Source organism: Lontra canadensis, unplaced genomic scaffold (assembly GCF_010015895.1).
Source record: "Lontra canadensis isolate GAN:19392208 unplaced genomic scaffold, GSC_riverotter_1.0 scaffold31, whole genome shotgun sequence".
Lineage (NCBI taxonomy): Eukaryota > Metazoa > Chordata > Mammalia > Carnivora > Mustelidae > Lontra > Lontra canadensis.
This window is the reverse complement of record NW_022631025.1, coordinates 9099338-9243516: the sequence shown is the minus strand read 5'-3', so window position 1 is coordinate 9243516 and position 144179 is coordinate 9099338. Positions and strand designations below refer to the sequence as shown.

General features: G+C 41.3%; 3 protein-coding genes across 4 annotated transcripts in view; all 3 read right to left on the bottom strand.

Moving 5' to 3' along the window:
• Positions 1-37507, bottom strand: part of PGM5 (phosphoglucomutase 5) — a 194283-nt gene extending 156776 nt beyond the window's left edge. Inside the window, exons 1-4 of the mRNA XM_032866566.1 lie at positions 36961-37507; positions 20335-20497; positions 13810-13956; positions 10505-10630 (exon numbers count right to left, since the gene is read on the bottom strand). Coding sequence (XP_032722457.1) covers positions 10505-10630; positions 13810-13956; positions 20335-20497; positions 36961-37221 — 697 coding nt within the window. The 5' untranslated portion in view covers positions 37222-37507. The remainder of the gene's footprint in view (positions 1-10504; positions 10631-13809; positions 13957-20334; positions 20498-36960) is intronic.
• A 36531-nt stretch (positions 37508-74038) lies between these two features.
• LOC116873094 (forkhead box protein D4-like) lies at positions 74039-76183 on the bottom strand. Its single transcript, XM_032866732.1, is given in 4 exon segments — positions 74039-74201; positions 74234-74496; positions 74559-74749; positions 74751-76183. Coding segments are annotated over 4 exon segments (1473 nt in total). The 5' UTR covers positions 75669-76183; the 3' UTR covers positions 74039-74100.
• Positions 76184-85213: 9030 nt separating this feature from the next.
• Positions 85214-138558, bottom strand: LOC116872991 (COBW domain-containing protein 1). 2 transcript variants are annotated; one of them, XM_032866564.1, is made up of 15 exons: positions 138368-138557; positions 134142-134228; positions 132063-132159; positions 130606-130697; positions 116014-116073; positions 114617-114654; positions 109130-109176; positions 106993-107079; positions 104260-104304; positions 98546-98602; positions 94851-94902; positions 89361-89429; positions 89194-89259; positions 85871-86000; positions 85214-85506 (listed from the first exon to the last, which is right to left on the bottom strand). In XM_032866564.1, the coding sequence occupies exons 1-15, from the start codon at positions 138519-138521 to the stop codon at positions 85400-85402; spliced, it is 1188 nt and encodes a 395-aa protein (XP_032722455.1). In that variant the 5' UTR covers positions 138522-138557; the 3' UTR covers positions 85214-85399. The 2 variants fall into 2 exon arrangements, with proteins under 2 accessions (XP_032722455.1, XP_032722456.1); XM_032866565.1 differs by lacking the exon at positions 134142-134228 and having other exon boundaries at positions 138368-138558.
• Positions 138559-144179: the final 5621 nt, after the last annotated feature.

Here is a 144179-nt window from a genome sequence, read left to right as displayed (position 1 = left end):
CAGAACTAGAGTTCAGAATGACGATTCTCAAGGTGCTAGCTGCACTCGAAAAAGGCATGGAAGATATTAGAGAAACCATTTCTGGAGAAATAAAATCCCTTTCTGGAGAAATAAAATCCCTTTCTGGAGAAATAAAAGAACTAAAATCTAACCTAGTTGAAATAAAAAAGGTATTAAAGAGGTGCAATCAAAACTGGAGGCTCTTACTGCTAGGATAAATGAGGCAGAAGAGAGAAATAGTGATATTGAAGATCAAATGATGGAGAATACAGAAGCTGAGCAAAAGAAAGATACACTACTGCTGGACCACAAGGGAAGAATTCGAGAGATAAATGATAGCATAAGATGAAACACTATTAGAATAGTTGCATTCCATAAGAAGAAGAAAGAGACAGAGGGGCAGAAGGTATATTGGAGTTAATTATAGTAGAGAATTTCCCTAATATGGCAAAGGAAACAAGCATCAAACTCCAGGAGGCACAGAGAACCCCCCTCAAAATCAATAAGAATAGGTCCATACCCTGTCATCTAATAGTAAAATTTACAAGTTTTAGTGACAAAGACAAAATCCTGAAAGCAGCTCAGGACGAAAAATCTGTAACATACAGTGGTAGAAATATTAGATTGGCAGCAGACTTATCCACAGAGACCTGGCAGGCCAGAAAGAACTGGCATGGTATATTCAGAGCACTAAACTAGAAAAATATGCAGCCAAGAATACTATATCCAGCTAGGCTATCATTGAAAATAAGAGGAGAGATAAAAATCATCCAGGACAGGAGTGCCTGGGTGGCTCAGTGGGTTAAGTCCTCTGCCTTCAGCTCAGGTCATGATCTCAGGGTCTTGGGATCAAGCCCCACATCGGGCTCTCTGCTCAGCAGGGAGCCTTCTTCCCCCTCTCTCTCTGCCTGCCTCTCTGCCCACTTACAATCTCTCTCACTCTGTGTCAAATAAATAAATAAATAAAATCTTTAAAAAAAAAAAAAAACCTTCCAGGACAAACAAAAATTAAAAGAATTTGCAAACACCAAATCAGCCCTACAGGAAATATTGAAAGGGGTCCTCTAAGCAAAGAGAGAGCCTAAAAGTAGTAGATCAGAAAGGAACAGAAACAATATAGAGTAACAGTCATTTTACAGGCAAGACAATGGCACTAAATTCATATCTTTTAATAGTTACCCTGAATGTAAATGGGCTAAATGACCCTGATCAAAATACACACAATATCAGAATGGATAAAAAACCAAAACCTCTCAATATGCTGTCTACAAGAAACTCATTTTAGACCCAAAGACACCTCCAGATTTAAAGTGAGGGGGTGGAAAACAATTTGCCATGCTAATGGACATCAAAAGAAAGGTGGGGTGGCAATCCTTATATCAGATCAATTCGATTTTAAGCCAAAGACTATAATAAGAGATGAGGAAGGACACTATATCATACTTAAAGGGCTATCCAACAAGAAGATCTAACAATTTTAAATATCTATGGCCCTAACATGGGAGCAGCCAACTATATAAACCAATAAATAACAAAATCCAAGAAACACATCAACAGTAATACAGTAATAGTAGGGGTCTTTAACAACCTCCTCACTGAAATGGACAGATCATCCAAGCAAAAGATCAACAAGGAAATAAAGGCCTTAAATGACACACTGGACCAGATGGACATCACAGATATATTCAGAACAATTCATCCCAAAGCAACAGAATACACATTCTTCTCTGGTGCACATGGAACATTCTCCAGAATAGATCACATCCTGCAGGGGTCACAAATCAGGTCTCAACCGGTACCAAAAGACTGGGATCATTCCCTGCATATTTTCAGAACACAATGCTCTGAAGCTAGAACTTAATCATAAGAGGAAATTTGGAAAGAACCCAATTACATGGAGACTAAACAGCATCCTTCTAAAGAATGAAAGGGTCAACCAGGAAATTAAAGAAGAATTGAAAAAATTCATGGAAATAAATGATAATGAAAACACAATGGTTGAAAATCTGTGGGACACAGCAAAGGCAGTCCTGAGAGGAAAATACATAGCGATACAAGCCTTTCTCAAGAAACAAGAAAAGTCTCAAATACACAACCTAACCCTACACCTAAAGGAGCTGGAGAAAGAACAACAAAGAAAGCCTAAACCCAGCAAGAGAAGAGAAATAATAAAGATCAGAGCAGAAATCAATGAAATAGAAGCCAAAAAAACAATAGAACAAATCAACACAACTAGGAGCTGGTTTTTTGAAAGAATTAATAAGATTGATAAACCCCTGGCCAGACTTATCAAAAAGAAAAAAGACCCAAATAAATAAAATCATGAATGAAAGAGGAGAGATCACAACAAACACCAAAGAAATACAAACAATTATAAGAACATATTACGAGCAACAATATGCCAGCAAATTTGACAATCTGGAAGAAATGGATGCATTCCTAGAGACATATAAATTATCAAAACTGAACCAGAAAGACATAGAAAACCTGAACAGACCCATAACCAGTAAGGACATTGAAGCAGTCATCAAAAATCTCCCAACAAATGAGAGCCCAGAGCCAGACAGCTTCCCAGGGGAATTCTACCAAACATTTAAAGAAGAATTAATACCTATTCTCCTGAAACTGTTCCAAAAAATAGAAATGGAAGGAAAACTTCCAAACTCATTTTATGAGTTTGATCCCATAACCAGACAAAGACCTCACAAAAAAGGAGAATTACAGGCCAGTATCCTTGATGAAAACAGATGCAAAAATTCTCACCAAAATACTATCCAATAGGATTCAACAGTACATTAAAAGGATTATTCACCACGAATAAGTGGGATTTATTCCTGGGCTGCAAGGTTGGTTCAACATCCACAAAGCAATCAATGTGATACAGTACATTAATAAAAGAAAGAACAAGAACCATACGATACTCTCAATAGATGCTAAAAAAGGCATTTGACAATGTACAGCATCCTTTCTTCATCAAAACTCTTCAAAGTGTAGGGATAGAGGGTACCTAACTTAATATCATCAAAACCATCTATGAAAAATGCAGAGCAAATATCATTCTCAATGGGGAAAAAACTTTTCCCCTAAGCTCAGGAACACAGCAAGGATGTCCACTGTCACCACTGCTATTCAACATAATAGTAGTAGTAGTAGAAGTCCTAGCCTCAGCAAACTGACAACAAAAAGAAATAAAAGGCCTCCGAATCAGCAAAGAAGAAGTCAAACTCTCACTCTTTGCAGATGATATGATACTTTATATGGAAAACCCAAAAGAATCCACTCCAAAACTTCTAGAACTCATACAGGAATTCAGTAAAGTGTCAGGATATAAAATCAGTGCACAGAAATCAGTTGTATTTCTATACACCAACAGAAAAACAAAAGAAGGAGAAATTAAGGAGTTGATGCCATTGACAAATGCACCCAAAACCATAAGATACCTAGGAATAAACCTAACCAAAGAGGCAAAGGATCTGTACTCAGAAAACTATAAAGTACTCTTGAAGGAAATTGAGGAAGACACAATGAAATGGAAAAGCGTTCCATGCTCATGGATTAGAAGGACAAATATTGTGAAAATGTCTATGCTACCTAAAGCAATCTACATGTTTAATGCAATCCCTATTAAAATACCATCCATTTTTTTCAAAGAAATGGAACAAAGAATCCTAAAATGTATATGGAACCAGAAAAGACCCCAAATAGCCAGAAGAATGTTGAAAAGGAAAGCCAAAGTTGGTGGCATCACAATTCCAGACTTCAAGCTCTATTACTAAGCTGTCATCATCAAGACAGTATGGTACTGGCAAAAAGCAAACACATAGATCAGTGGAACAGAATAGAGAGCCCAGAAATGGTCCCTCAACTCTATGGTTAATTAATTTTCAACAAAGCAGAAAAGAATGTCCAATGGAAAAAAGACAGTCTCTTCAACAAATGGTGTTGGGAAAACTGGACAGCCACATGCAGAAGAATGAAACTGGACCATTTCCTTATACCACACACAAAAATAGGCTCCATATGGATGAACGACCTCAATGTGAGACAGGAATCTATCAAAATCCTTGAGGAGAACAGAGGCAGCAACCTCTTCAACCTCAGCCACAGCAACTTCTTCCTAGAAGCATCGCCAAAGGTAAGGGAAGCAAGGACAAAAATGAACTACTGGGACTTCATCAAGATCAAAAGCTTTTGCACAGCAAAGGAAACAGTCAAAAAAAAAAAAAACAAAAGACAATGAACAGTAGAATGGGAGAAGATATTTGCAAATGACATATCAGATAAAGGGCTAGTATCCAAAATCTAGAAAGAACTTAACAAACTCAACACCCAAAGAACAAATAATGTAATCAAAAAATGGGCAAAGGACATGAACAGACGTTTCTACAAAGAAGACATATAAATGGCCAACAGACATGTGAAAAAGTGCTCAAGATCACTTGGCATCAGGGAAATACAAATCGAAACCGCAGTAAGATACCACCTCACATCAGTCAGATTGGCTAAAATTAACAAGTCAGGAAATGACAGATGTTGGAGAGGATATGGAGAAGGGGGACCCTCCTACACTGCTGGTTGGAATGCAAGCTGGTGCAGTCACACTGGAAAACACCATGAAGGTTCCTCAGAAAGCTGAAAATAGAGCTACCCTATGACCCAGCAATCATACTACTGGGTATTTACCCCAAACATACAAATGTAGTGATCCAAAGGGGCATGTTTATAGCAGCAATGTCCACAATAGCCAAACTATGGAAAGAACCTAGATGTCCATCAACAGATGAATGGATAACGAAGATGTGGTGTGTGTGTGTGTGTGTGTGTGTGTGTGTGTATATATATATATAGGAATACTATGCAGCCATCAAAAGAAATCAAATCTTGCCATTTGCAATGATGTGGATGGAACTAAAGGGTATTATGCTGAGCAAAGTAAGTCAATCAGAGAAAGACAATTGGAGAGGCAGAGTGGGGGGTTTGTGGGGTAGGGAAGGAAAAAATGAAACAAGATGGGACCGGGAGGGAGACAAACCATAAGAGACTCTTAACTTATAAAACAGAGGGTTGGTGGGCGTGGGGGTGGAGAGGGTGGTTGGGTTATTGACATTGGGGAGGGTATGTGCTATGGTGAGTGCTGTGAAGTGTGTAAGCCTGATGATTCACAAACCTGTACCCTCTGGGGCAAAAAATACATTACATGTTAATAAAAATAATTAATTTTAAAAATCAGAAAAAATACAAATGATACAGCAAATAGCAAGTAGAAAATTCTGATAGGCTCTGTATTTGATGGTAATTGCTTAAGTATTTATCTGGACACCAAAGGCTATATATTGCATATAATTTATAAGATTTAATGTTGTTTTTGAAAAATTGGTGGCCAAATACAATTTGTATTTACAAACACAAATTTATTTGGATTTATATTACAAATGTAATGTATTACAGTACTTAATCTTTTTTTATTACTTTGTTTGAATTTAAATTCAATTAATTAACATACAGTGTATTATTAGTTTCAGAGGTAGAGTTTAGTGATTCATCAGTCTTATATAACACCCAGTGCTCATTACATCCTCTGCTCTCTTAATGTCCATCACCCAGTTACTCTATCCCACCACCCACTGTCCCCTCAGCAGCCCTCAGTTTGTTTCTTATGATTAACAGTTTCTTATGGTTTTCCTCCCTCTCTGTTTTTATCTTGCTTTATTTTTCCTTCCCTTTTGCTATGCTCCTGTTTTCTTTCTTAAATTCCACATATGAATGAAGTCACATAATTGTCTTTCTCTGAGTAACTTATTTCACTTAGCATAAACCCTCTAGTTCCAACCACATTATTGCAAATGGCAAGATTTCTTTTTTGATGGCTGAGTAATATTCCATTGTGTATATATACCACATCTCTTTTACTTACTCATCTGTTGATGGACATAAGAGCTTTTCCCACAATTTGGCTACTGTAGACATTGCTGCTATAAAGTTTGGGGTGCAAGTGTCCTCTGAATCACTACATTTGTATCATTGGAGTAAACATCCAGTAGTGTGATTGCTGGGTCATAGGATAGCTCTATTTTCAATTTTTTGAGGAACCTCCATGATGTTTTCCAGAGTGGCTGCACCAGCTAACATTTCCACCAACAGTGTGAGACAATTCCCCCTTCTCTGCATCCTTGTCAACATCTGTCATTTCCTGGCTTATTAATTTTAGCCATTCTGACCAGTTTGGGATATTGTCTCATTGTGGTTCTGATTTGTAGTTCCCTGATACCAAATGATGTGGTGCATTTTTTTCATGTGTCTGTTGGCCATTTGTATATCTTCTTTGGAGAAATGTCTGTTTGTGTCTTCTGCCCATTTCTTGATTGGATTTATTTGTACTCTGCATGTTGAGTTTGTTAAGTTCTTTCTAGATTTTGGATACTAGCCCTTTATCTGGTTAGACATTTACAAGTATCTTCTCCCATTCTGTAAGTTGTCTCTTGGTTTTGTTGACTGTTTTCTTCACTGGGCAAAAGCTTTTTATCTTGATGAAGTCCAATAGTTCATTTTTGCCTTTGTTTCCCTTGTCTTTAGAGACATGTTTATCAGGTCAGAGAGAATGCTGCCTTTGCTCTTCTCTAGGATTTTGACACATTCCTGTCTCCCATTGAAGTCTTTCATTCATTTTGAGTCTATTTTTGTGTAGGGTGTAAGAAAATGGTCGAGAGTCATTCTTCATGTGGCTGTCTGATTTTCCCAACACCATTTGTGGAAGAGACAAATTTCCATTTGACATTCTTTCCTGCTTTGTCGAAGATTAGATGACCATAGCATCGAGGGTCTGCTTCTGGGTTCTCTATTCTATTGCATTGGTCTATGTCTGTTTTTGTGCTAGTACCATACTATCTCAATGATTACAGCTTTGTAATAGAGCTTTAAGTCTTTCACTGTTATGCCACTAGCTTTGGTTTTCTTTTCTTTCTTTCTTTTTTTTTTAAGATTTTATTTATGTATTTGACAGAGATCACAAGCAGGCAGAGAAGTAGGCAAGGGGTGGGGGGAAGCAGGCTCCCCACTGAGCAGAGAGCCCAATGTGGGGCTTGATCTCAGGACCCTGAGATCATGACCTGAGCTGAAGGCAGAGGCTTAACCCACTGAGCCACCCAGGTGCCCCTAGCTTTGGTTTTCTTTTTCAACATTCCTTTGACTATTCAGGATCTTTTCTGGTTCAATACAAATTTTAGGATTATTTGTTCCAGCTTTGTGAAAAATGTTGATGGTATTTTGATAGGGATTACACTGAATATATAAATTGCTGGAGGTAGGTAGCATAGACATTTTTTTTAAAGATTTTATGTATCTAGGCAGAGAGGGGGAAGCAGGCTACCCGCTGAGCAGAGAGCCTAATGCAGGGCTCGATCCCAGGACCCTGAGATCATGACCTGAGCCAAAGGCAGAGGCTTAACCCACTGAGCCACCCAGGTTCCCCATAGGCATTTAAACAATATTTGTTCTTCCAATCCATGAGCATGAAACATTTTTTCATTTTTGTCTTCCTCAACTTCTTTCATGAGTGTTCTCTAGTTTTCAGAGTATAGATCCTTTGCCTTCTTGGTTAGGTTCATTCCTAGATATCCTATGGTTTTTGGTGCAATTGTAAATGGGATTGATTCCTTCATTTCTCTTTCTTCTGTCTCATTTTTAGTGTATAGAAATGCTACTTATTTCTGTGCATTGATTTTATATCCTGTCACATTGCTGACTTCCTTTATGAGTTCTAGCAATTTGGGGTGCAGTCTTTCATATTTTCCACGTAGACTATCATATCATCTGTAAAGAGTGAGAGCTTATTTCTTTGTTGATTCAGATGTCTTTTATTTCTTTTCGTTGTCTGATTGTTGAGGCTAGGACTTCTAATACTATGTTGAACAACAGTGGTGAGAGTGGACATCCCTGCCATATTCCTGCCCTTAGGGGAGAAGCTCTCAGTTTTTCCCCATTGAGAACGGTATTTGCTGTGGGGTTTTCACATATGGCTTTTATGATGTTGAGGTATGTTCCTTCTATCCCTACACAGTGAAGAGTTTTAATTAAGAAAAGATGATGTACTTTGTCAAATGCTTTTTCTGCATCAATAGAGAAGATCATATGGTTCTGGATCTTTCTTTAATTAACGTAGTGTAACACATTGATTGATTTGCGGATACTGAACCACCCTTGCAACCAAGGACTAAATCCTACTTGGTCCTGGTGAATAATTCTTTTAATGTACTGTTGGATCCTACTGGTAGTATCTTGGTGAGATATTGACATCCATGTTCATCAGAGATACTGATTTTTAATTCTTTTTGGCAAGATCTTGGTCTGGTTTTGGGATCAAGGTAATACTGGCCTCATAGGATGACTTTGGCAGTTTTCTTTCCATTTCTATTTTTGAAACAGCTTCAGAAGTATAGGTATTAATTCTTCTTTAAATGTTTGGTAGAATACCTCTGGGACACGGTCCAGCCCCAGAATCTTGTTTTTTGGGGAGATTTTTGATTATTGCTACAGTTTCCTTGCTGGTTATGGGTCTGTTCATGTTTTCTATTTCTTCCTGGTTCAGTTTAGAAATACAATATGGAACTGAAAAACATAATGGAAGGACTTGGAGATAAAGTTGAGGAAACCTCCCAGAACAGAGCACAAAACAAAGAAAAAGAACATCGGTGGTAGGGGCAGAAGGGAGAATCAGATAACTAAAGAATTAGTCCAGTAGGTTCAATACTTTAAAATAACCATTCTGGAAAGAAAGGAAGGCAGCAATAATAGAGGAAATCACTCAAGAAGTTATTTCCCAGAATTAAAGGACTCAAGTTTCCAGATTAAGAGGATCCGCCAGGAACCCAGCACAATAGAGGAAAATAGTCCCACATCAAGACTCAACATTGCAAAACGTAGGAACACTGATGATAAGCCAAAGGCCTGAAAAGCCTCCTGAAAAGAAAAAGGAAAGATTTCATATCATCAATTAAAAATCACAACAGCATCAGATTTCCCAAGTTCAATGTGATGGCTATAAGGCAATGCAGCAATGCCCTGAAACTTCTGAAAGGAAATAGTATCCATTGTAGAGTTCTATATCCAGAAAATATCGATTAAGAGAAGGAAATAAGAAAGGCATTTCCAGGTATGCAATGCCTCAACACATTTACTTCCCATCACTTTCCTTTCAGAGCTTCTGGAGAATGGGTTCCTCCAAGAGGCAGGAGTAAATCACAAAAATGTAAGACAAAGGATCCAGATATAAGGAGAGTCAACACAAGGGAAGGATAAAGAGAATAACTAGAATGATGATAAGGATAAGAGCAACTCAGAAAGGAATCCGTGCAGAGCAGAGCAAATCAGGAGCATGAGACGAGAAGATTTAGACTCTGGGAGAGGATGGGGGTTAGTAGTGGTAAATACATCTAACAAAAACTATGCAATGAGAAAACAAGACAAAGGAAATAAAAGAGTTGTCCTGTGAGAAAATATAACTACAGTATTTTACATGGCTCAGCAGTGTTCTAATAATGGAGACACTGGATACTGATCTCACCAAAATGATGATATAATCAGTTGAGGGAAGTGTGTTTGGATTTAGTGAATGGAGAGGATGAAAGAGAGTTGGTGGGGAGGTGGGCTTAGATTTTTTTCAAATAAACTTTGAACTATTTGACTGCTTAAACTATATGTGTGTACAGTGATCAAAATAGATTTTGCGGGGGCACCTGGGTGGCTCAGTCGGTTAAGCATCTGCCTTTGGCTCAGGTCATTATCTCAGGGTCCTAGGATCAAGCCCTATGTCAGGTTCCCTGCTCAGTGGGAAGTCTGTTTTTCCCTCTCCCTCTCCCTCTGGTTTCTCCCCTCCACCTATGCTCTCTCTTTCTCTCTCAAATAAATATTTTTTAAAAATAGATTTTTTTTTAATGACTACAATTAACTATCCATTCCACACGTGAATAGACATAGTCTCCAACTCATTTTTTTCACCACTATCTTCATTTGCTTTGAAAGAGAGAAGTTACCAGGACAGGGAACTGGGGAGAGGTTGCACAAAATGCAAGAAGAGGAGTGTGAGATCCAGGCTCCCAGTTATGGAATGAATAAATCATGCAGATGAAAGGTGCAGCATAAGGAATATAGTCTATTGTATTGTAATAGCATTGCATGGTGACAGATGGTAGCTACATGTGTGGCGAGCAGAGCATAACATATAGAACTGTCAAATCACTATGTCGTTCACCTGAAACTATTCTAACAATATGCGTCAACTACACTTCAATTAAAAATGATATATATATTTTTAAAAAAACTAAGTAAGAAAAAAGAGAGAGAGAAGTTAAAACTGTGAGGTTTTCCAGAACATTCCAAATATCTGAACATACACATGTTGTGTGACTATCTATGAATCCAATCTTCCTCATAATCTCAGAAACCCAGCACGGGTAGAGGTCTCCTTAATATTTCTCATTCACCAAATGGGAGAAGACCAGGAATTTACCTCCGTGCATCGCATCAACTCGTATCTTCAGTTGGCCGGGCCCTGTCAGCAAACTCTTGATGGCATTAAAGTCAAAGATGGTCCGAAGGAGGTTGAGATAGATATCTACTGGGTCCACTATCTCCACTAAGGATAGAAGAATAAAGGGAAATATCATTGACCATACCCATGAAGAACACTGGGAAGTGTAAAAAAGAATCACTACCCTAACAGCATGAAGTTCTGACCACAATCCCATCATAACCCTAGCCATCATGCAGGAAGCCAAGTGTCCATTTCTACACTAAGTCACAAAATTAAGGCACAATCAAGATCCTACAAACTTTTTTGGTCATAAATGGGTATACATAATACAAGTTATACATTCCTCTTTGCAAATGAAGAATCAAACACAAAATTAAGTAATTAAGATAAAACTGCACCCTTTTATCCCATCTTCCTTCCACCACATCCCTCCCAAAGAAGGCACACACACACACAGCTCAATGCTAAGAGACATCGTGGCACACCCAAATGCCTCTCCTGTGGAGGTAAGCCAAAGAATCACTCGGGGGGCTTAAAGGGTCACTTTAGCAGTGGCCCTTATTTTCTAAATGCCATTATGCCAACCAAATCCAGGGTTAGATTGGTGATGAAGGATACATTCCTGAGTTTGTACTGTGTGCCCAACCCAGTACCCATTTCAGGCTGAATGCCAAATATTTAGAAACCTTCATTAAACATAAGTATTCCTCAATGTTTGGTACCCCCCAGTGACCAGGAACCCAAAACTAGTCTTTTCCACTTATTTGACAGATATACACAATGCAAAATCCATTACATTTTTCAAACTTGGCCATCAACATATAATTAATACTAAGAAAGTATTTTCCTAGAATACTAGATATTTGACTCTTTTAGCCCAAAAATTTGTCCATAAACCCTGCTTTTAAGTTCATAGTTAAATTTTGAAACATATGTATGTTGTTTTTCAAAATTTTCAAATACATACTACTTTGGAATTCTGAAATACTTAAACCTGCACAAAGGATATTACCAATCCACTTTTAATAATTTTCAGTAAATTCCAGCTATAATATTTAATGGATGGAATTGTAATATGTTATAACTAGATAGATGAAACTATTCCTTCACCTGGTCAAATACCATCTAAAAATATTTTTCAGGGGCACCTGGGTGGCTCAGTGGGTTAAGCCTCTGCCTTCAGCTCAGGTCATGACCTCAGGGTCCTGGGATCGAGCCCCACATCTGGCTCTCTGCTCAGCAGGGAGCCTGCTTCCCCTGTCTCTCTCTGCCTGCCTCTCTGCCTACTCGTGATCTCTGTCAAATAAATAAATCAACTATTTTTTTTAAATAAATAAAAATATTTTTCCTTGCACTTAGTTAATATAGTATGTAGGCCCATTTAAATATAATGTAATTATTTTTGCATGAACACAAATCATTTTTAATCTTTTGGGCTGAGAATAATATTAATTCATACAATAAATTAAGAATTAATCTTTATGAAATGTAAATGTATATGTAAAATGGTTATAATGGTAAACTTTATGTATATTATACCATAATAAAAAATTACTATATGAAATAAAAGATCATATTCTTTTAGATATAGAAGTCTTACTCCACAATATGGGATAATATTTTTAGCTATTTTATTCTGGTTCTTTAATTCTTGAACCACTTGCCTAAATACAGTTGGTATTCATAGCAGATAACACATAGTAAACAGAAATGTAAAAAACAAGGAAGCAAGTAAAATTCAGTGAAAATTGAAAGTTCATATCAAATAGTTCAGGCTCTTGAACCCTTAAGGTGAAATGCCAAGGAATGATGTGTTTGCAATTAACTCAAAGGCTTGCTCAACATTTAAAACACCAAGAACACAGCACATAAATTATCCCAAACCATTATCTTCAAATTCTTCTTGGGAGCCAGGGACTGGGAGCCAGGGAATTCTTCTACCCACCTCCTGGTATCCACAGCATCTTAGAAATCTCATCAAATTAGCAATATGGCGGCAGAAACAGCCTGAACCTGAGCTTACCAATGAGACCAATGATTTAGGTCTCTTAGGCAAGCATAAAAATTGTGAAGATACCAGAAGTAAATAAATCATTTGTAACTTCTTCCTGATGGTAATGTCTGATTTTTCCCAGTCATCTTATTGTCCAATTTTTCCAAATATACATAAATGAGCATATTTAAATCCATTTCATCTACTATACCCACGTTTATGGATGTCAAACCACTGTGTGTTCATGTATGTGTGTGTGCTCCCAGCGAGATTAATAAAAGGAAACACCATTATTTCCAGTATCACATGGCTTCTGATGAATTTCTGCTGGTTAGCTAAGCGAGCAATTGACTCAAAATCCTTCAAGAAGAAGATACTAGTGTTGGCTTAACAGTGTGACACCTCAATGTCCATTTCAAGCTCTCCCCTGCTTGTCCCTTCAATGCCATGCGGCTGCGAGCCTGGTATTTAATCTTTTCAGCTAAATTAATTTATTTGTCAAACAAGGAAAATATTTTAACACAGACTGTATTTAAGCATATAGGACATTAAAGGAGTAAAAAGTTGGTTTATGGCTAATTGTATATGTTCTAGGAAAAAGCAACAGGGTAAAAGGGGGGGACTAATATGCATATACATGATATTAGTGATGTTATATGGTTAAGTATTAATCTGTAAAATTAAAAGTTATAATCCGAGTACTTCAGAAGTTTCAATCAGTCTACATTGTAGGATATTTGGGGCAATTCCATTCCATTCTTTGCCTCAATCCGTTTGGTGTTTACTGAGTTCCTTTCAAAAATCTCCTCACATAGTGCTTGATATAGAATGGTGATCCCTCGCGCATTGAATCAAGGTGAACAGCATGGTTCTGGCTTGGAAAGAAATCGCCTACCTTCCATGGGAAATTTTAGTAGCCCCATTACCTTGTTAGCTCTCCTCTTCACTGTGTAAAATATTCCAGTATCTTCACTGTAATTGATTAGAAAAGTGAAGACATGTTTTGGCGACTCATAGCCTATTCTTGAGATGCCATAAGGGAGCCAGCTGTGACATTTTTCCAATGTTGAAAGTGATGTAGAATCTGGGAAGTCATTTTTGAAATTGCCAGTCCTGAGTATCTTGGCTGCTCCCACGTCCCCGTGCACCACAGTCATATTACATCTGTTTATCAAGTCACTCCCAAAATAGACCATCCAATCACTTTAGGGTGTGCCCTCCCATGCGGGAAGCAGAGTCACCGCCACCCATGGAATGACTCTGACTTCTTCAAAATATAATCTATTACCTCTAAATGGCTTGAATTTGTTCTCCAGGTCAAATTCTTGTCTTCCAAGCCGAGAGAGGTCAATTCGAAGATCAGGGCATATGGCATATTCCTCGATTGTTTTGCTGATCTGGTAGATTTTGTCTGAGACCACATCTGGTGCAGGACCTGCACGTGGAAATAGCACACCACCAAAACTAAAATTTTTAAAAAGCATCTGCAACTTCGATCAGAGGCATGTTCCCTCCTTCACCACCAAGCAAAAGAAAGATTCTTTTGTTCTTGAAACAATGGACAACAGTTCACAGTTTAACTGTTCTCCATATTCCCTATGTTGTATTCACCCACGATGGAGGAAATGTGGTCAGCCTCACCTGTTCTATGTAGGCTGATAACCCATGTGTTTGTTTATCTGAATCCATTTCTGAGCAATGATACATCTTCCCTAAAAATAGGTTCACACCTGCCGGGGAGACCCAGTTACGTAATCAGCTTTTTTCAGGATATGAGACACCAACAGGATATGCACTTGACAGAAATGAGGGATTCCAGATTTAAACTGCAGCCTCCCAAGTGCACCTAGAGAAAGAACACACGAGTTCTACGCCCAGGTTGGCTGCCTTGTTGAGGCAGGAGCTTGCCAGGGTTAAATGCTTTCCTCGACTCAGGCTCCCTAATGACATCCAAGTTTTTAAAATGAGGTTTAAGTAAAAATATTTGATGTGTTTCCTCACAAGATCAAGAGGACAATTAGGCTGCGAGAGACTTTAAATGAACATGAAATCAAAAGTTGTCCCCCTTTCAGCTTCTTTTTAAATTTTGTTTTGTGCTGCAAGTCACTTTAGATTTTTTGCAGTAAGTTTGGAAATCAAATGAGTACAGTGCAAGATCTAAAATATCAATGAGAGACAATAGATAGGTTTTATATGAGATATACTTGCCAACTTGACTGTAACTTTCAACCAAAAGGAAATCAAGAAATAATTTCTTTTCTATCCCAATCCTTCAAGCTACACTGTCCAGGACAGTAGTCGCTAATGGTATACAGCTATTGAGCACCTGAAATGTGACTAGTGAAATTGATATGTGTTGTAACTGTAAACTACACATCAAATTTTGAACAGTTCGTAGAAAAAAATGTTAATAGGTTACATTTAACTTTTATAGTAACTTGATGAAATAATATTTTCAGTATACGAGGTTTAAAAATGCATTGTTCATGGGGTGCCTGGGTGGCTCAGTGGGTTAAAGCCTCTGCTTTTGGCTCGGGTGGGTTATGATCCCAGGATCCTGGGATCGAGCCCCACATCGGGCTCTCTGCTCAGCAGGGAGCCTGCTTCCTCCTCTCTCTCTGCCTGCCTCTCTGTCTACTTATAATCTCTGTCAAATAAATAAATAAAATCTTTTTAAAAATGCATTGTTCATTTCACCTTTTTTTTTTTACTTTATGTCGCTACTAGAAAGTTTAAAATCCTGACTCACAATATATTTCTATTAGGCAACTCACAATATATTTCAAAAACATAGCACTGTTTTTGTCTCCCCATAAATGCTCATTGAATACATAAAAAGGAATACTACCTAAACACAACAAACTGTATACATTAACTATGAGCAGATTTTTTTGTATATCAATTATACCTCAAGAAAGCTGTCTTAAAAATAAAGGAAGGGCAATGTCCCCATTCTACTGCATGGAAAAGAGGCCTACTAGATTTTAACCATATTTCCTTGTCCTTTAGGAAAAGCAAAGGCTGCAAAGAAAAAAAAAAATGGCCCTCCTCCTCTACTCCACACCATTTTTTATCCTTTCACAAAATGTAAAACAGTAAATAGCCTTGTTCTGTCTTTGCCTTTTCTATGCTTGTCCACTTGGAGAATGCATGAATATCTCCCTGCTCCCTTAGGTGCCACTGTATTCTTTGACTGTGTCCCTCACTTTTAAAAAACCTGATTTGATGACAAAGCACACTGGCTTCCAAAAGTAAAACAACTTCTAGCATGTTCCTTTTCTGTGATGCCACTCGACCACCCATGTGGTTAACCTCACAAGCTCGTCATCAACCTCTGCATCTACCAACTGCTTCCGAGTTCCTTGACATCTTCTGCTCTAATGACTTTTCCTCCTCATTTTAGTCAGTGGCTGGTAAAGTCATATCTTAAATATTATTGCCTCTTGAAATCGTTTCAAAATAGCAAATTTGAGTGTCTTCTGCCCATGAATTCCTTATCTGCCAGCTACCCTCCTCCACACCTCCGCTGAACTTGCTCTTTCCTGAACTGATGCCCATCCTCGCTATTGGTCCCTTCTAGTTTCACCGGTCTCTAATCCTAGGCAGGACCTAAGATCCACTGTCTGAGCCATACCTTTGTTAGCATAATAACATGAGCCTACATTTATTGAAACTTACATATACCACATTTCACACTTTACATGGAATTCAACACGCACAGAAAGCAGATGAAATAGGAGTTATTATTATCCTCAACTGCCGAATGGGGAAACTGAAATTTGAAGAGGAAGAGATCCTTAACCAAGGCCCCTTCACTGGTAATAGACAGAGGCTGGATTTTGAATCCTAATAGTCCGATGCCAGCTCAGACACCTGTAACGAGTACCATTCCTCCATGCCTCCACAGCCATTCCCCAACCCTGGGACATCACCATCATCTGTCCCCACTGCTACAATTTCCAGACTCCCACATATTGCTGGAGGTAGTAAAAAATTACACCAAGTAGCTCCCCCTAGGAATGAGGCTGCTTACCTTTACGACTTCTCATGCATGAATCATCAACACATTTCCCATAATACCTTTTACAGAATATGTCCCCAAGTCCTCCCTCTCCTTGTCCCATTATCTTACCACACAATCTTTCTTCTTACTTTCTTTTTGGAACAGGTATAGCAACTATTACCCCAAACTTTCATTCTGCACCCCTCAGAATTGCTTCTTTCCCCATCCTTGCGATCTTATCCAGAAGTTTTGCCCTCTTCCCAGAATCTAGGCTCTAACTGAGCTCCACACCTTAAGAATTCTGTGACACTGGTCAAGCTTTTTAAACCATTTAATTCCTCAGTGACTTCATCAGGTTGTTGCGAGGATTAAATGAGAAAAGGTATGTAAAGTTCTGAGTATGGTGCCCAGCACATTATAAGATTCCAAAAAATCCACTATCTTTATTATGGATCCCATTACCCCTCTAGCATCTTCCCCTCTACTTAAAAACATCCTCAGAACGGTCCTGTCCTCTAAATGCACTTTAAAAGTAACATAGTTCCAGATGTGTCCTAGTTCCCTGGCTGTGCCTACTAATTCCGTAGACAGTTTTTTTTTTTTTAAGATTTATTCATTATCTGAGAGAGAGAGAGAGAGCTCATGCATGAGTAGGGGGAGGGGCTGAGGAAGAGAGAAAGAGAGAAACAGACTCCCCACTGAGCCTGGGGCCCTATAAGGGGCTCAACACCGCTGGATTCCAGGATCCGGAGATCATCAGCTGAGCCCAGATCAAGAGTCAGACATCCGACCAACTAACCACCCAGGTGCCCCAAGACACATAGCCTTTTAATTCATTCCATAAAATGTATCTATATGACACACAATGAAAAGAGATGAATGTCTCTTCAAGGAAAGAAATTATGGTAAAATTGATTCTTCTTTGAGTAGGAAGAAACCAACTGAATCTTTCTATGCCATTAGGAATGTTAGCTTCATTCATAATGCCAAGACATGCAAATATAAAGAATTAAGCATAAGAGAGGGACTTTCAACACAGTTAAAAGCCAAAATCTACAGCTGAATACGTCTCATTTCCCCCTGTACTTTAGTCTACAAAATGGGTATTTAAATAATATCTTCTCCCTTTATGCCTCACAGGATATCACAGAGATGACTGAGATATTTTTGTAAGATATGAAATCAAATATAAATTCCAAATACTTACTTTGGTAAGCGTTGTTTAGGTGGGCAACTTTTAAATCACATTTCTCTACAAATTGCCACTTTCTGAGCCCATTCAATTTCCCATGTTAACAGCATATGGAATACCTGAATCTTGCCCGTTTTTTCCTGAAATCCTCAAGGGCTGTTGCAAGACTAGATGTGGGTCCTTGGTATGCTTTTTAATGAAACGAAACTTCTCGAAGTATATGATTCATAAAGGTGTTTTTTTTAAAACACTTGATGTGAGTGAGGTTCATTTGTTTGGATAATGTCCAAAATGGCTTCAAGGAGGCAGAAAATAATATTCTGGCCAAAAATAATTCATAAAGGTAGCTATTGTTGGTGAAAATTACATACTCCTGCAGAAATGCAGACTCAGTGTTCTATATTAAGACTAAGAGACTTAACAACCAAATGTAATGCATAGTTCTTGGATGAATCTTGGTTTGAATAAAACAGCTATAAATAGGGTGCCTGGGTGGCTCAGTTGGTTAAGCCACTGCCTTCGGCTCAGGTCATGATCCCGGAGTCCTGGGATCAAGTCCTGCATTGGGAGTCTGCTTCTCCCTCTGACCTTTTCCCCTCTCATGCTCTCTCTCTCTCACTCTGTCTCTCAAATAAATAAATAAATTCTTTTTTTTAAAAAACAGCTATAAATAACATTTTGGAGGAAACTGGAAAATGCTGAATATAGATTAGGTTTTAGATATTAGAGAGTTGGTATTATTTTTGCTAGGTGTGAGTGATAATGTAGTTATGTTAGAATATGTCTTTCTTTTAAGAGATGTATTCTGAAATATTTAGGTATAAAATGTCTTCATGCTGTAATTTACCTTAAAATTCTTTACGGGAAAAAAAGTGCAAAATGGAAAAGCAAAATAATGGACACAAGCTATCCATTTATTATTCTCACCTTTATATATGTTTAAAATTTTGTTTAATTCACCCCATACCCATATCCCACTGCACAAAGACCTCTAAACTATACATTTCTATAAATAGAAGAAATAGTGAAAAGATTCTAAGCATTTCAGGAAGAGAAAGTCAACACTATAAGGAAGAAAGATGTCTACAGGTTATGTTAAAAAATCATTTGTCTAGCCTTGAGCAGCCATGTGAATTTGAGCAAATCAATAACAGCCTCTGGGGGATTTATTTCTTCATCTATAAAATGACAGAAATGGACTAAATGACTTAGAGGGTCTCTTGCAGCTTTAAAATTCAGAGTCCTTCCATATCAGATAAGCATCCATGAGATCAAGTGGGTTTAAGATCTCATTAGGCCACTTCCTTGTCATGTCACCTCAAGGGTTGTGGTGGTTCGTTTTATACGTCATTCCGACTGAGCCACAGGGTGCCCAGATATTTGGTTAAACCTTATTCCCATGTGTCCATAGGAGTCTATAGGCCTGTTTCTGGATGAGATTAGTATCTGAATCAGTAGACTGAGGAAAGGAAAGTGCCTTCCCCAATGTAGTGGCCTTATCCAACCCACTGAAAGCCTGGACAGAACAAGAGGCTAAGTGAGGGAGAATTCACTTTCTCTGCCTGGCTTCCGGCTGAGACACTGGTCCTCTCCTGCCCTGGAACCCGGACTCGGACTGGAACTTACACCGTCAGTTCTGCTGTTTCTCAGGCCTTTGGACTCAGACCAGAACTCCACCATCAGCTCTCCTGGGTCTAGAGGTCTCGGGACTTTTCTGCCTCCATAATCACATGAGCCAACCCCTCTTTGGGCCCTGGGGCAGGTGAGGCTGCAAGCAGACCCTTTAAGAGCTGTCCCTCAGTTCGCCACAGCCCCAAGGGTCAAGGGCATGAGCCAGTTGGTCTTCTAAGACAGATGTGTTGGGGGCTCATCTCTCAGGTGGCAGTCTTAAGAAATGGAGTACCCAATGTAGAGTACGAGCCCTGCCTTCCTCAGAGAGAAGCTCAGGATTTTGCATTCTCTCCAGATGGTGGACTATTTGGCCAGCAGTGAGGTTTATGGTGAGGTGGTGTCCCAACTTCTCCCACCCACTTTGACAAGGTTTCCCTCTCATTTGCCTTGTGTAAAGGGGCTGCTCTGCTTGTTTTTAGTTTTTTTTTTTTTTTCCCCCAGAGGAAAGTGGTCCATCTTTCTGTAGATGCATGACAGGAGGTGAGTTCTGGATGTTCCTACATCACCATCTTGAACCAGAACCCAGCCCACTCCTCATAATAAATCTCTGTATAGCCCACTGTTCTGGTCCTCTGGAGGAACCTGACTAATACAGCACTTCACTGGAACTTTCTGTGCAATTTCTCCTCCACCCTGCTTGTCTACCACCGAAGGGTCACTGTAAGACTGTGATAGCTGGGATACATAGGTGGCACAGTCAGTTAAGTGTCTGACTCTTGGTTTTGGCCCAGGTCTTTATCTCAGGGTTGTCAGGTGGAGGCCCACGTCAGGCTCCGTGCTCATTGTGAGTCTGCTTGAGATTCTCTCTCTCCTTCTCCCTCTGCCCCTCACCCTACTCTCACACATGCTGTCTCAAATAAATAAATACATCTTTTTTAACAAATAAGACTATGACAACATAATAGGACAGAAATTGGGATGATTAAGGCAGATTTTTAGCCACATACCTCCATTGGCAACATTGAACTTCACTCCAAACTCTCCCCCTGGTCCTCCAGGGCAATGGCTGGCTGTTAAGATAATTCCACCAGCTGCCTTGATCTTCCTGATAATGCAGGAAACAGCAGGTGTTGACAAGATGCCATTCTGCCCAATAATCAGTCGTCCAATCTAGATCAGCCAAAGAAAAAAATCAATCCAGTTATATGGAATCAGAGGCATTTCAACGGAAAGTGTCCCAAGCTCTGTTAAGACATAGTAAGTCACTTGGCAAAAGGAATTGAGTGGGCTTTGGGTTAGGGGGTGAATGAGAGCTCTGGCATTGTCTCTCCTGCAGGGTATCTCCAACACCACCGGGACACCCACATGTAGAGGTCAATTACCAAACTGGATTAGCCTCATTGACTTTTAGTAATTTGAAACATCGGCTTTTGATGACCAAGGGCTTGGCTTGTACTAGGCCAGAAGTTCTTAGTTTGTTACTGGCTTAGAAACTCTACACATGAACATACTAGAAATTATAAGAAAAAAGAAATGGAGTACTTCTCTGCTTCACCTCCTTCCTCTCTCTTCCTCAGCACAGGCCCATACAGGAGGGGCCTGGCTTACCATAGCCTCGTCATCAGCGGGTGTATTGAACTGCCTCTGAATAACCACTCTTATGGAGGCAAGAATTTTATTTCTGCCACTGACAACATGTGCTGGAGACAATAGAAAAACTATCCAGTCACGCTAAGCAGAGATCTGTAGGTCATCCATGGGTGTGGGCAGTCTTTCTAGAGCTACAAAAGTGACTTTTAAAAAAGAAAGCCATATAACCCTGCAGAGTATGACTCAGCATGCTTGCTCTTAAAATAAAGACCAATGTCATCCAATCCAGTGGTTCTCAGATGTTACAATTCAGAATCCTAATGAAGCCTTAAAATTACCAATACTCAGACTGCATCTCAGACTAATTGTATTAGAATCTCTGGGAGTAGAATTAAGGCTTCATGGTCTTTAAAGCTCTAGAGGTGGTTTCAACATTCATCCGAGCTTAGTGATCAAGTCTCCTTGTTAAGAATCAGCAGCATGGGCATCCCCTATGAGCTTAGTAGAAGGGCTAAACCTCAAGGTCCACTCAAGACCCACTGAGGAAGAATCTGTTAAGTACCTTAACAAGATCCCCTCCCCCCCTTTCCAGTTAGTTCATTTGTCCATCAAAATTTGAGAAGTACTGCTGTGGCCCACAAGGGAAGGCAAGCTCTAGTATCCAGCTCAACACCAAAATTACCCTGGACCCAACTACAGCAATGCTAGAAGTAGGTCACTGATTGAAGAGGACAATGAAGGAAGATACAGGAAAAAAAATGTACAAAGAGCAGGGGTGCCTGGGTGGCTCAGTGGGTTAAAGCCTCTGCCTTCAGCTCAGGTCATGATCCCACGGCCCTGGGATTGAGCCCCCCATCGGGCTCTCTGCTCGGCAGGGAGCCTTCTCCCCCCACCCCTCTGCTGCCTCTCTGACTATTTGTGATCTCTGTCAAATAAACAAATAAAGTATTTCAAAAAAAAAAAAGCACAATGTAAAGTTATATTCACTTTGGGACTACAATTTGGAAAAAATACAGAAATAAATATATACAATTTATTTATCAAGTAGTTGTGATTATAGACCAACTTAACTAAATTTCAATTATTTCTTCTTTGAAAAGATAATACATATTCTGTTTAAGAAGGTTAATGTGAGAAAATATACTTGAAAAAAAAATACCAAGCTTTAACATTTTGGTTATAATTGGAGGGTTAACAGAAGACTAAATTCTAGTTACCTGGAAATTTCACCTATGCAGATGTGCTCATTAACCCAACATTACCAGAAAAAGAGGTAATGCTGAGCACTGTGTATAAACCTAATTGTGGGACATCTGAGGCATGGTAAGAGCTGGAGGAGAGGCATGAGAGCAAGTGATGGAGTTTCTAAAGTCAGACATAGAAAATCATACAGACATGTGTATCCCCTGGAAATGCTCACTAAGAGGGGACTTAAGCAGACAATGATTTTAAGAATCAAGCAGGTAGGATCAGCCTCCTTCGTGTGAGTCTGATCAGCCTCCTTCCTGGGTAGCCACACCTGTCATTGACCAATGGACTAGGGAACTAAGTTCCATGAGGAACCCTCACAGTGGCAAGGAGGGAGGTGGTACATGGACTCAGCACCATAACTTTCCTCTCACCAAGTCCAGCCTGGCTCCAGCCACCACTGGGCACCCAACAGAGACCAAAACTGAGTCCCTAATATGGCACCATTGCCGGGGTGATCAGCTAAACACCCAGTGGCAGGTTGATTACAGTTGGACCACTTCCCTCACGGAAGGGGAAGAGCTTTGTTCTTACTGAAGAGGACACACAGAAGAGAAGATACACCCGGAAGAAGCAGTGTGAAGACAGAGGCAGAGATCAGAGTAAGGTGGCCACAAGCCAGGGAATGCCAAGGAATATGGCAGCCACCACACCAGAAGCTAGAAGAGGCATGGAATGATTCACCCTTAGAGCCCTCAGAGGAAGCATGATCCTACTGGATTTCAGACATCTGGCCTTCTTCTAGCAACTGATAAAAGAAATATAACCTTTGGAAACCCTGTTGTTTAAAGAAAGAACACTCCATTTCGAAGTTAAAAGATCTAGATGGGAGCCTTGCCTCCACCCCAGAGGAGGGCAAATCACTTCACTTTTCTGAGGCTTCATGTCTTCATCTGCAAAGCTGAGAATCTTAAGATGAGAATTCATAAAGAAAAACCCTTTGTGAAATTAAACATGACATGTTACCATCACCCTCCTCGAACACTTGTTTTTTTAAATTTTTTAAAAGATTTTATTTATTTATTTGAGAAAGTGAGAGCATGAGCAGGGAGAAGGACAGAGGGAGAGGGAGAAGCAGACTCCCAGCTGAGTGCAGATGCTGGCGCGGGGCTCGATCTCACAACCCCGAGATCCTGACCTGAGCTGAAATCAAGAGTCAGATATTTAACTGCTTAACTGACTGCACCCCCCAGGTGCTCGCAAAATTCACTTTTTTTTTTTTAAAGATTTTATTTATTTGTTTATTTGACAGACAGAGATCACAAGTAGGCAGAGAGGCAGGCAGAGAGAGAGAGAGAGAGGGAAGCAGGCTCCCTGCTGAGCAGAGAGCCCAATGCGGGGCTCGATCTCAGGACCCTGAGATCATAACCTGAGCTGAAGGCAGAGGCTTTAACCCACTGAGCCACCCAGGCACCTGCAAAATTCACTTTTAGACAATAGGTTATCCCTTACGCTACCATTTCACTTTCCAAACAAGTCCTAGGAATACTGCCCTCCACCACCACCATCACAGCAGACGCTACCTTAACACTGCTTTTGTTTAGGGCATTGGAGCAGGTGGCAACTGACTTTTTTCCTGAGTGAAACCCAGTCTGCAACCCGGGGCATGGTGGAGTGGGGTGGGGGGTTCAAGTCAAGGCATCCTGCGGCTCCCTGACCTTCCCACGAGGGGCACTGGGGGAATCCCACTCGCATTCCCATACGGTCTGGCTTTGGCTGGAGGAAGGGGAAACCAGCCTGGTCTTCACCTGCTACTGGGGAACATGTCTTTCTGTTCCCATTTGCAAAGGGGTTCAAGGTGGCCTCTAGTGCAGTGTCATGTACACAGGCAAGAGGTGGTACACACATCTAGATCCCAGGATCCACAGGTAGCTATGTGCACACTATCACAGGGACGCTCGCAGACCTACTGAGGCACGTTCAATTTGAGCTTGTTCCTACCTAGGCAACACTGGCAGAGGCTCCATAAAGAGAGGATGTAGCATGGGCTGGCGTGCAATGAGTCACATTTCCCAGGGTGCCATTACTTAATCATCTCCCTGTATCTAGTCTCCTAGATGGAGGTCGGAACCACTCACCAACTCTTGAACCTCACCTGGACTGCGTCATTACTGCTCCACCTCTGATGGACACAGCAGGTGCCAAGGGAATCAGTGCACCCCTCCACATGGCACAGACCAGCGTCCTGAGAAGAGAACCTTTTATCCCATAAAGCTTTCTCCCAGCCCTGCCATTTCTTTACACCAGGTGCCATACACAACCCATTTTTAAAATAATTTTCTTTCTCAGGGCACCCTAGTGGCTCAGTCAGTTAAGCATCTGCCTCTTGATTTCAGCTCAGATCATGATCTCAGGGTGGTGAGATCGAGCTCTGCATTGGGTTCTGTGCTTAGCGGGGAGTCTGCTTGAGATTCTCTTTCTCCCTCTGCTTCTCCTCCTCCCCCTCCCCAAAATAAATAAATCTTTAAAAAAAGTAATAAGTTTCTTTCTCATGGCTTGTTCTTTTCAGAACACTAACAAACTATTCTTCTAAATCAGACTTAGCAATGAGTTCAGTTTCTAATTAGCTCAAAGTACTAGAGAGCAGCGATGGGCAGTTGAAACCCGCAGGGTAGGGTCTCAGAGTACAGGCAGATTTTCTACTCCAAACGATTTTCTCCAAGGAACAAAACTTATTGTTTTCCTGTGTGAACTCCCTTAAATACGACTCCCCTGCCATGATTTCCTTTGAGCTTTACACAAGCCATTTTTTTTAAAAGAGTACCAAAGGGAGACAAGAAAAAGTAAGCATAACGTTCCCCAATATCCTCCACTCACTGTGCCATATGCCTCTCATTCCCAAAGTGAATCAGAGAGCGAAGAGAGCAATAAACAGAAGCTTCCTTGATGGTTCCCAGAGTGTGGTGTGGACCACACAGCCACCACCACAGCCATCTCCAAAGTGCACAGAGAGCCACAGATGCAAAGATGCCTGTTTCCTGTCTTCACCGTTAAACACAAACCAAAACCCACGAAGCAAGGCCAAGGCCAAGCCACCATGATGGCAGGGCTTTGGTCTCTCGGCCCCAGCTGTCAGAGGGGTGTGCCAACTTTTGTACACTGCTGCACATGAGTAGCCAGAGATGGCTAAGTGGAATTTCAAGAAATAACAAACTCAGGACATGGATGTGGTTATCCAAACATCAAGGGACTTCTCCATTTGCACATGGATAATGATGTGGTTATATCCTTTGTTACATGGAGACCAGATGGGAGCCGCTGAGCCCATCCTCAGCTTCCTGTCCCCTGGAAGGCTTCATGCACATACTTTGGGGCTGGAAGGAGAGATGATAGCCCACTAGAATCAAACCAAGGTGGATTTCACATTTGGTCCCTAACATCTGAACAGATGCAGAAAAGTCACCAGTGCCCAGAAGTTTGGCCCAAGTTCTAGTCTTCAACCCCCTCAGCAGCTCTGGAGATCTCAGTGAGAACCAGGCAATCCAGCTTTGCTCAGATGCAAAATGGGGGTGGTGACACTAGAACTTGGGTTCCTCCCAGGAATTAGGTAATTTAGCACTTGGAAAATACTGAAATCTTTACTTTGAGGTATAGGATTTGGCTCAATGAAGTAAGAAAGGACTTATCTGCTGCTAATTTATGAGGTGCTCAACCCAACTGAAGACCTGGAGAAGAACCACCAGATCCACCTGGGTCAAGAACACAGAGTTGTATGCCCTGAGATACTATGAGATTTTTATATCCAATGGGCTTCCTACTGGCTATGCAATTTGCGGCAAGATCCCTCTGTGTCTCAGTTTTGTAATCTAAAAGATGGAAGGTGAGAGGAGGTAACATAAGCAAGCTCCAGGTCAGTGTCCAGCACCAAACAAAGACTCAAGGGTCTTCCCTTGCCTTCCTTCCTCTTCCACATGCCATTGCTTAATTCTTAAGTATGAATTCCTTAATTCATAGTTATTGAATGAATCTGTTGTTGTTTTGCTAACCTATAGTGGTTTTCTAATTACAAATACATATATATATATACATACATGTTCCCTTTTCGAACATTTAAGAAGTACACATGAGCAAGAGGAAAATAAGAGTCATCTCTAAATCTAAAAATGAACACAGTTCTCATTTCTATGTAAACCCTCTCTGTCTTGGTATCTCCGCTTCTCTCTCTAATTTACAAATTTCCGTATTTTTACAAAAGGGATTATTGTATCACCTACATCTTTCACGTAACATATCCAGCCCTTCCCTGGCATCTGTGTTTCTGTGTCACTGAATGTTCTTCCACGATTGGATTCTTAGTGTAACATACGGTTTTCCGTTATTTCGATGTTTACTAACCAATATAAAAGTGCTCTTTTGGGGTGCCTGGGAGGCTCAGTCAGTTGAACAGCCAACTCTTGGTTTGGGCTCAGGTTGGTCTTAAGATCGAGCCCCGTGTCAGATTCTGCACTCAGCGCCGTGGGCTTGAGAGCATCTCTCTCCCTCCCCCTCTGCCTCTCCCTCTCGCATTTGCACGCATGCATGCGTGCTCTCTCTCTCTCTCTCTCCTTAAAATACGTTTTTTTAAGAAAGTGTTCTTTTACCTGAAGTTTTTGTACATGAAACTAAAAAATGTTTGAGGACTAAACAGGGGCTACGAAATAAATTAAACTGCATGTAGCTTGGCAACAATGAAAGTGTAAATTAGTTGTAACATGCCTACATAAATACAATGTCTTCTTTCTTCTTTAACCACCAAGCCTGCTCCCTGAAAAGGTGCTGAAGTCCATGGTAAGGAGTGACAAGACTGCGTCTGTACTCTCGTCTCACCTGGATCATTTCATTTTCCTCTCTGTGCCTCTGACTTGTATTATCTGCTAGGATGCGTGATGCCGACTGGCTAACTTTCCCGTGCTGGTGAGCTCACCGCAGAGCTGCTCTTGCAAGACAGACTCCCGCCCAGAACAGTAGGATTTCTTCGACTTTTATCTCTTACTATCAGCCCATCCAATTCCAGTCCAATTCTCCTAATTATCATAGAAACATAGGTCGTCTAGGAATATTTAGCCACTCCTTTGGTTCTATGTAATCTTCAAACATTTCTGACATCTGGTCTACTCTCCTCCTGAAGAAATCCAGGGAAGAAGATATATATCTGGGGAAGGGGGTGTCCTGCGCATATGCCCACATGCATATGCTACTCAATAAACTCTCTAAATGTGTAAAAACACTTTCCATCTGGCACCTTTATAGGTACACACACAAAAATTATATCATTATATAGATATATCATATATATATATATATATATATATATAAACAAAGCTACATCTATAAAACAAAAAACTCTATCTTTGGCATCTTTATAGATAGAATACATATGTGTGAATATATACTTAATATATATACCTACTGCAATAAATATGTGTATGTGTGTGCGTTTGTGTGTGTGTGTGTGTGTGGCCTGCATATCCCCCCTGCAAAATAAACCTCAGTCTCTATAGCCATGTGTTTTTTTCCTGAGTCATTGTCACAATCAATTAAAATACATTTATGTGGCTTTTTAAATAAATTACATCAGACCCGGTTCCGTCTGGTTGGGAAACAATTCCTGCCCCTTTGCTAAGTGCCCCCACACCTCGAACTGTGTTCCAGTGAACTGAAGACCTCTGGCAATAACAGATTTACAGCTCAGCAAGATTGAACAATTTACTGTTATTTATGACCGCAGGGCCGAGTCTTCTGTGTTCTGTTCCATATTAGCATCCAACACTTTACATCTGGGAGATCCTGTCCGAAAAATGACCATGCCCGGGAACCAAACGTTCAGCGAGGCTGCGGGAACAGACACCCGGACAAACATCCCGACCAAATACCGCACCTCCAGCGCCTGCAGCTGTCGGCTCAGACAACTCAGCAGATTAGCGTGGAGTCCCCTAGCCTCTGCTGGGTCTGTTCCTCTCAGTAATCTCTCACATGGCCCCGTCCGTTAGGCTTGAAAGTCCTCATGAAATGAGCAGATTGCTGGGGTGGGGGGTGCCTGAATGCAGCCGGAGCCTCAGAAAGGTTGAAGATGGAACAGCATGGCACTGACTCAGCTCATTCATGCTTGGAAATAATGCACAGACGCTGCAGAAAAGTCCCTGGAGTCAAAGTCTGTGGCAGAGCGGCTGTTACTGCCTCCTGTACCATGGCAAGGTGGGTGTGCGGGAGTATGTGTGTGTGTGTGTGCGCCCGTGTGCACGGCCACGCACACACACTAGGAGCGGGGACAGGATGGTGACTTCAGCAGTCAGCACCCAGGCCTTAGCCCCCAGCAGGGAAGAAAGGCCAAAGTCAAGAGGAAGCCTTACCAAAGCAGCCGGGATCGCCACATGAACAGTAAAGCTAGTGAGACTACAGGGCACCACGCCCAGGTCCTCTCATTTTAATCAGAGTTTAGTTTAGTTTAGTTTAGACGAGTTTAGTAATAATTGTGTTATGAGAACAAATAAAATAATTGATAGTAATCCTCCCAGTGAACCTGGAAGATGTAGGGGCAAGTGGTTTTACTTTCCCTATATGTATAAATGAGGAGACCAACCCCAGAAAGCCACGTGACTTTTCCGCAGTCATGCAAGTTGCAAACGATAGTATCGGCATTCAAATCCAGACCTTCCCCTTTTTTATTATTTTTTCCTGGTGTGTTTAATCATCAGACCAACCCATACATGTGTATGAGTATTTAATAAAAAGAAGTATATGACGTAGAAAGAGAAAGGATTCTCCTTCCCCGCCACACACGCCCATATATCCCAGATGTATTCCCTGTTAATTGGAATATATTCTTCTAACCCTATTTTCTATGCCTACATTATAGATTTGTTTCATGTGGCCAGAGACCCAGACGACATTTCTAACTAAGCTGCTTTATTAAATCTTATGATAAAGCATAATGGTGTTTACTGAAAAGACAGACTCACATCAGCAATATTATATGTGAAACTTGCCTGAAGAATTTTCTAGAAAACATCTGTTCTCCTCGAGCCCTTCGTGAACTCTGGATTTTTTATAGTTTCTGTACAGACAAGGGATAGAAGTTGGAAGTACATTCTTCTTAATCTACTACTTGCTTTGTTTCACTGAACAAACTATCATTCGTATCTTTTTCATGTACATATAGATCCACCTTCTTTGTTTACGGGTTTTAATGCCTCAGTGGTAGGCTTGTGTCATACATTAGGTAACTGTTCTCTACTAATAAGCATATAAACTGTTTCTAAGGTTTTCTTTTGCAAAATGCTGTGACGAGTATTCCTGTACATAGACATTTCCACCTTTGTATTAAGAAATTTACAGGACAGATTCTTAGATTCATGGATTGGTGGATAAATGGACAAGTATTCCATTGATTTTGGTGCATACTGCTAAACTGAACTGCCTGGCCAAAATGTTCTATCAAGTTAACTTCCATTAGCATGACAATTTTCAAATGTTCACACCAAATCCGAGTACTTTTGATTTTTTTCAAATTGATAGATTGTTTTTGTTTATATTTTTTGTTATTAATGAGGATGATCTCCTTTTCATATGTTTGTTGCTGTAGCTGACAATATTTCTTTTGAATTTTTTGAATTTTTTACTGATTTAGAAAAGCTTTTTATAGAGTGTAGATATTAACCATTTGTTATAAACTCTGGTCTTCTGATTTCAACTTCTTTTCCCTTTCCACTAGAAAGCCTTAAATATAAAACTAGATACCCCTAGCTACCAAAGAGAACTCTTATTAATAAGAAAAGAAAAAAGAAAGGCAATCATTAAATATTACATTACAAAACAGCTATAACTAGAGACGTGGAAAAGAAAAATTTCTGTGACTCAATGCCAAGAAGAATTTCTTCAAATTTCCTGAAGATTTTCTCTTCACACAAATATAAGCATCAACTCAAAAATTTGACCATCACTAAAAATGTAGGAGATGAAAAACACTTAAAGCTCCAGAAAATGTGGATTTTAACAAGTCTCATACCCATAACTAATGAGAGTCAAGTCTGAGGAAAGGACCTAAAGCTTTTCCTTTGGCTTCACAAGTATAAACATTAAAGGCATATTGGCCAAATCTTGAGTGTTTGCAATTAACTGTCAAAGCTGTAGGCAAACAAAGGATGTTGAGTTTCTACCTTCAATTTAAAAATCCCTGGAAATTTCAGACCCTTTTTCCCACCCCACCCCACCTATTATTCTCAAAAAACCCTGTTCAAATCCTATCCCAGTATTTGTTTATATTACTCTTGTCTAACAGAAGGATGACCAGGGCCCAAAACATGAAGGTTAAGTTTAGCAAAGCCAATACCTATGCTTAGTTTCCTCAAAATTAGGTTCCAACTTCTATCCCTCAAATCTGTACAGAAACTATCAAATCTTCAGAGTTCACGAAAGACTAGAAAAGAACAGATGTTTTATAGAAAATTCTTTGGGCAAGTTTCACACATAATGTTGGTGATGTGTGTCTATCTTTTCAATAAACATCATTATGCTTTATCATAAGATTTAATAGCACCGCTTAGTTAAAAATGTCATCTGGGTCTCTGGACACATTAAACAAAGCTTAAAATAACCCACCCCAGCAACTGGGAGGGCCCAGCTGTTCTTACAACCTCTCCCATTCCTTTTCCTTCCCCATTAAAAAAAAAAAAAAAAAAATGAATGATGACTTGAGGCTAACAGATTTAAGAATGGACTGACTGAACAGGGAGAAAGGGGGAACCAAGGGCACCAAGGGAACCAAGGGCTATTGCTCATATAATGGATTTCCCATTTCCACAATTCAGGGATGGGGATTTGGGAAGGGAAGCGAAAGAAAGTTATGGCAAGCTCTTTAGGGCTTTCTTGTGTATTACAAACCTGCCCTTCCTAATGTGAGGGCCATAGTAACTCATTCCAATCACCTATTCTGTAGTGAACTTCAGTCGAAAATATAGGGCAGTCACCACCCAGCTCTTTTTCCTTTCTAGAGACAGGACCTGAAGCCAGCCAATCCCAGACTTCCAGAGTCATCCCAGGAAAGAAGCCTTATCCGTTGAAACACAGGCTTCCCTCTCTTGCTTCCTTCTTCTTCCCTCCCTAAATCCCCCACACTGCCATATTCCACTCTGCCTCCCTTCTAAATCTATGCTCCTTTTCTTTGGGACATCAAAATTTGTTCCCCAGAAAGCTCTGATAAATGTCAAGACAAGGCTTTCCCATTCTTTGAAACAACCACCTCTGCATGGCACACTGGAATCAAACACGGCTGGCACAAGCATCCCTCTGGAAGGCATACCCCAGTCCCTCGCCGACACAACCTTCTTCACACCATTGCACTTCAACCTCCACCTCTAAAAGATTTCACAAGGCATTGAGAAGTTCTTGTAAGCTGAGCTGTATGCTAATATTATTATTACCATTGCTGATCATCACATGGCCAGCATACTGTGTGGCTAATCAACAAATGGATTTTCTCTTGGCTAAAACTTGCAACAGAACTCTAAGTTGTTTTACTCAATACGTGCAGTCAAATCACTATTTTAGGAGATATATTCAGTTGACCATAATAATATTCCCTTACATTTCTTAAAGCTATCGATGTTACATAATGCTTTCATTTGATTCCCAGGATAACTCAGCCCTGCTGTCCCACCCAATGTATAGATGAGGAAACAAGTGGTTTCTAGGTATTTCAAGAGGCTAAAACATTTGCCCTGCAACTTGTATGGCCGAGCTAGGAAAAGAAAGCGAGCCTTCAAGCTGCTGATACGGAGCTTTTTCTACCATACCTCATTGTCTCCCAGGCTAAGGTCAGAAGACAGTGTGGTTATCATCACATGAAGAAATCTGGTTTGGGTTTACTAAAATGCATTGTAGTGTTTGGTGACCTACCTTTATTTAATTTATAGTTGCTTTTTGTTGTAACAGTCTGGGATCCATAAAAAAAAATTTTACATTTAAAATGCTAAATTATAGAGCTGTGCTACCTAGTATGGTAGCTACTAATCACTTGCAGCTACTTAAACTTGAATTTTAATTAATTAAAATTAAATAAAAAGATTCAGTTTTTCAGTCACATTTGGTACATTTCGACTGTTTGATAATCACATGTGGCTAGTGGCTGGGGTAGATTATAGAAACTTTCCATCATCTCAAAACATTCCAAAAGTTCTATTGGACCGTGATGAGATATATATATATATATGTATGTATGTATGTGTATGTATATGTACATATACATACATATACATACATATACATACACATGTGTGTATGTATGTATTATATGTGTGTGTGTGTGTGTGTGTGTGTGTGTGTGTGTGTGTGTATATATATATATATATATATATATATATATGGTGTCATCTCCAGAGACAGAAAACTTTAGAAAAAGTCAGAAACATCTTCAGGCACAGTGCTACCATCTGTCCAATATTAAAGGTACTTTAGGACTAAAAAAAAAAAAAAAAAAAAAAAAAAAGATTAGAACAAAGAGGAGAAAGAGAGAGATGCCCTTAGTCACGGATGGATTCACCCAGAAAAAGGCAAAGGCATTTATTCATAATGTAGCCATTACTTACATTTAGCTCTTGAAATCTTTATGAGATTAAAATAAATTGATACCTAGAGGATCTAAACCCCTGAGAAGTATCTAAAGCAGATAGAAAAAGAAATAATTTTTAAAAACCACTTAGTTACAGGGGTACCTGGGTGGCTCAGTGGGTTAAAGCCTCTGCCTTCGTCTCAGGTCATGATCTCAGGGTCCTAGGATGGAGCCTCGCATCGGAGCCTACGCCCCCCACCCCCCACCGCCTGCCTCTGTGCTTACTTGTGATCTCTGTCTGTCAAATAAATAAAATCTTTTTTAAAAAAATCACTTAGTTACAAATTAAGTTTATATTGGTAACAAACTAAGTTCTGCAATTCATTTAAATGATGCTGTTTACTCTCATACTTAGTAGATATTTTTCTTTGCTCTTATATGGTATGACACAGTCTGGATCTTTAAAAAAGAATTATAATACTTCTGGGGACTTTTTAGATAAGTTCGCACAGCCACATAAAAATTACAGAAACAGATAAAAGTATCTTCTCACTAATTTACAAATCCATTCAAACTGATTATATAAAAATTCAAGAGTTCACAGTGAAACTCAAAAGAACAAATTCGTGTGTCAAGAGTAGAAGTGGCTATTTTGCCAAATCCTGACTAAAAATTGGTAATTTAAAAAGAGAGGGAAATAAACATAAATTCTGCTTTTCCAGAAGCAACTCTATTACAGGATAGCCCAATAGTGAGGGAAATGCCCAGTTTTTAGAAAATGCTAGCTGAAGCATGTAGATAGAATTAGAGAATTAAAAATCATTTTGAAACCCCTAATGAAATAATCCACTCAAGCCTGGATCACTAATGGAAGATAAAACAACTGAGTAAAGGGTGACAGGAACTGGATATTCACATGGTACAAACCTCACCCCACAGGCTACTGGCCAGTTCCAAGGGGGAAAGTACTGGAAGACAGAGGCAATCACCACAACAGCCCGATAGTCATCTCAGTACCATGAACATCTGGTCAACCAGAGATTGTTTCCTAACACAATACAACATGAATATACACCATCACCTACGAAATAGTCTTGCCAAAAAAAGAAAAAAAAAATGTTGAGCCTGAATCTAATTAAGCCTTTAGAACTCAATTCTAGTACACACACACACACACACACACACACACACACACACGGAATATCATGAAAAGTTAAATGACAACATAAAAAAAAAATCAGAAAATTCCAGAAAGTGGGACCGAGGGAGGCATTCTACAGGACAACCAACCGACCTTGTCTCTTCAATAAGTCAATTTCATTAACAGAAAAAAATAAGGAGGGAGATATTTTCTAGGTTAAAAAAGACTTAAGACATAACCAAATGCAATGTGTGTTCCTTGATTAGAAGAAAACTAGTTTGAAAAAACAGCTATAAAAGACATTTCAGAATAATTGAGGAATCTGAATGTAGGATGGGTAATAAATGAAGAAATCCTTTTTTTATTTTGTTTGGGATGATAATGATATTGTAACTATCAAGAACATTGTTCTTAGTTTTTAGAGATCTATACTGAATTTAGGGATAAAACGTCATTTTTAAAATATACTTTAAAATACTTTAGCCCTCAAAAAAGATGGAACAGATATAGGAAAAATAATAACAGCCTAGGGTGTGGGCATATGGAAGCCATTTATCTATTCTCTGCTTTTCTGAAAGTTTGAAATATTCAGAATTTTACAATAAAAAAATTTTTATCCTGAATTGTACCAGCTATATGTCGGAGAATCTATTTCAAACTCTATGATATATTAAGATATAAGTGGCAGTTCATCACTTTGGAAATTCCAAACTTCTGTCCTCCTCTAGCAATTATATAATCAAAGAGCAACTACAGTTGATTATATTAAACTGCATAGTAAAATTAACTTTATCAAACCTCAAATCTTTCAAATACAGAGAGGCAGCCCTCTCACTCAGGTTCAAGTCAGTTCAAAGAGAATAAATACTATTTTTGTACTATTTTTCTAACCCGTTTATGAATACCCCATGGGAAGTCAAGGGAGGCAAAGTTTTTGGAACCAAGGGTCTTCATTCCTATCAATTTGCCATCATTCAAGACCAATTTTGCTAATGGTGAACCCCCTTTCTCCTGAAGCCAGCCTTCCGATTGTTCATTTGCCTGAGCAAAAGCCCTCAAGAAGGTGAACAAAATGAGAAGACTGGTTTAAATTGGCTGCCTGAACCTTTGATAAATGTTGGCCATTCCCTTCACTCCTACCCACCCATTTTGGAAATAACACTTTCAGATTATTTAGGAGATGGTGCTTCTGTGTGGATTGTAACTTGTCATTCTGTCCCTTGTAACAACCACGAGGTTAAGTGTGGCTCTGTTTTAACCATTTACTAACATATGCTACCTATTGCCTAAAATAAACTCCATCTTAAACTTAATAAGATGTGGTTATCAGAGAAGCATTGAAGTAAGAAGTTGAAGAGACTTGATGGGAACATGTGCCAAGAAACGAGAAAGCATAGCAATACCTTGCCCGTGCAAATCGACAACTGTAGCTTGAAAAAAAATCCTCACCCACAATAAATAAGTGGATGTTTTTCTCCCTCCCCAAAACAAACAAACAAACAAACAAACAAACAAAAAAACTGGCCCAGGAAGTAGTACGCAGAGAGCTGCCCTACCTCTCCCAAGGCTCCTTATCCTCCATCACTCCATGGGAACAGCTTTGTCAGACAAGAGTAAAAGACTATTTGTCAACCTCTCTCCAACTCCCTGATTCAAGCCAACTTTTATCGATCCCAAGTAAGGAGCCAGAGAGAAATAGTAGTGCTGTATCGCCAGCCACATCGTCTTCTGAGGTTGGAAATCCCAGCTCTACCACCCGTACCACCCCTCAACGCTTTCTCCCAATGCTTTTGGGTTATTTTATTTAGGGGAAAAAAAATATACTTTCCCTACCCCTAAAACACTGCAAGAGGGGAATCAGAGTACACAAACATGGAATATGGACGACACCAAAGACTAAAAAAAAGAAAGAAAGGAGGAAAGAAAATTAAAAGGATGGGGTCGGGAAGGAGAAAGGGAATCCATACCCCAGAGAGTTGTTTAGTTTCACTTTTTTTAAATGTTCACACTCATTTATACATCGGTAGGGATTCCACTTAAATGTGCTATGCGTGGGGTTCTGGCTCAAATGATTCTTTTAGACAATATTTCCCACAAAGACCGCTGAAGTGAGGTGTCCCTCTTGCAGAAGTCCGCAGAGGCTGCGGGATTTGGGAAGGAGGACAGAGGGATACTGGATGATGCCAGAAGGTGTTTCTAGCTGTAGGACAGAAAGGAAGGAGGAGAAGGAGAAACCTCCAAGGTCCGCAGAGGTGGTGGGAGAAGAGAGAGGAAATGAGGATGAAATCTGAAAGGGAGAAGAGGCACAAAATGCTATCAACTGCCAGAGAGTCTTTCGCAGAGTAGTTAGGAATTGCTTTAAGAAAGGCAGAGCAAGTCTCATTTCAGATCGTTGAGAGATACTGCTCCCCCCCCATGACACACACAGAACTGAGGGCAGAGAGGCTGTGTGGCACGGAACTGATCTTCACCCCAGCCCTGCACAAACCAGATGAATAGTGAAGTAATTCCACTGGGTTAACGAACCACTTACACTAAAAGTCTTTAGGGTCCACTCTTGCCAAACATGCCAGGAATCAACACTGGAGTGTGTGTGTGTGTGTGTGTGTGTACACACGTGTTGTGTTTGAGACACTACTGTTAGATCTGGGAGAGCCAAAACTTAGAGGGGGAAGAAGAGGACTGCAAATAGGGTACAGGAGAAAAAAGAAGGAAAGGGGCTGTGGTGGGGGGGCCACTATGTTGGTAGCTTAGGAAAGAAGTGGGGGTGGGGAAGGCAGGGTAGTAAACCGGTGAGAACGGGTAGTTTTAAAGGGCTGGGGAAGAGGAGGCCCAAAAGGAACGCGGGCAGGTGCGGGCCATGGGCAGAGAGCCGGGGAGAGCTCAGGACGATGTGGCAGGTTCCCTCCAAGCGGAACCCTGAGGGCTTTTCGGGGACCTCAAGGAGAGGACCTGGGGGAGCCGCTGCGCCGGGGTGGGGGTGGCAGTGGCGGTGGGGGTTGGGCATGCGGGGGTGGGGGGCGGCAGGCAGGAGGGGCAGGGCGGGGACCGAGGGCGGCGGCAGCTGCGGCTGCGGGTGGTGGCGGCGGAGCGGTGAGAGGCTAGGGTCAGCGGGGGCAGGTCACTCACCCCGTTGGCCGCGGCCATCTGCACCACGATCTCGGTGGCCGTCTTGCTGAAGTACCTGCCGTCGCTGCCCACCACCATGGTGCAGCCCTGGCGGTCGCGCAGGTCGATGGACGACAGCACGCTCTGGATGAAGTTGGGCAGGTAGTTGCGCTGGCCCTCGAAGAGGCCGGTGGGCCGCCGCAGCCCCCCGCCGCCGGCCGGCCGCTGGTCCTCGTAGGGCACGGTGGGCACCGTCAGCACCGGGATGGGGCTCCCCTCCATGGCGCCTCCTGGCTGGTCCTGCCGCGGCTCCCGGGAGCCGGAGGGAATCTGCAGCCCGCCGGCCCCCCTGCTCCCCACCAGCTTGGCTACGCGCCCGGGCTCCGCCTCGCGCCCTGGCCCCGGCCCCCTCCGCAGCCCTGCGCCCTCCCGCGGATCCGGCAGTCCTCCCTCTCCGCGCCGCCCCGGCAGAGTTTGGCCTCTACCTTCCAAGAAAGTTTGCTCCCGCCCAGCTCTCTCTGGAGCCGGATCCCCCGAGGTGCCAGCAGTGTCGGGACCCTGCTGGACTCACTTAAGGGGGGGGGTGCCCCAGAGCCTACTCCCAGGGCCGGCCAGCCCGACCCCGGAGACCCCAGTCGCCCGCCTGGCCCCAGCCTTCCCGGTGACCGCTTCCCTCCCGAGCACACACACCCTCTGCTAGAAAACAGCTCGGGGGCGGAGGCGAGCTCGAGCGGGACTTGGGGACCTCTCCCAGACCCCCACTCCCTCTCCCCTCCCACCGCAGCCCTGTCTCCCGGTCGCCCTGCAAGTGAGCCTTTTACAAGCCCAAGTTTCTCTTTTGAACAAGGACGAGGGAGGGAGTTGGGAGGGGGCTGAACCTTTTGCCACTAGCGAACAGCCCCGGGCCAAAAATAACCCTGGAAAGGCGAACTGAGAATTGTTATCTTCTGCCAGCGCCGAAATTGGAGGCTGAGCGTTGCATGTGTGTCTGTGTGTGTGGGTACACACCCCACCACTACCATTTGTTGCCGGGAATCACAGACTGTCAGGCCCTTGAACCCGGCAAGACCCACCCAGCAGTCCACACTTCTCCCTGGGCTCTCTCAAGGCAGCCCCATCTGCAGCTTGGAAACTCCCCCCCCCACCCCCCACCCCTGCCCTTGTTTGTTGTGGTGGTTCCAAGGACAGCGACACAGACACTATTTCTTTCTTCTTCCTACTCCTCACCCTCCCTAGCCCAGCTCCTGCTTAGAAACGGGCTGGTCCCACACTGTTTGTCCACACTGCTGAGCTTCCGGCCCGGATTAATCACTTTCCATAGGAGAAGGGTAGAGTCCTTCTTGATACCCTGCCAGGAATGAATGAATGAACTCAAACAAGGACAAGATACCAGGAACTCTCCTGGGTCCTTTCCATGCATCTTCTCATTCTGCAGGGGGCAAGGGATGGTCTGCCTTGTCTGCATAAAGCCCACTAAAACCCAAACCAAGAAATACTCCATAGAAAACAGAAGTGAAGAGACAATGGACCGAAAGGATAAAATCCAAACAGGAAGAAACTATTATTTTGTTTTGGGTTTGGGTTTGGGTTTTTGTTTGTTTGTTTGTTTGTTTTTTGGCTTCTATCACCTTTCACTCTCCAAGCATTTTGGCACCCACTAAGGCTACTGTCCTGAAATCTCCTGCTTCTTCTCCCCCCAAATACTGTCCACTTGCTGGGAGTAAACTTGACTTGCTGCAGGGTTGGAAAAGCATTTGATCACAGTAAAATGAGTGTGAATAGGAGGTCACACTTCCATGCTGTTTTGCATACAAAGGCTTTGCATCTGTTTTCTCTCTGTAGGCTCAAAGCAAAAGAAGAAAGCATGGCATTCATATCATTTCCATTTTACAGATGAGGAAAGGGAGGCTTTCTGTGAGATCAAGGGAGTGGCTAAGATGGCATTTGCAGTCAGTCTGAATTCTTGTATGGCCCCTCCTGTTTTTGTTAATATCATTGAAGTATGAGACGAATCCAATGTAGCCACCAATGGAATCTTGTTGGGACTTCTTAGCTAGCCTCTTAAACACCAAAGTTGGGTTGTCATTGTGGGGTGTTGTTTTTTTTTATATATATATTTTTGTTTTTGTTTTTGTTTTCCTTGGGTCCCCAAGAGCCCATTCCCCTGTAGCACCCAACAGAGAGAACCTCCACTCTTCTAAGGATCTGTGTACATCCCTATGGCATAGAGGTTTTTAAATCACTGTCTAATAACATTTTCTTTTGCAGGGAAGGGCAATATCATTCCCAAAAGAGAAGGTAGCAAATCCTCTGCCCCTGTAAAGAAGAGAAGGGTTCGGCCTCAAAGATGACCAGAAGATCTACTTCTCCATCTCTCCACCTCCAACATTGTTTCTCCTACCAAAGCCTAGCTCCTTCCATAGGGCTAAGGACAAGGCATCCATATCTCAGATGAGCTTTTACAGTTATACCAACTAAGAGAGGGAAACCTCTTCCCTTGGTTCTAATCCCCATATTCCCAAAGACTCTGGTCCAGCTCAAGGCAAAGTGCACAACCACAAAGCCAGACCCCACAGTGTCTTTGGAGTTCCTCCAAAGTAAGGGGGCACTGTTCCCCAGAGGGAGGAGAGATGGGCAAGCAACCATAACTGTCCACCACATAATTGACACTTGCACTGATCAAGTCTTTCAAAACTTATTTTTCTTTTCACTAAATTCATACAGCACTTTGCATCATTGATAAGGAACACTCACAGGCCTTTCTATGTAAGCCTTCTCTCCGCCAGCTGTATGTGACCTTGGAGTATTTCCTTAACCTCTCCTCACTTGAGTGTCCTCACTGTGAAATAAGAATCATTATCATCCTCACCTCACTCGTTGTTGGGAGGATTAAAGTGCATGGTTTAGGGCCTGACACACAGAAAGGCATTCGTTAAAAGATGTTCACAGTATCACCATCAATATCGTATTTATCATTATTATGAATGTCCTCTGTAGTAAGAACTAATTTATATCTTTGTGGGGACCACCACTATACAGAAAGGGGCTTTGGGCATAGGTGGCATTCTATACACATTGGTTGAATTAATCTGTGGTTTTTGACAACAGAAATTCAAGAAATATAGAGTAAATTTCCCCTGGAAATGTATAAAAGGGATTTAGCAACTAAAGAAATCTCTTCAAAGCTGCCCTCAAAGTTGGTCAAGTTAATTCCAATAACTGTGTTACAGTGGTGGATAAAGGAACCTGAGAGGGCCCGCAGAAGAAATGCCTTGTCCTTAGCGGCTCACAGTAAAATGAGAAGGTCGGATTAGATCAGTGTTTCCCAAAGGACTTTCCTCAGAACCTGTTGCCTCCCAATACCTCAGAAAGCAGAGCTGCCTGGTCAAGCAACTTGGAAGCCCTCCACACTCTACTTCATTCTTGGAGCTTTGAAATGCACATTTTCCTACAAAAATCTCTGTGAGCTTTTAAACTGGTTCTTCCCAAACTCACATGCCCACTTTGTGCAGGGAAAGCCCCAGACTAGCTTTGTGACTATAGCCTGGAGACAGTCCCGATTCCCCTTCATCTGTCCCCAGGGGGCGAGGTAGGGGATGAATACACTTTCCTGATTTTAAAGGGCGGGTCACCACTTCGTGTTAGGTTGCAGTGTGGTTCACAATGAAGGGGAGGCCTGTCTGTTGAGGTGTCTCTCAGCCTTCTCTGAGCCTCTAGGGGAAAGGCATCTCACTGAGAATTCCTGGCATGTAACAGGAGCAACTGATCTATCTTTCCTTCCCCTTGGGACTTCCTGGCTCTCAAAAAGGTGTCAGCCGTGCTGCCTCAGCTAGACCAACATTGTCTGCAGAAAGAATTGGAGGGGGAGGGCTATGGAGCGAGTTTTGCAGATTCACAAAGCACGCTGGCATATTAAAGACCCTGAGGTTCCACAGAAAAGAAAACGATTCAACTTTAACCTAGCATTTCCACATCTTATCTGACCATGGTCAAGTAAGGTCTTTGGCAAAACACCTATTAACAGATCAAGGACGTGAATATTCCATGAAACACTTTAGATCTCTGGGGTCCCTTCCAGCTACATCATTCTATAATTTCCTTTTTTACCTGTGAGGCATTAAAAGATTAATTTCTCTCAGGCTTCCCTGTATGAACTTATCAGAAAGGTACCAAGGGGGAAAGGCTGAACTGCCCAATTTAAAAAAAAAAAAATTCCCTTGAGAGGTTTTGAGACTTAAAATGAATTAAATATACGTATAGATTTGTTTTTAAATGTTCCGTTCTTCCACACACCTCCCCGTACACCACCACCGCTGACCCACTGCCAGCAGGAAAGACTGGCACGCATATTTGGCCTGTGCTGAGTACACACCTGTTCAGTCAGGGTCCACGTCTGTACACACGGGGAATGCTAAAAATAGGCTGTTGACTCACTGATGCTAAGAGCAGAAGAAATACCAAAAGTACAGGACAAGAGGCAGAAAAGCAGGTAGAAAATCTCCAGGGCGGACATCTTGGATGTACTCATTTTAAATCTGCCCCAAGAGCTTCTGGTGGTGGGGAAAATCAATTACATATTTCTCTTAAAACACACCGCTTTCCACCAAACCTCTGTTCCCTAGCAAAGGAAATACAGATCGTAATTCCAACAGAACTTGCTGCTTCTCCAGCCCCTCCCTAGAAGGCCACTGAGTGAACGTTGGAGGAATGTAATGTGGGAAACAGAGGCAGAAGAAAAGTTGTTCAATTTCCTTACTATCTAGAGCCACTGACAAGTCCTTGAAACAGGCAGAGTGACATTCCTCTAGTGACTGAACTGCCTCCACCTTAATACTATGCTAAGGGCAAAAGGCAATCCTAGCCTGGCTTCCTCTCCCACCCCAACCAGCATCCTGTAAGTCTACTTTAACATATAAAAATTCCTTTGGAAACTTCCTTTATCTCTAAACCCTCCAAGAAACGTGCTGGCAATCACCCCCAAGCATATGATGATATATACACCTGAAGGGTCTCACGACTAAGGTTTTATTAGATGGTAATAAATGACCTTTTCCCAACAGCTAGCGCCTCAAGGTCCTGGAAACCTTGCTTCCAAAATTCCTTAGAGACTGACGCCATCCCTGACCCCCTCCCAACTTGCAAGTATATAATGGACCACTCCTCACAGCCCAGTGACTGTGACTCTTCCTGCCCACGGGTCCTGTCCCCAAGCTTTAGTAAACCACCATTTTGCACTGAAGACGTCCCAAGAATTCTTTCTTGGCTGTGGGCTCGGGACTCCACCCCACTGAACCTCACCTATATTCAAAACTTCACCAGATGGACGAAGGCATGTCGCAGGTGTATCTTGCAAACGTCTGTGCACTGCTCTCTATGTTCTTGTATGTCAGGTTTCAAAACTCTGTCTCCCACCTTCATCACTGACTGCCTATGTGGCCTTGGACAAGCTGCTTACCCTCCCTAAACCTCAGTTTCTGCATCTGGAAAATGAATATAATGCTACCTACCTCCCATGGTCCATGATCATATGCAGAGAGATAATAACGGCAAATTGCTTCACATGGAGCCTAGAACGGAATTAGTAGTCATAGTAAATATTATAAATTTTATAAATTATAAATTTTTATTATTAAATTATTAAATTTATTAAATTATTAAATTTATTAAATATTACCATTAAATAATTATTGAAATAGTACCAACATAATTCCTATTACTATAGTAATAATTCTCAATCTTTGTATTGTTATGCCCCAGTAATGGGTCCATGATTAAAGGAGCGAGACTGATATAAAGCGAAGGTCAAGCAAAGCTTTATTTCGAGCCAAGCATCAAGAATCTAACCAAACGTTCGGGGACGCACCTCTTACAAGGCAGGGCGACCTTTCTCTGTTTCACAGACTAGCTTTTAAGGGCAAAGGCCATGCTGTCGGGCCTGGCCACGCACAGGTGACCAATGAGATTGTAACACACACAGGAAACTCCACAGTGATGCTAGGTGAGCAATTGAATTACAATTTACCCTAGTATACATTTGAACCAGCCTATTACACCTTGATTAGGATTGGTGCCCAAAAGGCTCCCAAAGGGCGGGGGGGGGGTCAATACTCCTTGGTAGCTAGGGAGAGAGTATACAACCCCCACTGATCGGATGTCTCCACCTGGCCTGACCCACCCTTGTATCTGGGCTTTGTTAGCTGGAGCTGGTTTCCGGGATGTGTTTTTGTTTTGTTTTTTTTTAAGATTTTATTTATTTACTTATTTGTCAGAGAGAAAGAGCGAACAAGCAGGCAGAGGGCAGGCAGAGGTAGAGAGAGAAGCAGGTTCCCTGCAGAGCAAGGAGCCCTATACAGGACTCTATCCCAGGATCCTGGGATCATGACCTGAGCCGAAGGCAGAGGCTTTAACCCACTGAGCCACCCAGGTGTGCCCTCCGGGATGTGTTTTAAGTAAGTCCCCTGGGGGAAGGGGAGCAGGGACAGTTTAAGGGTTAAACAACAAAGTTATTGTTTAACCTCAATGGAAGCCTCTGGCTAATATGAAAATATAGAATAGGTCCTTATAGTATCAGACAGTATTGTCTTTGACGGCAGCCATAGATTATGGCTAATTAACTTGTTTCAGCACAATATCCAGTAGGACATCATTTGCAGAGTACTGAACTCTAGTAAAGACGAAAAAAAGTTTTACTGACCTTTAACGGCTTTGTAAGCAAAAAGCCATCAGCCTAATACTGGGAGCTCCAGCTCCACTCAAGAGTTTGTTTTTGGAGGTAGCCACGGGAAGCCTAGGAGAACTCTGTGCTGTCAGAAGTGCCTGAGGTCAGCACAAGAAGTTGATAGAAAACTCTTTCAGGATGGGGTTCCAGCCTTCTGCGTGCTCCTGCTGGGGGTTGGGGGGGCAATAACTCTGGAAAGCATTTAATGTTAATGGACTAGCTTGTACAAACTGTGGTTTGGGGAGAGCAAAAGGTTTCATCTTAATTCACTTTTATCTAAAAAAAAACAAAACAAAACAAAACAAAAAAAACGCTAGGCCACTGGTGGGCCAGAAATGAATATTCCATCTCCAGGGCTCCCCCACTGTGTCTAGAGGCGTCACCAATACACAGTAATGCGTGGCTGACAAGTCTGTAAGTCATCTGGTCAAAGTCCTTACTTCATAAAAGGCAAAAGGTTTTCTGAAGCTATCTCCACACTTTTTTAATAGCTCAATTTTGGTTTTAAGGCTTCAGAAAAGAAAGAACTTAGGTCTTTATTATAAAGGAAATGTATTTTCCATATTCCACTAAATTGCATTCCATTAGTCATTTGCAATCATAGCCTACATGGCATTTTTCTTGGGTGGTTTTTGTTTTGGGTTTTAGGAAGGAATCTCTCCCCCTCTTCCCCCAATATATGGCCAATCTCCGGATAAATATCTAACGTTCCTATGTAAAGTCATTTTTTAAAAGCTATTTTATATCCACCTACATCACAGAGCTAAATATCAAGTATGTCATACCAGCCAGGATTCCTGCCTAATGAATGAATTTTTTTAGCCATGAAGTCTGGGTCAGTTTGCATGGCTAATATGAAATTCTCTGTTACAATAACTAAGATATGGACACAACCCAAGTGTCCATCGCTGTATAAATGGATAAAGAAGATATGAGATACACACATACACACACACACACACACACACACACACACACGGGAACATTATTCAGCCAAAGAAAGAATGAGATTTCACCATTTGTGACAACATGGATGGATCTAGAGGGTAGAATGCTAAGTGAAATATGTTAGTCAAAGAAAGACAAATACCATATGATTTCAATCATATGTGGAAGAAATAAAACAAAGAAAAAAAAAGACAAAAAATAGACTCTTAAATACAGAAAACAAACTTGGTTATCAGAGGCGAGGTGGGTGGAGGGATGGTTGAAATAGATAAACAGGATTAAAAGTACACTGAGTAGGGGAAACTGGGTAGCTCAGGTCATGATCCCAGAATCCTGGGATCAAGTCCCGAATCCAGTCCTGCTCAGTGGGGAGTCGGTTTCTCCCTCTCCCCTGCTCGTCCTCTCCCTCTCACTTTCTCTCTCAAATAAACAAATAAAATCTTTTTTTTTAATAAAACTACATTGAATAAAACTACAGAATTGTTGAAACATTCGATCATATACCTGAAACTAATATAACACTCTGTGTGAATTATATTTCCATTTAAAGAAAAAAAAAATCCAGGGACCCCTGGGTGGCTCAGTCCGTTGAGCAGCAGACTCCGGATTTCAGCTCAGGTCATGATCTCAGGGTTCTGGGCTGCAGACCCAGGTCCGGGGGTCCATGCTCAGCAGGGAGCCTGCTTGAGATTCTCTTTCTCCCTCTGCCCCTCCCCTGGTTTGCGCACCTGTGCTCTCTCTCTTTCTCTAGAAATAAATAAATAAATCTTGAAAGGAAGGAAGGGAGGGAGGGAGGGAAGAAGCAAGGAAGAAAGAAAAAGACATACTGTGTCATCAGGACCAGCCCATTTGGGGTCTGTGAGCAGATGTCATTGTCAGCCCCTCTGGGCCAGCCGAGGCCCAGATGTCTCACTCACCCATGTGTCAGGAACCACTGTCCCCAGCAATTCTACACGCCCTGCCCATGGAGATCGGTTTTCTCTGGGAGTTACCTCCAGTCTTTAGTTCACTTCCTTAGAGCACATCCTCAGAGGGCACACTCATTTGAAAATTAACATCAAGCAAATAGAGAAGCAATGCACACACAGATGCCTTCTAACCTGGGGTCTTTTGGACACAACTTTTTAACCCCAAAGTAATGCTGATGATCAGGGTTTCTTGGATTAAAATAGGATGATCAATTTCAACCGGAAGCCCAGGGGAACCTTCATTGTTCACCGTTTTTCTCCCTCTTGTTTCTAATGTTTCCTTGGCAGCCAGAAGAGGGTCACTTCTCATTTCTCATGGAATTGATTTTTCCAACTTTCAGCAGGAACTGAAATCAACCCGGGTTTCTTTTTTTCCAATACCAGTTGTCTTCGTGTATCCTGATGCCCCAAGGAGTCTGACTTATGTGGGGACATCACTAGTGAGAATAGCTCAGAGATAAACAATAACCCTTCACCATTAACCCTACCGGGGAACCAACATAGCATGCTACTCCCTTACACTGCATCCAAACTTTGGACAGATAATTAAGCCTTGGGATTCAAAAATGAGGAGATGGACTTTCTGAGAATTCTCAGGTTTCCAGAATCCAGGTCATTCCATAAGTTCCATAACACTTTATTTAGATGCTTTTGAAAAATAAGTAGCCACAGGGCGCCTGGGTGGCTCAGTCGGTTAACCAGACCACTCCTGATTTCTGCTCAGGTTCAGCGGGAGTCTGTCTGGGATTTTCCCTCTCTCTCTGCCCCTCCCCCGGCTCACACACACATGCACTCTCTCACACGCTCTCTCTCCCTCTCTCTAATAAGTAAATCTTAAAAAAAAAAAAAAAAAGGAAAGAAAAAGAAGTAGCCATAATAATAAGCATAGAAACACTTTTCTAAAATTGGATTATATGAAAAAGGTTCTGTGGTCTTCTTTTTCAAAAATGATATCACAACTAGTACATGGCTTATCATTACTATGAACCAATAGATTGTGACAAGATTATAAAACTCAGTAACATAAAAATCGTGTCTACCTAATACAAGCACAGGATAATAGAAAACATTCAAAAGAAATGAATAAAATAGAAGCTAAATAAACATCACTTAGAAATTAGAAAGTAATACCAAAATAGTTAAATGTTATCATTCTTTAAATGACAATTTAGTCCCACAAATCATCAACTGTTCTCTCCAGTAGAATCCAAATAATGTAATATTTGGATCTTCTGGCAAGGTTAAGAGCACTACAGAAAGGCAAATGTCAGAACAGTCAACTTAAGGACATATTTTGCTTCCAAAAGCTGGTGTTTCTTAGAACACCATGCATGTAAAAAGTACTAGCACATAAGCTTTTTAATGTTTATCCCCAAGACTGACTCCCTATCCACAAGGCTCTGAACACCCACTTAGAGCAACAGATACAAGAAAGTCCCACTGACAATTCTCTCCTAGGGCTTCTGTCCCCAGCCCAGAAATGTCAACCTTGACCTTTGACTCCATGCATCAATGTTTCCTGCTCTTGCTTTCAACTTGAAGTCAGTGGACTTCAAACCAGTAAGGTCTCTGTATGGACTATCAGGCTTTAATTCTCCTAGGAGAATTATAACACTGAGCCAATTTTCCTGATTTTTCAACTGATTTTACTCAGAATTCAGAATACAGGAGTCCATATCAATTTCTCAAGAAATGCCAAGAAGGAATTCTCAAATGGAAATACTCTCTCTTTGTTCCTTTTCAGAAGAAATCCTCAACACAGAGCTTTCTTTCTCATCTCCACATTTTCTCTGCTCATTTATGGTTGTCTCCTCTTTGGGTGACCCGCTCACAATTTCCCCTCTACTGGGAAGAGGCCCAGTAATGCCGGATGGGCTCTCCATGGTTATGAACTTATTACATAATCCTGCATTCCTGACCAAATAAAGGGGGTTGGCCCAGGGAGGGATATCCGGCCCAACTGGATTCTCTCACTGTCTCTGAAATTTGAAGAGTGGGCTCCAGACATAGAGAGATGGGGGGTCACTGTGATTTGGCCATGTTGATAACATATGAGGGAAGGACTAAACCCAGAGCTACCTGGGGCTCATGTCCCAGGAGCTGCCCTGAACCTCCCATTTTCCAGTCATGGGATCAATACTTATGATGCCTCAATATTCTTCATTAAATCCTCCCATGGTTTAAGCTAGCCAGAATTAGTTTCTGTTGCTTTCAATCAAAAGAACCTTAGCTAATACATCATTATTCCCTGGTCCAATTCCTTGGATTTTCCAGGAACAGGAGGAAAAATGCCTTACTGACTTAAAAAAGTGACAAACTGGGATGCCATTTATGTAATACTTAGAAACATACAAAGGAATGCTCTGTATAGTTTATAACACACACCCATGCGGTCTGTGCCCACATTGTGAACAGTGTGCATGTTTATGGCCAAATCATGGCTGCCTTGGGGGACAGTGGTAACATGGGCCCTGCACTGAGTAAACAAGAGCTACCAGCAAGGTGGCATTTCTTTATGATAACCAAATTCCTGGTAAGTTACTTAGGAATGTTTTAATTTTTATATTTTACATGCGTTATTCAGTCGTATGATCCAAAATTCCAAAAATAAGGAAGACGATACAGTGAAACGTTTTCCATTCCCTGCTCCTGCTTAACTCCCTGGAGGCAACCAAACGTTTCCAGATTTTTTATTATCTTTAAAGAAAATCCTCTGTGCAGAAGAACAAGGAGATTGTGTGTGTGTGTGTGTGTGTGTGTGTGTTACCCATTTGAAGCTCACCAAAACTCTTTCAAAGACTCTTTGCAAAGGGGAACCTGGAGGGTTCAGTTAGCTAGGCAGCCAGCTCTTGATTTCGGCTCAGGTCATGATCTCAGGGTCCTGAGATCGAGCCCCGTGTCCAGCTCCATGCTTAGCATGGAGTTTCCTAGACTCTCTCTAGAGTCTAGACTTTCTCTCTCTCTCCTTCTCCCTCTACCCCTCCCCCAACTCGAGTGTGCAGGCTCCCTCTCTAAAATAAATAAATAAATCTCTTTAAAAAATGGCTCTTTGAAAAGATATCATTATTACTTCTATTTTACAAACTGAGGTTTGGAGAGATTTAGTGAAATGCCCAAGGTCACGCAGCTAGCATACAGCACAACTCTGATTCAATTCTTACCACTACATATATTGTCCCAAACATTAGAAAAAGTGGATGAAGAATTGATCTCCTAAATGAAAGGCATATCTGAGGCACTGAAGAAGTAATCATTCACATGCCAGGCTCACTTGGAAAGCTAAGTTGCCCCAAACTCTCTCTCTCCATGTCATGAAATTCCAACATTTCAGATTTTTCACTTAGGCTCTTAGAAAGGTCTGCTTTTATCCAAGAGTTCCTGAATTAAAATAAAAACAGAATTCTTGGAAGGCTAAACATATGCCAACAACCGGGAAACTTGCCAGCAGCACACACACACACATACACACATCCCCCTTCCAAAAGGCAAGGCACTGAAGCTGAGGGTCCAAAGGAGTGAGCAGGGGGCATCCTTGAGAAATAGTGACAAGAAACTGAAAGGCCAGACAGGATGTGACAAAGAAAACCTACCTGGGAGGCTTTCCCTTGAACCTCCCTAACTTTGTTCTACTAAGTTCAACTCTTGATGGGGCATCCGAAGACCAGCTCATGTGAGCTGTTTTTAATATGACGATGACTGCTGATTTGGTCTCTTCCTCCAACACACATCCGGCTTTTCTTTGGACACACATTGCCAGCCAGACTGTAGGCGGTTAATTCTCCCATATGGGAACCTGAAGGTTCTGAGTTTGCCAGGATTTCCCGTGATAACACCTGCCAGCCTGTACCCTGAGTCTGGGCATTTCTGCCCCCCACTCCACTCCCACCCCACTGTGTCTCAAGCTCTCGATATAACCCAGCCTTGAATACAGCAACCTCCAAGAGAGTCCCTGATATCCACAGGCAAGAAAACCCATATGTGAACTCAGAAACGAGTCAAATTGTGTTTTCTGTCTAAAAAGGAAGTTAAGAGCTTTGTTCAGGTGACATCAGAGCCAATCCACAGAACTGACGCAAAGCTGATTCCAACAAACAGAAATTACAAATGGAGGGAAAAGAGAGGTCAGGCCTTACCTTGGAAAGTGCTGGTGATTGGCTCAATATGGTATAAAATATTTGTTTCTGAGGCAATATTTGTCTGATAATCTTGATATTGTATGTCCAACCAGAAAAAGCAGTCATCATTTGGGGGCGGGGGGGTGCATCCTGCATAGCCATGTGAGTCTTAGCACGGAGCTATCTATAATTGCAAGGGAAGGCAACATTTTCATTGAGAGTGAGTACCTAGGTCTTGGCTGGTTATTGTAAAACCAAAAGCTTCTAAATAAAGTGTTGAAGTCCATAACCACCTCTTTCTCCATCTTTCCCATCCTCCCACAGAGTTTCTGTTGCACAAAGAACCCCCGTTAACAGTACTTGATGCTAAAAACTTGCCTCCTTGAGGAAGAGTCTCCAGAAACAGAAGACAGAGCTCAGGGAGGCTTTTCCTACTAAAAGCGCTGCTTTCCTTTAAGCTGAAAAAGCTCACAACCAGCTCCTAATGAAAAACATCTGAACCCCCAGGTCTTCCCACAAGCAAGACTATTCTTATGTTCCTGCTCTCGCTGCACTCAGTATGCAATCCACAGCTCGCTTGCAAGAAACAGAGCCCGCCAGGAGAGCAACAATCCAACAGACCCTGATTTAGCAAGGCATTTCCATATCATACCCCCCGCCAGCTGGAAATCCTCCACTGCTTTTGTGCACAGATCTAACGCATCTTGCTGAATTTCCTGATTTAAAAGTCTAATTCATTTCACCAAACATGTGACAGAAGGAAACTAAGTATACCAGCCCTCTCTCCTGCCAGACTGCCCCAGACCAAGCCTCGGCATTTTCCTTCTATAAAAAAAAATGGTGCAAATATGTTATGTGGGAGAGGCCAGGTCCTGTGGTCACCCCCTTACCAGGACCACAGAACCCTGACTGTTAACACGGAGGGAAGAACAAGTTTATCAATGACCTCCATCGCTGAGCTCACTCCTCTTGGGGGGGGGGCACATAATGTCTCATATTCGTATTAAATAAACACTGCGGAATACAAAGTTTAAAAATGTGACTCACTCTCTCTAAAAGGTGGGCTACGTGGAGATCCAATGTTTATACGGCAGAACCCTCTCAGGGCCCGGGTCGTGAAGCTCAGCTGTCCCGCGGGGCTCTGGAAAGAGGGAGAAGGTAAACAGGACTGTCGGGTCAGTGACTTAGGGAAGGATCCCATGAGAGAAAAAGAAGTACATCCATTCACTAATTAGAAAAGTAACACACATATACATGCAACTATCCTAAAATACGTGCACACATACAAATTTATTTTTAAAGTATCGCTTAAAAAATGGATCGTGTGGAATCAGCCCATAACGGCCTCTCTGGCTCATCATCAAAGCACATCTTCTTTTTTCCTTTCCTTGCACCTTTCTGGGCTCACTACCCCCTTTTTTCTTTTTTCTTTCTTTCTTTTTTTTTACTTCTTTTATTTTTTTAAAGATTTTATTTATTTGACAGAGAGAGAAAGAGAGAGAGCACAAGCAGGGGAAGGACAGAGAGAGAAGCAGAATGCCCATTGAGAAGGGATCCGACTCCAGGGCTCCATCCCAGGACCCCAGAGTCACGGCCTGAGCCGAAGGCAGAAGCTCAACTCACTGAGCCACCCTGTCGCCTCTTTACTTCTTTTATATAAAAATGATGATTCACTTTCTGCCATTTGTGGTCCCCTCCCCCATTGCTCATACACTGTCTCTTTACATCACTGGCTGGCCCCCAGCTTCCCTCTCAGAAAGGCATGTCGAGAAGGTACCACTACATTACCCATACTGCTTTATTTAATTTTTTGATCACATCTAAGAGAAATCTCAGGATTGCAAACTGGGAGGAGTCAGAGCTGCCTCCACGGAGTCCCAGTAGGAAGGGAGTATCATACGAAGAAAGTTTATTTTAGTCATCAAAAGGAATAGGCATTTTGGTATCAAATGAGCCGCTGAATGCACGGAGGGTACTGATGGCAAGTGCACACGAGGAAGATGGTCCAACAGCACCACTTACAGTAAAGAGCCGTTCGGTGCAAGGAAACCAGTCCCCGTCAGTAACGGAAAGCAAGCTGGGGACCTGGCTCACCAGAAAGACTGACCTCCCCCTCCCACCCCTCCTACCCCCTTCTCTGCAGGAAGACTATGCTGGTGACAGGAAACCACTGCAATTAGTTTGTCATCACTTGAAGGGAACACACAGATGCCAGCAAATCCGGCGGAGGAAATGTTAATATCAGGTTCTGCTGAACAAGGAACGGCTCCTAATTGAGACAACTGATTTTCATCAAGAGGCTCTGGGTGCCTGGAAAGACAGAGCAAGGAAACCCTGCATTCCATCTGGTGTATATAAATAAAGCATTTCTTCCTTCTAATCAAGGCTGTCCCTGAAACTCAAACAAATCCAGACCTGGGGAACCGCCTCTTCCAGCTTGTAACTGACTTGTTTTCAGGGTTTCCAGGTCAAAAAGAAATACAGCACGAAGATGCTTTCTCCCTGGGGATCCTACACAAATTCACCCAGTCTGTTTCTTTTCCACATGGAGCAGTGAAGCCATCAGATTTCTGTCCTCCCTTTGGCTCCTCTTTGGTTAAAGTAAGATAAATCTTAGACCTCTATCTCCAGATGGCAGGTTAGAGGCGAGGGAGGCTTGGCAAGGGAGGCTTGCCTGGAGAAGTCCTCTCCATGCCTCTGTATGCGAGAGAGCCAGAATAGAGAGGCGTAAGCCAGTATGACTGCATTTGAATTCCCCAAACCCTACCATTAAAAATGGAGGATTTTTCTTTTTCTAGATGGGTGTTGGTGATACAGGGGGTGCTTATGTCACTCTTTTTATTGGCTACATTATTTAAATTCATCCGACATTGACTCTACCTTCCCTTTGCCGGGATAGACCCAGTTCAGGGCACATTTTCAACAGCTTTAACACCCTCAGACCAAAGAGAAGAAGTGGCATTATGGATAAGTTCAAATAAAGTCTTTTTTATCACATTTTTAACACACCCCCTCCTCCAATGCTAAAATCAGGTAGGATCCTAAACTTTGATGGGACAAAGACATTTTTAAAAAATGCTATTCTTACAAATCAGCGTCTAACTACACTTTAATAAGCCCTCAGCCCTTCCCCTCTGTGTTTCCCATTAGACACCCCTCCTCCAGTTTAAAATCATAGGTACCAAAATGTTATGCCTAAAGAGGACGTGGTGACTGTCCAATCCCGTTATTTCACGGGGGAGGACACTGAAGCCCAGAGGAGGCTGAGTCATTGGTTCCCAAAGTGTTAAATAAATAAAACAGAAAGTGACCATCGACAAGCCTCATACAGGCTCAGGCACAGAGGCCGAGGGCCACGAGGTATGGCTGAATGATGCTGGATTCCTTCCCACATCATTTAGGAACCTTGGAAATTCTTATTTTGAGTCAGAGTCAGTAACTTTCCGATTCATTGAGCTGTGTCCTAACGGTTGTCACAGACATCCTTATAACGTAACTACACAAAGACCATTCAGTCCGTTCAAGAAATCATCCCAGGCACGGGAGCCTGGCTCCTTTCCCTATGTCTGGTAAACGTGGCTGATCCATTAGAATTTATCAGAATGGAGATTTTGGACTTTCCCTGACTGTGATTCACGAATGAATGAATTATTGTGTTAGGGCAGCTTTGCTAGCTGTTAGTGAACAAGACTTTTTTTTTTTAATATTTTCTAATGAACTATTAAATTAAAAAGTGTATATTAGTTTATTTCATGACCTCTTGCCCGCCTATAATTTCCTTATAGACAAAAATGATTTCTTTCTCTCCAGTGACCAAAAGAGTATCCAATGCAAAGGAAGCACTCAATAAATATTTTTTGAATAATGAGTCCCTCACCACTGAGGGCAGTATGAGTGCTGCGGGATACCTACCCCTCAAATGATCTAACATATAATCTCATTCTGCCACTCAAAATCAAGGGCTATTTTTTTTTTTTTTAGCTCCCATAGGTCTTCTGTATCTGCTTTCTCACCATCTCTCAAACTTGAGTCCTTCTCATCCTACCTTCATTAATTTTGTCTGTCAGGGACCTCTACTATTATTTATTCAGATGGCCTCAGTTTCTAAGTGCAGGTAACATGTCTCTTAAAAGGTAGTTTTAGGGCCCCTGGGTGGCTCAGTCGTTATGCGTCTGCCTTCAGCTCAGGTCATGATCCCAGAATCCTCAACAGGGAGTCTGGTTCTCCCTCTGACCCTCACCCCACTTGTACTTTTTGTCTCTCTCAAATAAATAAAATCTTTTTTTTTTAAGATTTTATTTATTTATTTGACAGAGATCACAAGTAGGCAGAGAGGCAGGCAGAGAGGGAGGAGGAAGCAGGCTCCCTGCTGAGCAGAGAGCCCGATGCGGGGCTCGATCCCAGGACCCTGGGATCATGACCTGAGCCGAAGGCAGAGGCTTAACCCACTGAGCCACCCAGGCACCCCTCAAATAAATAAAATCTTAAAAAAAATAAAATAAAATGTAGCTTTATTGCTACCAAATATATTGAAGACCAGCGTCACTTGCCCTAAGTACTCATAACAATGAACTCACAACTATTAAAAATGTTAAATGTTTCTCCACACACTCTCTAAATTCATGGGGCACGTGCTTCACGCATACTTGGGAAACAACTCTGTGTTACGCATTCAGTGTTCTCAACCTCCCTGTGAAGGAGGGAAGGAGGACAGACTTTGGCCTGGAGAACAGAAGTGGCAGTCCAAGCAAGATGGCAGCCAGAGAAATGTAAGCCATTACTAGGAATCCAGGTATAGAAGGGCTGACGGTAACAACTCCATCTTTGGCCTGCCATCTTGGTCATGTCCTCTCTTGGGTTAGTTGCTCTGGGCCCTTGGGTGATTAATACATGTACCTTGGAACTGCCCACCAAGGCTGGGATGGGGGAGTCTTGCCCTGGCCCTCTGTAAGTGTATTAAAAATAACACAGTCTTTCTTCTTCCTGACACACAGATGGTGCCATAAGATCTAATGAAAGGTTAACTGTCAATTAGGTGCATGTGACCCGTTTGATCTCACAGCATCGCCTTTCTGCATGCCCCCCACTCTATAAAACCTGTGGACTAAGGTCCAGACTTTGCGGAGAACAGCGGCCTAGCTCTGGGCTGTCACTCGCATGATCCCTCCCCCACCCCCATCAGTAAGTTATCCTAAGTAAAACTCGGTGTCTCTTGTATGGAGTCACCTGCTTTGTTTGCCAGTCCCAAAGTGCCTTCTCAGTGAGAAAACGGTCCCTCCTCCTCCACCTTCTAACCCCAGATCTACTAAGCCTCAGTCAACGCTATTTCCTTTGCACCCCATGTCCCTGTTTCTCCAAGTGTGCTTGGTGATCCGGAAGCAGCAGTGTGCCTCAGAGGCTTGTAAAAGGGGCAGAAGCTCAGGCCCCATCCCATTACTCAATCCAAACTTGTATTACAATCTGGTCTCCACTGATTCAAGTGAACAGTCAGGGTGTGAGAAGCCCTGGTCTAGATCAATGGTTCTCTAACCTGACAGCATATTAGAATCACCTGGAGAAACAAACAAAATAAACCTCACTGATGTCTGGGCCCTACCTCTTAGAGATTCCGATGAAAGTGTCTACGGTTTGGCCTGGGAGTTTTTAAAAACGCCTCAGCTTGTAAGAAGCTGGCAGGTTACGAGGAAAGTCTGCTCAGCCAACACAGACACAAGCTTTAACTGCCTCAGGAACACCGGGAGGGCTAGTGAAACCACAGATGGTCTGGCCCTACCCCAGGGTTCGAAGAGCTTCCCATGGGGCCTGAGAATTTGCATTCCTAAGGAGTTCTGTGCTGGTGCTGTTGGTCCTAGGACCGCCTTTTGAGAATCCCTGCTAGCAAGATGGGCCATACAAGATCAAACCTCAAACTCGTTTCAAGAACTGTTCTAGGCCAACAGACAAGATGCAGCTGAAACAAGCATCCTAAGGCGGGGTGGGGCGGGCGGGGAGGGCGAGTCCTAAAATATTTAAGGTATTCCATCCGTGCTCTCATATATTCTTTTTTTTCTTACTGTAAAAATGCCGTGACGTAGTTCCCAGCTTGCTTGTTTTCATCCTCAAAAAATAACTTCTCCACCAGAACGCGGTCCAAACATAAGTCGTGAAAATATCCTGGGAGACAGCCCCTGAAAAAGCAGGAGTAGTGCTCAGGGTTCCAGGGCTCCAGCGGCAGAGCTGGGGGAGGGGGCAAGTGGGCCATCGCCGGCTTGCGTGAGGAGCGCCCCCTGGAGTTCTGACGAAGGTGGTGCCCTGCTTCTGACTCTGGCCTAAACGATGTTCCTTGGGTTTGCTTTACGTTCTGGAGGCCATCCCAAACCGCCCTGAGGAATCCCTAGAACCCGTTACCATTAGAACATGTCTGCCTGAAATTTCTTTGCATTTGCATCCGACCGATGATACGGCCACAAGGAGAAGACCAACGACTCCAAGACTTCTATTAAAATCAGGGTTAATTCACAGCACATTATCCTCTTACCACAGTCTGTGCAAAGCCCCTCTCTTGTTTTATTCTTCCCCTCTTATCTCTGATCCTCTCCCCTCTACCTCTCAGGCAGCCTCTCTGTTAGATACATGTCCTTAAATGCGTGCATCTCTGTAGAAACCACTGCCCTACTGGTGCGTGCACGTGGCTTAAAATGGCTTACTAGCATCATATCGAGTCTTTTTTCTTATCATCGCACTCAATGTCGTGGTTTTAAGACCTGCTGATGTTGCTTTGTGCCCACCTAAGAAGCACCCATCACACTTGGCTTACTGAGAAGTTGTCTTCACACATGCGTTTCTCACGCTGAAATCTGCATGCTTTTGAGTTGGAGCATTCTGGACAAAGCAAGACTCTGCTGGAGTTAATCTGCCACCAGATGCCTTTATCCTTCTTTTAGGGCTGTAACTAATTCCTTTCCGCCCCATGTGGCCGTGCTCATGAGCTGGCATCACAGGTGTCTTCTTTAAAAAGAAAAATATTTTGTATCTGGGTTTCCTGACCATACCGCACCCCCACCCCTGGTTTTTTTGGTTCTTTTTAAATGAAGTTTGCACCAAAAAAGCACAGAGATTAACTACTCCAAGAGAAAAGTCTATCACCTACAATTTATCCTGGCTTAAACAAGATCATTCCAGCCTACAGAAAAGGGTTTTATTTTTTTTAAATCTTGGATTACAGATTACAGATCAAAATGAAAAAAAATAGCCAAATTGCTTATCAGAGAACGTCCTGTTCTTGTTCTTCCTTACTCCTGCTGCAGATGTAAGTAATAAGTCCAAAACCAAATTCTCCCTCCCAAAACAGAAACTCCCACCAACATCCAGGAGGAGGGAATTTGGCTCATGTGATAGCACTTAATTAAAATGTATAATTTCCACATGTACATGAAAGATAAAAAGAATACTTCTTCGGGCCTGTTTCCAGCCCAGACTTTCAAAATATGTGAAATCCTACTTATTTATCAACCGTACCCCCATGAAGTGAAAAATATAAGATACCAACATTTAAAATGTAAGCAATATTTGCCTCAGGATTCTGGAATGAGCCCTTTGCAAATCTGTAGCAATAAAATATTAAAAATAAGTACCATGTGTTAATGTTTCAGGCACTGTACTAAAGGTTACTCGTCCATTTTCCCATTTAATCCTCATAAACCTATGACAAATTCTTTGTAATCCCTGCTTTAAAGATGAGAGATGGAAGTCTCAGAGATGAAAGCAAAAGAAAACTTTAATCCCATTATGTAAGATTAGCTCATTCCCCTCAAGCCAAACAGGACACTTCTCCCTCCTAAGACATACTCTCTGACTCCCTCCACTGTCCAGCCTCCCTCTTCTCTTGGACGCCGACTCTGGCCAACATCTGGAATTCTCTGTTTGTGCCCACCGGCTCCGTGTTTTCTCCTCCTTTCCCTCAACCCCTTGCCATCTGGTGCCTGATAGCAGGGACCACGGCCAACGCAAACTTTGAAACTCCTAGAACCCTCCTTTAAATCCTGTCCCGCCTTGACTTCTCCGGGACCAGATGCTCTCACTCTCTTCTGTCTCTTATCTTCAAGGGCTGTCCTCTTCCTTGACTGTCCTCAGACATCCAGGCAAAGCATGGCTCCTGCCTCAGTTTCTTTCCTCTGTTCCAACTGGTGTTCCATGAACCCCCTGGTCCCCAGAATGGAGCCTATGTCTGGGGTAGAGTTGCCCTCCCCATCCATAGATCCCCAGCTCCTGCCATCAGTGGTATCACAGGAGCCTGCCCAGTCCTCAAACTCTGTCCCTCAGAGGACTTCTCAATGTGGGCCACTTGTCAGCTGTGCAAACCTGAGCCTCAGTTTCCTCCTGTATAAAGCCAGGAGCACGAACCAGATTTCTCCGGGTGTGCCATGCTTGTGCTCTTCTCCACAAGCAGAACAGACTCAAAACTCAAAACTCTTCAGGCTGGCATTCAGTGCCACCCCCCGCCATGGCCTCAGGCTTCTCTCTGCCTCCTCACCTCATGTAATCCCCCAGCCTCTCAGCCTGATCCGGACCTGGAGCTGTTTCCACCAGGAATGCCCCTCTTTGACCTCCAACATCTGCCTGCTGAAGCTTGGGGTCTGCTCCAAAACTCCTCCATCCTCCGAGCCCCTTTCCCAGTTAGAAACCTTTCCCTTCGCACCGCACATGAGCGCTGTATCATAGGGTTTGTGATGGTCTGGGGGTGGGGGCGGCAGACCCAGTGAGCGTACCTGGGACACACTGAAGCCGCTCCCCTTTCAGAACCTGTCACCTTTCAGCTGCTCCAGCCCCATCCAAACCCGGAGGTCAAGAACACAATCCCATGCAAGCCCGAACATTGACATTTCTGCTAAGAGAGAGAGAAAGACACAAACATCCAGATTCTGAAGAGAACCAGGAGATGCCTAAGTCCTATGGAAAAATGTGGAAGTCCGAACAATTTGTGTCAATTTTGTCCCAAAACACAAAGGTGCAGATTTTAATGACCAAAGCCCATAAGGACAAAGAAAATGGGAGAACTGTCAGCAGAAGAGGGAAGTCAACAGAATTTTAGAAGCCGAAAATGGATGAGCAGAACTGTCCTGGTCGGCCAGGGACTATGAGCTCAAAGGGGGCTTCAGGACCTGGGCCCTGCAACAGGGGACTTAACAACATTACAGAAAATGTGTTCAGTTCTGTGTTCTTAAACGTTATAGAAACCTGGTTCAGATGTGTTATCAACACAAATTCCTTTTCACTTGTTCTACCAAATGTCTTGATGTCATCCTCAGTGACTCTGTCTTCTTCTGACTCCCTATCTCACAGTGACAGTACCCCAGGATGTCTGAGGGACTCCAGACCCTCATAAACTCCAGTGACCTGCTCCCAAAGCCACCCCAAATAAATACGTGATGGGAGGGAAAATGGTGTGCTGGCCATGCAAACATAGCTCCCAGACTACTCCTCCACCCTCGAACCCTACCCACGAAATCGTCACCCTAAGCCCCCTTCCCTTCCACACGAAGCCTGACGTGACCCCTGGGGTCTCAGCTACCAATTCTCCCTCATTATTCTGCCTCAAGTAAGCTGTCGAGCACCCTTCCCTCCTTTGAAAATCATTCTCATGCCCACTCTGAGGAATCATGGTTTCTTTTCTTTTTTTCTTTTTTTAAAGAAGTTTGGATTTCCTTTGAAGACAATGAGAATGTTTTTACTTATTTGAGATGGAGAGAGAGGAAGAGAGAGCACAAGCAGGGAGAGCGTCAGGCAGAGAGAGAGGGAGAAGCGAGCTCCCTGCTGGGCAGGGACCCCCCCCCAATACAGGACTCGATGCCAATCATGACCCGAGCCGAACGCAGATGCTTAACGATGGAGCCACGCAGGCGCCCCCCATGCTTTTGTTCATATATGTGTTTGCCCCTGGACATTGTTAAAAGCTATCCCTCGAGCCCCCTGTCTCAGCTCTTTGTGGTACTTGCCACGGGAAGAGCCCCTGGTGATACCATTTGGGGCTTGCTCTGAATACAAGTGGAGGGCATAATAGTAACACTGATACTTCTGAAAGCTTTTCTAGAGTTAGATCTGAAATAACTTCATCAGAGATTGCCTTCTGAGGCGATCACAGCATAGACCAGGTTTAGGGAAGCTGGGAGCCTGGAAAGTTAATATATCTATCAGACAGTCTGTCTCAGGAGCCGGGTGGCTGCCTGTTCAATGGCTGTCAGAGGGCCCCAAATGCTTCTGGAAGTGCTGTGCTGAGTCAACAGGAAGCCATGAACATTATACTCAGAAATGCAAACATCAGAACTGAGATTTTGGTGGGAAAGCTTTGACTCCAAATTGTGTTGAATTGCCCCAAGTTTAGGCTTCATGATATAATAAAAAGAGCAAAGAGTTTTTTGTGTTTCTGGATAGGGCTTTGAAGCCCAAGTCTGCAAATTATAACCTGTGTGATCTTGCGTAGCCCTCCTGGACTATAGTTTCCCTGGCTGCAGAGGACAGGGGCTAAAAAGTACCACCCTTGTATGCCTGTGTCAAGAATCAAAAGTTATGGGGCGCCTGGGTGGCTCAGTGGGTTAAGCCTCTGCCTTCGGCTCAGGTCATGATCTCTGGGTCCTGGGATCGAGTCCTGCCTCAGGCTCTCTGCTCAGCGGGGAGCCTGCTTCCCCCTCTGTCTCCGCCTGCCTCTCTGCCTACTTGTGATCTCTGTCTGCCAAGTAAATAAATAAAATCTTTAAAAAAAAAAAAAAAGAGTCAAAAGTTATGGGGCTCCTGGGTGGTTGGGTAGTTTGAGTGGCCAGCTCTCAGTTTCGGCTCAGATCATGATCTCAGGGTCGTGAGATCAAGCCCAACGTTGGGCTCCCTGCTCAGGGGGAGTCTGATTTGAGATTCTCACTCCCTCTCCCTCTGCCCACCCCCCACTCATGCACACGCCTTTGCTTACCCTCTCTGAAATAAATAAATTTAAAAAAGAAAGAATCAAAAGTTGTTCTCCCAAGGAAAAAAAATGTTAACTACATATGGTGGTGGATGCTACCAGGATATATTGTGGTGATCATTTCACAATACATGCAAATATTGAATCATTCTATTGTACACCTGAAAATAATACAATGTTACATCAAGTGTACCTCGATAAAAAAAGTTTAATAAGCTGAAAATAGAAAAATATATATGTCTTAAGAAAATAACAAGGTAAAAAAAAAAAAAAGTTTCTCAGGGCGCCTGGGTAGCTCAGCTGGTTGAGCCTCTGCCTTCAGCTGGGGTCATGATCCCGGGGTCCCAGGATTGAATCCCGCTTGAGGCTCTTTATTCAGCAGGGAGTCTGCTTCTCCCTCTCCCTCTGCCTGCCTCTCCCCTGCTTGTGCTCTCTCTCTCTCTGTGTCAAATAAATAAATAAAAATATTTTTAAAAAAATACCTGTCCTTACTTCCTCTGAAGTGAGGCATATGGGCGTATGATTTTGATGGGGCCAATAAAATGTGGATTAAAGGGATGTGGCCACTTCCCATGGAAGCTTTCAAAGCCGTCACACACTTCACCATGCCTCAGTCGCGGACGAACGATGCCTCATGTCAGAGCAAAAATTAAACTCGTTTGTGTTAAATCACAGATCTGGAGATGGTTTATTTCTGCGGCACCCCTGGTGTCTGCTGATGAACACGCGATAACTTGAGATTGTGAATGGACCTCTTTGATCTCAGGGTTTCTCAGTCTCAGTAAGGAGGACGCTTGGGGTTGGGCGATGCTGAGCTGTGGGAGTTGTTCAGGGCATTGCAGAATGTTAAGAGGCCTCACTGGCCTGGATGCCCTGGGGGGTCAGCAGCACCCCTTCCCCCAGCTGTGACAGTCCAGTTACATTTGTGTGAGGTACCTAGAGAGGAAGTCCAATTCACAGGAACAGAAAGAGGAATGGTGGTTGCCCAGGGCTGGAGGGGAGGAAGGAATGGGGAGTTATCTTTAAACGGGCACAGAGTTTCAGTTTCATAAGGTGAAAAAGTGGACACCTGGGTGGCTCAGTGGGTTAAGCAACTGCCTTCGGCTCAGGTCATGGTCCCAGGGTCCCAGGATCAAGCCCCGCATCTGGCTCTCTGCTCAGCAGGGAACCTGCTTCTCCCTCTGCCGGACACTTCCCCTGCTTGTGTTCTCTCCCTCTTTCTAATAAATACATAAAATATTTTTAAAAATAAGATAAAAGATGAAAAGAGGTCTGGAGGTGGACGGTGGTGACGGATGCCTAACAGTGTGAACCTGCCTAATGCCACAGAACCATCCACTAAAAAAATGGTCAAAACCCTAAATTTTGTGTTCTGTGTGTTTTGCCACGATTTTTAAAAATAGAAGGGACAAAAAGTCTCCAGACATTGCCAAATAGCCTCTGGGGGACAAAATTGGGAACCACGGTCCCAGCGGTGGGGGCAGCTCACTGAAATAGATGTGTGAAAACGCAGGGCTAGGGCTCAGCTGCTTCACCCCATCAAGGGTTAGAATTTCAGCTCTCCTAAAATGGTTTTCATCTGCTCGGATTTTAGGCCAGGCCTTCCACAACAATTAAAGAGTTTGATCCAGAAAAGGCTCCTGCCTGTGGACCCAGCACTGATGGGATGGAAATAAACTCTGTGAAAACTCTTAACGCCGTTCTGTGTTTTTCCCTGCGTGTGATTAACAGAATACACTAGGGATTTCATCTGGAGTAATTCTTCCTCAAACCTCCCAGTTGCTCTCATAGACTGTCTGTGATTAAGGGGCGGAGGAGGTGGGTGGGAGCAGAAGAGAGACTGGAGGGGCTCCCCAGCATTTGACAAGTGTTGGTGATTTTCTTTCTTTCTTTCTTTCTTTCTTTCTTTCCTTTCTTTCCTTTCTTCCCTTTCTTTTTTCTTTCTTTCTTTCTTTCACGGTTTTATTTATTTATTTGACAGGGAGAGAGAGATCGCAAGTAGGCGGAGAGGCAGGCAGAAAGAGATGGGGAGGCAGGCTCCCTGCTGAGCAGAGAGCCCGATGCGGGGCTCAATCCCAGGACCCTGAGCCGAAAACAGAGGCTTAACCCACTGAGCCACCCAGGCACTCCTGCGTTGGTGATTTTCGCGTCCTGAGTGCCTCTTGGGGAGTACTTCCCAAGCCTGCCGCCCAAGGCTGAGGATGGCTCTGCTCTCCTGTGACCGAATGCCAGGCTGACCTGGAAACAGGACCCAGCGTCCTATACCATCTTCCACCAGCCCCTCCCTACCTCAGTTATTTTTTTATCCCAACACTGGAGCTTTGTGCTCCCCCCTCCATCCTTTGCTATAAGGACTCCTCCAGATGGCTGTATTGAGGACCATTACGATGTGGAGGGCAACAACGGCACTGGGTATGCACCTGTCTCCAAGACAGGGGCTGGCTCTCTTGATGACAGGGCTTCTCCTTCTGGCCTTCACGAACATTCTCCCACCAACACTGAAATTGCTCCCCAAACCTCTGTAACAGGCACAAACAGACCACCTCCTCTTCTGGGTTCCCATGGCCAGAGTCCTTAACTAATCCTCTCCCCACCAAAGAGAACTAGTTTCTCAAGCTGTTGTTTCAGCTGCTCACGCCGACATCTGCTCTTGGTTTGCTGAATGGAACACCTCCAACACGAACAGAGCTCCGGGTGTCCCCTCCGCCCTCAGACACATCCCTGTCTGTCTGCGGGGGCCTGCCTTGCCTCGCCCCTCCTGCCCCCTCTTTCTGCCTGCCCACGGTGGACTCAGCACCTGGGCTCCAGCCCCCAGCCCCTTGGGGACGTGGACCATGAATCACTCCCTCTCAGCCCAGAATCCTTAACCTCGCCATCCCTTGGGCTCCTTCATATATCCAACAGCGGAACGTGTTAAGACTCTCCTGTTTTGGGGCGCCTGGGTGGCTCAGTGGGTTCAAGCCTCTGCCTTCAGCTCAGGTCATGATCTCAGGGTCCTGGGATCGAGCCCCACATCAAGCTCTCTGCTCAGCAGGGAGCCTGCTTCCTCCTCTCTCTCTGCCTGCCTCTCTGCCTACTTGTGCTCTCTCTCTTTCTGTGTGTCAAATAAATAAATAAAATTAAAAAAAAAAAGACTCTCCTGTTTTGGGGGGGTGGGGGGAGAACAAGCTTCTCTTTATTCCCATCTCTCTCTCCAGCTGCTTAAAGCAAAGTCCACACTCTTCCTTGATACTTACCTACCCCTGTAGTGGGCTGATCAGTGCCCCCCAAAATGTATGTTTTTCCAGGGAATCTCAGAGGGTGACCTTATTTGAAAATAGGGCTTTGCAGATCAAATTAGTGAAGTTAGTAAAATAGTAAAGATACGTGGGGCCCATGTCTTTCTCAGAAGAGGCGAGGAGACACGGACCTCGTTCAGGGAGAACGCCACAGACGGGGGCATTTTGTCTACAAGCCAAGGAACCCCAGGGTTGCCGGCAGGACCAGAAACTAAGAGAAAGGCACAGAACAGACCTTTCTCAGAGCCTTCAGAGAGAGCAGGGCCCTTCTGACACCGTGACTTTAGACTTTCGGCCTCCAGGACCCGGAGAGAGCAAATTATTGCAGTTTGAAGCCCCGTGTGGTTTGGAAACGAAGACATCCTGTAAATCACCACGAGTTTCCTTCTGGGGCTCCGGGATCCTTCTGCATGTGACCTGCTAGTGCCAAATCCAGTCTTCATTCTATCTGACCTCTCTGGGCTCCTGCCACTCGTTTATTCCTTCTTGCTCCTCTGCATCTGACACATGACCGTGTTAATGTTTCTCTTGGGGAGAAGCCTTCTCGTACTGTCCCGAGACACGTCACTTCTGGCTTCAAATGCTTTAGAGGCTCCTGGGTGCCTGCAGGACACTTAGCACAGCTCGGCTCAGAAGAGTGAGGGTTCTTAGCATCTGGCTCTCAGAGGCTGAGAGTGAAGGGACTCCAGACTCGATTCCAGGATCTAAGACACCCTTGCTGTGTGGCCCTCGACAAGGGACTTACCCTCTCTGTGCTTCAGATTAGATTCCTCTCTGTAAAATGAGGACAATAATAATAATCATAGCTTCCTCACTGGGTCCTTGTAAAGATTAAGTGTCAGAAGTGCCTGGAACCGCATCCAGCCAGGGATAAGCAGTAAATATTTGCTCTGTTTCTAGAAGTATTGCTTTCTGCTCTCCTTTCCTCTCAGATCCACATGGTATGCACATTGTTCTCCTGCCAACCAGAATGAACCTCTAATTATACTCCCTTCCTCTGGTTCTTGGCCCCAACACAGCAGAATACCATTTTCCCCCAACCTGTCATCCTGAGTACCCAGCGAACAGACGTCAAGACTCAGCTCCTCTGGGAGCTGCCCTCCCCACCCCTGCACTGGAGTTAGACGTGCACTTCATTGGGCCTTCATCGGATCCTTGGGCTCTTTCAGAGAACAGATCACCCTAGATCGTGCAAAGCACTTCCTCTCCCTCTGTGTCCACTCCTTCAGGCAGGACATGGCCTTCTTCATCTTGGCAATGCCAGCCCCGGGCACAGAGGCAGCTCAGCAGAGGTTGTAGAATGAAGTAATGATGCAAACGGACACAGAGTAGGCTTGGGGCGCAAATGTGTCCCAGGCTGCCTGGGACATCTGGCCAGGACCACAGCCCTGATGTAACTATTAAGAGCACACCCTTTCACTTTCAAGACTGTCTCCGTATGCGGAGTGAACTGTAAGGTCTCTGTGGGTACGAGGGTTGCCGTTCTCACCCCATCAGACTCGATCTCCCTTGGTGTCACGGCTGTTCTGGAATGCCTCACACACTGCATCAACAAAATGGAGCGTGGGACCTGAACAGAAAGGAATTTCCAAATAATCGATAGAAAGTAAAGGAGATTTAAAGGGAAAAGTAGTAACTTAAAATAAAATGATATGTCTTTTGATTTTGAAGTGCTTGGGCAAATGACTTCTTCTGGCGGAGATGAAGCCACAGAGACCAAAGCTACCCTCCCACCTGAGACAGGAGAAAACTACACGACACATACGAAGACACTATAACTAAGCAATAAAGGACAGGGTCCCCTAGAGATGGGAAATAAATGAGGGGAGTGCTTCCACTGTCCCAGCTTCCTGTCTCCTGGGGGTTTCCTGGCCACAGCCCAGGGAGCAGGTGTAGACAGAGCTCAGAGGTCTCCCTGACTTGAGAAGACAGAGCTGAGAGTCCCGGAAGGCCAAGGTGGCTGGAGGACGCAGAGCGGAGTACTGGGGAGGGCTGCGCTGCACGGAGAGGCTGCGCTGCACGGAGAGTATCTTGCAGAGTACCGATCAGAGCACACATGTGAGAGCATGCCTGAGATGGGAGAAAGAACCATCCACCAGGATTAAAAGGAACAGCACACGGTGCTCCCATCAGAAAGGGTTAGTGTCTGGTGCCGTTAGCAAGAGTGGAAAGCTTCAACTGATGAGGTTTTGGGTTCTGCCTCAGTGTTTGGGGCTAAACAGCCTTAGACCAAGTGCTGTTTTTTTGTTTTCTCTTTTTTTTTTTTTTAATTTTCTTTTCCTTTCTTTCTCTTTTTTTTTTTTAAGATCGTTATTTATTTGAGAGTGAGAGCATGAGCAGGGTCAGAGGAGAGGGAGAAGCAGGCTCCCCACCGAGCAGGCAGCCAAATGCGGGGCTCGATCCCAGAACCCCAGGATCACGACCTGAGCCGAAAGCAGATGCTTAACCGACTGAGCCACCCAGGAGCCTCTCAAGTGCGGTTCTTAATGACTAATAAAGTAAAATCTGAAAAGATCAAACCATTTCCAAGTAGCTGAACAGTGTGACGGAATAAAGTTCAGGACTAGTTAGAGAAGTACAAAATTATCAAGCACCCGACAGAGTGAAACTTGTCACCCGGTCAAAAATTATCAGAGATGTGAAGAGGCAAGAAAGTAGGACACAAAATGAGGATAAAAATCAATCAGAATCAACGAAGAAATGACATAAATGATAGAGTTAGGGTACAAGTACATCTGAGCAGTTACGTAACTGTATTCCATACATTCCAGAAGCTAAAGATTGAGCGTTCTCACTGGAGTCATGGGAGATAGAGAAAAAGACCCAAATGCACTTGTAGAAACAAACATTATAATGTGTCAGATGAAAAACACCCCAGATGGGATCAACGGCAGACTACATGTTGCACAAAGAAAATGTCAAGTAAAATTCCAGCAGTACTTTGGGGACACATTGTAGTTATTATCATCACTAAACAACAGCTGGCTTTTCTAGAGCTCCGTGCCAAGAACTCCACATGCATTATTCCAGGTAACCCTCACCATCAAATCTGTCCTTATCACCACTGCATAGATGGGGACACTGAGGCTTTGAGAGGTGAGGTGGTTTGCCTAAGATCATAAGGCTAGCAGGAGGCAGAACGGAAGTGCAAACCAACATACGTTTCATCCAGAGACCCCCAGACCTCACTGCCATCTATCCTTGGCTCGTCCCCGAGAAAACAGGATCCTGGGGTTTTGTTTCTGTTTTTGTTTTTTAACAAATAAAAGCTTTTTCCTTGCAGTGGGTATTTATACAGTTTTAGTAAACACTGAAGTCTATTCCAGGATTAAAATTCCAAAGCTCTTGAATGCCAAATATACACATATAATAGACATAGAAGATACACAGAGATGACATATAACATACAGGTTTATTCTATCATATTAAGTGCTGAATGCAGTGAATCAGGAAATTCAAGCAAACAGAAACTACCCAAAAACATTGTACAGAGCATCGGCTGCTTACCAAACACGTATTAAATGGCCAGGAAATGTGACCTATTAGCTAAGGTATTATAACATACAGATCCAGCCTTACCTAAAATCTCTGTCTATTCTATTAGATGTCTATTCTATTCTATTCTACTCTGTCTATTCTATTAGATGAATAATAATTTTCAAATTGGTAATTTGAATATTTAAAGCCACCCAAGCTCAAGTAGGAGCGCAATATATGAACACACTTTTAAACACTTATCAATGTTATAGATGCGACTGATTTAAATTAATTTCACCTGTGCTTTTGACCATGTGCTGTTTGTCATTTGAGATATAAAGATCAGTAAGACTCACAGGGATTCCAGAGAGTGCATAACATAGAAACGTCTGCAAACCCCTGCAGAATGAGACAAGTGAGATAAAGAAAGTCCAGTATACAATGGAAGAATGGAAATGGAAATTTTATTTAGTGTATATACTTATTAAACTAATGGGAACCCAAAACAGTTGGTCACTTTCCTTTAAAAAAAAAACAAAAAAAAACAAAGATGTATTTACTTATTTGGGGGGAAGGGGTGGAGAGAGAGACAATTTCAAGCAAACTCCCCTACTTGTGCTCTATTGACCGAGCCATCTAGGCGTCTCAGAAAATAATCTCTTTTTAAAAATTATACGTGTAGGAAAATTTCATATAAGCCTTCCCATCCTTCCCCTAATAAAAACGTATCCTCTCAACAGTTGTCACTTCAAGGTATCTTGGCTATTCCCTGCCCCTCTACAAACAGTACTACTATCTGCTAATATTCGAAAGTCTAAATAAATAATCTTATGCTGGGGCACCTGGGTGGCTCTGTGGGTTGGGTGTCTGCCTTTGGCTAGGGTCATGATCCCAGGGTTCTGGGATTGAACCCTGCATGGGGCTCCCTGCTCAATGGGTTGCCTGCTTCTGCCTCTCCCTCTGCCTGCCCCATCTGCCACTCTCTCTACTTGTGCACTCTCTCAAATAAACAAATAAACAGACAAATCTTTAAGTAAATAAATAAGTAAGTAAGTAAATAAATAAATAACCTTATGCTTGAGAGTATCTTACCAGAAAGATGTTGCCGGCAACCACAAGATCCAGAATGTCAAATTCTTTAAGACAAATAGTCCAGTTTCTGCAACAACAAAAATGCAGTACAATAAAGGGGATTGAAGAATCTTCGTGGACACAGATGAGAAAGCATCAACCATGTACATGTGGCCCTTGTTTGTGTTCTAATTTAAACCAACCAACTAAACAAAAAGTTTTGAGAGGATTTAGAATATGTAAATATTGCCCAGAGAAGTTGATGGTATGCCTGAGTTACTCAGGTGTGCTAATGGTAGGGCAGTTATGTACCACGATATGGAATTCTTATCTTTTAGAGAAATGATCAAAAAATATTTATGGGTGAAATGACAGGATATCTGGGATTTGATTCAAAATAATCCAGTGGGAAGAGGGCTGTTAGAGGGTAAAGATGAAAGCAGGCTGGCCTGGGTGGGGGGCGGTACGTGGAGATTAATTATACTAATCCCTCTAACTTTGAGTATGCTTGGAAGTTTCTATTATATATATTTCAAAAAGACTTAAAACTTAAGAGAAAAGTAGATACTGCTTGAAATATGGCACAATATCTCTTATACAAGAGATACTTCAGATAACACCATAATACTCATGTTAACTTTAAGAACTACCCGTCATAAATACGGCTGTAAGTATAGACATAATTATTCATAGCAAAATTACCTGACAGAAGGAAATCTCTTACATTTAATTTATTTTTTAAAAAGATTTTATTCATTTATTTGAGAGAGAGAGGATGAGAGGGTAGAAGTTCAGAAGGAGAAGCAGACTCCCCATGGAGCTGGGAGCCCAAAGGGGGACTTAGTCCTGGGACTCTGGGTCATGACCTGAGCCAAAGACAGTGGCTTAACCAACTGAACCACCCAGTCACCCCTCTTAATTTAAATTCATTGTTCTCTTTGCCCAAATTTGGGAATAGAAACCAATTCATGAGCTGAATAAATCATTAACTACCCCCCAAATGTTCTAAATTACTGATTTCAATAAACATACACTTGCATTCCCAGAACAAATAAGAAAAGGGAGCTCAGGGGCGCCTGGGTGGCTCAGAGGGTTAAAGCTTCTGCCTTTGGCTCAGGTCATGATCCCAGGGTCCTGGGATGGAGCCCCACGTTGGGCTCTCTGCTTGGCAGGGGGCCTGTTTTCCCCCCCCTCTCTCCGCCTGCCTCTCTGCCTACTTGTGATCTGTCAAATTAATTAATTAATTAATTAGAAAGAAAATGAAGTTTATATCTAGGTATTTCCTTTACAAGCATCCATTTTGACATACAAACCTTGATTATGTTAAATAGTTGAGCAACAGGGAACTGGTGTGGAACTGAATTTTACACTGGACTCTCAAACTCTTACTTTTCCTACACCTGTTTTTCCGTGGTGGTGTTTTTTTGAGGGGGGGGCAGATTTTGGTATTATTAGCTACCATCTATGTAAGTTCTTTGAACCAAGTGATGTATATGGAATCACTGAATACTTGGAACACTTAAATAATTTCAGTGCTGGTATGAAAAAACAGCCATTAAGCCTAAACCATTTTTGCAGAAATTACAGGTAGGGGACATCAGACTGGAATCAGATATTCACGTAGGAAGACATTTCTGAACATTCTTCCTAAATGCCGGGGGGGGGGGGGGGATGAGAGCCCAGTCCCCTCAGACTTTCAGTGAAATGTGGTTAAGGATCGGTGCAAAAACTCAAAAGCCGAAAATCGCTTCATCTCCCTCCCAGCCCTGTAGTCCTTACTGCCGTTCTGACCTTACCCCCTTTCCTTGTAGTTTCTGTAGTTTCTCTAGATTTTCTGCCCTTATGGCTTCTAAGGCATATGAAAGCCAAATGAAAGGAGCGGGGGGCGTCTGGTTTCAGCAGCCTGGAGATGAGAGCTACATTAGCTACATTCCCATGAATATTTTTGAGACACTTGGGACACCCAAAGTATGCAGGAGCAGGAAGCGGGGAACGTTACCGCCGCGCCACATCACAACCCTACCGCGCAGTCCAGAACCAGGGCCTGGCGCCGGGCGCGAAATGGAGCGCAGGGTCAAGGTTCCCGGGAGGAACTGTGGCCTGGCGGGGCAGCACCGGGCAGCCATCTGCCTAACTCCACCGCAGAGGGCTGGCGGCAGGGAGGGGGAGGCGGCTGCGGGCCCGTAGGCGGACCGGGGGTTGCAGCACCGCCGAGAACTACGTCCAGGCGTGCGTGCGTTCTTGGGACCCACCAGCGGCAAGAGAACGCAAATCCCACTGTGGAGGAAGAACGCATCCTCATGACTCCTCTGCCTCCTGGCTGGCTCCCTTGGGTCGAGTGTGGTAGCTCAGCGCGGACCCGGGCGCAGCCAGGTGCAGTCCCGGCCGTGACCTTCCCGAACATCTCTCCGCCCGAGCGCTTCCTAGAGGAGCGCGGAGTAGAGCGCACGGCGCTGGGCTGGGGAAGCGACGGCACGAACCTCGGGCGGCTGGGATCCTGGGGGGACAAATGCGCTTCCCGGCACGCCGGGCCTGGGGCAGGAAGCCGGGAACTTGGGTCCGTTTAGGCCTCGGTCTCCGCGACCCACCCGAGGCCCAGCAGGAGAAAGTCGTGGGCGCAGTTTGGGTTAGTGGTTCAGAAACCAAATAGGGCCCGGTGCGAGTCTCCCAGTTTCTCTAAGACGCAAACTTATCTGTGTGATGGGGCTTCCAACGTGTCTTCTCCACTGAGTGCTGGGAGGGTTACAGGGAGCCCAGTGCCTGGCAGACGGACAGGGAGCCCAGGAGAACGGTTCGCCGCTGCCCTTACTGTTATTAGTTATTAGTGCTATTATTAGCCGGTGGGACCCCAGCGGGAGTCGCTTTCCTTCCTGCCCTCGCCCCAGCCTCTCTGCGCCTCCCAGCCGGTAAACTCCGCTCCCCCAGCTCTGGAAATGTCCAGTCAGCCGGGTCTCCAGAAGACGAGCCCGAAGGTCGAGGGCAACCCCACCTCCGGCTCCCTCCGCGCAACTGCGAAGCTCTGTGCCGTGCGCGCGGGCGTTTACAGCGGACCTGCGCTGTGGCCCTGAGCCGCGGGGACCCCGGGAGGCACGGGACGCCCCAGCGCAGACCCACCTGCACCGCCGCGCCGCCTCGCGGGTAGTGAGGCCTCCGCCCAGGCTCGTCCTCACAGCCCGGCTGGCGCTGGCCATGGTTGGGGGGTCGGGAGAGGCAGCTCGTGGGGCCCCCGCGAGGCCCGACCTGTCCACGCAGTCGCCGAGTTCAACTGGAGAACAATGTTTAATCTACTCTTCCACCGAATCGACGTTTTTCTCGAAATATCGTGTTCGATATGGTTTCATTAGTAGGAGCCGGGGGCCGGCTTGGGCCGGGTTCTGACCCTCAGACACCCGTGTTCGTGACGGTGCTGGTCCCGCCTGGGGCAAAGGGAAGGAAGAAAGCGGCGTCAGATCGGAGAGTCGACTAGGCTCGGCGGCGGCTCTACCCATCGCTCCCGAAGTTTGTTGACCGAATAAAAGAGCGCATATAGGCCTGGAGAGGGTCTTGCACTCAATCGAAAGCGGAGGGGGGCGGGGGGGGGTGTTGAACGGGATTGTTCTTGGCAGGAAATAAGCTCTCTTTACTATAGCTTGTTGTCAAACACAGGTCACCCCAGACCTGCCCAGTACGATGATCGGATCTTAAAGCCCGGGGTGCAGAGGGTCTGACAAAACTGGGCAAAACCTGAGAACGGAAGGTGGCTGGGGCGAGGGTGGGGCGGTACTGGCAGCGAGGACTAAGGCTGCACAGCACGTGCAGGGCGGAAGGAGAATGGAAGTTCGAGTCTCAGCTGCTACCGGGGGTTGGGTTTGAGAACTTTCCAGGACGCCCCCCAGAACTGCCCTACTGCAAGCGTGGAGTAGGTGAGGAGAGCAGGCAGGACTTGCGAAGAATTTCTAAGTGCTGGGGAGGAGATAAGGAACTGGGGTAAAAGTGGACCAATTATACAGCTGTAAAAATGTGTCTTCCCTAGAAATTCACAGCTGCAACAGCGGAGTCGATGAAGGGGAAGGACCTTATCACACTCACCAAGTGAATTTTAAAGCGCCAAGGAATGCAATTCTGAAAAGGACCCCTCCTCCAGACAGGGAGAGCTGCAGGGTCTCTAGAAACTTGCTTTCTCTGGAGAGTATTTCCTGATGGGCACCTTCCACTGGTTTCCCTCCCACCGGGTCACCTGGAGCCAAATGACAGTGAAACCTTTCTGGTTGCAAAGTTCTTTCAGAAATTCTATTAGAAACAACAACAAAGTTCTTTCTGTTCTAAAGAAATGGACTATAAGCCCTTAGAAGTCATCCATCTAGGGAGAAAATTTTTTTAATTGTAAATGTCCAAATTCCAATTGCTTCATTTAATACTTGTTCCCCGCCCTCCCCCACCCTGCTTTTGAAAATTTTCCCTAGTAAATGTTGGCCACTACATTCTGTATTGATCTCAAACGGTGCTCCACTTTATTCAGACGAAAAATCAATGTCTCTAGAAAAAAGAAAAACAAATGGAGAATATATTTACAGTTTCCTCCAATTTTTTCTCTTCTATCAGTTTCATAAGTACTGACTCCCATTATTTTAAAACTCAGGACCTTTTCAACTTCAACTATCTAAGTTTTGAAAGCCATTTCTAAAATTGTTTCTGATACCTATAATGAATATGGATTATAAAACTGAATTGTTTAACTGGGAGGAAAAAACTAAGTTTTTTTTTAAGATTTTTTTTTTTTTTATTCATTTGACAGTGAGAGAGAGATCACAAGTAGGCAGGCAAAGAGAGAGGGGGAAGCAGGCAGAGAGCCCAATGCGGGGCTGGATCCCAGGACCCTGAGATCATGACCTGAGCTGAAGGCAGAGGCTTAATCCACTGAGCCACCCAGGCGCCCCTATTTTTATTTTTGGAAGACTTTATTTATTTGAGAGAAAGTGTGTGTGTGTGTGTGTGTGTGTGTGAGAGAGAGAGAGAGAGAGAGAGAACAAGCAGGGGGAAGGGCAGAGGGAGCAGGTTCCTTGCTGAGCAGGGAGCCTGACCTAGGGCTTGATCCCAGGACTCGGAGATCAGGACCCCAGCAGAAGGCAGATGCTTAACTGACTGAGCCCCCCAGGTGCCCCAAGAACTAAGTTTTGAAAGGAGTTCCATCTGGAAAGCAATTATTGAGACATAATATGAAATAAACGACGTAGTGTAATGATTTCGCATTTTATTTAGTCTATATAGCTAGCTTTTGATTTTAACATCTTTCCGCAGAAGGTGGCACATCAGACACACAGAGCAGAAACAAATGTGTCAAAATTAAAATTCCATATTACACATCCATTTCATAAAGATCATAAGTATTTTGCATTTGACTTGGGACTAATATTTACAATTTCTAGGGAGTGAACAAGGGGAAACAAGTTGTGCATTGGACATTTATATTTTCTTTTTCTTTCTTTCTTTTTTTACCAGAACAAAATGTCCCACTCACTGTCGAACTTCCTCTGGAAATGTGTAACCGGAAAAGCCCTGGAAGCCACAACTGGAGGCTGGAAAATAAAGGACAAGAGTTGCCTCCAGCCGAAGTTTATGTCCCGGTTGTCTGAACAGCATCCAACTTGAGCTTTGTAAATATTTTGCAGCGACCCTAACTGTATGGTTCAGTTAGTGGTTGTTCTGCTGAGGGATTCAGATGCATCCGCGTTGTCCCTGCCGTGCAGGGTGGTGAGGGTGAGAGCCGAAGACCAAAAGAGCGGGACCCCCTTCGCTCTGCGCTATGCCTTGGCTGCAGGTGCGCCCGGCGGAGTCAGCGCCAGGACAAGGTGTGGATGCTACTCAAAAAGCTGGCAAGATACCCTCTCTGCCGGACAGGCTGGCCACCGTGGTCAGCCGAGAGCCCTCTGCTCCAGGCTGACACCCCAGCAGCGCCGCGGGGGCGGACAGGTGTTGGCCCAGCGGAGCGCCCTCGCTGGGAGTGCAGCCGCGGGTACGTTCCTGCTGCTGGGGCTGCGGCGGCGGCTGCTGTTGCCCTAAAATCGTTCGGGCAGCGGCCGCGGCGGTCGCAGCGGACACGTGCAGCAAAGGGGGAGCGGCCCGGTGGTGCCACAGGCACGACGGGCGCTGCAGCAGGTGGCAGTAGCCCCACGGGGTCGGGGGCGGACTCTGCGCGGCCCTGGTGCCCCCTCCCCGGACCCCGTGCATGATACTCTCGATACTGAAGGGTGAGCATCCGTCTCCCAGCCGCGCCGCCCGCGCCTTGCCCTCCTCCCGAAGCTGCGAGCGCAGAGAGGGCTGCAAGGCCGAGATCGCGCCTGGGGTGGCCAGGTCGGCGCCTTGCGCTTTCTTGGGCATCTCGGCGCGGGCCGGGGCCGACAACAGCAGGTAGCGAAGCGGGTGAGGGTGCAGGAGCGCGCACGGGCGGCTCGCGGCGGCGGCGGCGGCGGCGGCGGCGGCGGGGTAGGGCCCTGGGACTGGCTGCGGCGGGGCGGGCGGCCCGAGCAGCAGGCCCGGGTAAGCGCCGTGCAGGGCGGCGGGCACGGCGGGCAGGGCCAAGGGGTGGTGCAGGTGGACTCCCGGGGGCGGGTGGTGGCGCTTGAAGCGCTTCCTGCGGCGGAGGAAGCTGCCGTTGTCAAACATGTCCTGGGAGGCGGGGTCCAGGCTCCAGTAGTTGCCCTTGCCGGGGCGGCCGGGCTCGCGGGGGATCTTGACGAAGCAGTCGTTGAGCGAGAGGTTGTGGCGGATGCTGTTCTGCCAGGCGGGGAACCTGCGGCGGTAGTAGGGGAAGCGGCCGCTGATGAAGGCGCAGATGCCGCTGAGCGTGAGGCGCTTGTGCGGGCTCTGCAGGATGGCCATGGTGATGAGCGCGATGTACGAGTAGGGGGGCTTCGCCGGCTGCGGGCCGTCCCCAGAGGCCGCCGCAGGGCCGCTCGATGCCCTGAACTTGGCGCCGAACTTGGAGGAGTCGCTCGGGGCGCCGCCGCTCTCGGGGGGCTCTCGGGGAAGCGCGCCCGCGCCCCGCCGCGCCTCCTGCGTCCGCGGCGGTTGCAGCTCCTCTAGGAGCCGCTGGCTCTCCTCCGCCTCTTCGTCTTCCTCTTCCTCCTCCTCGTCTTCATCTTCCTCCTCTCCCAGGATGTCGATCTCACCGTCTTCCCCGTCGGAGCTTGGGAGGCTGCGCCGCGGTGTGGGGCGCAGGCGCTCGGGTTTTGGCAAGTTCATGGAGGAGCAGGTCCCGCAGACGCCGGGGAGGTGGCGGCGGCTCACCTGGCTCGTGGGGGGACTGGCCTGGAGCCCTGGGTTAAGAGTGTTCCAAAAAGCAGAAACCCTTGCGGTTGCCCTTTTGGTGCTGTCCTTTTCTGTTGGTTTCTCCTCGTTTCCAACGCCGTCCAGCAAAGATGCACTTTGCCTTTTATTAAGGCTTCTTGGAGTCCCTGTGTGGTTGGCTCCCCCTCCCCTTTATACCCCTTCTTCCCCTACCTCTGAGAGCTCCCACTCCCTCCCGACGCAGTCCAATGGTGAGGGTCCTCTGCACGTTACCCGACAGGGCGAGAACCTTCAGCCTCCTCCTTCTTACACCCACCCGCCAGCCAAGATGCGCTGTTAAAGCCCTTCGGAAACGTGCACATAAAGGAGAGGCAGGAGAGTATGGTACCCAACAATCTAGGGCTACTTCCACTCAGGCCTCTCCCCTGGAGGACAGAAAAGGTGGGGGGACAGTAAGTGTCTTTGGTGCTTGACTGTAAAACAATGTGTAAAACATACAGTAAAAGTACGTTTTCGTGTTTCATAGCTGGTGATTCACCCGTTTTCATGGGTCCTCATCCACAATGATGCACTGAAACATTCTTAATGTCCTAATAAGTACATCCGTGAGCTCAGGGGGGTTCGAGGAAGGCTTGCATGGTCCCTTCTACTCCGCACCTTAGCTCCACAAAATGTTCTTCCCGGCTCAGCTTTCCAGAAAAGGCTGAAATGTCCTTGGCATTAAGTTATGGAAGTTCAGGGTGGAAAGAAAGCAGGAGAGCTAAAGAAAGTCCCCTTGCACCACTGATTCTCAAACTTCTTTGAACACTGAACCGCCGTATGAAATACGTTTTATGTCATGATCTTGGATAGATAGATTTCTATAACTAAAATGGGTTTCATGAAACAAGCGATCACTGATCTTTTTTTTTTCTTTTTAAAAATGGCCATGACCGGGGCACCTGGGTGGCTCAGTGGGTTAAGCCTCTGCCTTCGGCTCAGGTCTTGATCTCAGGGTCCTGGGATCGAGCCCCGCATCTGTCTCTCTACTCAGCAGGGAGCCTGCTCCCTCCACTCTCTCTGCCTGCCTCTCTGCCTACTTGTGATCTCTGTCTGTCAAATAAATAAATAAAATCTTTATTTTAAAAATGGCCATGACCAACGACTGATTTTGCCACAGACTGACTAGTAGAGAGCCAGCGTGGAAAATGCCGTTTTCTGAAAAATAGTCTCAAAACACCAAGGGATACACCAGCGTGAGAGTCCGTCGCTCCCAATGTGCTCTATCCTCCTCCCCTTTTTAGAGCCAACATCAATCACCTTTACTGTAATAATACTAAAGTTGAAACTTAAATAAGGCAAAGGAAGAGCTGCAGTTCCAGCACTTCACCGGGTGACTAGGTTATTCCCTGCACGGGAGGAGCGACCCGGCGGCGAAGCCGGTGAACGCACTTGACGTCCTTGGAAGAGGATTTTTAGATGGGCTTTATTTAAATCTGCTCAGAGACTACGGCAGCAGTGGCGTATATTGTGTCTTATATAAGGGGATCTTATGCTGAAATGCTGACCAACAGTATATATTCATAATTTAATACCCACCCGCTAGTGAAAATTTGAGAAGGCATCTAAGAAAAATGCAGCATGAAAACGTTGTATTATGGCATTGATTGTCACAGAATGAACCTTCTACTCTGGATTCATGCTAATGAATTTTCAGGAAAAAATCAGAAGCCAGCTACAAGGGCAAAATATAACAACAAAACGAAACAAAATAGCTCAAAAAAAAAAAAAGCTCAAACTAGCTAGTCCTTTCAGGATAAAATTTTTGAGAACTGTTTTCTCTCCTGTCTTTTAAAAGCTTATCCATTACTCCTGAGGTTCTTACCCTCTTGGGCTTCTCAGTCAAATGTAGGTTGAAGAAGGACAAATGACAACTTTTGAGCCTAACCGATTTGTGTTTGAATCCCAGAGTCACCAATTATTACTTGTGTGATCTACTAAACTAAGCTCCAGGAGGGCAGCAGCAGGTGTCTTATTCAAGCTCAGGTGCCCAGCTGCCTCCCCGTCAACCCCCTGCAGGTAAAGGACCTTTCTGCCAGGAGCAGAAGAATCCAGAAGACCTGGAAAGGGAGTATTGTTAGTTTTCCTAGAGTCAACTTCTATGGGGATTTGAGTGATTTAAAAATGAAAGAAGAAAAGGAAAGGCATGCAAAAACAAAACAACTGAAACAACCTCCATTCTTGGAGGTTTCTCAGAGAGGGTGAAGGGGACAAATGAAAGAGCCCCCCTCCCACCCGCACCCCCAACCACTCTGGTGGGGGTGGGACAATTTGAGGAAAGATTAGATTACAACCCAAAGTATAAAGTAAATATTCAAGCATCCATACTGATAAAAATTAACGATCAAGTAAATTAATAAATGGGGGTAGGGAGGGGCACCTGGCTGGCTCAGTCAGTAAAGCATGTGACTCCTGATTTCAGGGTCCCATGTTCAAGCCCCACACTGGGCATAAAGCTTGCTTTAAAACAAAACAAAACAAGACCCCCAAAAATAAATGAGGGAAAAGAAGGAAGCCTCCCATGCAGAAGAATTCCCAGTAACATAGATACTGCACCCTTGAGGAGGTGGCGTACACTTACTCCTTTACTGTGGTGGGCACGCTGAGTGGCGTCCTTCCAGACTACAGTGTGGGGGCAAGGGAAGCCGGTGAATAATCTTACAAGTGAAGAAGCCGGACAAACACTTCAGCCGGGTCATCGGGGGATAAATGTTAATTAACATCAGTAGTCATAAACCATGTGAATAGTATATACCCTTGGTATGTGATAAAAATAGCACTCTGTGATCTCGCTCCCCAAAACCCATGAAGTCAGGAGAAAAACAGACAAATTCCAAGAGAGGAGCACCTTATGTACCTAATCAAAACCATCCTCAGGCGCCTGGGTGGCTCTCTGGGGAGACTGCTCCTCCCTCTCCCTCCTCCCCTCCCCCCAGGTTGTGTGGGCAGGCGCGCACCTGCTCTCTCTCTCAAATAGATAAAAATCTTTAAAAAAAAAAAAAAAAAGACCATACTCAAAACTATCAAGGTCACCAAAACAAGGAAAGTCTAAGAAATGGTCACAGCCAAGAGGAGTCTACAGAGACATGACAACTAACACCTTGGGTGACATCCTGGGACAGAAAAAGGAGACTAGGTAAAAACTAAGGATGTTTGGGGGCGCCAGGGTGGCTCAGTTATTAAGCACCTGCCTTGGGCTCAGGTCATGACTGCAGAGTCCTGGGATTGAGCCTCCATTGGGATCCCTGCGCAGTGGGAAGCCTGCTTCTCCCTCTCCCACTCCCCCTGCTTGTGTTCCCTCTCTCACTCATTTTATTCAATAAATAAAATCTTCAAAAAAAAAAAAACCCACAAAACAACCTTAGGATACTTGAATAACTATGGACTTTGATTAATAATAATGTATCAATATTGGTTCACTAATTATAACAAATGTGCTATACTATTGTAAGACATTCAATGACTGGGGAGGGGATATGGGAACATCTACTATCTGTATCTCTATCTTGTACTATCTGCTCAATTTTCCTGTAAACCTAAAACTGTTCTGAAAATTCCATTCTATTAGTTAAAAAAATTAAATATGGGGGGAAAGGCCTAATAGCTAGAAGGAAACTCTAATGTCCATCAGCTGATGAATGGATAAATAAAATGTGGTACAGACTTTTGTTCAGCAATAAAAATAAATCACCAATACATGCTACAACATGGAGGAATCTCGAAAACATTATGGTATGTGAATGGAGTCCGGAATACGCCAGTTATAGAAACAGAAAGTAGATCAGCAGTTGCTGGGGGTTCGGAGCAGAGGGAAATGAGGGTAACTGCTGATGGATAGTTTCTTTGGGGAGAGATGGAATGTTCTGGAATCTTGCCACTACCTGTGGATATAATAAAACCATGAACTGGACACTTCAAAAAGGTGAAGTTTACTGTACATGAATTGTAACTAAACAAAAGTGTTATACAAAATATGTCAGTGTAAAAACAAAGAGCTTTATCAATGAAAACTGAGTGTTTTGGAAAGATCCCATTATGCCAAGTCACTCTAAGGAAAAAAAGAAAAGCAGGAAAGGAACTCTTACTATCCTATCCTTTCAGTTTCAGTATTGCCATAAGAATCAGAAGACTTCCTTTGCAGCCCCTGCAATATTTAACATGTGGCCTAGTGCAGGGTGGGCACTCCGTAATAATTGGTGATTACTTCTTTCCTAACAATAGGTTTTTTCCTGAGCAAACCTATCAAGCTCACAAAATGCCATCTCAGTGTGAAAAACCAAACGTTCTAAACTACTCTACAAAAAGGATGATGATGTTTGATTTCTCTCCATTTCACTCTGAAAATTAAATGCAATGTAGTCATCAACGGTTAGTCGATTCTCATATTAAGACTAACTGAGAAAAAAAAATCTAGCATATCTTTTTTTCTCATCGAAGTAGGTAGGGAAAGTTGCTAGTCCATGAAGGCAGAATTTACTTCTTTCAACATCACTTCAACAATGTATGGCATTTCTAACACTGGAATAGTCTTTTCAAAACAATCTAAAAATAGTTTTCCCATCTACACTAGTAAATCTAAAGGAGACTATTAATCAATTTGTAGCAAGCAACAAACCTCCTAAGTGCTTAAAAGCTTCTTAGCGTTATTTTGCCGATAACTTCCTTCAAATGTCATAATAATTATAGACCTTTTCAGTCACCTGGTCTTCCCTCACACCTTGTGCTGACCTCTTCCTACAGCTTTCTTGCACTCAGAACCAATGTTCATGCCCCTTACACTAAAAGCTGGGAAAAGCCTAGAAAAGAACTTTTGCTTTAGGAAGGTATGCAGAAAGTTTGAATTTTTAAAAAATCAAATCTTGCTATAAAAAGAGAATTTGCATTTACTGAGACTCTGTATTGAGGGTGCTTTAAATTTCAACCCTAGAACAATGGAGAGAGATTTGCATTTTATCTCCATCTTATGAAATAAGGAGGCAAAGGCTCAGAGAGATTTAGTAATCTATCCTGTATTACTCGGTAAACTAGAGAGTTTTAGATGAACTACGCCTAAACCTTGACCCTCCTCATCAATACTCTTCAAATTTTCTATAGCTAGCAGAATAACAGCCCACATTATTTAGTGATTTGCATTATTAAAAAAATTATTCTTTCCAGGATATCTATGGCAAGTTCCTAAGTCCTCTGAAGTGCAGGTTAAACCAATAATGATTCTGATCATGGGAAAATACTTCATTTGGGGGAAAATAAGAATGAAGACCAGAACAACACATCTTTAAAAGGACATATAAGCAACATGAAAATACAGTGCAAAACTTAAAACAGTGAAGCGGCGCCTGGGTGGGTTAGTTGGTGAAGCATCTGCCTTGGGCTCGGGTCATGATCCTGGGGTCCTGGGATCAAGTCCTGTCTTGGTCTCCCTGCTCAGGGAGGAGTCTGCCTGTCCCTCTCCTCCTCCCCCCTCACCCCTCATGCGCATGCGTACTGTCAAATAGATAAATAAAATGTTTAATCAATTAATTAATTAATTAAAACAGTGAGACGCCATTCCACACAGACCTGAGAAGGTTCAAGTGTGTTAACCAGGTTTGGAAAAATGGGTACTTTCATACTCTACTGTATAAAGTTATAGCCATTTGGAAGAACAGTTTATCAGCTCTATTAAACATTTCACATGTGCACATGCGCAAGGCCAGTGATTCCACCGGTACCTCTCCATTCTAGAGAAACACTGTCGCATGAGAACAGAGAGGCTGTGGCACCAGGCTGGTCACAGCAGCACTGTTTGCAGTTCCAAAGATAGCCAAGGACTGGTTCATCTGCCACAGTGATCACAAACCACATTAGGACCCCAGCTAAAACCCTCCAGCCGTTTCCCAAGCCATTCAGCATAAACCACATGTGGTCTGCTCCACGGCATGAGAAGCAGCAAGCCTGGCCCCAGCGCACAGCCCCAGTCCCTCTGCATACCCTGGTTTTCCATCCTCTGCCACCCTGGCCTCCTGCCTGGTCTTGCCTGGCACTGTGCAGGCTCCACTTAAAAGCCTTGTTCTACTTCTTGCTCACTCTCTGTGGAAGCTTCTTCTCTTCCCTACTTCAATGCACGACCTTTCAGCTCCATTCTCAACTTAGACACCACCTCTCCTCAGGGACGCTTCTCGGGCCCACCCAGTACTTTTATCAGCTTTCTTATTTCCCTAGAATTTTCTAATTTATGTCCCTCCACCAAAAAGTACACAGTAAGATCCTGGCCCTTACCCGTCCCATGCAGCTTCAGCCCAGTGCTCAGGCATGGGCAAACTGGAAGCTCTCAATAAATGATTTTTTAAATGAATGTGTTCTATGCTATGCTATGAATTCCTATGCAGCAATATGATCATGGAAAGATCTAAGACTAATAGTTGAGTTTAAAAAAAAAAAAAAAAAAAGCACGGGGTGCCTGGGTGGCTCAGTGGGTTAAGCCGCTGCCTTCGGCTCGGGTCGTGATCTCGGGATCCTGGGATGGAGCCCCACATCGGGCTCTCTGCTCAGCAGGGAGCCTGCTTCCTCTTCTCTCTCTGTCTGCCTCTCTGCCTGCTTGTGATCTCTGTCAGATAAATAAATAAAATCTTTAAAAAAAAAAAAAAAAAGCAAGTTGCATGGCCAGCTGTTGATTTGGGCTCAGGTCATGATCTCTGGGTGGGAGGATTGCGTGTCACATTGACTCCGTGCTGAGCTTGGAGTCTGCTTGTCCCTCTGCTCCCCAGCAACACCCCCACACCAGGTGCACTCTCTCTCCCTCTCTCTTAAATAAATCAATAAAAATTTAAAAGCAAGCTGCGTTACAATATACAAATATTTTATTTAAAACACACACATAAAAATAAAACCTTTCCTTAAGGATATTTATAACAAGCTTCTAAATATCCTGAGGAAGCAGCTTAAATTATGGTTCTAATCACTGAAAAACAATTCACTTTAGGCGACAACGAAAGCCATGTGTGCGAACGAAAAGAAACATGGAAAAGGGCAGACGGGAAGCTGACAACTTCGCTTACCTCCAAGGAGTGACAGTGACAGAAGGAGAAAGGTCAGGGGAGGCTGACTTCATCTGCAACGTTTGCATTTTTTACAATATAAATACTTGTGTGATAAAAAATATTTAGAGATTAATACATTTTAAAGAAAAAACAAGTATTTGTGAGTTTGATAAAGACAGACTTTTAAGAGTATTGATTGATATTACTTCAAACACTTCTCCTGCAACAGGGCAATTAAGGTAAGCGCCTTCTCATATTTCTAGAACAGATGAATCCAGATACTAATTGTTTGCCAAAGAACATTATGGGGTATTATTGCGTCAACATTAACTATAAAATAAATCAACTTAAGTTGTTAGGAAGAAGAAAAAATTTATCCAGGTTCTGCTGTGTGCCAGGGGCTGAGTTGGGTGCGTTAGAAACCTATTCGATCCCCACAACAGTGAATGATTACTATTATCACCGTCCACTCTATAAATACGGAAACCAATCTTGAGAAAATACTCTGCCAAAGATCACGCAGCCAAGAAGGAAAAGAAGTGGAATCACAGTCCAGATCAGACACAAAAATCAAATGAGTTTCTACTGGGCAATCTACTGCCACCAAGTAAGCTTATTCTCTCAACAACGGATTTAAGAGAATGGATTCAGGAGGCAAATGGAGAACTTTTATTTAAAAAGAGACAGAATGTAGGAGAGGAGACAGTCTTTTTTTTTAAGATTATATTTATACATTATATATATGTATATATATATGTATATACATGTATATATTATATACATTATATATATATAATATATATATTATATTTATACATTGAGAGAGAGCATGAGCGGGGAGTGGGTGGGGGGGCAGAAGGAGCAGAAGAGGGAGAAGCAGGCTCCGCTGAGCAGGGAGCCTGATGGAGGGCTTGATCCCAGGTCCCTGCAATCATGACCTTAGCCGAAGGCAGACACTTAACTGAGCCACCCAGGTGCCCTGAGAGACAGATAAGCTAGTCAATAAGCCTGCCTCCAAACACTAGAATCATTCAAGACACAGAGATATAACTCTTCTATTTAAAATTCTGGAAAAAAAAGGGGGGGGGGGCGCCTGGGTGGCTCAGTGGGTTAAAGCCTCTGCCTTTGGCTCAGGTCATGGTCCCAGGGTCCTGGGATGGAGTCCCGAGTTGGGCTCTCTACTCAGCGGGGGGCTTGCTTCCCCTCCTCTGTCTCTGCCTGCCTCTCTGCCTACTTGTGATTTCTGCCTGTCAAATAAACAAATAAAATCTTTAAAGAAATAAAATAAAATTCTGGGAAAAAAAATTCCAAAAGGTATTTTGGTAGCCTTCTGATACTTAGTCATTAGTTTGGGAAAGCTCTTCTTTAAATTTCATCTAATGCTTTTCTCTTACAATCTGAATACAGTTATGCGGACCTGGCCTTTAGTAGGAATAGGAGATAAGTAAGCCACTGTACATTTACATATCAACCACTAATATAAGGATGGTTAAATTATCCTACGTTATCTGCCAGTTATGTCTGAAGTTTTGCACCTTGTCACTTTTTTGCTTATACTGAAAATTAAAGAAGCTCAAAGAAATCACGATGAATTTAATACCAGTAGTAAATTCTACTTAAAATTAAAAGCTCTAAAATTGGAATCATCTAAATATATTATGAAGTAAATGGAAGTTCCATTACTCTACCGGAAAGCTTAGAATTGACTAAGAGATGGCTTTAATTTTTTGACTCAGATTTCTTCCACTAATAAGTCTCTAGATGCAACAAGACTTCCATTTAATAAAAATGGTGATATTGTTTTTAAATAATTTTTGTTAATAACAATAAAATTGTATCTGTGCAGTCAGTGTAGTTCTAAGGGAAAAAGACAACATGAAAGTAAGTTTTATCATTAGGATTATAAATAACTTCCACAGGTGAAAAGTTCAACATATGAAAATTTCAAAGCCAATTCTGACAGGTACTTTTGTGAACTATTTAAAACAAACAAACAAACAAAAAACCTGGGTGCCTGGGTGGCTCAGTTGGTAGTGCCCAACTTTTTTTTTTTTTTTTAAGATTTTATTTATTTATTTGACAGACAAAGATCACAAGTAGGCAGAAGCAGGCAGAGAGAGGGGGGGGAAGCAGGCTCCCTGCTGAGCAGAGAGCCAGATGCGGGGCTCGATCCCAGGACTCTGAGATCATGACCTGAGCTGAAGATAGAGGTTTAACCCACTGAGCCACCCAGGCACCCCAGGTAGTGCCCAACTCTTGATTTCGGCTCCGGTCATGATCTCAGGGTCCTGGGATCAAGCCTCATGCCGGGCTCCACGCTAAGTGGAGAGCCTGCTTAGGATTCTCTCTCTCCCTCTCCTTCTGCCCCTCCCCCAACACACACCTCTCATGCACTCGCTCTCAAAAAAACAAAACAAAAAACAAATACTTCAGAGGACATTATATTTTATTGTATGTTTTAAGTATTTATTTACTACGTTTTATGTGTTCCATAAAATAAACACTATTTTAAAGTACACTGGAATTCACAACAGAAGTAATGCAAAGAACAGATGCTTGAAATACACCCAGTAGGAAACTTGCTCCCGATTTGTCACCCAATCCCTCTGATAAGAAATGCTTTTACTGTTATGGACAAACTTGATCTTCTTTGAAACGTGTTGTCCACCGTTTTTCTGTTTCCATCACAGTAGCTATAAATAGTTGTCTGAGGGTCTCTTTATCTAAATTCCTGCCTGCAAACAGAATAAAATATGATGTAATTATATGATGCTTATTAAAATGAGTTTGCCTACCAATTCTAAATCATTAACTTGATAATCTTCAGAAATTTACAAAAACTAAGTAATCAGTGATCCCCTCCGTTAACTTCCTATTTCTAGTTAAGTCCCTCAGAATCAAATTGGCATTTTAATTACTTTTCTACATGTGAAGAGGAATAGAATGCCTAACAAGTTCTGAATGTTATCACGCCATGAAGACAAATACATTAACCACAAGCTTAGGTTGACAAAAGGTGTCGAGATTCGTTAATGCTGGTTAAGTAGCATTATTATATCACTTTCAAATATATATTTTAGAAATTTAACTGTCACTTACCGATAAAAACCAGTCGATTTGTTCTCTCGGTGTCATCGTTCCAGCTCAGTGGTGTCTCCTCCAGATCGTAGAGTTCGTGGACACCCTGGACAATCACCTGTTTTGGTTTGTCTTTGATCGACACTAACCCCTGCTCAGACGAGATGGTTCAATCAGCCACCGTTCAGATTTAAAGAAGCTGAGCATCAGTCTTAATGGACTAATTATTCCTATTCCATTTTAAATACACACCCATAAAGAAGATGCTGTTAAAAATTACTTAAATCCAGTTATCTGTGCATTCTAGAAACAGCTTTTTAAAGCCTCCAATTTTTTTAAAGATTTTATTTATTTGACAGAGAAAGACACAGTGAGAGAGGGAACACAAGCAGCAGGAGTGGGAGAGGGAGAAGCAGGCTTCCCACTGAGCAGGGAGCCTGATGTGGGGCTCGATCCCAGGACCCTGGGATCATGATCTGAGCGAAGGCAGATGCTTAATGACTGAGCCACCCAGGTGCCCCATAGCCTCCAATTTTTAAAAAAAGTTTATGTGCACAATGTTTTGTAAAATAATCCCTCGAACAATAAAATTAATATATGTATTAGGATGTACTTTCAGTGTTATGACAATCAAAAATTTAAACAACCAAATGACAAAACATGCATCGAATTCTACTGATGTTTCTACTTCAAGGATTTTACACCTGTTCCATAGTTTTAGTGGGAAAATATGAGGAGCTAAAGGACTTGGGTGATAATTCTGACTGGGCTGCAATGAATGGTGCAGGGAATGATGGATTAAAGGAAAGGAAACACTGTCTGGATTAAGTTCGTTTTTTATTGACTGGTAGAAATGATAAACTGGCCCCTCTGGGCAGGAAATAATTTCTCTGAAATAATGTTTGTTATACTTAGTATAAAGTTAATATATGTATTGCAGAACAGTAAGAAACACACCACTCATTGTCACTCTTGCCACATAAGCTTTGTGTGTTTTTGGTGTATTTGTGTATTTTAGGTGTATGTTCTTCCTGTTTTCCTTTGACCACTTCTGTTTTCTGCTTTTTATTTTCTAGTTTTACTGATAAAATTGACATACAGCACTGTATTAGTTTAAGGTGTATAATATGATTTGATTTCTGCTTTTAAAATTTAATTTTAATATGTAAAAACTCCTTGGAGAGAATTATCTAAACATCAATTTTCTGTTACTTGTTTAAAGACTTTGAAGTGCTAGTTGCTGAGTGAACATTTTATTTTAAGATTTTATTTATTTATTTATTTGACAGAGAGAGAGAGAGAGAGAGAGAGCACAAGCTGGGTGGGGCGGGGTGGGGGGGGTGAGGATGGCAGGCAGAGGGAAAGGGAGAAGCAGGCTCCCGGCTGACCAGAGAGTGGGGCTCCATTCCAGCACCCTGAGATCTCCTCGGATCATGACCTGAGCCAAAGGCAGACACATAACTGACTGAGCCACCCAGGTGCCTCCCTGAGTGAACATTTTAAACATGTTCATCATTATCAAACTAACATTTTGTAGCCAGAAAAGGAGGACATCTGTGAAGGTGAAGGCTGTGTTGCCCCAGTTCTCACAGTGTTGTTGTGATGAGACGAAGGGGAAGGGAAGACCCAAAAGGACAAAGAACTGCAAAAAAACTGTTACACACCTAAGGACAAAATCCATGCTGGGATGGGGCAGGAAGAGCCACTGAACCGTGTGTGCAGGTGTTGGGGGCAGCACTAGTATACATGACCCAAGGGCTGGTTTGTAGTGCCCCCCCCCGCAATTCAGGAGCAGGGGATAAAACAGTTACAGAATGAAACACAATCTGCCAGGGGGACTGTGGAATGTAGATGGTGCTGCGGTCAGGATAGCAGTGGCAGGATCATGCTTAGCTCCTCCGCGTGGAAATGACTTGCAAACAGACAGATGTGGTGCTCTGAAGCCGATCCCAGGTAAAGCCAGCACAGGGAGTAAAGAAATCTAAACCCGAATGGTTTCTTGATTGTCTCTACCTTTGTCATTCTAGTGACCCCAGAAGTCAGCAGCTAACCTCCCAGGAAAATTTAGTTACTAACAGTAATAATAACCAATAGTAATAATAAAATGTTTATGCACAATTCTGGAAACAGAGCAGCAGACAAATGACTGCTGACTGGGGAAGCACACAACTAGAACCACTGCTCCCTAGAAAAAAACCTTCTGTGACATAAATACCGAAATGACAAGTAACAGGAATGGGTTTCCAAATACAGAGGAAGAATTCTTCTCTGATGCTCTGTATCTCTGTTTATGACAACCGTTCAGTGTCTGCTAAATGCGCCAAGCAACACAGGTTCAGCTGCAGCAAGATTTCTTTTTTTTTTTTTCAAGATTTTATTTAATCATTGGATAGAGGGAGAGAGCACAAGCAGGAGGGCAGCAGGCAGAGGCAGAGGGACAAGCAGGCGCCCTGCTGAGCTGGGAGCCCCATGCGGGGCTCCATCCCAGGACCCTGGGATCATGACCTAAGCCGAAGGCAAACGCCCAACCGACTGAGCCACCCAGGCGCCCTTGCAGCAAGATTTCTAATGTGCTTTCTCTGTTAATGAAGTTCACTTGGAAAATTAAACACAAAAAGATGTTCGGGGGCACCTGGGTGGCTCAATCGGTTACGTGTCCGACTTTTTTTTTTTTTTTTAATAGATTTTATTTATTTACTTGACACAGAGAGAGGGGCAAGCAGGCGCCCTGCTGAGCTGGGAGCCCCATGCGGGGTTCCATCCCAGGACCCTGAGATCATGACCTGAGCCGAAGGCAGAGGCTTAACCCTCTGAGCCATCCAGGTGCCCCTAAGTGTCTGACTCTTAATTTCAGCTTAGGTCACAAGCTTGGGGTTATGAGATCGAGCCCCACATGGGGCTCGCAGTGGGCATGGAGCCTGCTTAAGATTCTATGTCTCCTTCTCCCTCCACCCCACCGATTCCCTTAAAAAAAAAAAAAGGACATTCATTCAGTTTTCCGTAACCAACCAAACCAGGTGCCGAGGAAAGGAGAGTTGGTGAGTCAAGCTCATCAGCCAGTAACTGCTCAGAACACTTGGGAGGAGAGAAAGAGGGTGATGCTTCAAGGCACGTGGGTTGTTTTAGCTGCAACACTAAATGAAGCTATGCAAATAAATTACGTTTTACGCAGTGATTTCCAAAGCTTCTTTTCAGCAATGGAAATGAGAAAAAAAGGAAATCAGTAAAGATTATTTGTACTAAGACCAGTGCTGGTGTTTAAAACCAAATACAGTTTTATGTAACAGTCGAGAAAGGAAAGGGCCTTTGTCCCGAAGTATAAAAGTGTAGACCGTACTCCGCACCTTTAGCCTTATGACCTCCATGCAGTCATCGTCCTTGTTTCTCACATTCTTCTCCCACAGAAGATTCTGTATCAAGTGACATATTTAATAAGACCAACCATTGCTGCCAGCAACAGCCGTGTAACACAACATGTGGTAAATCATTATCAATTAAGTACTGCGTTCACCTGAATAAATACATTCAGACTTTCTTCCTTTGCATTTCCTTGTACTTCAAATGTCACCGTAATAATGCTCTATAAATCAAGACAGATAATCAATCATGATTTTCTTTATAGTAATATTGGTGTACTTCTTAGAACATCAGTATTATTTTATAGTGATGTCGGAATATTTGAAGACAAAAAGGAACGCGTTCATGAACATGCATGCTGCCTGACAAGTACACAGGGTCTATGTTTTTCACTATCTTGCTGAGTTCTGGTAGCAGCAATTCCATTTTCTGTACTCTGCAGAGGTGATCAGTGGGTTAGTATTTAAACAGAGAAACTTTCAGGAAAGGACACTCATAGTTTCACTCATTCTTTCCAGGACGCTCAGCACTGAGCGGGAAGGTAATGTGCACAGTGCACCGACTATGTACTGAGCCAGCTGCTCTTGCCTGGGCTTCATTACATGTTTTCATTTACTTGGGAAACAACAATCCTGTGGAATAAAGAGAATTATTTCCCTTTTATAAATTGAAAAAAATAACGCTCAGAAAAAATAAACTACTCAGAGCCGGGAGTAAAACTCAAATGCAAAAGTGTAATTCTGTTCTCTGGGAAAAATGTAAAAGAAAATTCAGTTTATCTCTGACCAAGTATGTGCCAAAGGAGAAGAGTATGTGGAGATGAGAATGATAGCATAATGTCACTTTTGGTTTGAGAAGGCTGGCATCATTTAGAATGTTAACTCTGATATTTATTTTTCCTCCTGCTCTGGATAAATCTCTCACTGTCCACTCTAAGGAACCAGAAGCTCAAGATCGCCTGTAGTTGCCCACATAACTAAAATGCAAAGCTCCATTTGCTCCTGTAACCAAAATTTCAACTTAGTGATGAAAATACACAAGGGCTAAGCATAAGATGATGAAAACACAAACCCCACCTTGGATAATTAGAAGATGCTCAAGCCAAGCTTTAAAACAGGAAGAAAAAACATAGTAAAGCATGGCCTTGCATCATTTCCTACAACTGCACATATTAAGAGCAATTTCATTCACCAACAGGAAAGCACATAGGCGTAGAGCAGAATATATGGAAAGACCCAATTGCTTTTTATCCAAACATAGAGGACTGCTAAAGCGAAGTACTAAAGATCAATCTAAGGACAAAATACACTGATATTTAGTCTCCACTGTTGCTGGTAATGGGAAAAGCAAAAAGCACTTTCTTGCTAAATGTGAGACACGAAAGTCAACTAAAATGGACCTTGAAATGTCAGATTTTTAGAAGTACTTGTTCTGTCACAACTGCCAAGAGATGAAACAATATAACACCAACAGACTAAATGGACAAAGAAAACGCAGTATAATAGTACAGTATAAAAATGTGGGATGTAAATGAACCATTATTCACCTCTTAAAGAAAAGGAAATGCTGCCACGTGCCCCAACACGGATGAGTCTTGAGGACAACAGGCTAAGTGAAATAAGCCAGTCAAAGAAGGACAGATACTCCATGATTCCACTTATACGAGGTATCTAAGTGGTCAAACTTACAGAAACAGAAAGTAGAATGGTGGCTCCCTGGCTGGGAGGTGAGGGAAATGGGGAGCTGCGGTTCAATGAATATAGTTTCAGTCATGCAAGATGGAAAAGGGCTAGAGATCTGCTGTACAACATTAGCTAGTGATACTGAACTATATTCTTAAAAATATTGTCAAGAGGGTAGATCACATGGGTTTGCCATAATTTTTTTAAAGTACTTATTTTTAAATCTAAATAAACACACTATGCTTTTAAACTATTTGTTTTGTAAGTTTAATAGTATCCTGCACTTAAAGTTTTCTTTTCCCCTTAAAGCAATCACTGCAATACCTAAAAATCCATATCAAAATGCATAGAAAACCATATAACATTTCAAAATACATAGCAAAAAGGTTGCTAAATGAAACATAATTTGTCATTTTCAAAAGACAGTAGCAATTCAACCTTCAAAATTGCTTAAAATGTATTTTATTCAAGTTGGATAACTTGACTTTTAATATTGGAAAGGTCTCAACATGGAACTCAATACTGCTTTATTCTAGCTTAAAGAATTTCTACTGGGAATGACTGTTGTTTTTGGCAGGTTAGCAATATGAGGATATTTCTAAGGGGTACAATAAACTCCAGTATGAGATAAAAAGGGTTTTAAAAATTACAACAATGCATTAGGGGGCTCAAGGAATGAGATACACATTTTAGAACTAGAGGTTTTTCTGTACTCAATAAACTCTCCTTACAGTAGACAAATATTTTTTTTTAAGATTTTATTTATTAATTTGACAGAGAGAGGAGTCACGGCCAGAGAGGGAACACAAGTAGGGGGAATAGGAGAGGGAGAAGCAGTCTCTCCACTGAGCAGGGAGCCTGATGTGGGGCTTGATCCCAAGACCCTGGGATCATGACCTGAGCCAAAGGCAGATGCTTAACAACTGAGCCACCTGGGCATCCTGCAGTAGACAAATCTTAAAGATTAAATCATCCAATTCCCACTGCAGAGGACGAGAGTCACAACTCATAATTCCTAATTTAATAAACTATGCACAGACTGCCATTTGGGTTTTCTCACCTTCTCACCCTCCAACCCTGGACCCTCCTTATAGGGAGGGAACAAGGAATCCATGAAAGACGGCTGCATTACAGATGATTCAGGGATAAAACTTTAATAACATAACTACTATGTACCAAGTATTACCTATTTCGGACTTTTCTCCCAGTTTTTGTTTTGAATCTAAAATTAACTCTCCTTTTCCCAGACACAGAAAGAAGCAGAAAACCAAAGCAATCATTCAGAAAATGAAAGTAAAATAAGGTACTGCTGCTAGAATAAAATTTAGGAATAACTCCAAAATTTTAGTTTTCTGGTCTATTTTTTCTTCTACCTCCCAGGTTATTTCCCTCGGTGTCCCAATCTTTGGCAAACAATATCTAATATGCAATAACTTCTGCATGTTTTCTTCATCTGGGAAACTGAGCCCATTAAAACATGCTCAACCCAAATGTGAAGCTCTTCGTGAGTCATCTCTATGGGATATCCTGCCACCAAGTATGAAGCTGAACGTCTGGCATCCATCCTTCTCCAAATCAGTGTGCCTTCCAGGTTTCTCTAAGCCTAAGTCCCTCCAGTCAATCAGGCCTGTTTCCCATCACTTTCCCCATCTTACTGTCCCCGCATCAGTCAGTGAGGTTACTCCGGCAAGTCTACCTGTGAATCAGCCCTCCATTTAACGCATTTCCATTCCCCCTGCCACCCACACAGTCCGGGCCCTTGTCACAGGGTATGTTCCTGCTTGGTCTCCTGCCATCAGCTCCAACCCAGCTCACCTGACACTGTGGGACAGCCCAGTGTAAGTTCTGCTTGCCCCCACACATGGAAGCCCAACACCTTAGCTCAGGATTAAAATACCAAGCATCCCACCAACACTTCCATGCTACAGTCCTCCTCTTCTAGAGCATTCTCACTTTTCCACTTTTAAACATCTGGATTGCTCTTTCCCTTACTTCTTACAGTCAAACAAAAACCTAGTTTAAGGCTACATTCTGATGTCATACTCAGAACAGCAGCTGCATCTTTGCAAAGAATGTTGCTAATTGGAAAGAGACGCAAAGGAACTCTCTTAACGATTTTGGAAATCTTCTGTATCTGAATCTAAGAGAGGATTACAGAGATATGTGTCCATGTGTGAAGATGGACTGATATACAAGCACAAATATATGTAAAGACACATGGACTTCTATGCTAAAAACCTGTAGGCTTTACTGTACATTAAAAAAAAAAGTATCTTTCATGAAGCCTCAGATCCACTAAACCAAAGCAGACCACCATTCTCCTGAATCCCAGAGCCTTTGTATGCAGTAGTACCTTCTGCCCTTTTTTATATGCCTAAAGCAGGGAAGTGCCTCAGAACCTCCTGTAGAGCCTTAAAAAAAAAAAAAAAAAATAGACATACCTTATTTACTGATGAAATAATGACACACTGTCTGGGATTGGATTTAATACACTCCAGCAAAGGTAATGGGCACTTGCAGTTTTATTATACCATTCTACTTTTATGTATTTTTGAAATTTTCTGTTTAAAAAATACTCCAGCAAAAGAAATACTGGGAAGACAGAGGCAATAAAATCAGCAAAATGTTTACAACCATTGCAACTGGGTTCCTATTGCTATTCTCTGTACTTTTGTGTATCTTCAGAAATTTCAATAAAATGTTAAAAATGTACATACACATTAATTTGCACACACCCAAGCCCCACTCCCGGAGATGCGAGGTGGGGAACTACTGAACATCCAATATTTTTTAAAAAGTTCCACAGGTAACTCTGATGTTTCCCATTTGAGAAACAGCTTTTCATTTTTGTAACAAATATTTACTGAGCAGCCACCACATACCGTGCCCTGTGCAGAGCCCTGAGGACTCCACACTTAAGGAGCGTACAGACTACTACGAGGAAAAAGCATTTCAACCCAAACTGTAGGGCACTGTAAACGCCATGAGAGGGATATACGCAAGATACCGTACGTAGAGATACTGGCCATTATAAAGGTTCTTGGAAGAGACTACTACATTCTTCATCTTTTACATGACTCCTAGGATGATGTCCCTCACTTAGAAAGTGTTTCCGGTTCATCATTATGACTGAGTATTGTAAACAGTTGGGTTTTTCCAAAATTTCTACTGCCAGAGAACTGTATTTCTCTCACTCACTCATTTTAAAGACCTGCAAAGATGAATATTTTATTAAGCTTCCCAAAGGAAAAGTGCCAGGAACACAGTAGTATGGGTCCCCATAAATACGAGGCAAAATGAAGATAGACAAGCAAGTAGCCCCATCACAACCAGTGATGCTTCAAAGAGTGAGTGCCGGTTTCTAGACGGAGGAGGGAAGATGGTATATGGCTCACTCACATGCCCCCTTTGTGTTTCAGTGGGACAAAGAAATTACCAGAAATAGCTTTAGACCACCTAAATTTTAATTTGGGGCACCTAACCATTAAGAGCTTTAGACCACCTAAATGAAGGACACCTTAGGGAGTTCAAATTTACAGTGCTATCTCCAGGTGAAACTCCAAGTCAATTTTCATTTAAATAAGCCATAGAGGTTTTTACCAGACTTTCCATTAATCTGTTGGTTCAACATAGCAAAAAACAGGCTGCATATAGAACCCCCAGGCTGCTTTTAAGCAGTGATTCCCATAAGAAGAACTGATCAAAATACACTGAGTGACCTGTTGAATAGAGAAGCTAAAAAGCATGATTTCTTGAGATTCTAAATAACTCTGGTTTAATGAATTCCTAATATGTATTAAGAAGCTAGATGAGATTACCTCAAAAGCATCCAAATTCTGAAAATTATCAACAAACTTCAAAAATACTTTTTTTAAAGCAAGACTCAAATAAAACATTCCTAACAGAAACAATTTATTTTTTTTTTTAATGCTTAAAAAAAATTTTTTTAAAGACAGTTTTACCTGATCAAGGTGAGGCTGTGTTGTTGGCACATGCTGAAGTTTTTTCTGCAAACTAAAAAAAACTGATTATAAATTAAGAGATCAATATACTTTCAATTTAACCTTATATGTTACTTAGAGATGCAGAGCTAAGAAGGAAGTTTCCACAATTCACTCTATTATATGGTTCCAGTTTTACATATTATTTACACATTCTAATAGAGAAAAGCTAGCAAAATGTTTAAAGATTTTTTCTAACTGTGAGTACACATTCAACAAGCAAGCAAACAGACTGGTATGAAATGGGTGAATGGTACTAAGAGGTAGAAACATCCAGTTACAAAATAAATAAATCAAAGATGAAAAGTACAGCACAGAGAATATAGTCACTAATACTGTAGTAACATTGTACAGTGATACATGGTGACCACACTTATCAAGGCGAACACTGAGTTAAGATAAAGAATTCTCAACTCAATATGCTATACACATGAAAATAATAAAACACTGTATATTACACTTCAATAAAAAAAATGTACACACATTCACATGCATACTTATATACACAATATAGAAAAAAATTAATCTTTAGTTACACTACTCTGTGTGGTTAAATATATCAGCAGATTTCTTTTTAATTCCAACAGATCTATTACCAGCCTAGAAAAAGACACAGGAGCATTTTACTACTGCTCCAAATTTCAACTCGTCCTAAGCTTCCTAACGTCAAAACAAGGCTAGTACCTAAACAAAGTCAGAAGGGTATATTTTTTTCCTTTATCAAGTGTTTTCCCTTAAACGTATCTACTTATTAAGAAATAAGTAACATCCATAAATATACCCCTTCTATATAGTTACTTGCCAATGACTGAGAGAAAACAAACACAATCTTAAAAATGTATTGTTCTGATATGAAAAAGAGTAAGAAGATCAATATGGCACAACCAGTTACAACCTTAACAACTGTAGCATACACTTGGACACTGATGGCTGGGAGGAGAAAAAAGACTTGCAGATGTTTTGCTTTGCACAACAGTGAGGGGTAAATTAGTAACAGGGAGTTTGGAAAAGAGAAAAGGATTGTAGGAACTGCTGGAGGGAAATGAGCCTCACTCGAGGGGGTCCTGGTAGAGAAAGTGTCAAATTAAATCCTTCCCAGCTGGCTGCTCAGGAAAGGATTCTCCATTTCAGCAACTGAGCACAATGAAAGTTATGCACAGGCTTAAGTCACATTAAATAGTTACTTCTTTAAGTGTCACTAATGCATTATCACTGTTCTTAAGCAAGTGTGGAGTGAGATTACCTTAGAAAATGTTTGAAAAATCACACATTCTTTCCTTAGGTTCAATATTTAATGTTGTTAAAAATAATTGCCAACAACTTCCACAAGGAAGGAAAGGTTTTCCTCAACCCTCTAAGGTGTCTGGCTGGGCGTGAAAATTAGATTGACAAACAGAGATTAGCAGGAGAAAATGGTACAATTTTATTATACAGAGAGAAAGAAAGAGTGTGCAGCAGGGAAGGGGAAGAGGGAGAGGGAGAAAGAATCCCAAGCAGATTCTCTACAAAGCGCAGAGCCTAACACAGGGCTGGATCTCAGGACCCTGAGATCATGACCTGAGCAGAAACCAAGAGTTAGACACTTAACCAACTGATCCAGTCAGACACCCCTACTAATGTAAGTTTTATATAACACAGGAGCCTTCATAAAGAAATGAAGAACTAAAGAAATGGTTAAACCTGAGCGTTGTTATGCTCTGTTTGATGAAGAGTGGAAGGCTGTGGAAAGATAAAATGGGACAGAGTACAAAGCAAGTGCAGTAAACTGGGTGATACTCAGGCCGGTTTCTTCAGATTCCTCTGTGTGCGCCTTAGTCTGCAGAGAAAGGATGCTCCCCTCCTCGGGGCACTGGGCGGGTAACTCTCACACAAGGCTCATGACTCAACTACTTCGGAGGATATGGGAGAAAATATTTCCAAATCACATATCTGATGAGGGGGTAACACCTAGAATACATAAAAAGCTCCTCCAGCTCAGCCACAAACAACAGCAACAAACCATGGGATTAAAAAATGGACCAAGTATTTGAATAGACATCTCTCCAAAGATCATCGACAAATGGCCACTAAGTACATGAGAAGAGGGTCACGATCTCTAACCGTGAGGGAAACGCAGAGAACAACCACAAGGTTCTGCCACCTCACACCATGAGCACAGCTACTACCAAAACCAACTGGAAATACCGAGTGTTGGCAAGTCCATGGAGAAAGCAAAACCCTGTGAGGTGCTGGTGGAAGTTAAAATGGTGCAGCTGCTGTGGAAAACAGTATAGTGTGCCTCAAAATGTTACAAAGAAGTGAAAGCAGGAGTTGTGAAGAGACATTTGCACACCCATGTCATAGCAGCAGTGTTCACAACAGCCAAGAAGTGGAATCAAGCCAAATGTCCATCACTGGATGAATGGATAAACCAATGTAACACATGCATATGATGGGGTAGTATTTAGCATGAAAAGGAAAGAACTGTCACATGCTACAACATGGATGAAACTTGAGGACTAAGTGAAGTAAGCCAGTTACAGTAAGACAAATGCCATAGATTTCCACTGGTATAAGGAATCTAAAGTAGTCAAATTCTTTTTTTTTTTTTTTTTTTTAAAGATTTGTCTTATTTGAGAGAGAGAGAGAGAGAAAGAGAGCATGAGCATGAATGGTGGGGACAGGCAGAGGCAGAGGGAGAAGCAGACACCCCACTGAGTGGGGAGCCAGATGCGGGACTTGATCCCAGAACCCAGAGATCATGACCTGAGCTGGAGGCAGACGCTTAAGTGACTGAGCCACCCAGGCACCCATAAAGTAGGCAAATTCTTAAGAACAGATAACAAAATGGTGGTTGCCAGAGGCTGTGGGGAGGGGACCATGGCAAGCTTTCATTCAACAGAGTTTCAGTTCTGCAAGATGAGAAAGTTCTGTAAATCTATTGCACAACAATGTGAATATACTTAACACTACTGAACTGTACATTTAAAAACAGTTAAGATTATTTAAAAGAAAAAAAAAAGATACTGATGTCCAGGGAAGAAAGATACGTTCCTTTCCCTTATCAAAAGATTCCCTCCAGGGGCACGTGGGTGGCTCAGTGGGTTAAAGCCTCTGCCTTAGGCTCAGGTCATGATCCCAGGGGCCTGGGATCGAGCCCCAAACTGGGCTCTTTGCTCAGCGGAGATTCTGCTTCCTCCTCTCTCTCTGCCTGCCTCTCTGCCTACTTGTGATCTCTCTCTGTGTCAGATAAATAAATAAAATCTTTAAAAAAAAAAAAAAAGATTCCCTCCAGGGAAAGAAACAGGAAAGTGATCCATCACTTAAGAGAAAGGAGAAGTGTGTAGGATATCTCAAGCTAAAATTTTTTTTTGTATTTCATCCATTTTTCTCATAGAAAGTATTACACACAGTGGTTGGTATAGAAATATTAAAAATGGATCCTTAAAGTTAACTACCTTTTATACTAAAATTTCTATAGGAAAATGTATTGTGATTTCCAAAAAACAAATTAATAACATTTTAAGAATCGAAACATTAGGAATGATCTTGTAAACCATAGAAATGATCAGAAACTTAAAACAAGTGCACATCTGTATAAATCATTCCTGTAACTTCTACAATCATGGAATAAAAAGTACATTACAAAAAAAGTGAACAAAATACAGAAAACATACCTTATTCCAGAAAGACTGTCAAAGGCATGAAGATCTAATACATTAGAAAGATCAACTCTAAAAGGAAGAAATCCAGTGTAAACAGTGGGAAATTCTGTGAAATATATTCAATTAATCAAGGAAAAGAAAATCTCTATGAATCTTTTGCCAAAAATGTAGACATAAAGTTTAATCAACATATCATACCATTTGGGAAGCACATAAAAATGACAAGCAAAGAACAAAAAGCTTGTTGTAAATTTTTAAAATAAATTTCTTCAAAAAATTCAAAAAATGGTGACTAGTACAAATTCAAGGCAGAAAATTACTTGATTATTGCTTCAATAAACTACATATATTTTTATTTATACCTTCAATTGCTTTTTAATCCTGGATATTTATGAGCTTGACTTCAAATACATTTTTACAGCCAAAAAAACAAAAACAAAAAACACATCAGTTATAGAACTGGAACCTTTCAAAGCAGCAGTTTATTACTCAAAAGATGAAATGCAAGAAGAGAAGCAAAGAGACTAGCACAGTACAGTACCTTACCTTCAGAAGGTCTGGATTTCTTTTACTTCACTCCCCCCCACCCCCGCCATGATATAACAGGTAATATTTTAAGAATATGAGGAGTCAAACAACTAAGGTATAAATGTTCACTCTAGGACACTAATGTACATTCAAAGAATGTGGTTTATTTCCTTCAGATCAGGATTGCATTGACTGAAACATCCCAGTTAGTGCACTATGTGAATAAACATTATTTCCATGGGAATTATTTAGAGGTAATTGTGGCTTATTAGGAAAGCAGTGATTGAAATCAAAAGAGAATATCACATCAAAGAGCATTCGTTTTGGTTGAAATACATAAAGACTAGTGAGTTCCAATTCTTACATGAGCTTGGAAAACAGCAGAGGACAGTGATTTCTCTATAATCAAAGCTACGATGAAGGAAAGTTTCAAGAAAATCACAGCAGTATGAATTTCAAAATCAGACTCCAGGAATTTGCCAAACATGTAAGTTCTTTTACAAGGAAAACAAAACTTAATCAAATTCAAGATTTTTAAAAACATGCCAATGTGTAAGCCAAACCACCTCTTCTAACTTAGGAGTGACCGGCTCTGGCTGCTTTGTTGATTCCCAACAGTCAGCCTGTTTGATTAGGAGTACTTAGGCACAAGGCAGACAAATTCCTATTTTATGAAAAGAGTAATACTCCAAAGTTATATGTTAATAAACTATATCAACACTTCACATTCTGGACATCTAGATGAAAAGAATCACGAAAATCATCAAATAAGTAAATATTCCATAAAGAAATTTTTAAAATAATAACTTAAGAGATCAAACCCTTAATATTAAACATATTTCCATCTTCACCATGACAATTGAGTAAATATTTGTACTGACATGTGACAGATGAATGAACTTCTCCCTCAAGTTTATCATCTCTTTTTTTTTAAGATTTTATTTATTTATCTGACAGAGAGATAGATCACAAGTAGGCTGAGAGGCAGAGAAAGAAGAGGAAGCAGGCTCCCCGCTGAGCAAAGAGCCCGATGCGGGGCTCGATCCCAGGACCCTGAGATCACAACCTGAGCCAAAGGCAGAGGCTTAACCCACTGAGCCACCCAGGCGCCCCCCAAGTTTATCATCTTTACCTTGGGAAATAGCTCGTTTAAAAAGTACACCTGCCAATCATCTGAGTATCAAAATTCAGGCCAACTGTATGAATACCAGAAGTCAGTTTTGAAACACAAATAAACGGTTTCTAAAATAAACGGTTTCACTCTGACAGTGTTCTTAAGAATCCACATCACACATTTAGAAATAATTCTGCTTGATACCCAGAATCTTTTGATATTTCCAAAACACACAGGATCAACACTAGATCTGCACAGGTTATAATCTATAGAGAATAGAGTCCTCACGGAGGCTGCCACAACCCAGCCGCTGCCCTTGCTCCTGTGGCAGAGCTGGGGGTGCTGGAGGTGCCAGGTGCATACCTCTCTTTTCTGTACATGTGGACTGGAATACGGCTAGGGAAGCTCTGGGGGGGGGGGTCTCCCACCCAGACCAAACTGGGGCTCTCCGCTGCAGGAACCATTGGGGGCTGGAGGACGCTACAGCAGTGTTGGAAGGGAGGGGGCAAAAAAAAAAAAATCTACAGAGAATAAAGTAACACTAGCCTCTCACTACATCTCACCAGATTCTCAATGGAGAATTAAAGAGGAAAAGTTTAAGGTTCCAGATTAGAGTTAACATGGACCTGACCAAATCTAGTACCACCATGGAAAATAAATTCCTTCACTCATCCAACTAGAAAACTAATTTCAATAGCATAAAATATATTTAGTGTCCTCCTTTAAAAATAACAACATCAGATATTTCCAAAACAGTAATACAAAAAATAAAAAAATTAAAAGACTACCTCCATCAGTTTTTACATAGCGGGGAGCAGAGTTTAGCTGCTACCCCAGGGTTAGTGTCTGCTAGTTACCTTTCCAAAGTTCAATAAGTCTCCTAAACAGGGGCCACCAGCCAATCCCAGATCTACAAACCATCAAATCCATCCAATAGCTAACTCCTGAACTTCAGAACCAGATTTCTGAAGGCCTTCCCCAGCTGTACCTCAAACTCAGTATCTCCAAAACTCAACAAAACACCTTTTACCAAACCCCTGCTACCACTACCTCACCCGGAAATTGCTCCTCCTTCTGGTATTTCCTTCCATGGAAAACTGCACCACATTCAATCCTTCTCCCAGGACTCATACTGCTTTTAAAACCTTTCATTGACAACTTGCTGCCCAAAGGAAAAAAAGAAATCCAAAGTATATGTCATGGCAGTCAAGATCCTTTGTGGAAAGTTCTCCATCTCCTCAGTCACACCTTTTTCTCTCTGCCACACACCATGTACTCTAGCCGTTCTAAAATACTTACAGGTCCCTGGAGTACAAAATCTTCCTATGCCTAAAAAGCCACTGCTACTCTTGCTCATCTGGAAAAATCTTATTCATTCTTTAAGAGGTCAATAATCACCTTCTCAGTCAAAATTTCCTGAATCTTCATCAAGAGCTGAGCAGTTGTTCCTCTATATCCCTGTTCTTATAGGACCCAACACAAATAATACTCCTGTTACATTAATAATAGTTAATACATTGGGTTTTGCTTGTTTAGTTCTGTCTCCCCCAAATGACTCATCACCTACCACAAAGGCAGAGTTTTTGCCTTATCCATTGCTTAAATCCTCAACAAGCCAAGAAATGCCTGGCAGCTAATAGAATGCCCAACAGTTTGTTGAACTGACTAACTTACTACTGAACAACTGGATTTTGGTTCTCCTGTTCCATCCTCTGAAATCTCTAAGATTAAAAAGGAGTTAGGGAGAGATAAGAATGGCTCTTCTTCTGATCTCCCACCCCTGCTCCTGAAGTCTATATGGCCCATTAGAACTTCCATTTGTCTCAAAGTCAACTTAAGTCTTACTATTAGTAAGACAATGCTACACCTGATTCTTATTCCTCAACATAAATACTCAAGGTAAGCCTTCTCTACATATGCTTACAGCAGTCTTATTGTTAGTTTTACTACTATCCGCATTTGTCAATCACAAAACGCTTGAGGCATTAAAATTTAAAAACAAAAAAAAACAAACACAGTAAGACAAAACTTCCATCAATTATTTCAACCATTTTGTTAAAAACCAGATCTCTCCTTTCTAAACTGGGAAGTTCAAATTGCTGTGCCTCAAGGAATTGGGGGAAATACTTAATGTAAGATTAGTGACCATTGTAAGAATTCTACCATGGAGGTCTGCTCTTCACTGAAAAAGATCCTAATCCAACTTCAGTCCTCACGGAAAGGAAGTACTATTTCAGAAAGTCCCTACATTCTCAGATAGAATGGCAAACACAAGACACTGAAGAAAGGAAAAAAAAAAAGGAAAAAAGCAGATTTTATTCATTTGCTCATTCACCCATTTGAAGTAAATATATTATATATTATATATATATAATATGATATCATATATATTATATATATAACTGCATGTTTACTGTTCTATAACGTAACAGAACGGTTAGAATTGTCATATAAACATCAAAATTGTTTCATAATAATCTCTTCAAGATAAAACCTTTATGCAGGGCATAAAGGTCTAAAATGAAAACAAACAGAAAAAATATTAAGCAAGGTAAATCCAGGGGCCTGTAAAAACTGAGATGTTTGTGAATGTGAACCAAATAAATGCTACTACAATAGAACCACAGCTATTTACGGATATGGTTTTTAAAAAACTTTTTTCAGCTTTATGTGGTCATCTGTGTGTCACTTTGTAATGAAGAGAAAATTTAAGGAAAAAGAAAATGGTAAAAATGCAATAGAAAGAAGACGGAGAACTGAGGAATGGCTCTGGTATGGGTTAGAATATGAGAGATTTTCTACACTGGAATCTGAAATGCAGGGAGCACATCTGGTGTGTGCTTGGAGAAGACTTGCACGAAGGGCATTCTTCTGCCACCGCTGCCAACAGATGAGTGGCTTCTGAGAACGCATACCAAATCCATTCCCCAGCTGTTCACACGCACGCAAGCAGCTGCCTCCGTTATGCCTAACGCTGAGGGGGGTAGTCTGTCAGCACCTCTAATCTCCGCCATAGCAGACAAGCCTCTCAGCTAAGACCTCTGCTGCACTTCCAAGGAAAGAATCTTTGAATTAAGGACTGGGTTGGTGCTAGACTGCCAGCTGTGAGCCCCAGAGCTGCCGGCTGCATGCTGCTGGGCCTATCAGCCGCTCAACCACTCCTGCTAAAAAATGAGCTTAACGACATATCCCTGTAAGAAATTTTCTGAAGTCATAATAGCATTCACTGGAAAACCGAATTCAATCCAAACAAATACATTTCACAGATGTTTCAAGACTATGTCTATTTTATAAAGTAATGCACATCTGTATGAACAGAATAAAAAGACAGAAGAACCTATAGGAAATGGAAATAAAAATATAAAAAAGAATGTGTTAGGAACTTAAAGGTTCCATCTATTTTTACATGACATTATTTTTGCAGCTATACAAAAAACTAAGAAGTTTTAAAAAAATATTACAATGTCATTTAGGTACCTCAAGCTAAGATGAGATTCCTAATAAAAAAAAAATATATATATATATATACATATATATATATATATATAAATTTTATTTATTTGACAGAGAGAGACAGCCAGAGAGGGAACACAAGCAGGGGGAATGGGAGAGGGAGAAGCAGGCTTCCCGCTGAGCAGGGAGCCCGATGCCGGGCTCGATCCTAGCACCGGTGATCATGACCTGAGCCGAAGACAGATGCTTAACGACTGAGCCACCCAGGCGCCCCAGAGATTCTTAGTAATATACTCTTACAGATTTCTATACTAGTTACTTTTATGAGTGGATGAAAAGTCCCATGTTTTTTTTCCTTATGAAACAAAAACACAGTTACCCAGTCTTACCATGGCTCTTAGTCTTAGCTATAAGAAGCAAACATACTAACCAAATATGCCAAACTAATCATAAAGAACATTCAAAACATTTTGGGGCCCCATTTTTTTAAAAGGCACATGTATCTTTCTTTTTTTTAATCTTTCTTATAATAGAATCAAACATATTTATCAATTAATATTAATTATTAATACTTAATAATTATTAACTAAAATTATTTACTGTCAATATTGGGAATGGATTTTAAAAGTACCTTGATCTTTGTGTTTCTAAAATTTTTCCCAGTCCGTTTATTGATCTGAAATAAACATAAAAATGGAGAAGGGTAAAAAGGTAAATGTTAAACTTTTTAAAGATCAAAAAGCATATTATTTCTAAAATAGAAAATAAGCATATACAAATACACCCAGAGGAAAAAAAAAACAGAAAAACAAAACTTACATTTTTTTTTTTTTAAAGATTTTATTTATTTATTTGACAGACAGAGATCACAAGTAGGCAGAGAGGCAGGCAGAGAGAGAGACGGAGGCAGGCTCCCTGCTGAGCAGAAAGCCTGATGTGGGGCTTGATCCCAGGACCTGGGATCATGACCTGAGCTGAAGGCAGAGGCTTTAACCCACTGAGCCACCCAGGCGCCCCAAAACTTATATTTTTTTTATAGCTTATCATTTTTTATCTAATCATAAATCAGGTATATTCCACTTCAGTATTAAAACATGACAGGCAAAAATCTACTGCATAACTGACAAACTAGGGGCTACTTTGTGAATTATAAAGAGACCTTCACTTTAGAAAAAAGGATTCATAAACATCCAGTAATTCTAATGTTCTCAAAATGAGAAGAAAAATCAAGACTTTTACTGATACTCAATTATCCACAAGCACACATTGTGGAAATGGCTATACACAGGCTAGAAATAAAAACCTAGTTGTGAGTGGCTTTGACCCCAGGCTGTCCTCAGTTTTCACAGTAAGTCAGGCATTCAGGTTCTTCCACAGAATAACGTCTTTGTTCTTTAACTAGAATCCATACCCACTCTGCCCATCCTTCCCTTTCTGATACTACTAAGATAAGGAAAGAGGACTCCTTCTGTATGGCACCAAAATACTTGTTAAATTCTTTTCAACATACTATACACCTCATCTATTTCTCTTTAGACCATTAATTCCATTGCCTTCAGCATTACTTGCTTAATATATGTGCCTTTTTTCAAGCTTGTTCTCATGGGTAAGGCTTCCCATCTACAATGATTCTAAGTCAAGTCTCTCTACCATTTCACATAGTTCTTAATCTTTTCTACTGAATATACTGTATAACCTGATGGCCACTTCCTCTCAGATATGTTCACTTTCAAGTCTGATGTAAAATGGAGGGTCAACACCCAAAGGGTTTGTAATTTATCGAAGCACTGTGTCCAAATTCTTTCCTGGTACGGCTGTACAGAGCAAGCAGGCAACGAACTGGCTACCAGTCAACAGTGCTGATGTTAGAGGCCCAGCTTAAACAGTCAGCCGGCGGACAGAAAGCACTGTAGCAACAATCCTTCCTTTTGTGACAAAAATGTTTGCTACATGGATTTATGTTTTCCTTTCCAGCCATCACAATGATGTAGAGGATTTTGAAAAGAGAAAATTTAGGAGACCAGTGTCAAAAGAGGTAAAAGAACTAATCTCCATTCACTGCTTCCATCTTTCTAGACTTTTCAAAAATAGCAACCATTTTTCTATTTATTTTATTCACTGTAGCTTGAAATTACTATGTAAACCAGGAAACAAAATCTACACTCTAACAGTAACAGTAGCTAACAGAGCATTTGCTACATGTTGGGCACAGTGCTAAGTTTACCAACACTGTCATGAATGCTTTTACCGAACTTAATGAAGTAGCCATTATTTCCTGTTTTAGAGAGGAGAATTTAAAAGAGCACACCAAGAAACAGACCAAGGAGTAAAACCCAACCAGATTCCAAAGTCCATCGTCTTAAACACTATGCAGCACTACCTGCCCTCCACATGCAGACAGTATTAGTTTTCTATAGTAAAGACTTAAAGGATATTAACATTAAAATAAAACCAAATATGCAGAAAAATAGGAATTTCTTTCTTCTTTAATCATTAATCACTGCAGCCAATCTCCTCATGAGCCTTACCTTTACTGATTCAATTTATAACATACTATGTAACCTGGTACTGACAGAATCAAAATGCGATGTCAGCAGATTACATCCATTAAAAATGACTAATAATAAAAGCGATTGAATGTCTCTTTGTAGATGGCATTTCTTAATTTAGGTCTTAAAAGATAATTCAAAGTCCCTGAACTTTCATCTCGTTTGAAAAGTCCAAATGACTGTTGGGTCATTTAGCACAGATTTGACCACCATTCATATTGTCCTATGTTGACCAACCTTGGCCATGGACTCTGAAGACATTAAAGCAAGCTGGAAGACAGACACATTTAGTTGACAGTCAAGGAAGACAGGTCAGTGAGGGTTCAGGGAAAGGAGACCACCTGAGTCAGGGCAGATTTCACAGGGGCCCAAGGGAGAAAAGGAGATGCTGGAATGACTCTACAGAATGGATAAAACAGAGACAATGAAGGAATTCAAGGTCTGGCAGAGTGAGAGTGAGAACATGTAAGAGTAAAGAAAGGATATGGCAAGACACATCCATGGGAAAGTAAGTCGTCCTTAGTTAAGCTGGAGAACTCCTTGTAGGGAAAGAGTCAAAGAGAGGACAGGAAAAAAGAGGATGGAGTCAGAAGACAGTGACTATCAAGTCTATGAATTCTAACTATATTCTGTAAGAAATGGGGAATGATTTTATGTATTACTAAGAGTCAATTAGGCATCAACAATAAGTGATTCCAGAACGGTATTTGAAGCAGGTCAACCTTGAACCTCAAGTTTCTATAGGGTAACACTGGAAAAATATTTCGTATAGCGCAGTTTGGATTTGTAGGTAATTAACACATAAAACTTCATACCTAATAGCTGTTCTTAATTTGCTTAAATCCTCTTCTGAAACCAAGTCTGTTTTATTAATGATGATGATATCTGCCAAAGCAACTTGTCTAAATTAGAAAACAAAGAACAGATGTCAAAAGAGAACTGTTAAGAAATTAAAAATAGAAACATCTTCAGATCAAATAGCATTAAGGACTATATAGTATTCTATATGGTAATTGGTTTTACTCATATTTATCATCTTCAAATAGTAGGAATAAATTACATATATCACTATATAAATTCAGTTTTTGCATGTATTCATTCAAAAAATATTTACTAAGTGGTCTCACTTGCTACTCTAAAACTGAAAAGACAAACCCCCAAAAGTTTACAATCAAGAATCATTTTCAACTCATAATTTTCTTTGTAAAGAAATGCATATAATTCAGATATTCAATATGGTAAAAACATGGACAGTCTACTGACTAAAATATTCCATGTTATCACATGGAATTTTCAGAGAAATAAAACAAATTAACACTAACACTAAACAGGTTTTTTAAAACTACAGAAGATACATCAGGATCGTAAACAAGTATCTTCTTCATCATCACTAGAAATGTATCTGTATACATGTATCTGTAAAACTGATACACAGACATTCAAGTTAAAGAATGCCATTCTGTCCCATTGATAGAATGCTAGATAACAAAATAGCTTACTATAAACAGAAGTTCTATTTTCTGTTAACAGGAATAGTAGAGCTGAGGATTCCTTAAATTTTCCTCAATTCTTCAGGGAATTTTAATCACTGGGCTATTTATTCCTAATTCTAGTTTTATGCTACCTGAAGATAAAGCCATTTATTTCAAAGGAGATAGCCAAATTCTTAAAAATAAGTTAACTTTGATTTACTGAAAAGTCAAGTTTCAACAGTATGTACATTGCATCATAATCTCATTTCTGTTTAAGTAAGTTTTCTATGAATAAAGATTTAATGTGGACATCACCAAATATAAACAGTCACTATCTTTAAATTGCAGCCCTTCTATATTTAACTATATTTATTTATTTTTTTAAGATGTATTTATTTGAGAGAGAGAGAAGGAGTGGGGGGAAGGGGCAGAGAGAGAGGGTGAGAGAGAGAGAGGCAGACTCCCGGCTGAGCACATAGCCTGACTCGGGGCTCGATCTCACACCCACAGAACATGACCTAAGCCAAAATCAAGTCGCTTAACTGAACGAGCCACCCAGGTGCCCCCCTTTATTGTTGCTTTTATGACACTTTGCTATTTTCTATTTGGCTTATTTATATTTTCCATAATAAATATACTTTAATAAGGAAGAAAATAACAAAAGTGTTTAAGTTCAGTCTAATCTGAATCATACCTACCTGCGCACTGCAGTGTTCAGGCAGGATTACAGCACCACCGAGCACCATACCGCAGAATGAGAGGGAGCCAACTGCTTGCCTGCCTGCCATTATTTGTCTGGGTCATCCTCAGCAAATCTCAGGGAGACTCCCCCTTAACCTCAGCAGCGCACTTAGCAACAGTGGTATATCCCAAAGCCTTCTTCCCCCATTAGGAAGAATATGCTTAGGGTAGGCAAACTGATTTAAATATTTTTAAGTCTTAAGACAACCCAGTAAGGATGAAGGTATTAAACACAATTTATAATCCTCTTGAATCCCAATGAAACTATATAAGAACAAAAAAACAGTTTTAAATGTTCACCATTCCCAAGCTCCTCTCAAAGAACTGCTATGCCCAACAACACTCATTTTAAGCTGTATATAAAAGTTTTAAATAAAATTTTGGTTATCAGGGTACCTGGGTGGCTCAGTGAGTTAAGCCTCTGCCTTCTGCTCAGGTTGTGATCTCAGGGTCCTGGGATCGAGGCCAGCATGGGCCTCTCTACTTGGTGGGGAGCCTGCTTCCCCCTCTCTCTCTGCCTGCCTCTCTGCCTGCTTGTGATCTCTCTGTCAAATAAATAAATAAAATCTTTAAAAAATTTTTTTTTAGTTATCAGACCATTATAAACAGCAATTCAATTTCAGGGAAAAGAGATAACAAATTTTCCTTGACTGTGTTTCTATATTTCTCACTTTGGTTTTCAGAATAATTTTCTCTTTTCAATTAGCCAGTAATCAATATATACTTTGAACATGAATACCTAGAAGCTTCATTGATAAGGCCATCTGGTTTTTCTTCTTCTAAATGCTAAACAAAAACAAAGTTTGAAAAAAGTTACTGTGGGAAAACACAAATGCTAATGTCAACACAAAGAATTTTACTTTTGACACCTTTCTTGCTTCTAATATAGATTTCAACAAGTTCTATTACTGAATACACAAATGCAGAGCTAATTTTTCTAATGAAATAATTTTATTCCCCATTTGTAATTATTTTCCCACAGTGAACCTGTGGGAATTTTTGGGGGGAAAGGGTAGGACTTAAATTCTGTCCCCCTGACATCTTTTTCTTGAAAGGAAAACCTTCCAGATTTAGATAATGCCAATAAAAACAAAGAGCATTACAGTTCAAATTATAGGGCATTTCCTTTTCACAAAACTGTTTTTGTTCTAAATATTCATTATTACTTACATATAAAAGAGGCAACCACTGAAATAAACTTTCTTAAAATCTAATACACTTCCATCCATCCCAGTCCCACACCTCACTTCGCACCCCAGCATCACACACAATACAGATTCAGTGCTGAGCCCTTCCTAGTCCCTCGAAACAAGCTGTGGGAAGGCCTCAGCCCCAATTCTAGCCTAAGAACAGCTGATCATTTAGAGAAACCCACACCTGACTGACCTGGCCCCTCAGTGTAACTATTTACCTTGCTGACCTCTCCAGAGTCAAGCCAGCTCCAAAAAAATATTGTGACACTGACTCAGGGACCCACAAGCAAGCTTTCATCTCCCTAGAAGCAGTTATTACTTTTCCATAATTCTATTTAAATCCCTAAAGGCATCAATGCCATAAGGTTCATCCTGCAAAACATTCCACCTTCGTTACTTTAATCTTCAATACTTGCTCCCTGTCATAAGAAAAAGCTTGTGAGGTTAACCTTGTGAGGTTAGAGGCAATTTGATTATATTATATATTATATATTTGATTATATTAATAGTCTTTGTATTTGAAATCAAACTTTGCAAATTCTTAAATCATTTTACATACATTATCTCATTTAGCCTTCCAAGAATTAGAGGAAATGGCTATTCTCATTTTATAAAAGAAGAAACTAAATCTAATATTGTCACAATAGTATCACAGGATACTCTTTTATACAGGGGTATTTTTCAAAAACTGAAATCATAATATAAGTAAAATGATCATAATTTTAAAACCTTGTGAATGAAAGCTTTTTATGTCACATAAAATCAATCTTGGATACAGATGTTACATAAGTGTTAACAATCACGTAAGAGTATACTCCTAGAGATTACCTAAAAATTGCATTCATTATTCCATTATCATTACAGTATTGAATCAAAAACTGTTCCTTGCCAAAAGGCGAGTTTTCTATTTTTGTTAATTTATTTTGTTAATTATTCTTGGCCTGAGGCCACTGCAAACCCTATTACTATGCCTGTAGAGAATAAGGCTGTTACCATCCTGGAAATAGTTAACTGGCACCAGGCTCAACAAATATCTGTTGAATGAATTCTAGTTAACACCCCTATTTGTTGACAAAGATGAGTGGATGTTGTTATTTGAAATATTCTATATAATGTGCAGCAACAAATCCTCTTCTATCCAGCAGTTCATCTATTTAATAAAGACGTATTTTTAGCAAGGTACCTATTTCTGAAAGATCCTGGGATATTCCAGATTTGAAAATCTGAAACATTTTTCAAAATATTGTATCAATGACCTTTTGGGAGCTTTATTTACATATGAATTTGGGGCTATCTGGCTGTGAGTTGGTGGTGTATAAAAAAAGACATAGCAGAAAAATTAGATTTTTTGGTTTTGAATTTCCATACCTAAATGGAAATAATAGTAGTTTCACAAAGTTACCCATGTTTTTAACATTTACTTCTCCAGAAGATGAGAAATCTATATGTAAAGCTAAGTGGGAAAAACCAACATTTTACTACCTTCAAGCTGTCAAGAAGTACCAAATATAAAAACATGTTAAAATCCCCAAAATAAAAATGGCCAATGTGTACAATTCTACTATGGATAAAGCACATAATTATCACATATAATTACGGAAAAAGAGACAAAATCCCCATTCTATGCATTTTTGAAGGCCATACAAACATAAAGAAATAATAAATGCACACTAGCATTTATTTTCTCCGGGTTATCAGCCCGATATTTACTTCCCTTAAGCAACTTCCTATTTCCCCAAGCCAAACTCTGCAAAAAAACTAAAATCAGTGTCTGTTATTCAAAGGGACATTCTCCAGTATTCATGACTCAGATGGATAACTTCCCTTTATAAAGTTAAAAAGTAGGAATTTTGATATTCTATTCTACCTGTACAAGCAAGGAAGGAAAACATCTGCAAATTTTTTTTCCAAAAATTTTAGAGTGCGTGTGTGTGAGAATGTATACCTATACCCAAAGGATTCCTCATCTCTGCTGAGAGACCATGGCTTTTGCTTATCTATTAAAAAAGACAAAAATGATTTTGGTACTAATGAACACAACACTTCCCAAAAATCAAGGTTCAACCCTCCAACTCAGCACACATAAGAAAGAAAGAAACCCTCTGAAATAATACCACTGTAGACCCGACTTCAGCAAGGGCTACCAGGTATCCTCTCCTGCAGAAACAGAAATAAGCTGGACTTATTTCACTTCTTTCCCTTTGGGTCACTGTTTTTGACCCAAATGGAAAGAAATCTAGTGTCAGAGATGTCAGACGACATTTTAAAAAAAGCATCAGCAGCTCTCTTTTCTCCAAGGACTGGTTATAGATCTGACGCTATTTCAGCTGTTAGAAAACGATTGTTGCATAATGTCAATCTATTTATTTTTCCAGTCTTTTCCAAGCCCAACTGTTTTCTGACTGAATTGTTTCAACAGCTAGTGCAGTGTAACAGAGGAGCCGGAGAGAAACCTCTCACTTGACCTTTCCTGTGTAACTTCATCCATTGATTCTATTGCATTCAATGCTGTCACGTTTGTAGAACTGAAAAGAACAATGTTGGTAGCCTGGGTGTCAAGTCCTGAGAATAGAGAGCTGTCATTTGAAGCTGTCCAATTCTTTGCCCGTGATTAAAAAATGAATATTTCAGATCAATGGGTGGCAATCCCATTAGAGTGATAGCCCATGATATCAATTACCACTTCAGTTTCAATTTGGCTGCCCGGCCACAGGGTACCATTTCTCAGCTTTCCTTGTGATGGGCCGGCTCTGTGAGGCGTGACATCCTTAAATCGTTGCCCATCATCCAAGTGTCATTACTGGCGCTGCCTCAGAATGCTCTGAATCACAAGCAGCTACTGGGGTCAAGCTGTGCAACCAGAGGAATTGGACAAGTGGGCAAATCCTTCATATAAAGGAAAAGTTATTTATCTGGCATCTGACTTAGAAAATCTAAAGTTTCCATTATCCTGACAGTATGTCAGTTTTGTGTAGGTATATTGATTTAATAATTGAAGAGGTTTTATCAAGGTGGCAGGAGGTTAAACGTTTACTGTGTTTGCATTATTCAGAATGTTGCTTTGTTTATTTGGCCCCAATTACACTGATAATAGATTCTACTTAACTCCTCTGTACATCCAAATACACACATAAAATTATTCAACTCTGGGTGTGATACGTTAAGTCTATCAAGAAAACAAATAAAATATCTTAACTGCTACCTCTCCCATGGGTATCCCAAATTTGGTAATAAATGTATATAAGAGAGGAGTTCAAACATGCCTATAGTAAACATACAGAACTAACAACTTGATTTATTTGGATTCCTACATAAATATTTTATTAGGAATATCATGATTTCAGAAAAGTCAGAATTTTTCTGAGTAAAACTGTAATATTGGGAATCTTTCTTTGATTCTTTCTTTCTTTCTTTTCTTTTCTTTGATTCTAATAAATTTGGACTTAAAATCTACAAAGAAATAATTTTCCAAACAGGTCAAATTAGGTGCTCTAATCCTGAGGGAGCTAAAGGGCTAGTGAAGGGATATTGGGAACCACTTAATAAGCCTGCTGTATTCTGAGAGCATAACTTTACTGAAGGTTTGGAAGGAAAACATTTTTAAGATTTTATTTTCTTAAGTAATCTCTACACCTGACATGAGGCTCAAACTCACATCCCTGAGATCAAGAGTCACATGCTCTACCCACTGAACCAGCCAGGTGCCCCAGTAGGAAAACGTTTTCAAATTAACAAATTCAGATATACAATGGAGTAGAATACAAAACTGACGTGTATTTTAATTTTATGTATTTATTTGACAGAGAGAGAGAGAGAGAGATCTCAAGCAGGCAGAGAGGCAGGCAGAGAGAGAGGGGGAAGCAGGCTTCCCACTGAGCAGAGAGCCCGATGTGGAGCTCGATCCCAGGACCCTGAGATCATGATGTGAGCCAAAGGGAGAGGCTTAACCCACTGAGCCACCCAGGTGCCCTGAATGTGTATTTTTAAATATTAAATTTAAACTTCTGAGAAATAATTATTTAGAAGGCTATCCACATCCTAGATTGAGACGGGGAGATGGAGGATAATTTCATTCTCTTCTCCCTTTAGTAGTATTTCACTTGGAAAGTTGAAAAATACTGTTTTATTTTATGCAACATGTTTCTAAAAATCTTTCTAAGTGCATTTTATGAATTTAAGTCCATTTAAATGCATTTGAAGAACTTGGCAGTTACAAAAACATTCACAGGAGGTTGCCTTTTAAGGGAGAGTTTATCCTCAATACACATATGTATAAATCCTGATTTCTTCAAAATAAGGTAAAGCAATTATTATTATTATTTTTAGTATAATCCATCTTATTTTTTTTATTTTTTTTTAATTTTATTTTTTATAAACATGTATTTTTCCCCCCAGGGGTACAGGTCTGTGAATCGCCAGGTTTACACACTTCACAGCACTCACCATAGCACATACCCTCCCCAATGTCCATAACCCCACCCCCTCTCTCCCAACCCCCCTCCCCCCATCAACCCTCAGTTTGTTTTGTGATTATGGTTTGTCTCCCTCCCAATCCCATCTTGTTTCATTTACTCTTCTCCTACATGGGGGGTTAAGGGGGTAGGAGAAGCAATTATTTTTTAATGCAATTATTTCCAGTTTGTGTCTGATAGAAGTTTAACACGAGAAAAAAGTTCTCTTATGCTTTATCAAGCTTAATTGCTTCTACCAAATGGAAAAATACATCAACATTGAGGCTGAGTCCCAGTAAGGAGTTACACATACCCAAACTTTATCCTGTAATATCATCTTTACAAAATATTACACTTCCAACTTCTATCACATTAAGCCAGAGTAATAAAAAATACTTAATTTTAAAACAATAATTAAAAGACACAGAACTTTCATCTATTGCTTATGATATGAGCAATAGATGAAGTTAAAAAAAACCTTTTGTTAAAATAGTCAAACAAAAATGTAGAATAATATAATCAATTCCCAAATACCTAGCTTTTAACAAATTATTAGCAACTCAGAGCAATCTTTCAACTTACTTTTAATCCATATTTTGAATCCACAACAGTTATGATACCTACAAAAGAATACATCTTTTAGTCACCTTTATGTTTGAGAATGAAAATCACAACCTATTTAAGTTCACAAATTTTACTCAGTAAATATTTTTTTGTTGTTGTGCCAAAGCTGATATTTAATTCAATTCCATGAACAAGTAGACACATTTCAAATGTGTACTGAGTGCCTAGCACCATTTTAAGGCATTAGAGAGGTTATAAAATACTTTTTTAATTGAATAAACAAAGAAGTAAATAAGAAAATAAGATTTCTCTGGCCTTTAAAAAGCTTACAATCCAAAATATAATGAGACAAATTCCATAACATAAACTGGAATGTGATAAACTACACAAGACAGGTTATTTTCAGTTTATATTCACATTATCAAAATCAAGACTTGACTTTTTTTTTTTTAAAGATTTTATTTATTTATTTGACAGACAGAGATCACAAGTAGGCGGAGAAGCAGGCAGAGAGAGAGGAGGAAGCAGGCTCCCTGCTAAGCAGAGAGCCCAATGTGGGGCTCGATCCCAGGACCCTGGGATCACCACCTGAGCCGAAGGCAGAGTCTTTAACCCACTGAGCCACCCAGGCACCCAAAAATCAAGACTTTTCTTAACATTTAATTTACTGCTTAATAAACCTGAGATGCCTTAAGATATCTTATTCCTAGTAATTTGCATCAAATCTAACTCACACAAGTATTTTCCATAACACGTACCTAAGTTTCCAATGGTCAATTAGTTTGGCAACCTCTGAATTTGTACGTCAAGTAATTTTTTCAAATGGTAAGAGCAGAATGAGTCTGATGATGCCTAGGGAAATCAACCAGCTACACACTACATACACTAGAGCCAAATGATTAGGCACAGTCTTAAATTTCACTCTTGAGTCTATGGAAGACCTGGTTTAAAGAAAGGTAAAGGGTAGGCAGGTCATAGTTACTTCATTCAGAAAGTTTCCTTATGTCTTAAATGAAGTCTATGAATAAAATTGCCCAAAAGTGTTAAGGCAAAGAAGTAAGGGGTGGGAGGGGGCTTTGCTTAATTCTTATCTTCAAGGGAAAATGAAAGCAGAAATAGGATCCTCATACTGCATATTTTAAATAAAGTAGAATAAATCAAACATAGGATATAAGAAACTGACATAGCATTTTAAAACGAAAACCTTAGTAGAAGCACTAAATTAGGAGCTGACATTGAGACCTTACATCTAGTTCTACCACTGTCTGGGGCTTTGGAATCTTACTTCATTATCAAACTAAACAAATTTAAAAAGAGTAAAAATGCAAAGAATAAAATTATAATGTGAACAAAAGAAAATTTTTTAACTATAACATTTTACTTGAAAACAAAAGAATATTTGCTTCTCAACTTACCATCAAGATAAATATCAACCCCTAATTCAGCATCAACCCAAAACATAGAAGCTACAGCACCTGAAAAATATATAAAATATTCATCAAACAAAAATATTTACTCAAACTGAGAAACACTATTCTAACGAGGCTGTTTTAACGTGTCCTAACAGAATTAGCAGGCAAATACATATACAAATGATGTATGGCTTTCCAAATTTCTTTATGGGAATTACAATGACAGAATCTTTTGCTATTTGTACTCATTTCTTCCCCTCTCCCTTTTCGCCCCCAACTCTGAAAAAAAGGGAAGAAAGGAAAAGAAAAACAGATCAGCTCGTATCACATACAAACCCAACACCAAGCTTCTGTCGATGCCATAATAATCTGCCAATAGATACTACCAAATAATTTGGGCACTACGGATATGTGCACATGGGACTTATTTTTATGTCTTCTGTCCCTAATTTAATAATCATACAGTTCATAAATAATCAGTTATCTCTCTAAAGGGAAGCAAAACACAACATAGATAATTCGGAAGCCACTTGACCGAAAAAGAGAAAAACTTGTAAGTTTTAAAGAAGAAAAAGACCAGAGGCAAAATTGTATACTCTGTGGCACTACCAGTAAAACCTTATACTGTTTATTTAATACCAATATAAAATGTGGGTCTGAGGAAAAATAATTTCTAAATAAGAAATTAAAACTTGTTTTTGACACACACTGGTTCAGTAGCAAAGCACACGCCCTGATTAGTATGCCACCACACAAGAAAAGGGAAACTGGCCGTAAAGAAAGTATTTGATTTTTCAAAGCATCACAGGTTCAGTTAGTGACAGGGCTGTCTAAAAGAATGAGTACTGGGGAAAAACAAGGATAACTGAACTCATTCCCATGTCTGAAGCTGTCCACCTAGCCCGAGGAGATGTGGTCCCCCACGCATCACTCTGTGTCAACAGTGAAATACCTGTCAGCTGTTTACAGTGATTACTCATGCAAGATATAGCAAGGGCCACAAGATCTAATGGTTTCCTGATACCTATTGATTTTTTCCCAAAAACTTAATAGTTTTCCAATTTGACTGAAATAGGATTTGTGAGTAACAGGAGAGAATCAATGCCTGTTCTTCTCAAGGAAATTACTTTACCATGACAATTATTTAGCTTAGAACTGGAGAGTGTCAGTCTCCTAAACGGGAAACAACTGAATTGCCAATAAGAATTTCTTCACTTACTTGGCTAACAACATGATTTTAATTAATGAGGGAGAAAAAAAGGAAATCTACTATGAGCACCATTACTCCAAACAGTAAGTCATAAAAGAGACTTAATTTTTTTCACTCAATAAAATGCCACCTTGCTCATAAACCTTTTTTTAAATTCATGGATTACTATTCAAATAGCTTACAAGTCCTACACAGTTAACATTCGTGTTGTATTAAGCTGAATTACAAGAGGGTATTGGAGCTTTTTTTCTAAATCTGATGTGCATCTTTGGTAATATCAGGCTACCCAAGAAGGAACTATCTGAAACTCAGATGCAGGTGGTTAGCAAGAGGAATAAAGATGAGAGAGTACGTTGATCAGTAGTTCCCAAACCCAGGCTGATTTTTCTCCCCAGGGAGTATTTGTCAACGTCGAAAGATATTTTTAATCGTTTCAACTAGGGGAATGGTACTGGTATTTAGTGGGTAGAAGCCAGGGATGCTGTTAAACATCCCACAAGGCAAAAAAAAACAGAACAAAACAAAGAAACAAAAACATCCCACAGTCCCTGAGACAATCCCTACAAAAAGGAACTATCCAATCCAAAATATTTAAGTTGTGCCAATGTTAAGAAACCTTTAGCTAGATTATAGAATCTCCCTTATTCAAAACCAATTACAACAAAAATTTAAAATAAAATTTTAAAAGCCAAATTTTTATCAGCAATAACGAAATATATAACCTCCTACGATGAATACTGAAGAGTGATAGTCTAAATAAGAAACAAAGTCCTATGTGACTTCTGATAATTCTTCATTCTACCCCCACCAATAAATGGTTGTAGGGCAAGAGTTTACAGAATCCAAATACTTATCAGAAACAGCTTTCAAAATGGTACGGGAAACTGAACAAGAAGTAAGTAAAATACAGGAAAAAGTCAACCAAGGGTAAATTTTCTAACCATTTTTTTTAAAGATTTTATTTGAGAGAGAGAGAAATGAGAGAGCATTAGAGGGGAGAAGATCAGAGGGAGAAGCGGATTCCCCGTGGAGCTGGGAGCCCGATGCAGGACTTGATCCTGGACTCCGGGATCATGACCTGAGCCAAAGGCAGTCGCATAACCAACTGAACCACCCAGGCGCCCACCATTTCTACATTTTTGGAGGAGGGGGTCACCTTCTAGGGCTCAGAGCAAAATGAATTGAAAGGTCTGAGGCTCGAGGATATACCCACACGTAAAGATATGGAATATATATTTAGGAGTAGCTGGAGGAAATTCAAGAGAGGAACACTTGGGTACTTTAAAGAGAGCTGAGCCTGAAAGTCTGACTGCCCATCTGAGAGATCTGACTGGATCTCTCAGACAACATTTTTCCTTTGCTTCCCCTTCCCTGCTCCCAGCAATACCCAGCATTCAAATTGAGGCCTAGGAGAAAAACACATTTAGGTAAGATGGGTAAGATATTAAAAGTAATTCAACACCATATGTAAATAGACCGATGTTCTCTACGTCAATCACCAACATGCTGAAAAAAACCAATGCACATATATTACAGCTTAGAAGAAAACAAAAAAGATGAAAGAAAGGAAAAAGTTAAAGAAATGAATGAGGCATATAAATGGCATAGAACCCATTCTGGAAGGAAACATAACCAAAGAAACATAATCAAAGAAAATTCTCAAAGGTCTATTCATAGTAGAGAACTTAAAAAACAACATAATCAATTAAAAACAAACTCTTAAAGGCAAGATAAAGCAGAGTAATATGAAATGGTACTTAGTGAAAGAAATAAACGTATATACCCAATAAACATATCATTACTTAACGAATTCTTTTAAAAGATCAGGGATGGAATAGACACTGGTGGAAACAGAATTACTGATGAAAAGGGACATGTGAAATGATTAAATACAGAAGCAAAAGACAATTCGAAGATAAAAGATAGGGAGAACAAAAGAAAATTCAATATAAGGGAAATTGGTATCATAAAGTAGAGGACCCGATAATTGGACCAAAAAAAAAAAAATCCTTATGGTAATAAATAAGGAAAATGCTCCTAACTGAAGACATAAACTTACAGACAAAAGAGCATACTGTAATCCAAGAAAAAATGATTACAGATGACATGTAGATGGACTTTGGTTATATTACTGACCTTCAAAAACAAAGGAAACAATTGTCAGGCATTTTGGATGAGAAAGCAAGTCACTTTCCAGGAGGCAGAAAAAAAAAAATTAGACTTTTCTATAGTAACAGTCATTGCCCCGATATAATAAGATAATGACCATAAAGTTCTAATGAAAGTGTTCCCTAAGGATATTACCTCCTGCCAAGTTGTTTTTCAACAATGAAAACACCAGGTAGACACACACAATACATTATAGGAAACAAAAGCATTAAAACTCAAAAAATACATCACTCATAAATCCTTCTGATGAAATAAAAAAGGAAATCCAGCCAATCAAAAATTACCAAGAAATCAATAAGTAATATTTGCTAAGTTCTGAGGGAAGTTAATTGTGATCTGGAAATGGTATACCTAGTCAAATAATCCTTCAGTTATAAAAACAAAAGACAAGCATTCTCAAGGAAGTATGCAAGAACTCAAGAAGGGGGGAACCTGGGTGGTTCAGTCAGTTGAGCGTCTGACTCTTGGTTTCAGCTCAGGTCGTGATCTCAGTGTCATGTGATTGCACCCCACGTCGGGCTCTGCGCTCAGCATGGAGTCCTCTTGGGACTTTTCTCTCCCTTCCCCTCTGTCCCTGTTCCCAACTCTCTCTCTCTAATAAATAAATCTTTAAAAAAAAAAAAAAAGTGAAGGAACACAGCATCTGTAGCTTGAAAGGATTACCTGACCATGAAAATCAGTCCAATCAAGAGATTCATCAACTCAGGAGTGGAGAAGCCACAGTATTGAGCTAATAAGGACTAAAACTGTTTAACACAGAACTAAACAAAGTATGAGAGAATGCAGATGTTAGAAATCTTAACACCACCACATACAATAAATCAACCAAAACCAGGAGATGGGAGTAAGTAATAGTGTTCGTTCCCTACTCCTTTATGTCAGGGAGTCAAGAAATACTCTGAACGGACACATATAGTTAAAAAACTAACTCATCCCATTTGTTTATGGTTTTATTTTTAAGAGTTTATGTATTGATTTGACAGATAAAGAGACAGCAAGAGAGGGAACACAAGCAGGGGGGAGTAGGAGAGGGAGAAGCAGGCTTCCTGCTGAACAGAGAGCCCAATGTGGAACTTGATCCCGGGACCCTGGGATCATGACCTGAGCCGAAGGCAGAAGCTTAACAATTGAGCCACCCAGGCGTCCCTGTTTATGCTCTTTATAACCTTTTTATCCCCCTTAACTCATATCCCTTCCAGTGGAAAAGCATTTTTCTTATAATTCAGGATTCCTTCATTTCTTTCAAGTTTTTTTTTTTAAGATTTTATTTATTTATTTTGAGAGAGAGACGTGAGAGAGAGCATGAGAGAGGAGAAAGTCAGAGAGAGAAGCAGACTCTCCAAGGAGCAGGGAGCCAGATGTGGGACTCGATCCCAGGACTCTGGGATCATGACCCGAGCCGAAGGCAGTCGCTTAACCAACTGGAGCCACCCAGGCGCCCTCAAGTTCTTTTTTCAATTACATAGTAATTTTTTTGCTTCTGCCCACCTTTTATTGAGCAATTTATTAAATTCATTTTAATGATATTAATACGTGATTAGTGGAGTATCTAACACGTGTTGGCTAACATTAGGTGGTTTACATATATAATATACATATTGTTAATTGAGGTAAAATGGTATATGACTTTATATCAGTTTCAGGTGTATTGTATAATGATTTAGTATTTGTGTACATTACAAAGTGATCATCATAGGAAATCTAGTTACCATCCAAAACACACAATTGACCCCCTTCATCCATTTCAGTCCTCTAAACCCTTTCCCTTCTGATAACCATCAATCTGTTCCCTGTATCTGAGTTTTGTTTTTTCTTTTCTTAGGTTCCACAGATTGATGAAATCTAACTGATTTCCCAGAGTTTGATACCCTCAAGGTCCATCCCCGTTGTCACAAATAGCAAGGCCACTGTATATATATAGCACATCTTTCTCCATTCATCCATCAACAAACTCTTAAGTTGTTTCCATATCTTGGCTACCGTAATTAATGATGTAATGAACATAGGGATGCAAATATCTTTTCAAATTAGTTTTCATTTTCTTCAGAAAAGTACATACAATAAAATAGCTGAACACATGATAGTTCTATATTTAATGTTTTGAGGAATCACCATAGCAATGAAAGTGTATGCAAATGGAAAACCACCACTTTCTGCAGTGGCGGCACCAGTCTGCATTCCCACCAACAGTGCATGAGGGTTCCCTTTCCTCTGCATCCTCACCACTTGTTCCTTGCCGATTTCATTCTAATAGGTGTCAGGTGGTATCACACTGTGGTTTTGATTTGCATTTCCCTGGTAATTAGTGAAGCTGAGCATCTTTTCATGTGCCTGTTGGGCATCTGTACATGTTTTATGGAAAAATGTCTATTTGGATCCTCTGCCTTCTTTTCAGTCAGTCAGGTTTTTTTGGGTTTTTTGTTTTTGTTTTTGTTTGTTTGTTTGTTTGTTTGTTTTTGCTATTGAGTCTTTACACATTTTGGATATTAACCTTATCAAACACATGATTTGCAAATATTTTCTCCCAGTCAGTAGACTGTTTTTCATTTTATGGATGGCTTCCTTTGCTGTCCAGATGCCTTTTAATTTGATATAGTCCCAACTACTGAATTCTGTTTTGTTGCCTTTGCTTTTAGTCAGATCCAAAAATTCAACACCAAGATGGATGTCAAGAAGCTAAATATCTGTTTCCTTCTAGGAGTCTTATGGTTTCAGGTTTTATATTCAAGTTTTTCCTCCACTGTGAGTTAACTTTTTTATCACGTAAGACGGTAGTCTAGTTTCATTCATGTAGCTGTCCAGTTTTTCCATCAACATTTACTGAAGAATCTTTTCTGCTCACTGTATATTCTTGCCTTTGTCATAGTTTAATTGGCCAGAAAAGCCTGGGTTTATATCCGGGTTCTCTATTGTTTCATTGATCTGTTTTTATGCCAATACCATACTGTCTTCATATTACAGCTTTGAAGTACAGTTTGAAGTCTGGGACTGTGACATTTCCCATTTGCTCTTCTTTCTCAAGCCTGCTTTGGCTATGGGGCACCTGGGTGGCTCAGGTGGTTAAGCGTCTGCCTTCGGGTCAGTTCATGATCCCAGGATCTGGGGATTAAGCCCTATATCATGTCCTCTGTTCAGTGGGGAGCCTACTTCTCTCCTTCCCCCTGCCTACAGCTCCTTCCCCCCCAACCCCGCAGCTGTGCTCTGTCAAATAAATAAATAAAATCCTAAAAAAAAAAAAAAAAAAAGACTGCTTTGGCTATTCAGGGTCTTCTGTGATTCCCCACAAACCTTAGAATTATTTGTTGTGGGGCACCTGGCTGCTTCAGTCAGTTGAGGACGCAACTCTTGGTCTCACAGTTATGCATTCGAGCCCCATGTTCGGGTGTGTGTGTAGAGATTAAAGTATTTTTATAGCTTTGTGAGAAATGGCATTAAAATTCTCAAAGAGTTGACAATGAATATGTATATTGCTTTAGACAGTATGGACATTTAACAGTATTAGGTCTTAAAAAAAAGAGCATGGAATAACCTTCTATTTTTGTGACTTAATTTCTTTCATCAATGTCCTGCAGTTTTCCACATACAGATCTTTCACTTCCTTAGTTACATTTATTCCTAGGTATTTTCTTTTTGATGCAAACTGTTTTGTTAGGTTTTTTTGCATGGATTGTTTCCTTAATTTCTCTGACAGTTCATTACTTGTACATAGAAACACAACAGGTAAGTATATACTGATTTTGTATACAGTAAATTACTAAGTTCATTTATTCTGGTTTTTTGGTGGAGTCTTTAGGGTGTTCTATATATAGAATTATGTCATCTGCAAATAGTGATTGTTTTATTTCTTCCTTTCCAATTTGGATGCTTTTCTTTTTCTTGTGTTACTGTTGTGGGTAGGACTTCCAATACTATACCAAATAAACAGGCAAGAGTGGGCATCCTTATTTTGTTCCCAAGCTGAGGAAAAGCCTTCAGCTTTACACCATTGCATATGAGTTTGTCATGTATGGCCTTTATTATATTTAAGTACATTCCCTCTATACCCACCTTAAGAATTTTTATCATAAATGGACACTGAGATTTATCAAAGATTTTTTTCTCCATTTACTGAGATGAGCACATGATTGTCACACTTTGTTTTGTTAAGTGGTGTATCACTGACTGATTTGCAGATGTTAAAGCATCCTTGCATTCCTGGAATAAATTCCATTGATCGTGGTGTATGATCCTTTTAATGCATTGTTGGATTCAGTTTGCTAACATTTTGTTGAGGATTTTTACATCTATGTTCATCAGGGATATGAGCTTATACTTTTTTTTTTAAGTTTTTATTTATTTGACACAGAGAGGGATCACAAGTAGGCAGAGACAGGCAGAGAGACGGGGGGAAGCAGGCTCCTCGCCAAGCAGAGAGCCTGATCCGGGGCTCGATCCCAGGATGTGAGATCATGACCTGAGCCAAAGGCAGAGCCACCTCAGGCACCCCCTATACTTTTCTTTTTATTTTTTTTTATTTTTTTTTTTTTTTGGTGGTGTCCTTCTTATTTTGGTATCAGGGTAATGTTGACCTTATAAATGAGTTTAGAAGCTTTCCCTTCTCTTCAATAGTTTGGAAGAGTTTGAGAATAGGTATTACATCTTTTTTGTATTTTTGGCAGAATTCCCCATGAAAACATCTGGTTTTGAACTTGTTTGCTAGGAGGTTTTTTTCATTACAGATTCACAATCTTCTTACTAGCAATGCATCTATTCAGATTTTCTATTTCTTCGTGGAAAACTGGAAGTCTTGAGAGATTATGTGTTACTAGGAATTAACCCATTTCATTATCACAGTAGTCTCTTTTGATCCTCAATTTCTGTGGTATGGTAACTTTTCTTTCATTTCTGATTTTCTTTTTCAAAAAACCAGCTTACTTTCATTGATCTTTTCTATTGTTTTTTTTAGTCTCTATGCCATTTATTTCTGCTCTGAATCTTTATTATTTCTTTCCTTCTATTACCTATGGGATTCATCTGTTCTTTTTCTAGTTAATTTAGGTAGAGTTGTCTTTATGAACCTTGCTCTCAGAACTGCTTTTGCTGCATCCTATAGATTTTGGATTGTTGTCTTTCCATCTTCATTTGTGTCAAGGTATTTTTTATTTCTCCTGACTTCTTCATTGACCCATTGATTATAACAGTTGCATGTTATTTAATTTCCACATATTTATGGTTTTTCCAGTTTTCTTTTTATAATTGCCTTTGTCTCATACCACTATCATTGAAGAAGATACCTGACATGACTTCAATCTTCTTAAATTTACTCAGACTTGTTCTGTAGTCTAATATGTGATCTAGTATGAGAATGTTCCATACACAGAGAAGAATGTATATTCTGCTGCTTTTGGATGATATGAATTGTATACAATTAACACTTGAACAATGGAGTTGGGACGCTGACCTCCCATGCAGTCAAAAATCCACATATAACTTTTTTAAAAAGATTTATTTATTTATTTGACAGAGAGAGACAGAGAGTGCACATGCACACAATCGGGGGACGGCAAGAGGGAGAAGCAGGCTCCCCGATAAGCAGGGAGCCCGATGAAAGGCTTGATACTAGGACCCTGGGATCACGACCTGAGCCAAAGGCAGATGCTTAACTGACTGAGCCACCCAGACGGCCCAAATATAACTTCTGATTCCCTAGAAACTTAACTACTAATAGCCTACAGCCATACTGATAATATAAATAATCAGTTAGTACATATTTTGTAGGTTGTATTTTGTATCATATTCTTACAATAAACTAGAAAAAAGAAAATATTATTGAGAAAATCATTTGGAACAGAAAATACATTTACAGTATCGTACTGTAAAAAATCCGCATGTAAGTGGACCGTCACAGGTCAAACCCATGTTGTTCAAGGGTTAACTGTACACTTATTAAGTCCATCTGATCTCATATGTTAAGGCTGTTATTTTCTTATTGGTTTTCTGTCTGGATAACCTATCCACGGATGTAAACGGAGTACTACAGTCTTCTAATAGTATTGCTGTCCATTTCTCCCTTTAAGTCTGTTAATATTTGCTTTATATATTTAGGAATTCCTATGTTGAGTGAATAAATTTTTAAACCTTACATCCTCTTGTTGGCTTGATGCTTTGTCATTGTGTAATGCCCTTTACCTTTTATCACAGACTTTGTTTTAAAGTCTATTTGGTTTGATATAAGTAAAGCCACATCAGCTTTCTTTCATTTACATTTGCATGGAATAACTTTTCCACCCCTTCACTTTCAGTCTGTGCATCATTAAATCTGAAGTGGATCTCGTATAGACAATATATAGATGGGTCTTTTTTTTTTAATCTGTTCAACTACTAGACATCTTTGAAGATGTACAAAATCAAAAATCAATAAAAAAATCAAAATTATTTTAAAAGAGTATGTCCATTTGTATAACATACGTGGAGAGTATGTCTTTACATTTAAAGTAATTATTGATAGATATGTACTTCTTGCCATTTTCTTAATTATTTTCTGGCTGTTTTTGTAGTTCTTCTCTGTTTTTTCTCTCGCTCACTTCCCTTGCATACTATATATACACACATACATACATTTTTATATATACATACAAAATATGCTTATACATACATGCAGCTTATATATGTTTGTTTATATACTTGTTTGTATACTCATATGCTTATAGATGTTTATATTTATATATGCTTATATATAAATAAAAGCCTATTTCAAGTTGAAAGTACCATAAATTTGAATGTATTATAAAAACTCTAATTTCTGCTATTCCCTCCACATTTTGTTTTTGATGTCATATTTTATATCTTCTTTGTGTATCTCTTAATTTTTATAGTTACATTTAAGTTCACTTTTGTCTAACCTACATAGGAGGTTTATAAATGGTTAATTTGCAACCTTTACTATATATTTGCACTTACAAGAGAGATTTTTACTTTCCCATGTTTTCTCGTTAGTAGTACCTTTCCTTTTCAGCTTAAAGAAGTCCCTTTAACATTTCTTATAAGACCAATTTAGTGGTGAACTCCTTTAAGTTTTGTTCATCTAGAAAACTCTCCTCCAACTGTGAATGGCAACTGTGGCAGGTAGAATATTCTTGGCTGGAAATCTTTTCCTTTCAGCACTTGGAATCTATCATGCCACTCCCTTCTGGCCTGCAAAGGCTGATCTGAAATATCAGCTGATAGGGTGTTGGGGATTCCCTTGTACTTAACAAGTTGTTTTTCTCTTGCTTTTAAGACCCTCTCTTTAATTTATGACATTGTAATTACGATGTCTCTTGATGTGGCTATCTTTGAGTTCATCTTATTTGGCACTCTCTGTGCTTCTGGGACCTGGATGTCTGTCTCCTTCCCTGGGTTAGGGAAGTTTTCGGTCTCTTTCATTCTCTCTTTTCCTTCTGGGATCCCTATAATATGAATGTTATTTCACTTGATATTGTCCCATTGGTTTCTGAAGCTATCTTCATTAATTTTGTTGTTGTTGTTGTAGCTTTGTTTGGCTGAGTTCCACTGCCCTGTCTTCCACGTCACTGATCCATTCTTCTTCACTTATTCTGATACTGAAACCTTCTAGTATATTTTTCGGTTCAGTTACTGTACTCTTCAGCTCCATGACTTGCATTTGGTACTTAACCATTCTTCTGACTCTGGTAAACCTCTTTATAACCATTACCTTGAACTTTTTATCAGGTAGGTTAGTCATCTCCACTTCATTAAGGTCTTTTTTCTGAGGTTTTGTGTCCTTCTTTTGTTTGGAAAATATTCCTGTCTCATTTTGCTTGACTCTCTGTTTCTACTTTTTTTTTTTTTAAGATTTTATTTATTTATTTGACAGAGAGAGATCACAAGTAGCAGAGAGGCAGGCAGAGAGAGAGAGAGGGAAGCAGGCTCTCTGCTGAGCAGAGAGCCAGATGTGGGACTCAATCCCAGGACCCTGAGATCATGACCTGAGCCGAAAGCAGTGGCTTAACCCACTGAGCCACCCAGGCACCCTCTGTTTCTACTTATTAAGCAAAACAGTTACTTCTCCCAGTCTTGAAGGAGTGGCCTTGTATAGGAGATAAACCTTATTATTCAACCTTGCTCTAGCTTTTGGCTGTCTCTCTGAAGCTTTGTGTTACCTAATTAGCTTGAATTATTCTTGGTAGATACCACATTGTTGAGAGTGTGTCAAGACCTGCCAGTGTTCCAAAGGGAATGATCTCAGCACCTGGTTTCAGACTGACTGGAAGACAGATCCATGGGGAAAAGATCCACAGGAAGGGGCTTTTGGAGTACAAATATACAGCCCTGTGACACTACAACTGTAAACCCAGCTGACCTCCAGCCCAAGAGATCTGGAGGTGTCTCCTGAACTCAACCAGCAAAAATCAGGGCTTCAGACAAGCACACAAACTTTCTGAAGCCAACAGCAAGCTGCATTGAGGCCAAAGGAGAGATCAAAGGTGGTGTCTCCCTGGCTACATTTTGAGAGCATCTTTGAAGCCTGTCCCTTAGGCTGGCTCCAGGACAAGTGGATGGGCCTTCCTCATAGGCAGACTAGCAGTGTTTCAGGAGGCTGTCTATGCAGTACCTCCAGTATGGTAGCCCTCCCAAAACTACCTTCCTATTATAGTCCCATAGGGTGCAGAAATTCAAGCTCTTCCAGCCACCAGGGACAAGTGATCAACAGACATTCCCTCTGTGGACGGCACTTAAAGGCAGGCTTTAGCAAGGCTGCAGGAGTACTGAGGGTGGAGCACATCCACGGCTTTAGGGATGCAGGAGAACAATGTGGGCAGGATACACCCAAGGCTTTAGTGAGGCATGGAGATGGCTGGGACAAGACACACCCATGGCTTTAGGGAGCTGTCTGTGTCCATGGCGACTGACTGCTCTAGCAAAGTGAAAGGAGAATGCAAAAATAGTGCTCACAAGCACCTCTGGACCCAAAGAAAATACCAACTGGTCCCAGCTACTCCAGCAAACACTTTAGAATTAGCAAATGAATTTCCTTCCCATTTAATTCAGACACTTTCAAACTGCTGCCTTTGCACTGGGTCCCAAGATGAGTGTGCTTGTGTGTAAGCCCCTCAAAAGGAGTATCTCAGATTCCCCTCAGCCCCTCAAGTTCACTATACACAAGCCCCCTTGGTTTCTAAATCCATTTGGGGAGCCTCATCTTTCCAGTGCAGGTTCCAAGGGTTGGCATACCCTAAATGGGTTAAAAACCCATCCCTCCTCAGGTAAAGACGCCAGACCTATGAAACCCCTCCCTACTCTGATTTGCTGCACCGGGCATGAAATTCTTGGCGAAACTGTGTCTCCACCTCTCCTATCCATTTCAATGTGGCACATAGGGCAGGGCTTCCCAAATTCATGGAATGTATAAGAATCCACTGGAGGGCTTATTAAAACAGATTGCTGGGCTCACCCAGCAGATTCTGATTTAGTAGATCTCGGATGGGGCCCAAGAATCTGCATTTTTTACAAGTTTCAGAGACTGATGCTGTCATTCAGCAAGTAGCATTGTCACAGAAAAATCCCTGGAATAAAACTTACCTACTTGCATTTCATAGTAGTGAGATACAGTGTGATTTAATTTTCTTCTTTATATTTTCTTAGACATCAGGTAATTTTTTTTTTATAACAAATGTTCCACTTTTACTCAAACAATAAAATCTTCATTCTAAAGAAAGTTAGAAGCTACAAACATTAACCTATTTATACCTACAATTTGTACAAAAGCTTTCTCTGAGATCATTATTTAATCTTCCTTCTCCCTCTGAAAAGCTGAACCATGTTTTACAAAACTGGGATCCCAGAGCTCCGCATCTCTCAAATCAAAGTTACAAGAGTTTCTCTCTATGAAGTGGCTACCATGAAAGAAATTGATATTTGCAATTTCCAAAAGGAGGCATATATTTTCCCATCTTACCGGGTTTAATATTTAGTATCAATGTAATAGTCCAAGTTCTATCATCAGTCAAATCTACTTGAAATGTATGAAAATACATTTGTATTTGTACAATGTACAAATGTAGTATGGTCTACTACAGGACCAAAAGAACCCAACTCAACACTAATTTTAAAACAGAAGGACAACGTTATTATGCAACAATTTTAAGTACAATAACCACTGTTTACATTTGGCCCTTCAGCATACTTCAGTATCTGTTTTAAACAGTTACGACCCCTAATAAATTATTCCTAAACAGTACTTTTATATAGTCTTTTATATAGCTTTATGGCCCAATACCATTAACTCAAATTAAAAAAAAAAAAAAAGGTATGGTTAGACTTATACAATGAACACAAAATGTTCTGCAAACTAGGAATAAAGGTGTTACCTAAAAGATGTTTGGTAAGAAGGAAAGAGAAACTGATTGTTAAAACAGTTCAACTTTGTGTAGCTTTCAAAAGAGAAATTTACATGTAATTCTATTTAGAGATAAAAATTTCATGGATAATCATTAATTCCACACCAGGAAAAAGGTCCATTAGCCTTAATTTAACTCTGTACCTAATGACAGTATTTACAAATAAAATGATTTCAACTTCAGTAGAAAAACAAACTGCTAATAATTAACTGAAAAACAATTAAGTAATGCTGAGATTAGAGTCTAAAAGCCCTTAAGTATCTTTAAATGACCCTCCAAGAAAGCTGGATTAGAAAGTAATCAGGAGGCACCTGGGTGGCTCAGTGGGTTAAAGCCTCCACCTTTGGCTGGGGTCATGATCCCAGGGTCCTGGGATCCCAGAGCTCCGCATCAGGCTCTGTTCAGCAGGGAGCCTGCTACCTCCTCTCTCTCTGCCTGCGTCTCTGCCTACTTGTGATCTCTGTCTGTGAAATAAATAAATAAAATCTTAAAAAAAAAAAAAAAAAAGGAAAGCAATCAGAAGTGAGATCTCTGTAGAGTATAATCAATCAAATATAAAAGTAAAACGTAGAAGTGGAATGTCTTTATTTTTCCTAAATTTCCATACTTTTAACACCTCATGTTCCTACTGGTAGTCTTAAATCAATCAATTGAACTTCAATCCTATTATCAAGTTAAAAGTACCAAGTACTCCGATTATGATTTATCTGCAAAAGAAACATGACAATCCAGTATTTTTAGTCTAGAGTACAGGTTTAATGCTTACTTTACATATTTCTCAATACCTTAAAAATGTTTAAGAACTATATTCCGGTTATTAATAACGTCATTTCTTACCCGGATCTGCTAACCCAGTTGTCTCTAATAGTATGTAATCAAATTTCCCCTTCTTCTCCATCAAATTCTCAATAGCTCTAAGGCCATTGTCCCTGGAGAATACCAAAATATAAAATATAGTTGATTATCTGAATATTTTAAAGTGATCATTATAAACGTTTTAAAATATATTTAGCAACCTGAGACAAAAATACCTTTAGGCATGTAAAAATTTAACTCATTCCCAAACTGCTAATACAACATCCATCGATATTTACCAATGGTGGAGAAAAATAGAGGCATATATACTGATAAGTGAAATAAATCAGATACATGAGGAGTTAATATTTTAACTTTATTAAAATTAAAAGTAGAGGAAACTTTAATAACCCTGACAAGTCAAAATCTGCTATTTTTATAGTATCACAAAAGAAAAAACTCAACATCCAAAACAATGATAAAATTTATGAATTACCATGGTTTAATATAACATCTAAAGGGACACAATCACTACTTTTCAATTCTGTTCTGAGTAAGGGTACCAGACTTTAATTTCCCTTTTCTCTTAGAACATCAACAGCCCAAGAAAATATTTACTGGATTTCATTATGGTTGTTCAAGAAAATCTGTATGATTTTAGATTTGTTAATATATTTGACTCAAAGTCAAATACCTAAGTTGTAAATGATGTAGAAAAAATTTAGTTCACTAGAATATACAAAGTCAACAGTATAGGTATTAATTTTCCTTATTCACTCAACAAAATATTTGAGTGAATAGGTATGTCAGGTCCTTTTCTATGATCTATGGTCTATTAGTGAAAAAAATAGATACTGTCAGGGCACCTGGGTGGCTCAGTTGTTGGGCATCTCCCTTAGACTTGGGTCATGATCTCAGGGTCCTGGGATGGAGCCCCACATCGGGCTCCCTGCTCAGTGGGAAGCCTGCTTCTCTCTCTCTCCCACTCCCCCTGCCTGTGGTCCCTTTCTCACTGTCTCTCTGTCAAATACATAAATAAAATCTTCTTAAAAAAAAAACAAACAAACCCAGATACTGTCCTTGGAAGCAACTACCACTAGTGGAACACAACGTGAGCTTTTTCACCTTTGATGGTTATTTATTTTGTTTATAGAAGATGAATCCTTGGAAATAGGACCAATGGCTCATTTAATGTAAAATAATTTTTACACATGAAATGTGACTTTCATGTACCACAGAAATTAATAATGAAACCCTGACATCAAAGACAATAAAAAGAAACTCAATAAAAGAACCAATGCATTAGAGCAGACAAAAAAATAAATAGGATAGCAAGAAACACTTTAAGAAAATACATCCTAATAAGTTATTTTCTATGTGGAAATACAATGAAGCAGACTATATAAGTCTGTTACATTACACGAGAAAACCAAAGCTGGAAATATAATCAATAAACATTTGTAACAAACCAACAAGCACACAATAAACACATTCCTCACTTTACTGAACAGCAGAGGCAACCGTTTCTAAGTTCCAGCCATTCTTCATAGAGCTCTCCACCTTGGCTGACAGCTAAGGATTTCTCCACTGCACTTCCTGGAATAATTAACAAGAAGCACTCTTTAGATTACGTTCACTAGCAAAAGCAAAGATGAGGATATCAATAACACAGATTTCAAATCATTTGATACAAACACCTTTTATAACTTTCATTCTTTCATAGCTTGTGCAGCCTCAATGTTTTAAACTATACTACTCTAGATCATTTAGGCTTTTACTTTTTAAAGAGGATTTAAGTCCCTAACAAGACAAATCCAAAATTGACTCATACCTACTTCTTCTTTGGTCCTCTCACTTGCCCACTCCTATATCCTAATAAAACCTATTTCAAAAGCACTCCTTGGCCATGGCCAACCAGTATGTTTAATATATTGGTTTTTATATGCCCTTAACCCTCTTAAAAGACTGCCTTATCTATTTTTTTCTTTCCATTCTTCTTCTAAATTGTTTTTGTTTCTATTAGACAGACTACCCAATATTCCCGGTATGAGTAAAAACCCTAGTTCTTTTTGAGGAAGTCTGCTTGGCCAGGGTATCAATGTGCCCATTTAAAAATTAAAATTTTAAACTGGATTTCCTAGCAATGCTTACTTAAGAAAGAGTAATATATATGTGAAATTCTGAGATGCTTGTTACCATACAAGAATGATTTTAAATATCTTACTTTTCCTCCAATAAAGAAATATACCAAAGCCAAGGAAGAGTTCTAAATATCCAGTAAAGTGAATTGCCACAAAACAAAATTCAGTAATTTTTTATGTATATATTTTTTGTTTATATTTTAGTTAGGCAAAGATAACGAGCTTTGAAAGGGACTGCTACAGAATTCAAGGTATAGGGGATATGAATAAAATGCAAAGGAAAGTATTGCAAATAAATGGTTTATATAAAATTATATAAACAATCCAGAAGGAATAAAGAAAAATAGTAACAATAATAAATGTAATGAACAGTGTCCAACAGATCAGTTAATAAGCTAGAATATAAGATTTACTAGTCTTATTATAATAGCTTATTAAAATGAGAAATAAAAAAATAAAATAAAATGAGAAATCAAGAGGCGCCTAGGTGGCTCAATCACTAGAAGTCTACCCTGGGCTCAGGTCATGACCCAGGGTCCTGGGATAGAGCCCCGAATCGGGCTCCCTGCTCAGTGGGAAGCCTGCTTTTCCCTCTCTCACCAACCCCCCCCCGCCCCCGCTTGTGTTCCCTCTCTGGCTGTGTCTCTGTCAAATAAATAAAATCTTAAAAAAAAAAAAATGAGAAATCAAGTTTAACAGGTCTCCCTTCTTGTTCATAAAACCTAGCTCCTTTATTCATTTACAACAGAGAAAATAGTATACTTTAAGAAATAGCTCAACATAAGATATATTTTTTTGGCTAAAAGTGAGCTATAGTTAAAATTCACACTTAAGAAAAACTTCTACAAGTAATCAAAAAATTGTGTCTAACACTGCTGTATATGTATTTTTAAAAGCACAGTTCAATATTAAAATTTAAAAAATGGAATTTTAAATGCATATATTTCCACAGACAACTGCAGATTTTGAGATGGAAACCACATATTTAACTTATTTTTTAAATCTTCGGTTTTAAATGCTTTGCAAACAATAAACACCCAACAACATAAACTTATGAAAACTGGAACATTTTAAACAATTTTTCAAAAGTTACAAGTGAACAATACAGTCAGTATAAAAGTACATAGAAAAGCCTGAAAGAACTTTCTTTCATATGTTTAGCTTTTTACTTCTGGAGTTATTTCATATAAAAACTTAATTTAATTCTGTTGTTATGAATTCTGAAGTTTTACAAAATTTTATAAAAATGATCTAATTTCAGTACCCCAAATCTTTACAAAATAAAGCTGAACAGAAATTAATTTTCCCAAAACTATCTGCATCAATGTATTCACATTACAATACCTTGTATTTTCATTTTTAAGTATGGAATATCAAAATTCACCATAAGCTATCCTATAAATTCTTACAGCATCACATTCACTGAACTTTACTTACCTTCCCCAAATTCGTTTAAAATAACTGCTACTCTTTTACTATGTTGCTCTGTCAAAATATAGTTCAGAAGTGTTGTCTTCCCAGCACCTGTAAAACATACTTGTTTTAGGGGCGCCTGGGTGGCTCAGTCGTTAGGCGTCTGCCTTCGGCTCAGGTCATGATCCCAGGGTCCTGGGATCGAGCCCCACATCGGGCTGCCTGCTCCATTGGAGGCCTGCTTCTCCCTCTCCCACTCCCCCTGCTTCTGTTCCCTCTCCCGCTGTGTCTCTCTCTGTCAAAAAAATAAGTAAAATCTTAAAAAAAAAATACTTGTTTTAAAAAACATTCAAAGGCTAATTTTAAAGGCACAGACATAAAAACAGAGTCCCAATGTTTTTAAAAATTTGTGTGCTATTTTAAAAATATTATTTAACTATGGCATAGAAGATTCTAGAGGAAAAGATTAGAGTATCCTTTGTAAACTATTAAAAAAGCTTTATGTAGACATAAAACTTTGTAAATATTTATAAATATGCCTTCAACCTGGTCAGTTTTCTTCAACCTCATACAGCGAAAATATGCCTTCTATACAATTTATAGTATAATTAATATAAAGACATCTAAATTTTCTATTAGGTAAGGAATTATTGAAATAATGGCTTCCAGGGAATAAAGTACTCATGTACTTAATTTACTGTATTTAAATGTAAAGTAAATTAAATTTACTTTAAACTTTATTTAAATTACTAATGTACTTTATTTAAAATATTTAGACACCTTCACACGATGACAATGTTTCTCAGCCAAGAATGTATGGTTTACTTCCCAAAAATTTACATATAAAGCCTATCTTTTATTTCAATATCCATCATTAACCACACACAAATTCAAACGGACTATAGGGCTACTTTTAGTACTTAAAGTAACCTATAAGAAAATACGTGTATATATACAGCTGACCCTCAAACAACTAACTGTGAGGGTTGTAGGTCCACTTATACATGGCTTTTTTTCTGTAAATATAGTACATTACTGTATTTTCTCCCCCTTATGATTTTCTTCATAACATTTCCTTTTCTCTAGCTTACTTTGTTGTTAAGAGTACAATATTTAATATATATAACATATAAAATATGTGCTAATCAACTGTTTATATCACCAGTAAAGATTCTGGTCAACAGTAGACTATTACCTGGGTTTTGGGGCAGTCCAAAATTACCATGCAGGAAGTCAGCACCCCTAGCCCCCACACTGTTCAAGGGTCAACTGTATCTGACTACCTATCTATAAAACACACACACAAAATGGGAGAAATGATGTAAAAAATGTTAACAATATACAGAATACTCAGTACTTAGAAAAATTCATAAAGCTACACTAACTTTATCCAGTAGGTGGCATGTTAAACCTAGTATGTTCAGCTCAAGTAAAAGAAAAACATTTACCTTGTGAACAACTGTACATACCAAAGTTCAAAGGAAAAAAAAAAACTGTATAGTAGTATAGTTCAGTTGTATGAGTGTATCTTTCATTTACTTTTCTGTTGGTGGATATTTGGGTTATCTCCAGTGTTTTATTTTCCCAAACAGTGCTGCTAAGAACTTTTACATGTAAGCCTGTACACAACTTCTGAAGTACAGTTAGGAGACTTTTAGCCTCTAATAGAAGGGATTTAATGATCATTAGGGTATTAATATCTTCACATTTTTAAGTCATATTCCTTTAAAAGCTGTTGAAGGGATTAAAAGCTTATGTTTAGAGAGCTTTAAAAACCTCAACATCAAATAAGTGTGAGGTATAGAATGAAAGGGACAGAGCTTAAGGAGACAGGGCAATGAGGAAATTCTTAGAACCAGTCCAAGTGTGAGACAGAGACCCTGAACATGAGGGCAGCACTAGGCAGTGGCACTGAAAATGGGAAAGCAGAGGTGGATCTAAGAGACCTTCTAATAAAATTACTAGGACTTAATAATTAACCACATTATGAAGCAGAAGACTTGAGGCACAGTTTATTCATTCAAAAGTCTACTATGGGGCAGATCTCATGCTGGGCCTTGGCGGCAAGTGCACAGAACAGAGACAAACTGCCTTTAGTTTTACAATGCTTAGAAAGACTAAGAAAGTGGGAAATGGAAGGTAGTTCAGACAGATAAAGAGGCAATGATGTCACGGAGTTACAGAGTGGACAGGAGATAGACAAGATGTTAGGTAGCACCTAAAAGGGAGGTCTAGGCAGAGGAGTAACAAAAAAGAAAACGATTCCAGGAGTTAAAATACTTGGCACTGTTTAAAAGTAAAAGTTCCAATGTGCCTGGACCACAGTTTGGTCAGCTAGAAAGACCATCAAGAGCCAGGTCATATAGGACCATTTGATTCATGTTTAGGAATTTGAACAGCAACCCAAATGGAAATCACTGAAGGGTGTGACACAGTTGACATTTACGAAGATGATTAAGGCTAAAATACAGAGAATATATTAAAGGGAAGCATGACACAAGGCTAGTTAGAAAAATTTTAGAATATTCCAGTTTGTTGGAATCAGGGGAGCAGGAGAACTGGACGGTAAGGTGACATGAAGTTTTGGACCTGCTCAGTTTGAGATGTCTGTGGGACAACAAAATAGAAACTATCTGAGTGTGAAGTTAAAAGGAAGAACAGAGGTGGGAGAAAATTTAAAAAAAAAAAAAAAAAGCCAGAGAAGTAGGTGGAAATTTCCTAAGAAAAATGTGATGGAAGCTGATACAACAATGTTTCAAAAAAGAGAAAATGGCCAAGAATAAGTAGTGGAGGGTGCCTGGGTGGCTCAGTGGATTAAGGTGATGCCTTCGGCTCAGGTCATGATCTCAGGGTCCTGGGATCAAGCCCCACATCTGCCTCAGCATCCCTGCTGAGCAGAGATCCTGCTTCCCCCTCTCTGTCTGCCTGACTCTCTGCCTACTTGTGATCTCTCTGTCAAATAAATAAATAAAATCTTAAAAAAAAAAAAAAAGAATAAGTAGTGGAACAAGATCCCCTATAATCAGCAACAAGGTTGTGGGCAAAAGTCCTCATTCCTGAGCTTTAGACCATTACCTCCAATGCTCTACTGACCTAGGAATGAGAAAAATGATAAAGGCCAGAGAGGCGAGACTGAACCACTCTGTCTCAGACAAGGAATCTGCTCAACGGCTTAGTGGAGCAGCCTCTACGTCACAGTGGGGACACATCAAAAATAAATTCCTTTATAAAATTAGTCCAGAAGAAAGAGGAGAATAAACCCAGTCTACGAAGCTAAAAAAAAAAAAAAAAAAAAAAACACCACCAGAGATTTAACTCCTATTTTTGTGTAAAAGACCCTCAGGGGCACCAAGTTTGTAGCTGTCTCTGGCACCATCTAGGAATGGTGTTACCGACCCCAAATCATTTCACTTTACTTACATTTCTTAGCTTTTCCCCCACTTGCAATATGGTCCTGTATTTACGCTAGCCCTTCCCGTAAATCGTAAGGCTTTAGAATAATACTCCTCAGATTCGTCCGAGCCCACAAACTGTCCTTCAGGAAACTGCACGGTTACAAACCTAAGAATTCAAGTGCCCGTGCGCACTCCTGAACGTCCTCGGCGTGAGAAATAGGATCTGGGAGGGAAGAGATTTTATCCTTACTTTCTCCTAGAGCGCTCTGCAAACAAACTTCAAAAAAAAAAAAAAAAAAACAACAACTTTGCTAGGAATCCTCTCCCCGAACAGCTGGAAGAGGCCGGCCCGTGGGGAAGGGGAATCTACCAAAGAACCGCCCCCCTCGTGGGTCGGGCACAGACAGGGCACCCTGTAAAGGTAACAGACATAAGGGTGGGTGTTTCCTACCCCCTGAGCAGGGAAGAAAACAAACTCAAACGGGTGAACGGTATTACTTCGACTCCCCAGTAAGGTTCACGAGCTTCAGAAACGGAGAACGACCGGAGAGAGGCCACGTGGGTAATTAGGGGGCGGGCCCAACCCTCTAGGGGCAAAGCCAAAACTAGTTTCCAAAATGCGAGGTTAATTCTGTTTCCCTTGATAAATGTGAATGTAACGCAAAGGGGTCTGGGCGTCCTCGAGCCACGAGATGAAGAGCAACCCAAACGGGGAGCGAGGGATCCAGCCCCTACCTCAGAGACATGTGCTATCGGCCAGAAGGCCCGGATGCCTGAAGTAAAGAGGCACCGGCAGCCCCCAAAATCCCAGGATACCAGCGTTCACGGCATTTTCTGACCGGGATGGTTAGTTACCTAAATACCCGGTGATAATTGTGACTGGGATCTTAGCGTCGGGACCAGACTTCTCCTCCTCCTCTCTCAGCTTCGTCTCAATGGGGACCAATTCAGGACAGTCCTCTTCCGCCAGTTCCTCTTCCTCACCCACAACACCCACAGCCGGGAACATCCCGGCCAAGTGCACCCTGTATGTACGCCTCTACCTCGCCTCAAGAAACACAACCAAAACGCCGAGGCGCAGCTGCGCACGCAGAAAGCGCCACGCCGGGCGCGTTCTTGACGTCATCACGCCGCGACGTGCGGCGCCTCCCGGTCCCGCCCGGATTACCTGGGCTCGAGCAGAGAATGGCCTCGCCTCTTAGCCACGCCCCCAGAGGAGTTGACCACACCCCTGGGGCGTGTTCTCCAAACCTGAGCGGAGCTGGGCGGAGTTGTTATGGTTCTAGCCTCAGTGCTGTCCCTGTGTGCACCGACCGAGACCCGGGTGGTGGGATCCTGGAATGGGTAGCCTGACCTCAACAGTCCCCGTAGAGAACAGACTCCATCAACTGGACATTTTTTTAGTGTCATTAAAAAACTTTTTTTAATTCATAGGGGGAAGAATGGGAAGCTGTAACACTACTATGTTAATTGTATTTTTTATCCCTGAAGGAATAACCAGCGAAACTTTTTTCTTTCTTATAACTGTATATTTTACATGTATATCCAAATTTTTACAATGTATATGAATTACTCTTATTTCTTTTTTTTTCTCATTTATTAGGACCCAGGTAACCTGTGTTCATTTATCGTATTCTTTGGTTCATGACACTCTCATCGTTAATCCACGGAAAGCCCTCCTTTATATTTATATGTTTATAATGAACTCCTTTGACCTCACCCCTAGCCCACAGACATTACCAATAAGCTATACCTGTCTGTGTGGAGCCAGTACCCTGTTCCAGCCCTCTGCCTCTGCCTCTCTCCTAAGATAGTAACCATTATCCTGAATTGATTTCAGGTGACTGATCATTCGCTCCTTTCTTTTTTTATTTTTTAAGATTTTATTTATTTATTTGACAGAGATCACAAGTAGGCAGAGAGGCAGGCAGAGAGAGAGAGAGAGAGAGAGGAGGAAGCAGGCTCCCCGCGGAGCAGAGAGCCCAACGCGGGGCTGGATCCCAGAACTCCGGGATTCTAACCCCGCTCCCCGCAAGGCAGAGGCTTTAACCCACTGAGCCACCCAGGCGCCCCCGCTCATTTTCTTTTTAGTGTTATCAAATATATATGTGAATAGACAACATGTTGTTTACTTTTGCTTGTCTTTGAGCTTCACAAAAAGAGTATCACACAGTATGTAATCTCCTGGGGTTATCTACATTTTCAGCTCCTCTGTTGTATTCTGTTCTGCTATGGGACTGTACAGCAATTTCTTCATTCATTTCCTGTCAATTATTTCCCAGTTTTGCTCTATGGACAGCATTCAGTGATCTTTCAGCACCGTATTACCTTCCGAGCAGAAGCTGTGACAGCCGGGACCACGTTCCCACACACAATTCTCAGACACATTGTTGCAGATTCCCTTATGTGGCTCTGACAGAATGTTATATTAACATCTCTTATCTCACTGAGAGCAGCCTGTGCCCAAAAGGCCAGCTCAGTCAAGGTGACTGACAAATATTGCTGTAAGGTGTATATAGCCTTGGTCAGAGCAAAAAGAGTTTTTACACACCGCAGTGGTCAAAAGTTAAAGGCACTCCAAACGTTCATCACCCAATGAAGGAATAAACAAAATGTAGCACATCCATACAATGAAAAATTATCTCACAACAAACAGGAATGAAGTAGCTGCTGTAACATGACTGGCCCTCAAAAGCATTACGAAGTGAAAGGAGGCATTCACAAAACACCACACGTTGTATGATTCCATTTACGTGAAACACATGTTGTATGGCTCCTTCTATGTGAAATGTGCGCTGTAGGCAAATCCAATAAAACAGAAAGTAGATAAGTTGTCACCAGAGACTGGGCGTTGAGAGGAGTGACTGATCACGTGTGCATTTTGGGGGTGATAAAAATATTCTAAAACTGATTGTGGTGATAGTAGTGCAACTGTGTGAAAATACAAAAAACCGGGGCGCCTGGGTGGCTCAGTGGGTTGAGCCTCTGCCTTCGGCTCAGGTCATGATCTCAGGGTCCTGGGATCAAGCCCCGCATTGGGCTCTCTGCTCAGCAGGGAGCCTGCTTCCTCCTCTCTCTCTGCCTGCCTCTCTGCCTACTTGTGATCTCTGTCTGTCAAATAAATTTAAAAAAAAGAAAAATCTTAAAAAAAAGAAAATACAAAAAACCACTGAAATGTATATTTTTTTAAAGATTTATTTATTTATCTGAGAGAAAGAGAGCATGGGGGAGGGGCAGAGGGAGAGAATCTTCAAGCAGACTCCTTGTTGAGTGCAGATGACACTCCCCCCCCCTTGCCACGGAGGGCTCAATTTCATGGCCCGTGATCATGACCCGAACTGAAACCAGGAGTCAGACACTCCAGGTTGGTTGGTTTGTTTGATTGATTGATTGATTGACTGATTGATTTGACAGAGACAGAGAGAGAGACAGTAAGACAGTGGGACAGTGAGAGAGGGAACACAAACAGGGATAGTGGGAGAGGGAGAAGCAGGCTCCCCACCAGAGAGCCTGACATGGGGCTCAATCCCAGGACCCTGAGATCATGGCCCGAGCTGAAGGCAGAAGCTTAACCCACTGAGCCACCCAGGTACTCTCGGAGCTGCTATTTTTTTTAAATTTAATTTTATTTTTACAGTGTTCCAAGATTCATTGTTTATGCACCACACCCAGTCAGATCTGCTATTTTCAAAAGTGTTAAAGGTTGCGCTGTGTGTTAAAACGTGGGGGTGCCCATGTGCATCTGCAGAGAAACACTGCCTTCAAGGTCTTCCCCCAGCCCTTTCAAGCCCTGGCCTTCTGAGCAGGTAAGTCTGAACCTATCTGCAGTGATTCCTCAGCTCAGCTACACGTAGGCATGGCTACAAAGATTGCTGCTTCATAAATGTCTCTTGTCTATTTATGTAAGACTCTTCCGCAATGTATCTATCCATGAATTCTGTGTTTTGCCATTTTCTTTTCTGACGTGTATTAACTTTTTTCCCCAAAATTTAGCATCCGTGTGTCTGAAGAGGAGAGGGTTTTGATATATTCAGATAAATGGCTTGCGATCTTGTCTCTTCCTACTTGTGTGACTGTTTTCACTTCTATCTTAACATAGGACTTACCACTTTTATCCATCCTATTTTGAGGAAGGTTTTGTTGTTGTTGTTTAATCCCAAATGTCATTTAATATAAGTAAAAAGAATCATAATCATAGGGGCGCCTGGGTGGCTCAGTGGGTTAAAGCCTCCGCCTTCAGCTCTGGTCATGATCCTAGGGTCCTGGGATCAAGCCTTACATCGGGCTCTCTGCTCAGCAGGGAGCCTGCTTCCCCTCCTCTCTCTCTGCCTGCCTCTCTGTCTACTTGTGATCTCTGTCTGTCAAATAAATAAATAAAATCTTTTAAAAAAAATAATCATAGTCACATATTGCAGAATCTATTGCATTTTCTTTTTTTTTTAAGAATTTATTTATTTATTTGACAGAGATCACAAGTAGGCAGAGAGGCAGGCAGAGAGAGAGAGGAGGAAGCAGGCTCCCCGCTGAGCAGAGAACCCGATGCGGGGCTCGATCCCACGACACCAGGATCATGACCTGAGTCAAAGGCAGAGTCTTTAACCCACTGAGCCACCCAGGCGTCCCTCTATTGCGTTTTCTAAGGTAACTTTAAAATTCCCTCAGTTTTGACATTTTGTTTAGTTTCAGTAGCTTTGGGTCAAAACAACCACCACAACAATAATGATAATGTGTGGATCCCTTGCCATCTGATAGGCCTTGTGTTAAGCACATCAAATGCATTATCTTATTGAACTTGGCAAGATAAATATTATTCATATGTCTATTTTATAGACAGAGATACTAAGCCTTGAGAAGGTAAATAGCTTGCTCAAGGTCATACAGTTAGCAAATGGCAGCCCTGGGACTCATTCCAGATTTACCTGACAGGATCCCATGCTCTTTTCAACCAGGAATCTTTAAACTTTTTCTGGAGCACCTGGGTGGCTCAGTTGGTTAAGCGACTGCCTTCGGCTCAGGTCACGATCCCAGAACCCTGGGACTGAGTCCCACATCGGGCTCACAGCTCCATGAGGAGTCTGCTTCTCCCTCTGACCCTCTCCCCTGTCATTCTCTTTCTCACTCTCTATGAAATAAATAAATAAAATCTTTAAAAAAAAACTTTTTCTGTAAAGGGTCAGGTAGTAAATTTTTTATGTTTCACAGGTGAACAGCCAAATTCAAGGATATTATGTAGGTACCTACAACCTAAGAGAGAACAAATTTCTGCAAATTTTGAAATTTGGATTTGATGTGATTTTCATCTGTCATGAAATATTGTTCTTTTCATTCTTAGCTTGCAGGCAGTAGAGGTGATAAGCCACAGCCCACAAGTTGCAGATCTAAGCTAACATGCTCTGCCTTGTTATGCTGTATTAAATGAAATTTTGCAAAAATAGATCATCTTTGCTATTTTTTTGTTTATTTACTACTATTATTTTTTTTTCAATAGCATCCATGCTATTTTAAGCTTAGTTTGTAAATCCTTCACCATTGCAACAACCCCTTGCCCTCCAAGGGTTAAGCACCACAGTTACCACCATATGAATATTCAGAGGAAGGTCTGAAGCTGAGAAGCTTAAGCTATTTCTTTTTTTTTTTTAATGTTGTGTTAGTCACCATACAGTCCGTCATTAGTTATTGAGGTAGTGTTCCATGATTCGTTGTTTGCATATATCACCCAGCGCTCCATGCAATACATGTCCTCCTTAACACCCATCACCAGGCTCACCCCAGCTCCCCAACCCCCTTCCCTCTGAGACCCTCAGTTTGTTTCCCATAGTCCGTAGTCTTTCATGGTTTGTCTCCCCTTCTGATTCCCTCCCCTTCATTTCCCCCTTTTTTCTCTAAATGTCCTCCATGCTATTCCTTATGTTCCACATACAAGTGAAACTGTACGATAATTGACTCTCTCTGCCTGACTTATTTCACTCAGCATAATCTCCTCCAGTCCCAACCATGTCAATGCAGAAAGGATGAATACTTTCTGATGGACCCTCAACTCTATGGTCAACTAATCTTTGACAAAGCAGGAAAAAATATCCAACGGAAAAAAGACAGTCTCTTCAAGAAATGGTGCTGGGAAAATTGGACAGCTATATACAGAAGAATGAAACTTGACCATTCGCTTATACCATACACAAAGATAAACTCTAAATGAATGAAAGATCTCAAAGGGAAACCGAAATCCATCAAAATCCTAGAGGAGAACATAGGCAGTAACCTCTTCAACATCAGCCACAGCAACTTCTTTCAAGACACGTCTCCAAAGGCAAGGGAAACAAAAGCGAAAATGAACTTTTGGGACTTCATCAAGATAGAAAGTTTCTGCAGAGCAAATGAAACAGCCAACTAAACTATTTCTCCAAGAACACTGATAACTGGTCTTCAAGGGACCCGATTTAGGCTGCATCTGAGTCTTCATAATGGGAGGAGCCTCCCTGCACTGGAGCCCAGCAGAAAAGCACTCTGGTTGTCTGGATTCCCACAGCCCAGCTTCAAGAAAACAATCTTGCCCTAAGTCCTTTGGCACAATTCCCTGCCTCCTCCCCTTTGCCTCATTTTACTCCTTTGAACACGTATGACGAGGGCTGCCAGGGGAGAAAGTAAGGACTGCAGCTATATCCAAATC

Coding starts and splice junctions, on each gene's coding strand:
- LOC116872991 (XM_032866564.1), bottom strand. CDS start 138,521: ATGTTCCCGGCTGTGGGTGTTGTGGGTGAGGAAGAGGAACTGGCGGAA. Junction 134,229..138,367: donor AATTATCACCGGGTATTTAG/GTAACTAACCAT, acceptor TATGTTTTACAG/GTGCTGGGAAGACAACACTT. Junction 86,001..89,193: donor TGGAGGTCATAAGGCTAAAG/GTGCGGAGTACG, acceptor TCGTCTGAGCAG/GGGTTAGTGTCGATCAAAGA.